The 136,877-nt window shown below is 50.0% G+C and overlaps 1 protein-coding gene across 2 annotated transcripts; it reads left to right on the plus strand.

The window, feature by feature from the left end:
* The first annotated feature begins 14,995 nt into the window (after window positions 1-14,995).
* Window positions 14,996-112,405, plus strand: ZBTB7C (zinc finger and BTB domain containing 7C). Of its 2 annotated transcripts, XM_065745249.1 has the most exons (5): window positions 14,996-15,058; window positions 49,828-49,925; window positions 98,754-98,870; window positions 106,490-107,689; window positions 111,526-112,405. In XM_065745249.1, exons 4-5 carry the CDS (start codon window positions 106,506-106,508, stop codon window positions 112,136-112,138), a joined length of 1,797 nt encoding a protein of 598 aa, XP_065601321.1. In that variant the 5' UTR covers window positions 14,996-15,058; window positions 49,828-49,925; window positions 98,754-98,870; window positions 106,490-106,505; the 3' UTR covers window positions 112,139-112,405. The 2 variants fall into 2 exon arrangements, with proteins under 2 accessions (XP_065601321.1, XP_065601320.1); XM_065745248.1 differs by lacking the exons at window positions 14,996-15,058; window positions 49,828-49,925 and adding an exon at window positions 80,209-80,509.
* Window positions 112,406-136,877: the final 24,472 nt, after the last annotated feature.

Below are 136,877 nucleotides of genomic sequence, written 5' to 3' on the forward strand. Positions count from 1 at the left end.
ATGCCATTGCTGCCTGCTTGCTGCAAAACTTCTTGGAAGAAAAGGGTTCCTCTTTGCAATAGGGGAAAAGGAGGTAACTGTATCCAGTAGCAAGCATGCCGTGGGTATTGTGTTTTACGAGTCAGAGCAGTGCAGCTCTGTATTTACCATGCCTGGATATGATTGCTGTATCACTGAGCACATGGAAATCTGTATGTGCATATATGTACTGTAGATAACCTCTGTGTACGCACAGGAAGGCATACATACACGAAATGTAAACTTAGGGCTGCCAAATAACCTTATAAAACTACGTTTCCTGGTATAGGAAATGCCAGAAGAACCTTATTCTGTTAAATTTCTGCAGGAGACAGCGATTGGGCTTGATAAGAAATTGTCAAAAAGCACAGAGGTTCACGGCAGGACATGGAAAATGGACTTTGCTGCATTCAGTAGCAATGATTTAATGACAGAGGTAATGAAGGGTGTGGGACCTGGGGTTGTGGTGGATTCCTCATCATCCCAGGTCTTTAATTAGTGTTGTTCCTTCCTTTAATAGTGGCTGCTACACTAGTGGTCTACAGCCATCCTATAGGGGCTATAGGGTGGGGCCCCATGGTTGGTGATGCAGGGCATGAGATGAGACATGAGCAGGTCTGTTCCATCTCTGCCCTGAGGAAATCACCACCAAACTCCTTCCCTGCCCAACGTCCTGACATGTTCAGGGGACAGCTCTGCCTTTCTCTGCCCCCAGTGGCACCGCACCCACCCACAGCCCTGGGCTGTGCTGCGGTTCAGGGAAGGTGAAACTCAGTGGTTTGTCAAAGGGCTGTCAGACAGAGGCTGGTTTGTGAGCTGAGCAGCTGGGATGTTCTCTGCTTTGTAAGGGTTTGTGCAATAGTCAGCCACATGGAGAACCAGCTCCATGACAGCCCCGTGCCACCGCTGTGATCCTAATGTACCTGCAGCCTCCCATCCCTTTTCTCATATCTGCACCTTACTCAGCAGCTGTACAAACCCCAAACAGATATCTAGGCACGCCAGAAAACAAGGAACCATTGGTACATTAAACCTAATCCATGTTACAGTGGACACATCCAGCAATCAAATGTACGGGATGCTATGAGACACAAATAGCACTGACCCTGCGTTGTCAGCAAGCTTTGGGATTTGGGATGCACAAAGGCAGCTCAGTCCTTTGATGTCCCAGCGCCCAGATCCCCAGCAGAGTTAATAACAGCACCGTTGCATGGCTCAGAAAGCATTGCAGTGAAAGCCAGGGGTCAGTGTTGACCCTACCTCTAGGTATGGGGACAGAAAGTCAGGAAAGGGGAAATAGAAAAAATAAACATCAGTGTTCAAGTCCTTAAGTTTTACATATGGGGTTACTGGAGCTTCTCTTCTGCGGAGGTATCTTGAAGGTGAGTGGTATTTCTAGGGGAGACATCACCCTGCAGAGTCTTCCACTTTGAAATACAAGGTTTCCCCCTAGATCTGGAAATTTCAAGTTCTTGTTGTGATTTTTGGGGGGAAGGTTTTGTACTCAGTGTGCACCAGGGTCACCTGGATAGATGAGCACGCGGTGCTTGCTGTGACTGTACAATCACAGCAGGGCCCCGTGACAGGCACCCCACTGCAGCATCGCTAACAGAAGGGTAGGCAAGTCCCACAGCCCATCCTGTGTTCCTGCAACCCGCCAGCCCCACGCATCCAGCCACCCGACACCCCATCCCTCCTGCTCTCCGCTTCCGCACCCCAGTGCCCTGGCACCTTGCATCTCCCATGCCTCATCCTACTCCGTCCCCAGTCCCACCAGACCCTCCTGACGAAGTTATGCTGGGACGTCCCCTGCTGGCTGCGGGGCTGCCTGCTCCCTGCTGCACCTCGCCTGTCTGCACCCTGCCTGCCCCCTGCTGTTCCCTGCTGCACCATTACTCCCTCCTGCGGTCTGTTTGCGCCTTGCCTATTTCGTCCTGCTCCACGCTGCTCCTTGCCTGCACCCTGCTAATCGCAGCCTTCATTCTACTGTTCCCTGCCGCATCTCTGCTGTAGCTTCCCTGCAACCTGCTGTTCCCCGCCTGCAGCCTCTGCCTCATCCTGCTGCCGTTGCTCCCTGCTGAACCCTCCTGCATCCTTCTGCACCCTGCTGCTCCATGTCTGTCCTCTGCTTCCACCGTGCTGCTGCCTGCTGCACCCCCACTGCACGCTTCCAGCACCCCTCTGTGCCTGGGACACAGCCCTGCCCTCACCTCCTGCACATCTGCTGCTCCCATTTGCTTCACCCCTTCTTGCACCGCTGCTCTCTGCCCTCTGCAGCCATCGCACGCACCCCTGCCCTCATCCACCTGCCTGCATCCTCACCCCACACCCTGCCCTGTGCTCTTGCACATCGCACATTTTCCCTTGCACCATGGGGTCTGCAGATATACGGGACGGGGCGGTGTGTCCCCAGGACATGAGCAGGGCCAAGCTGGGACAAGGATGTGACCTTGGCCACGACATGGGTTTGAAACCGGGGGATCTTTTATATCCCTTCCAACCCAGTGTTATTTTTCTCCCGGACAGCCTGTGCTGGCGCAGGCAGCCACACAGGGGTGCCAGAGACCGCTGCCTGCAAGCTGCCACGAGCCCCGTAAATAAAAGAAAGATGAACCTGTCCCTGGGGTGAAACTGGCTGGAGAGAGTGCGTGCCTAAGTTTATCATACGCCCGCAGGAGCTGCCCCAGCTGTCGGTGTAGGGAGTTCCGTGCACCGCAGAAAGCTGCTCGTCCTCCCCTCTGCTGCATTAAACCTGAACAAAAGGGGAAAAACACAGGAGTGTTTTTGTAGGAGAAGTGTAGGCCCACACAACACGGAGCTGCTGCCAGCACCTTGACCTCCCATGCCAGTTACAAGGCGAGATCTGCAGGCAATGAAACGAGGAGCTGGGAGCTGCCAAATCTGTGCAATTTGTCAGAAGCCTCAAAGCTACTTAGGGCTCTGCTTCAGGGATTTAGGGCATTGCCTCTCCCATTCCTTTCAGAAATGTCCCTTTTGACTGAGCAGCAGCAAAGTTTCAGCCTTGCTACCGGGAGAAGGGGGGGACATGTAGGGGAAAAACATGGAAAAAACGAGCCTGGCTTCAGCTCCCAGCACACCCAGAAAGGAAAAGAGCCCTGGAGGAGCCGGGATGGGGGCTGACTCATGGTGTGTGAACGCTCGGGGCTGGCAGCTCTGCCTGTGGCATTTCTGCTCGAGTCCGGCCCGTGAAATCCTGGGAGTTTTGCAAGAAGCTGTGTGATGATTCCTGGACCACAACTCAGAGGGCCCACCCAGCCCTGCCTCGTGACACTGATCCTCACTGCCCAAGGACTGAGAGAAAGGGATTTCTGGAGGCTGTTCCTCCTCTTTCACTCCTCTGGCTCTGCCCCATTTGAAGTCCTTTATTTTCCATTTCCCATGGAGAGAATCACAGTGCCAGAGGGGCATTCCCAGCCGTGCCCCAGGATGTGCCTCACCTCCAGTCCCTGGCCTTGCCTGAGCATTCCCAGACCTTTCTTGTGGTGGAGGAGAGCTGTTCTTAGGATGCATCATCAAGAAATGTGGGTAAATCCGGAATGCAGTGGCTGTTTCCAGCGTTGCAGGTTTCCCTGGAGCACTTGGCTGTGTTCTAATGGGAACAGTGCCTGCTAGGGCCCAAAGCACTTTGACAAACATTATGCCTCAGTCTACCTTCAGAGGCAGAAAAGTAACCTTTACTTTTTGTTGTAGGAAAATAAGCATTGCTGCTAGGACCCTGGGTCGCACAGCATACCCACAAGTGAAAGTCCAGATCTCCAGGCTTCTCATTTCTCTCCTCCTTCCCTGTTTATTTCCACTGTGCTGCAAAAATGGTGTGTGCAGCTGGGATACAGCTGGCATGAAGGAGGCTGTGTATAAAATCCTCAGCGCTCCAGCACTCACCAATGTGACCTTGGTTGCAACTGAAAGCCATCCCAGATCTTTCCCTTTCCCTCGTGTAGGTAGAAGCCTGCACTGAGCCTGGTGGAGCAGCAGCATCCTGGCCAGCATTCCCAGGGCATTTTAAATGTGGAAGAAAGAGCTCAGACAGATAAGCTGAGAAAGCTTAACCATGTCCTATACAACCCCAGATACGGAGCACAGAATCCACGTCCCCACACATTCTCTGAGCCCACAACAACTGCCAGGTGTTGCCCCATGTAAACCAGAGGCAACACTGGGTGCAGAGCTCATACACATGGTGCATAGCTTTGTGTGTCCCAGCGTTTAACCCTTTTTTAACTATCAGAGAGATGTGCAAGTTTAGAATTATGCTCAGTGCTGTCTTCTTGGAGAGCCCCACTGATTCCTGCAAAAACCTGTACCTGCAGGCACTGGTTGCTGGCTGTGGCAAAGCAAGAACCTGGCCTTTGGTACATTCATTCTTCATTCATTCACTCTTTTTGCTACCAGTGCTCATCCGGACGCTGCTGTCCACTGGCTGGTTTTATTTGCTATCCTAGAGAACTCTATAGAATCACTAAGGTTGGAAGAGACCACTAAGAGCATCAAGTCAAAGCCACAGTAATGCAGCATCCCTGGCTGATCTGCTCGTGCTGTGGCAATGCTACATCCACTGCAGAGAAGCAGCAGTGAGAATGTGACACCAGTGCTAATGTGCTTTGCAATGAGTCATTAATAAAAAGAACAGTGCTCCGAGGTGACAGAGTTCCTATTAATCTTAACTGCATTAGGCTGTTTTGTTAAGTTTAAGAGATAATTGCTATAGTGACACGTTCACATTTCTAAAGTGCAAAAACAATAGTTCCATTCTGCAAATGTTAAGACATTTCTCTTGAAAAAAAAATAAAAAGAAAAGAAAAAGGGGGAAGGCAGGAATGAATATCAGCTGGAGGAAATGAAGGCACATTTAGAAAATAGACATAGGAAAAAAATAATCCAGAAATCTCTGTAGGAGGCAGTGCTGCTGCTGGAAGGCAGTGCCTGGGAGTGCCTTGGCACCCAGGTTCAGTCCTGAACATGAAACCTGGTGCAGAAGAACCCCAAAATCACAGATGCCACCGACTAATGGCAGCAGAGCTGGTGAGTCCCCCAGAAAATCCTACAGAACCTTTGTGTTGAGCCAACCTGCCGGCCACCTGCCAGAGCACCAGGCCCTGGCCAACCGTTCACCTCTGCCCACTTTTTGTCCCACTCTGTCCTTCGTAGGGCATCTGCTGGCACTGGGTGACCCCAATACTTCTGTGGCCTGAAGAAGGGTATGTGTTCCTGAGAGCTTGACCCGTTTTTCCACCTCTACCAGTCGGCCCCATAAAAGATAGAATCTCTGCACACACGCCACTGACTTCAAGGGGACGTCGCCTGAGATAAGCTGTCGCTCCTCAGGCTTTGTGCTTATCTGTGGGAACGGGCGTGCACCCCTCCCTCTTCTGCACCTGAATGCTCTCATTGTTTTTGTGCCTTTGTCTGTCGGAGGGAAAGAAGTTGGCCCGCAATGAATTGGGTTAAACAAGTTTTTCAGCTGTGTGCAGGTTAGGATAGGCCACAAGAAAAGAACCACAGCCCTTTGAAGTCGGGCTGTTCCTTTTCTTTTCATGGGCGGGTTTGTCATTCTGACAGTGAGCGATACTTGCTCAGATGAAGATCAATTCACCAAACAGAAGAACAAAGGCTGGCGAAGTACACCATGATCTGAAGGCTGGCCTTGTGTTGGCAATGGTGTACTGTTGATAGAGGGCCAGGAAGCTGCTCTGCTAAGTCATGGTGGCCATAAAGCAAGCCTTCCTCTGGGGGTTTTCACACCAAATGCACAAGAACTGGACAAAAACGACGGTATCCCTACATTTCAAAGAAAGAAACCTGCCATCTTCTGACGTTAATAAGTTGGAAGCAGATGAGTTGTCTGCGCCAGCCCGATGGGGCTGATGGTTTGCCTTGTGCTCACTCTTGTAGTGTTCGAGTCTGTAAGTGAGAGATGTGGTCTCTTTTGATCTCTGGACAGTGCTATTTGAGAGGCCACTGATGGGGACTTTCCCCTCATATCTCCTCCTGCTTCAACTTTCTGCTTTCCTTTGGGTATAAAGAAGGTCCCTGGGCAGAGTCTGTGGAGTTTTGTTTAACTTAATCTGAAGAGCAGGGACTGGATCTTCCCCTTCTGGATGAATGCCTAAGCAATGAGCTGTAAACACACAAAGTCTCTGTCTCTGTCTCTCTCTCCACCAGTTAATTATTTTATACAAAACAGAGAAAGAAGCTGAACGAGCCCCACTCCAGCAGAACTTGCCCAGTGGCAAATCTCCTCCAAGCTGGGAAGGGGTCTGTGAGGTCTCCTCCAGCACTCCCAGATGAGTGCCCTGACCCATGGGCACAATATATTTCAAGAAAAGGATTAACTTGCATACTAGTTAGCAGGATACTGTCCAGCCCTGACACCACAGAAGGAAGGCTGAGCCACTTTGCTTTGTGTGATCAGCTGTGCACAATCCAGACCTGCTCTCAGGATGAGCTTTGCCCACCATCTCTTCTGCAAATGTTGGAGCTCAGGCTGACTGGCATCAGGCTGATCCCTGTCTCTCTTCCCGTGTACCTTGCTCAGAACTGAGGGTCACCTACAAACGTGTAGCAGCAAAGCCAAGCTCTACTCTTAACACATTCTCACATAAACAAATGAAGCTCTGCTGCTGTACCTTAAAGACAAGCCGAAATCATCTCAAAATGAGGATTTCTTCCAGCCTGCCATGAGGCCTCCCTGTGGACATTTTGGAAATGCCAGACCTCTTCCTTGGGGCTTTTGGGCCTTTCTAGGATGAGCGGAAGGATCTGGAGAAAGGTTAGTATCAAACAGCTGCAGATCATGATCATCTGTAGGGGATGCATAGCCAGAGGTTCAGTGTCACAGCTCCTGTGCAGCTGTCCTATGGCTAATGGGAAGGGCTGTATTCTGAAAAGGTCAAAAAGGCAATTAATGAGACAAAGCAGCAGCTCTTCCCAGTACTGGAGCAGGGGCTCAGCCAAAACATTTAACTGTAAGAACTGTATTTCCTTCAGGTTTATTAACCATTGAGTGTTGTTGGGGATGGGATCATAAAGATAATGAACTCAACTACAGGTATAGTCCTGCAGGAATTTTTCCCACTGGCTGGGCAAGTGTGTGAAAAGCAACAGCAGGAGACCCCCAGCCTGTCCCTGGTAGCTCAACTCCACTTTGCCTTGCTTTAAGCTGGGGAACTTGCTGTGATTCCACTTTGCTGTGAGCAAAGCCCATGCATGGCACCAGCAGCAGGATGCTCTGCAAAGAGTTTTTTCTCTGCAGCAAAGCCAACTTAAAAGAATTCCTGCTTCCTCCAGCACTGCCTGCTCACTACATCACTGCGTGCTCTTCAGTTGTCCTGGCACTAAACCAGTGCAGTAACTCATCCAGGTTAAAAATAACTGGGGGGGGGGGGAGGCAGAGGAACAGTTTTTACCTTGGATCTGTTCACTGCACAGCACAGCATGAGATGGAGCAATGAGGGAAGAGGGAACTGCCCTGGAAGCCCTTAAGTGGGAAGCGAGGCTGAGAAAATGGGTTGTGGCATTGCATCGAGTCTGGCACCGAGAACAGTGTGAACTGAAAGACTTTAAATGTATGAAAACACTGTTCGTAATCACATTTTGCAATAGGATTTTTGTTTGTTTGTTTTTAGAACCAGGAACTTAAAATATACAATTTTCCAGCAAAATATTAAATTTTGCTGCATTTTTGTTAGCAGGTGGGTGTATGATCAAAGCAGAGATGGTGACATACCCATCCTTGGAGATCAGTGGTAACACCAGGAAGTCACAGCCAACCTCATCTTGGGGTTCAGAGCTGAACATCCTCTAAGGTTCCTCCTGGCTCTAGTTTGCTACGATTCTAAGTCAGAAACACATATTTATATCACCATTTTATTCACATACCCATTTTCCAACGTTTTAACTTAGATGTTTTAACTATGTTTTAAGTTACAGGATAATGGATGCTGCACATTTATTTACTCACTGTTCGTACCAAGTCGAAGTATTTCATGAAGTTTAACAGAAATGCAGTAGAAAAAGAAAGTTATTAATGAGCTAATTTAAATGGCTTGAGGAATTTCTGTATGCTAGGAAGCAGTGCCAGGGAAAAGAGCAACCTGACCCACAGAAAATGACACAGTCAGCCAGCCCCACACTGAGCTGGGCTTGGGGCTGGCATAGAACTGACAGCAGTGCCCAGGAAGAGGTCTGTAGGGCCACTCTTTTAAAGGCAGTGTAATGGTATGGACATGAGTTGCACAAGTCAGGGCTCTCAGGGATGCAGCCTGCATGCCCCCTCCTGAGGGATGGGATCCACATGGGCCATGGGATCCAGCTACCGCAGGGATGGGGACATGTCCTGGGCAGAGGGGTGGGCAGGGTGTATGGCTGAAGCTTTTTGTGCTCAGGTCATTCCCTGATCCTTTGTGATGCATTTGAATGCTTGGCACCTTGCAGGGGATGAGGGGGCACAGGTGAAGCTTGGCATGTGTAGCATGCAGTGAGCAGTCCTAGGGTCTGCCTTCCTCTCTTCCCTGTTGGGGTCATTTCATTCTGTCAGCTCTGGCTACTTCACATAACCAAAGTCAATCTGGGCGTCCCCACTTCTGTCCCTGTATCTATATCTCCTGTTTGCACCTGCTAGAGCAGCTCCTGCTGCGTCCAGGAAAGGCAGCACCAGGCCCACCCGAGGAGCTGGCGGCCGTCCTCTGCCTGGATGAGCTAAAGAGGGACTCTCAGCTAAGCTATTCTAAACCCTTATTCTCCTGGAGGCAAACTCCTCATTCCCAAAGTACACGGCAGCCAATTTACCCTGGCCCAGAGCCTGGGAACAAGAGACTGTTGCTACACTCAGACAGCCTCTTGAACTAGGGATGTTGCTCTGTGCCATTTCCCCCAAAGGCACGTTGTGTCAACGCCTCCACTCCTAACAGCCTTGCCTCCGCTGGATGGCAAAAGCGTGTTCTTGGCATCTGATCTGCGGCATTATAAAGCAAGGCAATCTTCTTGCCAGGACAAGAGGGAGTCAGATGCTATCAGCCTCCAAGCCCACCAGGCATGCTGTAGGGCACTGTCCAGACATTCAGCACAGCCTTCGATGATGGATGTGGGGAGCTCAGCTTGCACAGCACCTGTGCTAATGGATGGCAAATGGGTCCAAGGGACTCGGATCCTTCACCGTCATCTCCATCGCAGCCACAGCAGCTCCTGACAGCTGAAAGTCCCTTGGATGTGCACTTGATGCTTCCCTTTCTTCTCCTCCTGTGGTCCCTGGGATGGTGGTGTGGCAAACTGTGAGAAGGAACTCATGCATGTGAAGGATGGAGGCAGGAGGTGACCTTAATGGCAATGCAAAGGCCACTTGTCCCTAGAAGAGCAGAGACATCTGGTCCCATACTTCTCATTGGAGCTTCTCCCTTGCTATTCTTTCCATACAGCTTGTGGCACCCCATCCACAACCAGAAACCCAACACCTCCCCATTGCTGGACCCAACTCAACACCTCCCATAGTCACCCCTGAGCCCTTCTGCTCTCTCCAGCCCTCTCTACTTCTCCGGCTCTTATAGTGGCAGTGTCTGAACCTTTGCAGTCTGATCTGCAGTGTACTGCTGGAGACAATCTTTGGAGTGTAGAGCTGTGACTCTGACTGGGTTTGCTGAGCCCATGCAAGCCATGATTTGCAGAGCTTGTTACCAATTCAAAATTAAACAAACTTTCCTGGAAGTGGCAAATGGCACTTTTTGACAGCAAAGCCAAACTTCATGCTCTTTCTCCAAAACATGGAGCCTTCCCTCTCTCAACAGCAGTTTCATGGAATTATTTATTTCCAAAAGCTGTACAAAACACAGTGCTTTCCCCTCATTCTTAGAAATAGTCAAAATAGTGTGGCTGAAACTTTCCAGTGAACTTCAGCCTTAGGCAGACATCTGGCATGGAAAAATGCGATCCCAAGCAATTACAGCTTGGCAAAGCTATAAGCAGAATGACCAGACTCCTGAGCAATCCATTGCCTTGATAACTGTGGGTGCACAAGGGACTCACACCAGTGATAAGCATCCTTGTAAATAAGATAGCTTTAGGGTCCACTTCTGCTCTAGGGAAAGTGGTGGACAGCACAGCCACAGAGGGAGTCCGTGTGGTCATTCTCCTTATGCACTCCCCAAGTGCTGACAACCACTGCAGCCTCTGGCTGTATGCTGGCATCCAGCTGCAGATGGGTTCTGGTGCAGGTTCTGTGTTGGGAGAATTATGAAGAAATCAATTAAGCACCATGGTGTGTTGGTGTCACACCTAGCAAATGGCCTCCCCACATGCCAGGCTGTTTCAACATCCATCAGTTTGTTTCTGAAACCAAAAGCAATAGGTGAAAAGTTCCATGGAGTTTCAAAGAGGACTCACAGCTGGATTCCAAAGAGCCTGAATCTGAGCACACAGATGGCTCCTGAGAGGACATGGAGCACAGCTGTCCCAGCTTCAAGGAAGAGGGCTCTTATCTCAAATGGCCACTGACAAGCAGTGGTTGAATTCAGGCTGCAATTCGGATCCCTGCAGACACTGCAGAACCGAGGGCTAGCCCAGCACACTCAGATCCCAATGCCATGGCTCCCAGCCCTGTGTGTGCACTTGGCTCAGGCTTGTTCTCAAAGCATCCAGCTTAGTGGGATGAAAACTGCAAAGCTCTCTTTCCCACACAAGAGACAGACTGTGCACCATGCAGGGAGGATCATACGTTGTCCTGAGTTGTAAGGAACCCACAAGGATCACTAAGTCCAACTCTGTGCTCCGCACATGTTGACCCTGCTCCCTCCCAGCATGCAGCCACAGCAGCTCAGCTGAGGGGTAACTATCCCATGAAGCCACCGCATTCCATTGCTCCTGAAAACACACAACCCCGGCAGCCAGAGGCAGGAGATTTGCAAAACAAGCCACAAGAGGGGGATCGTAGTGAATGCAAGAGTTACTGAAAATCACCTGGAAAAGTATCAAAGGCATAGATCTGGAGGCACAGATCTCCCTGCTCTGGCTTCTGGAAGTCCCATTCACTAACCACTGACACCAGCAATGCTTCTCTTCAGGCTATGGGTGCAGGAGGTCTGTACTTGGAGTGCTGGGAACAGGAATCTGCCAGATTTATCCCCTCTTCTCGAGATGAACAACACAAGCCTTGAAGGGTATTTTTAATAGTAGGTAAACCTCATCCACCAGGCCTACAGATGAGATATTTTCCAGCACAGTCTCACTCCAGTCCTGCCCCTTCCTTCCACCAGCCCCACATGACTGTTTTCTCATGATTTTTTGGTTATGGTGTAAGTGTGATATCCTCTGGAAGAGCCTACGAAGGAGTGCGGGAGGAAGACGGTTCCTGACTATTTGGCTCCTTGTAGGGTTAAAGCCAGGATGGCTTTTGTGCCTAAAGCAACATCCTTCACACAAATGTCACAGTAACGTAAATTGTGCTGGGCTCTGAGGAGAAGCAAATGTCAAAAATTAAGTTATTCTTCTGCTCGAGTCACAAATCCAAGTAGCATGCAAATAAAGAGGAGCCATCTGTTCAGTCCCAGGGCCATTTCAAGTCAAGCACCCAGCGTCAGCTTCCAGCAGCACCAGGTCAGCCTGCTGGCTGGCCTCCTCTGTGCTCAGGGTGTCCAGGTCCACACGAGTGTCTGTAACCCTTCATGCTCCTGCTGAGCTGCTTGGCCCTTCAGCTGCTGACACACTTGGATGCAGATGTCCCTACTCCCAGGAAGCTTCACGAGCAGGATTTCAGGGCTTCTCTGTTTATTGTCCTTCCCTGCATGCATCAGGATGGGCCCCTTCCTGCCCTGGGCTGCATCAGTGATGCATCAGAGTAGTTGGTGCATGGATCCAAAGTAAGGCTTGCCAGTGTCAGGTGTCAGCAGAGCACACGTCTGCCTTCCCTCATCTCCAAGGACATTTATTATCACCATTGCTGAAGTGGCCTTCACTGAGGACCAGCAATTAACCACTGGAGCAGTCAACATACAAGTGCTTCTCCAGCCTTCTCACTGCAAACTCAAATGGACCAGTTCTGTGAATGTGGCACTCGGGGCAGTGAGCAGGGTGGGGATAGCTTTGGGGATTTGAGGTGTCTTTTCCAACCCCAATGATTCTGTAACTCTACGATCCTATGGTTCTATGAAATCTCAAGAGCCCCAGGCTGGTGGCTGTCCTTCCTCTGTGTTGCCCTCCTACCAGTTAGTTCCAGGGATTCTCCATTCCCATCTCTTCTCCAAGGCCTCAATTCGGGTCTCCAAACTGTCAGTTTAGGAGAAGAAGAGCCAGACTGCTGTCAGACCAGCACAAGGGGAGAGCAGGAGTTACTAGCAAAGGAACTCTCCTTGCATCCTCAATGCATAAATAAAGGAGGAAAAAACGTATCCAGCCCTGTCACTTGCTGAACATGCAGCTCCAGATTAAAATAAATTACCGAGGTATTGGAGAAAAGCAGATCATGTGGCAAAGATAGGAGGAGGACCTTTGGGTTTCTTGGCACTCTCAAGCAGGAGCTTAGAATTCAGGTAGACACTTCAGAAGCGCTGATGGTCATCTGTGATGGATGTGGTAGTGCAAATACACAGAATATGCTCCTTCTTCAGCTAGGAATAGTGAGATGCCCTGTAAACATGATGGAAGCAAGGAGCTGGGTTCGTTTTTCCCACAAAATGCAGTGAGTAGCTGCAGCATCAGCTTCCTGAGATGTGGGCCCAGTCCCCGTGCTGCAGGCTATTAGCTTGGGGCTTCAGCATCCCAATGGGATACCTACGGGTGGAGAGAGCTGTGCCACCCTCTGCCTCATCCACCCTGGATCCAATCCAGCCCATGAGAGTCTAGACCCCAGCAAGAGCCCGACGCATGATTTGGTGCCATCCCTCTGAGGTCTGCACTCAGGGATTTTCCTACCAGGGCCTTGGGGGCTTAGGGAGCTGGAGACCAGACTCAGACATGCTGAAGCAACCATGACACACTTGCCAAGAGGGAGTTTCAGGAGCTACAGGAGAGCTTTCACGATGTGACTCACTCGCTGAGCTCTGTCTCATGGCACATTAAACCCTCTGAATCAAAGGCTGAAATGCAGGGCATGTCTTGCCCTACAAAAACACCATCAGCCTCTTCACTTTTTAAGTACTGATTTGCTATCGATTATGTGTATGAAGATGAGGTAGCTCCCTGCCTCTCCTGCCAGTTCCCACACTCTCAATCACTTCATTAGCAAATGTCAGAGTGGAACAAATCTCACAGAGCCAAGTTTCTGCTCGTAGAAGGGGGTAAACTTGGCAAGTCAGAACCCTCTGCCTCAGCATTCTAGAGGTGACCAAATGGCTGTAGAAGTACAAGAGATAGGGTGAGAGGCAGTGGCCTTAAGTTGTACCCGGGAGGTTTAGGGTGGGTATTGGGAAAAAAAAAAAACAACTTCTTATCCAAAAAGTGGTGATGCACAGGCTGCTCACGGAAGTGGAGAAGTCCCCATCCCTGGGTGTGTTCAAGACCTGTACAGATGAGGTACTTGCAGACATCATCAGTGGGGAATGTAAGGTGGGCTGGGGTTGGGGAACTGGGAGGTCTTTTCCAGCCTTAATGATTCTACGATGAGTGGAACTGACATAGCAGCCAGACAGGGCTGGATATATCTATCTCCATGACCCTACAAGTTGCATAACAAACCTTCGGGAGTCCAGCAGCCACAAGAGAGGTAAGGTGTGCCTTGGAGAGCAGAAGTGGTCCAAAAGCAACTCACCATCAGCGGACCCAGGGGTGCTGCTGTGACAGGGTGCTCAGGTGCTGTGGTGCCACCAGGCTCAGTGCTTCTTCCTGGCCAGGAAGCCACTAGGGCAGACAAGAGGCAGGGGACTGGGATGCATACCCATGGGGTCTGAAGGTGGCTGGCTGGTCGGTCAGGGCAATGAGAGACAATGAGATACAATGTGCAGGTGCAAAGGCTTGGCTGGATGGAGCCCTGGGCAGCCTGAGCTGGTGGGGGGCAACCAGCCCATGGCAGCATTGGGTCTGGGGGAGCTTTAAGATGCCTTCTAGCCCAACCATTTCATGGTTCTCTGGTTCTGTGATCTTCAAGGACCCTTCCAACTCAACCATTCCATGGTCTTCTGGTTCTGTGATCTTCAAGGACCCTTCCAACCCAACCATTCTAGGATTCTATGATTCTGTAATGCCAGGCAGAGCAGAAAGAGCTGTGCCTATATTCCAGCCACTTCAAACCAAGTTCTTTGGCTCTTTGGGAACACCTCAGGTTTAACTGTGGCCGGGCAGGACAGGAGAGCAGCCACAAAGATCTCCACACCATCTGGAGGTTGTTCTCCACTGGGACCCGAGCAGATGGGGGCTGTCAGGTGCTGGGGGTGAGACCCAAGACACTCAGCTTGGGGCGAGTGGCTCCAAGCGGATCAGACATCTGACATTTACTCAATTCTCCCCATTTTAATTCCGGGGAGTCAGCAGGACGGGGCGACAGCCCACCGCCTCAGACGGCTACGAGGACGAGCACCTCACAGCCCTCGCCTCACACCGCCTCCCCCTCCCTCCCCGCCGCGTTCCGATTGGCCGCCTCGCCCCTTCTCCCCGCCCCTCAATCCCTCCTCGCTCTCTCATTGGCCGATACCCCCGCCCGTCTTCCCCGCTCTCCGGGCGCGTGGAGCTGTCACCCCGCCGAGGGAGGGAGGGAGGGAGAAGGAGGCGGGAGTGAGGGGAAAGGGGGGGGAGGGGGGTCAGGGCGGCTCCCACGTGGCGCCCACGGGCGGGCGGCGGCGGCGGCACCCACCCCCCCCCTACCCCCACCCCCCCCTCGGAGCTCAGCGCGGGGCGGCACCGCCCCGGGCAGCGGCAGAGGGAGGGAGCGGGCACACATCCGGGCCTCCGCCGCGCTCCGCACCGCCACAGCGCCCGAGGACGGACGGGGTGGGGGGGAAACCCGGAGCGCAGGTGGGTCTGTCCCGTCCCGTCCCGACCCGACCCGTCCCGTCCCGGTGGCGGAGAGGCGGAACTTCGTCCGAAGTTGCGCGGCGCGGAGGTACGGGGGAGCGGGCGGGCTCCGATCGGCGCGGGGTCCGTGGGTCTGTCCCGTGTCTGTGCCCCGCTAACGTATCCCTATCCCTCGTCCCGCGTTCCCCCCCCCCCACCTCCCGCCCCACTTCTTTTCCCCCTGTTTTATCCCCGCATGCATCCCGCCTGTCTATCCCGTTTCCTTATCCCCATATCGGTCCCGTCTCCTTTCCCTGCTTTCATCCCATGTTCACCCCGTTCCTTCGTCCCGTTCTTTCTTCCCATTTCCTTATCCCGTATCCATTTCATTTCTTCATCCCACGCATTTATCCCGTGTTCATCTGTCTTGCTCACTTCGTTGCTCTATCCCATACCCATCCCATTTCTTTCTCCCGTATTATCCCTTATTCATCCCGTTCCCTTTCCCCGTTCCTTCATCCCATTCCTTCACCCCTTTTTATCACAGAACCTTAGAATGTTGGAACGGACCCGTGACAATCACCCCATTCTTTTATCCTATTTCTTCACCCCCATACCCATCCAATTTCTTCATTCCTGTTAATCCCATATTCATCCTGTTTCTTCACCCTACTCCTTCACCCCTCTTCTTTGCCCGTTTAATTTTTTTTTCCACATTAATCCCATTCCTGCATCCTATTTCTTTATCCCATTCTCATCCCGTTTCTTTTTCCTGTATTTATCCCCTATTCATCCCATTTCTTCATCACCCCATCCTTTTATCTGGGCACACCCCTCTCCCAGAGTCTGTGCCCGCTGTGTCTTAGGGTCCCCCTGTTCACCCCAGTGCCCCCCAGGACATGGTGCTGCCCCTGCATGTGCTGCTGCCTGTCTCTGTGTCTTCCCCCGTGTCCCCCCATGTCACCGCATCTCCCCATGTCACAGCATCCCTAAGCAGAGTTCCCCTGTCCCAGCGTGTCCCTGCTGTCCCCAGCTGTCATGGGAGGGAGGTGGCAGCATGGGACAAGGCAGCACCCGGCACCGTTATTTGCAGGGACGTGGCTGCAGCTCTGGGCGTTGCAGATAGTCCTCTGCATGTGTCCTGTTGGGACAGCAGCTGGACAAGGGGCTTTTGGGGACTCCGTATGCATTTTGGTAAAGGGATGGATGGGGAAAGCAAGAGCGAGTAGTTCAAAGGTTTTGGGGCATCCATAGAGATGTATGGATAATGTTGGGATGGAGGATCCGTACTCCTCCCACGTTGTGGCATCGCTTGGTGCTGCCAGAGGATGGGGTGTTGTGATGGATGAGCCCCGGGCAATGGGATTTGTGCCATTTGGGGACAAATCCAATTGTCTCCAAATTCCTTCTGTCACTGTCTGTGCCTTACAGGTGTAGCGGGAGCAGCCCCGCTCATCCTTTCATCTCATCAGTTCAATTAGATCCCATTATCAGGAGCTGAGGGGTGACAGCAGTGGGTCAGAGGCTGTAAGGATACGTGGGGTCATTCATTAGATATGCTGCCCCGATGTTCCATGCCTGGGCTCTGGGGCAGTGGGATGCTCTTTGCTAAAAGAACTGGGCGATGGTTTGGTACCAGAATGCAGAATCACTGCCTCCACCTGGAGCTGCAGGATGGTTCGGGTCTGACAAATGGGATAGATCACACTGGAATCCTTCCAGGATCACCTTAGGGAAATCTGTCCTCTGTGAGCATGGTGTGGGGATTTTATTTGTGGCTGCCAGTGGGCAAGAGGAGTGGTTGTACGGCTGACATGAAAGTTTTATGGCTTATCTGAAGGTTGTCACCCCCTGCCAGCCAAGCATCCCCTGGGGACACTGAGTCCTTTTGGGATGTGGAGTGATGTGTCCTTTTTTGGGGGATGTGGGGTGATGAGGTCCTTTTGGGTTGTGGGGTGATTGGATCCTTTCAAGATATGGGGTGAACAATGCTCCAGAAGGTCCTGAGTAACATTTTGGGGGTACTGACTTGCTATTGGTGTCTCCCAGATTGCTGCTTCTTGCCAGTTTAGGGTCCGGCGTGGGTAGGATTTACTATTTCGCAAGGTTGGCTTTTGCCCTGTAGGATTTCTTGGTCGTTCTGGAGCAGGAACATCTTGGTTCCCAATGGAAGGAGCATTGCCAGTGAGCGAGGTTTGCCACAGTGAGCTCGTGCCCTGTTTTACAGTTGGACTCCCAAATGATCCTTTTATTGACTTGAGCCTTCCCCCTCTTTTTCTTGCTTGGGTTTCTCTATGGGGATGTTTTACAATCCTAAGAGTTGTAAGGGACCTGTGCAATGAACAGGGACACCCACAGCTCTGTGTCATTTCACCACTTTTGGTGGCACTCTGGAACACCCTATGGTGGCCCTGGAATGGCCGCAGTGATGCTGGCTGGTGGCTTCATGGTGTGCCTTGAAATCCCAAGGGAGAACCCCGTCACCACTTTGCATTAAAGGCTGCAGGGAGCCCTGGGATCACGTGCAATTAATGGTGTGTTGCAGGAACTGATGCGCACCAATCTCTGCATTCATTTCCATTCACTCACAGTGTGACCAGTGGTGGTTTTGCTCACCTGTGCCTCCCACTGGTGTCAGAGCAGCCGTTCTCCACATCTGGGGTAATCCTAAGCCCGTTGTCTCCACTGGGACTGGAGCTGTAAAGCAATGCCCTGCTGCACAATGCCTCTGCACAGCCCCGCTGCCCAGCACGCAACCCAAAGGCACAGGGAGGCTTTGAAGAGAAGTAAATATCAGCCAATAAAATATAGTAAAATAAATCAGGGAAGGAAATGAAAGCAACCTTCCAGTCCTGAGCAAGTTTCCTCTGCTGCATTTTTTTGGCAAGAGCTGTCGTGGTGTTGGAAATCTGCAGGAACTTTCCACAGTCGCTGCCCTGGATGCAGGGAGGGACAGTGGGACCAGGGTGGTGGGAGCAGTGATTTGGGGATGTAATGCTCTCCTCAGCCCCACGTCACAGTGCCTTTCCCCACACAGGGGGAAAGCAGTCCCACACCCAACCCCACATTTTGGCCTCAGTCCCTATTGTCTCTCAGTATGTCCTGGTTGCTTGGCAACCCCGATGCTGTGAAGGGGACTTCATCATCCCCGTGTCACCCTCCTCCCTGTGGCTGTCTGCAGAGAGATGGAAATGGCCCTCTCTGGCTCCTATCCCCTCCCCAGCTGGCTCTGTGACACAGGGACCCCAAATCAGCATCCCCCTATCTGCACTATGTCCCCCAGCCCAAGGCTGAGCCTTCCAGTTCCCAATTCCCCCAAGTCTGTAAACTCCCCACAGTCCTACAGAGCTGACTTCAGACCTTGGGGTCCAAATTGGTGCTTGAAGAAGTGTGCTCCCTCCAACCCAGTGGGGATAGCTCACCCTTGCCCATACCCGTGTGTTACTGCAAGTCATAAAAGCACTGCTAATCCATCTTGTAATGGGATGTGCTAGACTTTGTGTGGACTGCTGGCTGGGTCTGAAGTCCTTGTGTGGGGCAGTATGGGGTCTCTGTGCCTCGTTTGGGTTCTTAGGTTGAGGTGAGGTCATCCTGGAAGTCCTTTATGGGCAAAATCTGTTGAACTTTTAGGATCAGGGAGGTTGGAGCTGTTTATGTGGCTTCTTGTTTCCCAGCAAGTGCTGCTGCTTTTCTTCTTCATATTAAAAAATAAATAAAAAAAATTTAAAAAAGAGCAAAACACAAATGATGGCCGAAGGGGCTTTTTTTTTCTTCTCGTTCTTCTTTGGGAAGTGCTCTGACTTGTAAATCCCTGCTGTGTGCTCAGGGCTGGCTCCCAGGTGGACATCTCCAGGCTCTGTTTTGCCTTTGGATCATCTCACAGCTGCACCTTGACCAGCAGCAGTCCTCGTGGGTCAGAAGGACGTTCCCTCATCACTGCCTACATCTGTCTGCTCCATGTATAGGGTGGTGGAGGTGCTGTGATAGCCCCTGGCTGGCACACCCAGTTTGCAGCAGTGGGGTTTTCCTCTGCAGGTGATCCCAAATCAGTGCCAGGAAGGTTCTTTGCTGCATCTCCCCACTTTATATTAGGGGTATGCAGTTTGATTTCCAAGTGCTCTGCATGCGTGCACAGAGACTTCAGCTGGGGATCTGTGCTGCTCAGTCCTTGGGCTTGAGGGCTCAAGTTCAGCTCCTCCAAAACAACCTGGAAATAGGGAAGGTGCTGTGTGTCGTGCAGCTGTGGTTGGGAGGGTTGCTGAGCCTGGGAGCAATAATGTGGAAGAAACCGAGGTTCTCCAGCACCACCGATGCTGTTGGATGTTGGAACAATTTGTATTCTAAGACACAGTTCGTGCAAAGCCTTTCCTACTTGTTGGGCTTAGTTGTGGTAGAGATAATTCCCTTTGTGGGAGGCATGGGGGTCTGGCCTGGGGGGTCTTGTGTTTTCTTAACAAAGTTGATAGTGGTTGGGAAGTAATGAGTAACTCAAGTAATGAGTAATGGGTCAGTGTGCAAACCAAAGCAGAGCTGCCCTCTCTCTCTTTTCACTGCCCTGACCCGTATGGGGCCATGAGTGCTGGGGATGGGGACACTGTTGTGCTCTCTGGGTCTTGGCAACCCCCAGGGTGGGTTAGCAGCCAGTTTTGCTCTTCTGCTGATCTGGAGGGGCTCGGGATGAATCTTCAGCAGAGGGAAAAATAAAAAGGAGATGTCTTTTGTCCATGCTGAGCAATGCAAAGCTGAAGCATACTCCCAGTTAAGTTGGAAACAAAATTTATGTGTTGATGTGCTGAGCAGAGGGCCAAGGGGTCCTCCATGCTCAGCCAAGATTTTCTCACTCTATTGATTGATTCTCATCACCTTCACCATCCTTCCACCTCCTCTGATGGAGCTGAGGGATACAGGTTGGGTTTGCTTTCCTGTTACTGTGGGTGCAATCCCCAGCCCTTCTTACTGCTTAATGCAGTGGAGATTTTGATTCCTCTCCTTAATTTATTGGAAAGTGACCTTTATGCCTTGCTTGTTTTGTTAGGTGTTTCTGTTAGGGCTCAAGAGAGTGGAGGGAGAGGTGGCTGAGACAGGGACATGGCTGTGGCTGGGGAATAGTGAGAGTGCTCTGGTCCTGGTGGTGGGGAGGGCATGGTGTGCAAGATACCGAAGCAGTAGGTGTCTGTCAACCCAGTGGGACACACTGTGTTTCCAAGCTCATCTTTGGAATCAGGAGAGTGATAAATTAATCCATATTTTTTTTAACTTGAGTGCAGCTGGGGATCTGCTGAGTGGAATAAAGTGTTTCTGCTTGGAGCTGGCTCCCTGGCTGTGTGTTCTCCCCACGCAGCACCAGACAGTGCATGTCTTGCAGTGGTGCTAAAAGGATCAGATGCTGCTTGGTCCGTGGTGCCTGCGGCTGGAAGGATGATGCAGGTGGGCAGGTGAGCCAAAATGATCCTGTTTTGTTTTTCTACCCCATTTTGGTCCTGAGCAAAGCAGGGCAGTGGTGTGTCATTTCCTCCCAGCAGTGCCACTCTGGGCGTTGTGCACAGCTGCTCCGTGTCCCAGTGCTCCACACCACCAAGTGCTTCCTTTCCAAGGGCTTCCACACCCTGATGGAGCCATGCAGGAGTGCCTTAATGGCACAAACCCTTGGGGTGGAGGAGGAAGGAAGAGGTCTGCAATGGAGTTGTGCCATGGGGGTGGAGCTGGGATCCCCTGTGGTGCCCTGTATGGAGGTTGAGCTCAGGGATGGAGTTGGAGAGCTCAGCTTCCAGATAGGCTCTGTTTTTGTGGCTCAGAGGGCCCACTCAGAGTCATTGAGACTGGAAAGGAGCACAGAGGTCAACTAGTCCAACCCATCTCCACCGTGCCCACTCATGGAATCATGGAATGATCAGTGTTGATAGTCCTGAACAATCCAACCCCATCCCATCCTCCCATGTTCCCTGACCATGTCCCCGTGTGCCACATGCCACACTGTGCACAACCCAGAATTGCACAAACTGCACTCCTTACACCAACCAGGAGCTCATTTCAACCTCCTTTGCTGGAATCTCAAGGCCTGGCCATTGGATTGCTGCTGGAATGGTGGGCATCACTCTTGTTAAACAGTCATTAGGCATTGAATTATTGAGCAGAGCAGTCCCTGCAGCAGCAAACACTCGACTTACAATCATCTCAGCTGGGAAGCAAACATAGGGCACTGCCAACCCGATGGAGCCCAGAGGCAGGATAAATCTTCTGTTGGTGCTCTAAGAAGAGGTTATGGTTTTTTGGTCATCGATGGGCTTATGCAGAGGAGAGTTTGTGCTGATCACTTAGCTGCTGCTGCCATTTAATTTTTGGCTGAGAGCTGCTGCTTTCTGCAGGGAGAGGTAATGAGAATCAACTGCTGAATTAAAGACAGCATCTCCCAATGAGTGGAGCACCTTCCAGGCTGGGTTGAAGGCTGAGAACCACCCCCCCCCCCCAAAACACTTGGGTTTGGGCCATCTGTGTGCTGTGCTTCCCACCCATCCCGTGGATGCTCTGTGCCCATCCCTGTGACTCAGCCCTTGGTGGCTGCATCCATCTCCCTGGTGGGAATCAGCTCTCTATGACTTTCAGTCCCTGCACTGTCTCTGCATGAGAGGGCGGTGAGCACAGCCCTGGGCTGCTGGAGCTCAGAGAGCTTTGGGACATTGCCCTCAGACACTGGGTTTGGTTTGGGTGGTGCTGTGTGAGGTACTCAGTGGTCCTCATGGATCTTTCCAACTTGTGCTATGGTCTTTGTGGGGACAGCCTTGCTTCTCATGGCTCCTTCGCTGCTGGGTGGGAGGAGAGCTCTGAAACTCATCAGCCACGCAGATGGAGAGGCAGAGGAGTCATTTGGTTAAGTCATGGGATTCTCTTTTGTTGTTCTGAAACAGCCTCGGGGCAGTGGAACCCCTAGGGCTTGCAGCTCTAAGTGCAACAATTAAAAGTTGGGTCTATTTAGCAAACTCTGCATAGCTGTTTTTCTTCTTTCATAGTTCATCTATACCTTTTAATTAATTCCCTTTAATTGCTTTTAATTTCCTTGCCTCCCCCTTTCTCCCTCGGTATAAGCAGTGCTGTCATCCTCTCCATTTGCCTTTCATGTTGGAGGCTTCGCGTTTGATTTCACTTCACCCACGTCGTGTCTCGCAGCTATTCAATTCCTGGAAAGCTCCAGCTCCAGAGATACAATCTGAGTGGATTCACAAAACCTGAAGGGATCGTATGCTTCATAGCTTTGTTGATATAGGAGATAAACAAAACATAATGAAAGATCCACCCCCCCTTGGACAAGGGCTGCTTTCCATCACCCGTATCTTTGCACTGGGGGCTGCTCTGTTGGGATGAGCTCCTGGGCACCCCAGTACAGCCCTGTAGGAAGGCAGCATGTCGTATTCCCTGCTGGTTGCTGGCATTCCCTGCCAGCCCATGGGTGTAGGATGAGATGTGCAGGGTGAGATGTGCAGGGATGAGGTGGATGAGGGAGGCAGGGTGCTGCTTTCTACCAGCCCGCTGTTAACATGTTGACATTTGCCTCTGATAGCTCTCAGTTTTAATGTGCACAAAAGGGCACGATGCCTTCTGGTGGAGGTGCTTTCCAGCCCAATCAAAAATAAAAGCAAATAAAATGATGACATGCATCTTGTGTCCAGCCCTCAGCAGTGGATGTTGGCATCACTCTGTGGACTCTGATGATGCCTCGGGGCTGGGAGTTGGATATATAGGTTTTCTATACCATTGCTCTTCTTGAGTGGAGTCACCACTGCCCTCAATTCCTGCTGCTCCTCTCTTCAGAATGGTGTTTAAGCACGGCACACCCCTATGCTTTCCATGCTCCCAAACCTTCTTGTCAGCTTTCCTAATGGGCAGACGTTTCCAGTACTAGTGTTTAATTGTCTCCAGATACTGCAGGAGTGATGCTGAGCACAGAGCTACATTCCCACTGGGCTGCACTGGTGGCCAGCACTGGGGACAGTAGGGAAACTGATGGGTTGGGGTTGGCCTAGATGATCTTGGTGCTGGAGGAACTATTTTGGGCTAATCTAGATGCTAGAGTGGAAAGAGATAGACGAGTTTGAGTGGGAATTGAGACAGTGGGATGATGGGTGTGAGGAACATGGTCCTGGGGCCTCGGGGTGCCAAGAAGAGCAGCAATGCAAGCATCTCCCACTGAAAGGACTGAGTCATGCTCAAAATGGGTTATTGCTGCCCCATTAACAGCCTAAATGACAACAGAAGCAATAAGATGGCCCTGCCATGCTTCCCCTGAGGCAGGAGCCCGGTCTCATGGGTGAGGCATGGTGGGAAACGGGGAGGTGGGACATGAGGTGATGGGGCAGGAGGTGGTGGGACGTGGGGAGGTGGGACGGGAGGTGGTGGGACAAGAGTTGGGACAGGATATGATGGGAGATGTTGAGTGCTGCTCTGCAAGGCACAGGCTCTGCAGAGCATGCAGCAGCTTGAGGTATTTACGAGGTGGTTCATGTGGCTGCTGAGCATTCCCCTTTGTAGGGCAGCCAGCTGCAGGCAGGATTGGTGGCAGCCGGGCTACCCTGGGGCTCTCCTGTCCCTGGTTTGGTATCCCAGTGCTGGAGCAGCTCTGGAGCTGGTAGGCATCACCATGTACAATTCCTGCTCCCATCTCAGTATCTGCCAGGACCGTGGGTTGCCAAGGTCTCCCCGTTGCTATAGCAAGCCGAGATGGGGCTGAGCTCTGCCTGAGCTCCGCCGCACATTTCCCCGACCAACAGCTCCTAATTGCACCTGGGACGCGCTGCGTAGGTCACCACCTTAATATATCATGGCCTCAAAGCAGAAAATACATTCATTATCCAGGCGTTTTCCCTTTGAATCCACCGAAGGGTCTCTCAGGCTGGAACGAGTTTGCAGCACGAGTGGCGAAGTTGCAGTATTTATCTCCATAAACGCGTCACCCGAGCCACACTCTTCCTCGCGGGTAATTAGCGAGAGGCCAATCAGCGCAGTGCCGGGCAGACTCCGGATTGCCTCTGGGCGTGCCGAGGAGGTGATTTATGAGAGGGATGGGAGAGCCGTGGGTCTGGCCAGAGCTCTGAGCAAAACCGCGGCGGAAAAAAAGGGGGAAAAAAAGAAAAAAAAAAAGAGAAAAAAAAAAAAAGAAAAAAGCAAATAAACAAACAAACAAAAACCAAACAGAAAAAAACCAACAAAATAGCCGAAGTGTTTGCAGGGCTGTTGGCACTACTGCCACCTGCCCCAGGAGCACCCACGGCAGGAGGCAGTGCTGTTAATTCCATCGCTGCACACAGGGACTTGGATGGGGTTGATGAGAATTCAGGTGAGATGCAAATGGGTGTCGGTGTGGGGAAGGGAGGAGGGGGTGGCTCGGGTGGGGGTAGCGTGGTGTCCCTCCCCTTTTTGTGTTTAAAATGTCATTTTTGAAGTTTAACCCTGTACTGCATGCATCCTGGAGAGAAGCCTGTGTGGGGCGAAGGGAAGCTTTGGGCAGGGCTCTGATTTGAGCCGGGGGCTGCATTTTGCATATCGGATGCTGGCCAGTGCATGGATGCTTTTTTTGTTGTTTTGGTATCCTTCTCCCCAGCAGAGAACCTCAGCTTTTAGGGAAAATCCTGGAAATGGGACTGCTGAGCAGCACTGCAAGTTCCCTGCGCACAGAGGGCTGTTGTCCTCCGTACGGTGACTTTCCATGGGGAGGTTTTCTCTCCATCCTGATGCTCCTCTTGCTCCCAGTGCTGCTTATGCTTGGGATGGTGCTCTCCTCGAGCTGTGCTCTCACCTTCTGTGCTATGCCATGCCTTCATCTGATCATCACTCAGTGGTGATGGCTCAATGGCACAGAGCAGCATGGAAGGTCCTGCTGCAAATATCACATCCTGTGCTGCTCATTCAGGGCTGGTATTGATGTGGCTGTGTTTCCCGTGCCCCTGGGAGGCAGGAGGGGTCTGCAGCGTTGGTTCTGGTTCCGTCCTGCATCTCTTTAGTGTGAAATGAAGTGAGGTGCTCCTCTGTTCTGTTCTATTCTGCATCTATTCCATTCTCTTCAATATGATTCTGTTCTATCCCACTTCTGTTCTGTTTCTCCTCTCCCTCTCCTCCTCTCCCTCTCCTCCTCTCCCTCTCTTCCTCTCCCTCTCCTCTCCTCCTCTCCCTCTCCTCTCCTCCTCTTCCTCTCCTCTCCTCCTCTCCCTCTCCTCCTCTCCCTCTCCTCCCTCCCTCCCTCTCCTCCCTCCCTCTCCTCCTCTCCCTCTCCTCCTCTCCCTCCCTCTCCTCCTTCCCTCCCTCTCCTCCCTCCCTCCCTCTCCTCCCTCCCTCCCTCTCCTCCCTCCCTCTCTCTCCTCCCTCCCTCTCCTCCTCTCCCTCCCTCTCCTCCTCTCCCTCCCTCTCCTCCCTCCCTCCCTCTCCTCCTCTCCCTCCCTCTCCTTCCCTCTCCTCTCCTTCCCTCTCCTCTCCCTCCCTCTCCTCTCCCTCCCTCTCCTCTCCCTCCCTCTCCTCTCCCTCCCTCTCCTCTCCCTCCCTCTCCTCTCCCTCCCTCTCCTCTCCCTCCCTCTCCTCTGCCTCCCTCTCCTCTGCCTCCCTCTCCTCTGCCTCCCTCCCTCTCCCTCCCTCTCCCTCCCTCTCCCTCCCTCTCCCTCCCTCTCCCTCCCTCTCCCTCCCTCTCCCTCCCTCTCCCTCCCTCTCCCTCCTCTCTCCATCCCATCCTATTTTTTTCAGGACCAAGGATGCAGTTAGAGGGAGATGAGGATGGACTGGGTAAGATCAAACAAAGGAAAACAGAAGGAAGCAGCTGGGTGTCCACCAGCACATAGGCAGCCCTGGGTACAAGCAGGCATGAAACCTGGTGCACAGCATCACAGCCTGACTGGGGCCTCTGGATCCTCCTGAACCACCCAGTGCTGGGGCCCAGGTGGTTTTTGGGGATCTCCAAGGACGAGATCTGAACTTGAAAGCAAGATGTGTGTCAGCGTGGCTGCATATTTCGTAGTCCTCCAGTGCTGTGAGCAGGGCTGGCGTTGGAAGGCTGCTTCCAATGACTCAGAGGATAACAAGCAGTGCTGCCTGTGCTCACCTGGTGTGCTGCTAGAAAGGAGCAGAGAGCAGCGCAGGGATTTGCTTCCCAGGAAGAGGGCATCTATTTATTTCAGTCCAGTTTGTCTCTGATTATGGGCTTTCAATCCTCAGAGCTTCCTGCTGTGTGACCACTTCCTTGTGTATTTATTTTTTTATTGTTATGACACAGGAGAGAAACGTTGGAAGGTCTTCAGTGAAATGCAGTTGCACTGTGGCACCTCTTCGATCGCTGCCTCACAGAGCTGGCACAAAACGTGTGCAAAGTTTGGAGCAGCAGATGGCTGAGATTATTCTCAAAGTTAAGGGACGATGAAGTCTATTGTTAGGACCTTTGCAGACGTTATTGGAGGGGGTGACGGGTTTGCATGGGTGGGATGAGCAGCTGGAAAGAGCGAGATCAATAGCAGTGGGCTTTGGAAGTGGAAAAGAGATAGGGAGGGGAGCGTGCCGCTCAGCCCAGCAAAAGCACAGGGGAATTTGCTACCTGCCCCTTGTGGATGGTTGTCTGTGCTCCTTGTTATTTTATTTTGCATGGGGTGTACCCCCCCCTCACCCCCCCCCGGCCGCACCCTTCCTTTTGCCCTCATTCATGATGGAGCAGCCAGGCTCAGTGCTGCTGGGAGTGTCCCCCCCATGGAGGGGCAGGTGGTGCTTCTCATTGCTCCTTCAGGATGCAGCTCCCATCCCAGCCTGAGTCATGTAGAGAAGTGCAAATCAGGGATCCTCCTGTTTTCCTCCAGCTGTCAGCGCTGGTGGTGTTGGGTGATGCAGCGATCCACTCCCAGCCCTGCCCTGTGCCCAGCTCTGCACACGCTGTGGGAGAAACCAGGTGCTCAGGGTGGGGAAAAGATGCTTTAAGCAGATACTTAAAGCTTTTGCGAATGGGAGACTGCTGTGAGGATCACCTCCGTGCAAGAGCTGCTGGGAGCACAGTCCTGGGAAGGAGATGTGCAGCCACATGTGGGAATGGCTGCTGGCCTCCGGGTTTGGGCTGGGAGAGATCATTGCCATGTGTGATGTCCTCAAGGAACGCTGTGTTTTTTCCATTCTGCAAGTGCAAGTGACGATCTCTAACACTGCCACCCTTCAAAAGGTGCCCCTAAGTGGTCCCCAACTCACTCCAAACTCAGATCTGCAGACATCTGTCCTGTTTGGCTGGTGGGAGCTGAGCTTGGGGAGGGTGCCTCTGTCATTTCTGGAATAATCCCCTTTTCCTACTACCCTGGGAGTGCTGGGTTAACATCTCCCTGCTGCTGACCCACTTGGGAGACAAAGCTGTTTTTGTATTTGATTTTATGTTGATATTAAAGACATCCTTTAAAGCAGTGTCAGCTCACAGGCCGCCACTTTTATGATTAAGAGAATGCTAGCTGTTTGCCTGAGGTGTATTTGAGAGCAGCAAGGAAGAGGCTATTTTAAAGTATTAAGTGAGGGCTTAATTAATTTTCATTATTTGCATAACAGCATCCTCTAATTAATAGGTTATGGGCAGCCTCAGAGCTAGTGCTGGAGTGGGGTCTCCAGTGATGCTATGGGAGAAGGGTTTTGTTGCTGGGAATGGCAGCTTTGCTCCGTCTTTTGGTAAATTTAGCAACCAAAGAGTGTCTGAGGCAGTGCAGTGGGGCAGAATTCACCTTTCTTGAATCGAAGATCTTCCTCTGCCTCCATCTCTGTTTCTCTCTCCTGTTTTAACAGCAGCATTGAGTTGCATCAGGTGGCATGAGAGACACGGCTTGGTTTGAAGCAGGGAAGAACAGGGGCTTTGCTTTTATTTGGCTAATCCACTCCCTCTCAGCGAAGGAAAACTTCTGATATCTGCCCGTGTTTTCATGTGTTTTGCACCAAACTCTTGTGAGATGCTGTGAGCTCTGAGCTCCCGTTGGTATTTCTGGAACCTGAGAGCTGATGAAGTGCACTCGGGACCAAGTGTTGGTGCTGATGGATGGCCAGGAACCCACAGCTTGCTAACTTCCTTCAAGTGAGACAGACCTGATGTGCTGAGTGATGCTGATGGGCTCTGACAAAGGAGAGGCATTGCTGACAGACAGCAGCTGTTTTGGAAATAAGTGACAAGGAGAACACAGGTTTGGGAAGTCGAAATGTGTATTTCTGTTGCACGTGCAACAATATCCCCTCCCCAGAGGCAGCCCTCCGAGGAGGAAGCGTGGTTTGGCTAAAATTGCTTGGACGAGGCAATAAAATTATCCTCCTGAGTAAGGAACTGATATACATGAAGCTCATTTGTTTGGATGCAAATCACTGTAGACCTTTCCCTGATGTGGTGGGGAGGAGGGAGTTTTCCTGAGCCTCGCATCCGCACCGCGGTTCAGCTGCTGAGTGGATTAATGCTGATGTAATGGCCAAATGCCCTATTAGAGCCCATTTGTGCTCCATTACTCTCTGCAGACTGCCTCTCTTTGCATGGAATCTTGACACAGCTCTTTAGATGCTGCGTACAAGACAGTCCATTGCTGCAATACCTCCAAGAATGGCTCATGGCACACGTACCCGGGAGCACTTTCCCAAAGCCTTGAGCTTTTCTTTTCATTCTTGCAAGAAATGAGCCAAGGAACCTTTAATTAGCGCCTTTAATTAGAGGGTGGGACTCCCATTTTGTATCTTACCTAAGGGACTGCATGGGCACCCAGTCTTGCAGATGTCACCTTAGGGCATTGCTTCAGTGCTCACGAGTGGTGTTTTCTTCATTGCGTTGGGTTGTTGTTGTTGTTGTTGTTGGTTTTGGCTTTGGTTGGAGGATTCTTACTGAAGAAAAGCCTAGATCTGGTTCTGTTCCAGCAAGTTCCCAGTTTAGGTGCCAAGAGAAAAGGAACATCTTCTTTAGGTCTGTTGAAGGCTGGGATGTTGACTGAGCGTCAGGAGCTGGGAGCTGAAGCCCTACAGAAGGGCACGGGTGAAATGCAGAGCTGTACGTGGAGTGAAGAAAGAGCTGAATGCAGAGGGGCTTGTTGCTCTCCTCTCCCTAACCTCGGAAAGCAAAGAGGTAAAGAGATCCAGAGAAAGGACAATGAGAGATAAAAGCAAAATAGAGATCGATGTTTCTCTATTGCAATCATTCTTTTCTTCAGCTGTCTCATAAAAGCCGTGGTGTTTTGTCTTGCTCTGTGCTTTATGCCTCCCGTGACCGTGCTGGGATACCTGCTTTTATATGGTGGACAATGGCAGTGCTGTTGGCATTGAGCTGCATTCTGAGCTGCTCTGCACCTCATGTGGATTCACATTAAATAAATAGAAGGAGCATCCAGCCTACAAGCACCGTGCTGTGCAAGCAGGCGTATAAACACGTCGGTTATTCTTTGGTGTTCATTTCAATGCACACCTCTCACTGGAGAAGAGTTGGTATTTCAGACCTCCCATAGCCCCGTTTGGGGTCTCATTGTAGGGGCAAGGATATTCTGAGCTTGGGTTAGACCCTTTAGAAATTCGAGAGAGTTGAAGATAGTGGTCTCTTAGATGCTTTTTTTTTTTTTTTGCTTTGTCACTGGTACAAAGTGCTTTCAGTTTGAGGAAGTCTCAGTGTTAAAAAGCAAAACAGGAACATCAAATCACAGGTAGGATAATGAGGATGTGAGGATATTAAGTTGGCAGGGGAAGGGACCATATCGTTAGATTTGTGCCATTGGACAGAGCGGGTACCTTGCTGCTGATGCTCTGGGACGTATCCTTCTGCCCGTGGCTGACCTGCTGAACAGCTCTTCACTCCATCTGTCACCCCTGGGAGGTCATGCCAGAATGGGACATGGTTAGCAGGCTAACCATGGGGATGGATTGGGCTTGGGCTGGATGAACCTGGGAGTCTTCTCCAACTACAGTCATTGCATGATTCTGTGAACCAGACTGGAGCCAGGTTGGGACAAGGTTGACAGGACAAGAGCTGATGGGCTCTGGTTGCACCAGAGGAGGTTCAGGTTGGATATTAGGAACAATTTCTTCTCTGAAAGAGTGGTGGTGCACTGGCACAGGCTGCCTGGTAAAGTGATGGTGTCCTCCATGCAGGTCTTCCCAAACCGTGGAGAGGTGGCACGTGGTAACCTGGTCAGTGGGCAGGGTGGGATGGGTTGGGAATCTTGGAGGTCTACTCCAACCTTCACGATTCGATGATGCTAAAGATCAATGCTGCATTTTTTCCTGTAGATACTGTCTGTCCCAATTGGCTTGAAGCCTGTGAGCATGGTATATTCTAGAAGCTTGGCTGCAGGAGCTCCAGTCTGTCGGTGAGCATTGCAGCTCCCACACTGTGTCCCCCCAAGAGCTGATGGAAGCAAGCTGGAGTTCAGCTACTGCCATGTCCCCAAACCCTTCACCAGGGCCTTTGGCTGATGCATGCATCCATCACCACGGGTATTGCTCATCTGAAGAGCAGTTTTAGACAATACCCTTGGTTGTCATTGTGAGCTGTTCTTGTCGTGCCCCTAAAGCCTTGCAAATCACTCATGGCTTGACATGGTCTGTGCGTGTGTGAGGAGAAATCTACTGAGAAGTTGTTTTTATATGCTAGTGCTACCAAATAAATAACGTTCCCTCTGCATTGTGCAAGGGGAGATGGTTTTCTCCTGTGCCTTCAAATCTGTTGATTAATTATAACCATTACTCCCCGTGAGTGACAGCAGTATATTAGGAGCGGAGTGCATGTTAAAGTAATTTGAGAGGCTTTTGTCAAGCCATAGGCTAACCTATTCCTATGTGGTATTTTCATAGGGTGTACGTGTTTCTAGACTTGAGATGTTGGCTGGAGATGAAATTTGAAGCGAGTACAGAGGTGGATCATATACAAGGGCGGTGCTGGGGTCTCAGTACCCCAGCCCAGACTGAAGCCAAGCGGTAAAATCAGTATAAAATCACTCAAAAGTTGGATTTAGGGAAGACCAAACTATTCGTAAGTTGAATTTGGCAACTTGGTATGTTCAAAATCCCCGGGGAGAGTTAATTTACTTTTAATGTCCAGGCATTTCGTTTGAAATGTCAAAATGAAATGTGTCATTTTGGAAATGCCAGAGCGTTTCTTTTTGACATCTTCTCAATGAAGCTTTTCAACTCCTTTGTTTTGAAACGGCAGTTTTCGGTAGGAAGGAAGAAAGGTTAAACAAGATGGTTAAATGACTTGACAGTGAATGAAGACATTTCATTTTGATTTACAGAGAACGTGGAGGGGTGGCACGCTCGGTTTTTTCGTGTAGCTGATCCCCTTTCCCTTTCCTGAAATCTGTTTCCAATTGACCTAAGCCATTTTAATTCCTACTTTTAGCACAAATAGGAAATGTCACCGGATTAAAAAAAATAAAGTCATTATTCCTCCTCTTCCAGTTCCTGGAAAGGGCTTAGATGGGAAACAGTGAAAATTGAAGACCCAAGAGGGAATACACAGAACAGCCTCTTAGCATCTGATGCTCCCGCACACAGGATTTTCTGGTGGTCTGAAAGAAGAAAACTGAAGCCAGTTCCTCACCTACTAGTAGGAGCAGCATCCCTGGCATGCTTCTCATGGCAGGACCATGGGCTGGGATCTTATCTGACTCATCCCTCTCATGAATTGAGGGGGACCTGTGGGAAGCTGTGCTTAATTTTCATGCCAGCTCTCTTGGATGTTTGTATCAGTGACTGGCACAAAGAGCTGATGAAGTTAACGAAGGATTGACTAATACTAAAACAGGAGGAACTACTGATTCCTTTGAGAGTCCTACAGAGAGATCTTGATAGATTAGGGCACTTGTCTGGTGGCAATCCAGTGTGTATCGACAGGTGGCCAGAAAAACCAGCTGTACCCTGGAGTGAGGGATGCCAGGGGGCTTCAGGGAGCTGTGAGGGTCAGCCCTGGCTGGTTCCTGGCACACCTCTCCACAATCACACGTCTCAGCTCTGCCATGGCTGTGCCTGCCTTCTCTTGCCTTGCCCTTCCCTGCAGAATAGGGTGGCTGGGAGGTTTTCCCTTCTCCTCTGCACTGTGTGGCCTGATATGGGTTCCTTTCCATGGTACTTGTGAACCCCTGATAACTTCATTTTAGGCTCTGTAGGAAGCTGTGCTGTCCTGGGGAGTGAGTAATGCTCAGCAGGAAGGAAACTGCTGAAATACAAATGGAAATCCTAACAGGGTTTTGCAAAAATGACGCGTAAAGCACTGCTGGATTTCAAACCCAAAGTGTGAAATCCTTTACGCCTTTTCTTTCCCCACTCTAAGCTGTCCTCTGGACATCTGTGGTGAGGAGGCATCATTCTGTCCTGTTATCAGTCACGGCAGAGGGGAGGTGGTGCTTGCTGAGGGCTTCTTGGAGGCCACAGCAACTCGTGCCTCGATGAGTTGAGATCGCAGAACCACAGAATCATCATCCATCACCCTTTGCAGCATGCTCAGCTCGGAGCTTTTGTGCTTTAAACCAGGACAAACAGAAGGCTGCGTGGCTGTACCAAGCAAGGAACGTGCTACAGAACGTTGGCTGTGTTCATCCAGGCTCAGCAGGGTTTCGGGGTAGCGTGCTGTGTGTTATGGGAGATGTCTGCAGTCAGAGCAGGAGATCTGAATTCCTCTGGGCCCTGATATAAGCAGGTACGAGCGCGGGGAGGGCCGGTGGCGAGGCTCTGTCTCACACCCGTTATTTGTGGGATGCTTTTGTTATCTTTTGGAGATGAAAGGTGCTCCAGAAATGTAAACCGCCGATGAGCCATGCTCCTTTTAATGTAAAACAGTACTAATAAATGCTGTCTTGCAGTCCCATTCATCCCTCGAGGTCACAGAGCACTCCATAAATTGCACTTCAGCCTCTCGCATTCCAGCTGCCGAGTGCACCGAGATGCAGCAGTGTGTGGGAACGGACGAAATGCTATCTTTGAGGCCACTGCTTATGTTACCCACGGGTTAATGGGAGCGTTTCAGATTTCCCTCACTCCCCCTTGTCCCAGTCTGCACTGGTTGGGCTCAGCCTGCAGCAGTTGTGCCTTTATGGCCTCTTCTCCTTCCCACGCAGAGCAGGCCAAGGACAAGGTGAATCTTTTGGGAGTGGGGCTGAGCATGTCTGAGCTGTGCTGTGTCTCTGTGGGGACTTCAGGACTGCTCACACCGTGCACCCTTTGCCCTCAGCCTCATGCACGGGGCTTTTTGCAAGGAGGGAATGGAGAAGGTTGGATCTGTTCTGGCCCACATACAGCAGCTTAATTGATTTAGCAATTTCTTTGGCAATCAATCAAACAGACAAACAGGACTCTTCCTTAGCACTGAGCCATCTGTGTTTTTTCTGGTGCTCCTCCAAGCCTCCCTCCAAAAGCAGGGGAAAAAAAAGTACTCTGAAGGTGGGTGGATGAAGACGTAGCATAGAATTATGGATTCATGGGATCATAGAATCGTGATACATAGAACCATAGCATGGTTGGGTTAGAGGGACACTGGACATCACAGAACCATGGAATAGTTGGATTGGGTGTGACCTTGAAGACCACAGAGCCATAGAACATCTGGATTGGAAGGGAACTTGAAGACCATAGAACCACAGAATGGTTGGGTTGGAAGGGACCTTGAAGATCATACAGTGGTTGGGTTAGGAGGGGCTTTGAAGGTCACAGCACCATAGAACCATGGAATAGTTGGATTGGAAGGGACCTTACAGTCCCCCACCCTTATGAGCTGTGGTCAGGTTACCCTCCCAGCATCTCAGGCTGCCCAGGCCCCCATCCATGTCTCGGGACACCTCCATGGACAGAACACCCCACACTTCTCTGGGCAGCAGTGCCAGGATCTCACCTCTCTCCATTTGGGAGGCCCATGCTGGCAGGTGAGGTTATTTTCAAGCAGTGGAAGGGCCCACAGAGAGAAGCACTCAGGTAATGGTGCGGATCCAAGCTGTGAACCACCTTCTGCCATCAGAGCCATTTGGAAATCAATTTGCTGTCTGGCAGGGAGTGTGTGGCTCCGCTGCAGCCCGGTGACATGCCGGGTCCCCTTGGCACTCATTAGCATTCAGGTGGCAGCACGCTGCGTAAAGCCCGAGGCTGGTGCAGTTTTTTCTGGGAAAGCCATTAAAAGAAATAAATTCAAGGGAAAAAAAAAAAAAAAAAAAGCTAAAATCAGCATTAATGATAATTTCCTCTCATTAAATGGTAACGATAGTGCAGACTGCAGCCCCACTGGCTCCCGGTCGCACTCCTCAGACTACAAGCAAAGCAGGGGTGGGGTGATGCTCGAAGAGGGCAATAAATGGGGCTCTCCTCTGGTTTGTACCAAGGGCAGTGGTGGGAGCGGTGCTGCTGAGGTGGGAGTTCAGAGAGGGGCACACAGTGTATGAGGAGGCTGCAGGAGCACCCGTGGCTCCGTAACAGAGGGCTGCAGTTCTGCTCTGTGTGCAGCTCCGACGGTGGAAAATGATCCTGCTGGAGGCAATCTCCTTTGCCTGCCTCTCCCTGCAGGCTCAGAGCTCGAAGGAGTGAATGGTTGGGAAAAGGGTCTGGCCTCGTGCCCGTGGGGCTGGCTGGGTGTGTGGGGATGCGGGGCAGCATCTCTGCGGGGAGTGGTCGGGTGTCAGGCTCACGTTGCAGCTTCTCTTTCAACGGTGTCACTCGGTGGCTGTCTCTGGCTACGCTTGCCTGTTTTCATGAAGACTTTATGAGCTTCCTAACCTCCCACCACCATTCCTCCCCTTGAAACTGGAGTGGAAGTGATGACATGAGCGGGTGATGTAGTGAAAGGAGGAGCAGACCTATGTATGTTGCAGTGAACTTCGCTTCTCTGCGAAGCTGAGCCCACATCGTATTGCTGCGAGGTTGTCGTTGTGCCTCTGGGTCAGAGTTGATGGAGGGGTGAGCAGAATGTGAAGTTCCTAGATGTCTTGAGAGCAGACCTCGTAGTGGACAGACCCTACTGAGGAACCACCTACGGTGCTGTAGGTACCTGCATATGTGCCCCATGTGTCGATGGGAGAACCATCAACCGGAGCGTGAGCGTTATGGGACAGTGGAGAACCCACCCAGCAGCCAGACCTGCTCTGAGTTGTGACCCTGTGAGTCCCAGTGCTCCCAGTTCAGCTGCCTTCACCCCATGGGGTTTGTGAGCTACATGTGCCCACCTGATTGCAGAGGCTCATCTGCGGGGGGATGGTGCTTTTAGCAGACGAGTCCTAAGGGTGCCTGCAGTGTCTGTGCAGCCAGACGCTCCTAGGATAAATCCTGGACCTCATTCAGAGCTGTCTGGCATCTCAGGGAGTCATTCCTGTCTGCAAAGCAGCCAGACTGATGGGTCCCTGCGAGGCACTGGGGGACCAAACCTTTTGCATCTGTCTGATGGGTGCAGACGTGAGTATTGAATCAGATTGAAAACAAAACCTGTTAGTTCACGAGACATGACTCAGGGCTGTTTGGGTTAATGGACAAGTTGAGCGAAGTGTAATTGTTGCTGCATAAAGAGCACACGGAGGAGCGATGGAGGTGATGTGGGTGAGATGTTAGCATTCTGCATCCTCACCCACATGGGGAAGGGCAGGAGGTAGGTGGGATGCCTTGAGTGTTCCCAGAGGGGTCAGAAATAGGCAGAACTGCAGCGTGGGTGCTCAGGTCATCGAGGTGGAAGGAGGGGGTGAGAAATTCCTGAGCTGCAGTCTGGGTGTTACCATCCATATTCCAAGAAAGGACTTAAGGATTGAGTTTGGTTCGCGGTGCACTGGCACAGAAGAATGTCCTTGCTGCAGTGCTGAGACGGAGTTCAGATCTGCTCATCCTCTCTTTCTGTTTCCCCCTCCTATGCCTCACACAGGCAGTGCTGCTGCTTGGAGGGGGCTGAGCTCGGGGTCACCCTACAGCTGTTTCCCACTGCTTTCAGGGAGTGCAGTGATGGAGGTGCACCTCCGCAGGGCTGGGCTTTGGACAGCATCCTGCTGCTCTCCCCCACACCCCAGCACCGTCCTGTAACCCCCAGGGAGAAAAATACTTCCTTTTCTGTGATTTCTGAAGGGTGATGGTGTACAGTGCCCGAGTCCCACCAGGGTCCATCAGAACCAGGACCTGTCTGCAGAGCTCTTGGTGCGTGCTGCTGCGGTGCTCCTTTGTATGGCGTGATGCAAAGAGGGGAGGAATAAAATAAAAATAAAAGATGATTTTGTCCCCAGGGCGACACAGTGGCTCCGATGAAATCCTGTGAGGGCAGAGGGAGGGCAAGGCAGCACTGTCAGCAAAACGGATCCCGATGGCAGTAACATAAATAGTGGGGGATGGAGAGAGCTGGAGGCACTGCCCCGCACTGTGCCAAGCACCGCAGCGTCAGACCACAGTGCCCTAGTTAGGAGAGCACACATGCCCTCATTTTGGCCAAACCTTGGGCTGGCAGTGGGGAAAGGGCAGAAGTGGTCTCGCACCACTTTGGGGTGACAGCTGGCTTCGTCCTGGGAAAGTCCCAGTGCCTGTGCTCACTGCAGTGCCCCGTTTTTGTGCATCCCTCCCCGATTTTCCTCCTACCAAACCCAAAGCTGCTCTGTCTGGGCTGCGCTGCGGATGCAGTGGTCCCATGGCATTGCTGAGCTGTGGGCTTGGAGCACCGTGGCTGTGTGTTCATCTGCTGCACAGTTCATGGCCAGATGTCCACAGCCCGTTTGACTTGAAGGTGTTTGATGCAAAGGAACAATTAATCCTGGGGGTTCCCTGCGGGGATGCTCCAAATGTGTACAGTGTTGGGGCAGCATGGTCTGTCCTGGGCTCTCTGTGTGTTGATGGGTGGTGAGTGATCTCAATTGAGATGAGATGATGCCATCCCAGTCTGCTCTGTGTTAGGATCTCCTTGTCCATGTAGAGCTTGGGTGCAGCTCTAGCAGAACTAAGTGTTCTGGCTGCAGCTTGGCTCTGAGTTTCTGGGTACCATCAGATTTCCATAGCAGCCTCCAAAGCTGGGTCCCCTCTCTCCAGCGTGCTTCCAGTCCACAACCTTTCAGAGCTGGAGGGGAGCACTGGGCACAGCATTTCCCTGTCTGTGTTTATTCACCAACACTCTCAACGTTGTTATTCCTGGAATATCCAGAGAAGCCCAATCTCAGATCTCTCATCTGCTCTCTGTTGGTGCTCATGGCAGTGGTGGCTGCACAGCCCAGCTGAACACACAGAAACATTCCAGCTCCTGGCTGCTAACTGGGGCCAGGTGGGGTGACTCAGCCTACATTTTCTATGGCTGGATTGTGGGGGTTTTGCTTCTGCACTTGGCTTGCATTCAGTGCTTGGGCCATAGGGTGTGCACATTCTGAATTCCTCAAGAAGCGCACTCCCAAAACCTTCTACAAGGTATTCAAGAACAGTGGAGGTGTGGCACTTGGGGACGTGGTCAGTGGGCATGGTGTGGTTGGGTTGGGGTTGGATGTGGGGATCTTGGAGGTCTTCTCAACTCTTATTACCCCGTGGTTCTATGTAGAGTCATGGTTGGTGGGCACAGTGGGGATGGGGTTGAGCTTGGGGATCTCGGAGGTCTTCTCAAACTCTAATGATCCTATGTCTCCATTTAGGGTCATGGTTAGTGGGCATGCTGGGGATGGGATGGGGTTGAGCTTGGGGATCTTGAGGGTATTTTCCAGCTTTCACGATTCTGTGATTCTATGATTCTTCGCCAATGTTCAGCATCTGTAAGTCTGACTATAAAACAAGGAAAGTTCCTGGTAACAGAGGTAAAAGAAGCAACCCAGAGGGTAAAATGTATGTGAAGTGGAAGCCATTGAAGGATTCACTGTTAAAAACTCCAAAAAAACATGTTCTACCTCTGAAATCCCATTTACTGCCCAAGAGCCCAAGTATAATTAAACAGTAAATGAAAGGAAATAATTAGCAGAAATTGAATTGCCATCCAGTTAAAGAAAAGTGGGAAAAAAATTAAAAAAACACCTGAAAATTATGAAAGATAACAACCTAACTGTAAGACTGTAATAATGCCCGAAGTGTTGAGGGATAGCTTGGCGAAAATGTAGAGAGCACCAACAGAGTATTTCCAAATACACGAGAAGGAGGAAGCTGGGTAGGAAGTCTGCAGAAAAGAAGAAAGGGAGCACTGAAAAACAACAAGGCTGCGGCAGAAATACTGTAGTAATTATTTGCATCACCCCATCACTTGGTAGCTTAGAAGGAGCACTTTTGTGTTTGTTTGCAGACAGCAAGCAAAACAGAGTGTCTTTAAGGAGAGTTTTTAGTGGGGGAGATTCTAGAACAAATCAGTTCAGTGGAAAGAAACAGCAAACGAGAGCTCTTAAATTTACTTGAGAGCTTTGGGAGAAATCGAGCTCGAATTTTCCAGCTGCACTCGGCTACTTAAATAGAGATGGGAACAGGAGGATGCCAAGGTAAGGCAGTGCTGGTTTCAGGCGGGACCGGCGGTGGTCATTAATGGCACAAGCCATTATTTTTACTTCCAGGCAGCTTTGTTGAATCTCTGGAGTTGAATTCATAGGCAGATGAATAAATTTGATATACAGAGCAAGAGTCAGCCTGGGTTTCGCAGAGTGAAGTCATTCTTCATCCATCTGTTTGAGTTCTGTGGAGGAGACGGGGACGGGAAGAAAAATGACCCACTCAATTGAGTGTCCTTGAATTTCTCCAAAATTTTGGCACTGTCCTTTGCCAAAGGCTCCTGAAGAAGTTAAGCTGTCGTGGGACAAGATTTTCTGTTGGATTAATGATTGTGTAGAAGACAGAAAACAGAGGAAAGGAGGAAATGTTCATTTTTCACCCTGGTACCACAGGTGTCCTGCAGGTACCTGCGCTGTGCCACCAACTCATAAATGATCTGGGATCAGGGAGAAGGCAACGTTCAGTGATGAGCTGAATTATTTCAGCCACTTAAAACTACGGAGAGGCATGGAAAGATCTGATAGTGTGACTGAGTGAGGAAATAGCAAATTAAATACAAGTATGTTGCTAAAAGCCAAGCGATGAAGGAGGTAATCCCCTTCTGCTCCTGTGCAGCAGTGGGCTCTCAATGGGCCTATACCTCTTGGGAAAGAGATCTCAGGGTGGATACTTCTTCGAAATGCCAGAGGTTCAGCCCTGATTAGGACTGGAAACAGCTTAGAGTAGTATAATATCCAGAGCTGGGGGACCTGTATGATCATCGAGTCCAACTCCTGGCTCCAGGCAGCACCACCCAAAAATCAGACCTTGTTTGTATAGACAAAGAGATACCAAATACTGAAGTGCATTCAGCATTACCCATCTGTGGCATTCCGTGCCACGCTCTCTGCAAGCTGGAGGCCAGCAAGAGGTTTCACCTTAGCAGAGGAAAGAATTTCTAAGAGCATTCACCATTGTTCCAGTGCTTTCATTCTTGTGTTTGGATAGCATTTTGCCAATGTGCATTTGCTGCTCCATTCACTGGAAGCAGAATTAGCCCAACGCTGGCTGTGGTTGAAGGCCCCCGCCAACCTCAAAGGACCTCATTCAGTACCCACTTTGTTTCAACAATTAGCAATACGAAGGAGCATCTGGCATGCAAGTTGTGTGTTAGGACAAATGCCCAAAGTGGGGTTCTGCACTGGCAAGCAACAGTGCAAAAACAAACAAACAAAATCTGTCTTGCAGTCAGAGATCTGCTGCTGGGATGACTCCAGATGCCTGCACTTTGACACGATACTTGATTTTCTTTTCCTGTGATGCCCCTCCAGGGTTGGCCTGTGCAGCAAGAAGTGTGGCTCTCTCACAAGCATCATTCACTGGTTACTGACTTCTCGTGAGATATGGTGCAGCTGTTTAACATATCATATCTTTGCTCCCGTTTTATGTGTTAACCAATGCCAAAGCTGATATCCATTGTCACGGAGGAAGAGGCCAATCGTAGAATTGTTGAGGTTGGAAAAGACCTTCAACACCAAGTCCAACCCCAGCCCATCCTCACCATAACCACTGACATGTCCATAAATACAATCACAGAATCATTAAGGTTGGAGAAGATCTCCAAGAGCCCCAATTCCAATCCAAGCCTACCCCCACCACGACCCTAAATAGAATCATAGAGTCGTTAAGGTTGAAAAAGACCCTCCAAGATCACAAAGATCAACCCCAACCCACTCCCACCATGCCCACGAGCCGTGTCAACTGCTGGCACCTACTCAGTTGTCTGCAAGGCCTTTGCTGTGGTCCTGCACCACATACTTACCTCTGAATCAGAAACCCATGGATTTGAAGGGTGGACTACTCAGTGGATGAGGAATTGATTGGATGGTCTCAGCCAGAGGGCTGTGGTCAGCACCTCTGTGTCCGGGTGGGAGCTGTGATGAGGGATCTGTGTTAGGACTGGTGTTTTTCAACATCTTAATTAGTGACACAGATGGTGGGATTGAGAGCACCCTCGTCAGTTTGCTGATGGCACCAAGTTGAGTGGTACACTGACACAACAGAAGGAAGGGATGTCATCCAGAGGGACATGATCAAGCTGGAGAAGTTGGAACACAGGAACCTAATAGGGTGCCTCAAAGCCAAGGGAGAGGTGTTGGTTCAGGGCAATCCCAGATAGGAGTAAAGACTGGGGTAGAACTCCCTGGGGGCAACCATACTGAGAAGGACTAGGGGATTCTTATGGATAAACAGCTGGACATGACATAGCAGTGCACACTTGCTGTCCAGAAGGCCAACAGTATCCTGGGTTGCATCAACATGGAGATGGCAGCAGGCAAAGGGGGTTGTTCCCCTCTGCTCTGCCCTTATAATGCCCCATCTGGAGTACTGCATCCGGGCCTGGGGTTCCCAGCACAAGAAGGATGTGCTGGAGTGGGTCCAGAGGAGGGCCACAAAGGATCAGAGCACCTCTCCTGTGAAGGAAGGTTGAAGGAGCTGGGCTTGTTTAGCTTGGAGAAGAGAAGGCCATGGGGACATCTCGTTGCATCCTTGCAGGACTTGAAAGGAGCTTACAAGCAGGAGGAGGACTGATTTTTACATGGTCTGAAAGTGATAGGACAAGAGGGAATGGCTTTTAACCAAAAGAGGGGAGGAATTATTTACTCAGAGAGTGGTGAGTGCTGGCACAGGCTGCCCAGAGGGGTTGTGGGTTCCCCATCTCTGGACGTGGCTAGGCTGGATGGGGCCCTGGGCAGCCTGAGCTGGTGGTTGGCAGCCGGCCCGTGGCAGGAATTGGAACTAGGTGATCTTTAAGGTCCCCTCCAGCCCAAGCCATTCTATGATTCTGTGATTCTGTGTCCCTAAATCAGTATCAGGAGAGAGAGGAGAAAAGAAATATTTCTAAAAGTACATGAAAAAAATGTAGTTTTGAGGGTCAGTGTTCATGGAAGCATCCTTTCCAGCCTGGGTCTTGCTGCTCCTTATGATAGTGAAATTTTCCATATGTGGCTCACTTTGGCCAAGAATCTGGGCACCTAACTCTGCTGCAGGAATAGCCAAATGGACAGAAAAACAGAGAAAAAAGGGTGGGTAAATAGCAAAACCATGAGGATCCCTTGGTACTGCTGAAAGCCAGCAGCACAGACAAGAGATTGATTTCTCCAAGTGTTCGCAGACATTCTCTTCTGCATCAAGTTTTAAGGGGAAAGGATGCAAAGGATGAAATTCCCCATTCAATCCTATAGGGTTTTTATTTTTTCCACCAGGCCCTCTCTTGCACAACCAGGATCTCTGACAGCTGCCACCAAGGACTCATTTCCTATTCCCCCAGTGAACCTGATGGATGCTGGCACCAGCCCGGCTGTCACGACGCAGCTGTGCAAATGGCAAAGTGCAGATGCTAATTTTTAGGGATGGCAGAAGGTGTTTTGGAAAAGCACTGAGTGTTTTGCCTGCTCTCTCTGTGGGTCTGACTGGGATGGAAAGTCCCAGCAGATCCAACCCTGTGCAGATGGGCTCTGACCTCGCTGCGTCCCAGGGCAGGTATAGACAGGAGGAGGTCAGAGCTCTCAGATCTGAAGCATTTTCTAAATTTAAGTGTGATGACGACTTTTTTTTTCCGCTTTCCAAACAAATCCTTCAAATGAATGGCTCAGGGGTGTGGGAAATGCATTCATTGTGATTTGAGGTGGCCTTCGCTTGCTGGCATCTCCGCTCCGTTGTGGACCTTGTGAGCTCGGAGAATAGAAACCATCACTGTGTTCCCAGCAAGAGGCAGAACTGGGCAGGCAGCGAGAGTTTGGGGGTTTGATCATGTAGCTTCGATGTGATTCACTGGAAATAAATGTGCTACAACAGTTAGGGTTTGCCTGCAGCAAAACAGAAGGGTGTGCTGGTTCCACCCTGCCGCTGTGCTTGGGATGTGGCACTTCTTTCCTCCAGTGGGTTTTGCTGCTGTTTTGTTTGGTCCCATCCCCCTTTTATTCTTTGTTCTGGTAGATCTCCACCATGTCTGAACCAAAGGTTTAACAGAGCACCCAGGCTGACACCTGCTAACAGGTCGTTCCCACTGGGGAAAGCTGGACCCAACGGGACTCAGTGTCACTGTTCATGTGAGTACTGCGTGCTCCTGGCTGTGAGGATGCAATGGGCAGAACCATGAAGGGCTCAGAGAGCACCATGCTGTCCTGTGAGCCCCCGCCATCAGCTTGTGGATCGAGGTGCAGCAAATGACTTTCTTTTTTTCCCAAAAAATTGGTTGGGGTTGGTTCAGTCTGGAGAAGAGGGAGCTCTGGGGAGATGTTGTTTCTTGCTACGACTCATGGAAAGGAGGTTGTGGTGAGGTGGGGGTTGGACTCTGCTCCCAAGGGAACAGCAATGGGACAAGAGAGAATGGTTGGGTATTAGGGAGAATTTCTTCTTCAAAAGAGTGGTCATGTCATGTGCTGGAATGGGCTGCCCAGGGAGGTGGTGGCTTACTGGCCCTGGAGGTGTTCAGGAGACATTTAGATGCTGAGCTAAGAGATGTGGTTCAGTCGGGAATATTGGTGGGCAGTTGGACTGGATAATCTTGGAGGTCTTCTCCAGCGTTGGTGACTGTGTCCACGATTCTTGTTTGGTTTCATCTCCATTTCTCTAATCCTCTATTTCTTCTGTTTCTATTGCTTCAAAAAACACCTTCATTTCCCCAGGTGTGTGTCCACCTGTTTTGTATGAGCTGCAGAAGGTCCGAGCTCTCTCTCAGTTTGTGCAGAGCGCATTTCTTTCAACAAGCCAAAAGAAACGATAAGACTACATACTAAAAAGGGCAAAAATAAAAAAATAAAAAAATCCCCACATGCTGTGCTATTTTGGTAGGAGCAAATTATGCGTTCTCCAAATTACCATTGGTTATGAACACAGCATGTCTGTCTGTGTTACAATGTCCTGCTTTCACATCACCACTAATACATTTAAAGTTATGATAATGCCCATTGAAATCCCAGCGTCTCTTCTCTGAGATCTGATTTATTCCTACCAGCAAATGTCAGATGGAAGTATCAGTTTTATGGCTGTATAATTCACACATTGTTAGGCATCTTATTAGGAAGGACTTAGGCTTATTTAAAAATGGCATGAGGTTGTTCCTTAAATATATAGAAACTATCAATTCCCTAGATTTTCTTTCTTTCTCTCTCTTCCAGTTTCCTTTTTCTTCTTAGTTCTTTTCCCTTTGTTCCTTCTTTTTCTTTTCCCTCTTTTTTTCCTTTTTCATTATCCTTTCCTTTCCTTCTTTTTGTTTTCTCCTTTTTCCATTTTCATTTTCTTTGTCTTTCTTCCTTCCCCTTTTTCTTCCTTCTTTCTTTTTATTTTTCTTTTTCTTTTCTTCTTTCTATCTCCCTCTTTCCTTCCTTCCTTCCTTCCTTCCTTCCTTCCTTCCTTCCTTCCTTCCTTCCTTCCTTCCTTCCTTCCTTCCTTCCTTCCTTCCTTCCTTCCTTCCTTCCTTCCTTCCTTCCTTCCTTCCTTCCTTCCTTCCTTCCTTCCCTTCCCTTCCCTTCCCTTCCCTTCCCTTCCCTTCCCTTCCCTTCCCTTCCCTTCCCTTCCCTTCCCTTCCCTTCCCTTCCCTTCCCTTCCCTTCCCTTCCCTTCCCTTCCCTTCCCTTCCCTTCCCTTCCCTTCCCTTCCCTTCCCTTCCCTTCCCTTCCCTTCCCTTCCCTTCCCTTCCCTTCCCTTCCCTTCCCTTCCCTTCCCTTCCCTTCCCTTCCCTTCCCTTCCCTTCCCTTCCCTTCCCTTCCCTTCCCTTCCCTCACTGCTATTTCTCCATTCTTCTTTCTACTTCCCTCTTTCTCTCTTTCCCTCTTTCCTTTCTTCTTTCTAGTTAGGAACACGTTGAATTGATGATCCATGTACCTTTTAATATTATCTTTGTGAGCATCAGCTCTTAAATACCACTCTGAAACCATGGTGAGGAATGTGGTACTGTAAACACATCAAGAAGTAGATTAGATTAGCTTACATGTAAGAATTTCTCCATCTACAGTATCAAGAGCACATTCAGCACTTGACACTTCACAAACTTTTTGCCAGCTATAATAAAAAGGGCTTTTTTGGGAAGATGATAAAGTTCTAAATACCCCCACATCAGTTCCCGTCCCACATATAGGTTCCCATCCCACATCAGTTATAGGTCAGACTGATGGCATCAGCACAGTGTATATCTCTGTATGAGAAGTTTGAGCAATACTTCTGTGGCTTGCTTTGAGCTCCATATGGGAGCATCTGTCACCACGACCCAGCTGGGCTTTCCCTCCATCTGAGCCCCATTGCCAGATGCCAGAGCAGGCTCTTGGAGCGTGCCAGAGCAGGTGCTGCCTTGTCCCAGCTTCGTGCCACCCACAGTTTCATGTCACTTTTCCCCTCAGTCACCTTTTTCCCAGGCAGAGCTGAGATAAAGAATAGGACGGGGATTGCTCCTGGCTCTTTATATCCTTCTCCCATCACCCCAGGTACGCCCGTGCTGTTCCAAAATGGGTGATAAAAATGGTTGAAATAGATAAAAATGAGTAAAAATGGCCAGTGCCTCCATGCAGCCTCATGTACAAGCAGGGAACGAATGCTTCCTGGAGCAGGAGGGGACTGTTGTGTAGGGATGGTTTTGGAACATGCCTGTGTAACTCCATACCTACGCATCCCTGTGTTTATGGTGTCAGGTACAAATTAAAGGATGATCTGAGCCCTGTGCCTAACTCTGGGCAGGCATGGGGCAGCTGTACCCTGTCTTCTCAAAGGAAAAATATGATTTCTCACAGAAGGGAAAGGTCAGCAAGTGCCTCCATTGCCCTTTCATTCGGTCTCTACTTAGAAACTGGAGATCTTTTGGTTTGATTGGCCCAAAGAAAACGTGAGGAGAGGTTTCCTGGTGGCCTGCAGCCCCACATGGCCCTACAGCTCCTCACTGCCCTACAGCTCCCTTGTGGGGCTACAAATCCTAATGGCCCTGCAGCTCCTTGTGGCCCTAAAGCTCTTTGCAGCCCTACAGTTCCCTCGCAGATCAACTTTCTCCACAGCCCCCATGGTTCCTTACAGAAAACCCACTCTCTTACTTGGTGTAAGGTGATTTATACTCAGTCCCACATAACCAGGGATGTCCTGGACTCATAGAACTCCATAAAAAATACTCTATTTTTAGGGATATCCTTGTGCTAAATGCCCTTTTGAATGCTGATGAGGCTTGTGCATCCACCCAGGTACTTTCCAGATCCTTGCATTGGATGGAGAGCTGAAAATATCAGGAAAACTGTCACAAAGGACTGTGGTCTTGTTTGGCACTTCTGGTTATGGAAATAAAAGTTGCAAGCGGAGCCTCTGAGTTTTCCCAAGTAAATAGAAAAGAACTCAATGTGCTCCTGAGCAATGCTCCCTCTGGCAGCTCCGAGCTCTGAGCTGAAAGCATCACTAGCAGAGCACTCAGCCTTTGCCTTCCTGCAGGGGGAAGGAAGGTGGATTGTTTTCCAGCAATGAAATTTCTTATTGGAAAAATGAAACTCTTCCTCGTCGTGCTTGTGAATGGGACGCCCGTGATGCCGAGCACACTGCTTCCAATTACAGGCACCGTGAGGCCAGGCACTGCAGCAGGGCAGGAATGTGTACCTTTTCATGTGCTCTGAAAAGATAAAACCTTTTTTTTTTTTATTTTTTTTTTAATGGATGTAATGTATTGAAAGCAGGAGCGCAGCCAGCTGAGCTCCCTTTGATTTGTTCTCATGTTAATATCGAATGAAAATGTGCTTAATCGCTCAAATTAGTTCAACTTGCTAGCAAAAAAAAAAACCCAAACTGCTTCCAAGGAATGGGTGCTCCCTTCATGTCACCTCCAGGTGTGGCTTGCTTTGCTGGAGGATCGTGCTTGGGTTCTGGGATGGACTGGATGCATCTCCTTGGGAATGTCAGCATTCTTGGACTGTTGGCTTTTGTCCCATTTGTGCCCCAAATTTTCATTTCCTGGGCATGGTTTCCATATGGGAGGAGTAGAATCACAGAATGTCTTGGGTTGGGAGGGACCTCAAGGATCATCTGGTGCCAAGATTGGTGTGTGAGCTGCTGTGGGGCAGGACCTGTGTCTGGCAATGATGAATGACAGGGGCACCATCAAAGACCAGAAGGGTTTTGGGGCCATCAGACCTACACACCATGTGCTCAGGGACAGTAGCAAGAAACCTATGGCATCTTTCCCTTGGTCTAATGGATCACGTGGTGTTCTGTTTCCAGCTATGGGGATTTCCTGTAGTGCTGTTCCTGTTTTTTAATCCCAGAGGGTCTTCCAGTGCCCCCACAAGTCCTTCAGCAAGGAGCAGGAAAAACCATTCCTGTTTGCTTGTTCTGGATCTCTGCTAGTTGATTTGGTGATCCTGCTTGGCTGAAGGGAGCCTGGTGATGGCCATACAAGAGTAGGATTGCATGTTGCCAGGCCAGGAAGGACCAGGCTCCTCCAAGTGTCCCAGCAGGAGAGAGCTGGGATCTGACAGCATTATGTGCATTCCTTTGTCACCTCCAGGTCTTGTGCCCAAGCAGGAGCCCTGCTCCTCTGCATGTTGCACAGAGCCACAAAACCTGCCCTAAAGCAAGGCATGGAGCTGCAAACATCCAACTAGAGGAGAAGAACGAGAATGCAGTGATGTTGAAGGAGAAGCAGCCCCAGGGATCAGGTGTGGTGTGTGGCCATGGGATTGTTTTGGGGTGGCACGGAGATGTGTGCCCTGCAGTGGCTCTGCAGTGCCTGTCTGCTGTCAGCAGGAGCAGGTTTCTTAGCAGGCAGGCAGTTCTTTGTGAAACATCAGCTTTTTTTTCCTTCTGTGGGCAATAAAACATCTGTAGGAGACTCCACTGAGATGTCACTACCAGAGCAAAGGTGCTAGAGGCAATGGTGCTGAAGGATGTTTTTAATTCAGAAGATTAAGCTTAAGAAGAAGGATGGGAGAAAGTGTGGGTAGAGTCAATAATGTTATGTCCAAGGACGATTTGAAGTGTAGACTTGCTTGCTGGTGGGATCAAAGATATCAGCTGGTTGGGGCACCGGGGTGGATCTCATCTGAAGCTGAGAACTGTGTGGCTGGGGACTTGTGGGGTTGGGATCTTGAGTGGATGCTACATACCAATAGTCACGAAATTGCCTTGAAAAGGGACTTTGTCACCTGGGGGTCTGGTAGGACATCACGTAGGTATCACGCTGGATGTGGTGAGAAGGGCTGGAAAGTCAACAGTGCCACACCCCAGGGTTTTCCTTGGGTTTAGGGTTTCTGTGCCTTGCTTGATGCCAAAAGAGCTGCCCGAGTGTGGGTGCTCAGCTCACATCTGCTCTCTCCTCCAGCTTTGAGCTGCTCTGCTTGAATTATTCATGGCAACGTGCTCTCTGCCTGCAGCCCCTGCCATCACAGCTCACCCTTCGGAGCTTCTGAGCAGGGACTGTGGCAGCCTGGGCTGTTGTGATGAACTGGGCACTATTTATTATTTATGCACCATGATGTGGTGGGCTGGCTGAGGCATAGCTCTGGATAAAGGGAGAAAACTGCGTGCAAACCGCTGTAGCTGCTGCTTGATGAGCCCTGCTGTATAAATAATACTGAGGAGCAGCTCAGCAGGGCTGTAGAAGGGCAGATGCCCTTATAAGTCGAGGCAGAGCTCCAGCCTTGGGCATGAGGAAGAGGCTGTGCCAAGGCACTGCGATCACATCCCAGTGCTGGCTCAGCGTGATGCCGAAGCCACGCACTGCAGGAAAGGCTGTGTGATGCTGTGTGAGCTTCTGGACATGGTTTTCCTGGGATATCATGTGTTAGATGTGTGTTGGCTTGCTTCTGAAGCCACGTTACTCAGCTCTGGTCGGTGTTTAACCTCATGTGTGGAGTATGGTCTGCCTCATCACCAGCACCTGCATATGGCTTTTAATTGCACGGTCTGATTCTGCCACGCAAAGAGCTCTCTGTCTAGAAAGGCACCTCGAGGTCAGGCAGTCAGCAGGTGTCCTGCTCCCTTAATCCAGATTATTAGCAGAGAAGACCCCAAGCCTGCCCTCCCACAGGCATCTGGGTGCAGATCTGCCCCTCCAGCATCATTCTTTTCATCCCAGTGCACTGAAATAGCCCAGTCTACACTTTGGGGTGAGGGCTGTGGTGCTGCTGGGTCCCGACCCCAAACGGAGCCGTGCCTTGCATGCTGCGGTGCTCAGCAGGGAGCATTCTTCTTTTGCACTTGCAAAACACAAAAACCAGCACGTGCAATCTGGGCACTAAGCTTTGGGTGAAGAAAGCTCAGTTTAGGGCACCTTTAGGAGCACCTTTAGGGCACGCAGAGGAGGACCGGTGCCTCGGCCTCACCTGCAGCACTGCAGGCAAGCTGTGTAAGTCTGCTCCGACTCACCATAATGCCTCTCTGCATGATGGAAAGAAGGTTTTCTATTAAACCTCAGGGAAATAACCGTCCTTGTTAATGAGCACGGAAGTAATGAGCCACAGCGGGGTGACTCAAGAGATTCGGGCCATCGCTCTGGAAGGCTGCATTGTTTCTTTAAATTAGAGAAATAATTTAAGCAAACAAACGAACAAAGAATTTCTGGAAATGAAAGCAGGGTACAGCCAGGGTGATTTGCTCTCTTCTGTTTAATGGGAGCAGCTCCGTGAACAATTGCACTGCCGACCTCAGAAATCTATCCATGGTAACTGGTCACGGGAGAGGAACACAGACAGCCTGCCACCAGCTTGGGATTCAAGTTAGGTTTTCTGTTTTTCCGTGGTTGTGGGCCAGTCAGGGACTTTCCATGAGCAGCACTCGGGGCAGAAATCCCCTTCTAGTGTGCTGCAGCCAACACCACTGAGCAGTGGCAGGTCTGAGCCTGCTTTGGGGCTGGCTGTGGTGTCAGTGGGTTTGGTCCCAGCTTTGCTGGGATGTGGAGCAGGCTGGAAACAGATGGGACTGACCGTGGGACATTGAACGGGTGCTATGGCAAATAGGAGATGCTGGAAGGATAGCTCTGTCTGCACGTCCCTGCCAAGGGGTGCCTGCAGGGCCATGTGTTCAGACCTGGGTGAGGTTGGGATCTGTTCAAGACCTGCTTAGGGGCATCCCATGGTCTGTGTGGCTGTGAGTCCTACAAGAGGACATCAAGGCACTGCCAGGCTGGAGCTCATCCGTACATAAATAACCAGAAATACGGAGGCCTTCCTCGTCTATTCCTCAAAAGACATTTTTGGAAGGGATCACTGTGCTTTTGTTCTTCCATTAGGCAAGTGAGGAGAGAGCATTGTTTTCTTCCCCTCATCCGTTCCCCTAATAGGGAAAGAAGGAGGACTTGGCCACCCTAAGCCAGGAGTCTCAGGGGACCTCCGAAAACAAAGGGCTGTGTGGACAGAAGTGCCGTCATCCTGCTCCATATGGGACTGTGGGGCTGGCACATGGGGTTGGGATGGGTTTTTAAAACTGTAGTGCAGTTTGTTTGACAAAAGATGACTGTCCTGAGCCCAGCTTGTCTTGTTTTGTCCAGGCTCCACGGCTGATCCTGCTGAGAGCCCCTGAGATCCAGAGCTCTATGGGAACTGAGACCACTTGACTGCACGCAGCACCTTTTGGGAGCAGCCCTAGGTAACTATTGTCATTCTCTGCACAAATTGTGGGTGAAATTTGTTCTGAGATCTGCAGATAAGCCGCAGTGGTATTTCTGGTTGTCCGTTCCATGGATCTCTTAACCCGTTCTGCTAAGGTGATGAAACCTGCTGTGTCTGTGACAGATGAATGCCTTGCTTCCTCCCAGCACTGAGCAGCTTCGCATCTCCTGGCCTCAGCCCAACAGAGCTTCATTTTTCCAGGTTTCCACGAGGGTGGTGGTTCCACATGGCAACCAAGAGGCCCAGGTGGCTGGATGGAAGCAGCAGGAGTGGGGACAGCCCGAGGGTTGGACTCGGTGGTCTCAGTGGTCATTTCCAACCTTACTGACTCTGTGATTCTGTGATTTATTCTAATCCCCATCGGGATTGTTCTTGTGCTGCACCGCAGATGTGAGCTCTCTTCCTTTGCCCAGAGGCCGGGTGGAGCAGAGGCTGTTGCTGGAAGCCAGGTGCCAAACTTTCCTGGCTGCGTGGATTTTTGTTCCCCTAAACACCACCACTCTGTACATCAGTGACTTGACACTACAATAATAACCAGTGCTCCAAAGAAATCATGATTGCATCACCTCCCTCCCAAAAAAACAAACAAATCTCCTTTACTTCCAGGGAGGGAATTTCTCGATCACCATTCTGGCAGTGGTGGATGGCTGTTCTGCTGAGGAGGTTTGAATTTAACTTGCAGAAATCTGGAAAAACAATTCCTTTTTTTTTTTTTCCTTTTTTCATTCCCATCAGAAGTAACAAAATGCTGAAAATTGTGGAATCGTGGAAATCCTAGCACGGCTTGAGCTGGAAGGGACCTTAAAGATCACAGAACCATAGGATCACAGAATGGTTGAGTTGGAAGGGATGCTAAAACCCCTCAGCCCCACCTCCCATCAGATGCAGCCATCCAGAGCTCCATCCTCCCCAGCTTGCTCCAGGGTAGACAAATGGAAAATAAAGCTAAGCTAAGCTGTGCCCTGCTCCACATCCTGGTGTAGTTTCTCTGGTGCCACGGGGCCACGCACGAGTGACACGGGCAGGGTTTGCTTTGAGCTTCCTTCTTCCCAGAGCTCAGGATGTGAGCTTGAAAAGCGTGGTTCTGACAGCTGAGTTTGAAGAGAACTGAGTGAGAGTGAAGCCAGCAGGATGCTATGGATGTGACTCTGAAACACTGAGGATGAATGATTTCCTGTAGGGCTGGCTTCCTGAGCACGCTTATATTCCTTATTAAATTCTGCATGTCGATAAAAGTACCAGCTGGCAGAGGGTTATAATTTTTAACCCCGCGTGTAGGGTTCCTCCACAAAAAGCTGGATAATAAAAGTTAGCAAGCTGAACCCCACATCTCTCCATCAGCTTTTATTCCTGCGTGGCAGTGGGGCGAGGGCAGCCCCCATTCCATGGGTCTGGGCACCCCATGGCACAGAGCCCCATTCTCCAGGCTGCCTTACTGGTGACATTGGCAGGACCCAGACCTGAGGACTTTGACTGGGCTGTTCCCTGATTGGACAATCTCCACCTCAAATCCTCCATGCGTGGCATCCTGCAGAGAATAAAGAAATAATAACCCATAATTCTTGGAAGCTTGAGTTTCGAATCAGAAGGGGGATGATGTGTGTTGAAACAGGCTCAGGAAGGGAAAGGGAGGAAGAAGAAGGAGAAATGTGCTCACCCTAAGACTGCAGAAAGGTATTTTTGGGTATTTTTCCCATCTTCTCTGTGCCTGTGGGGATGAGGTGCTTTCCCAGTGCCTTAAACCTCTGCTGTCAAAGCTTTGAGTGTAACTAAAACAAAATGTCACAGGTCAAATGGATCCTGTCCAGTTTCTCAGTTTATTAGGAGTGCAGTGTAAATCCTGGGGAAAGAAATAAATGGGCAAACATCCACCACCCCCTGCTCTGCACCCCAAATGGGCATCCTAAAGGGGTATCCCAAAAGGACATCTTGATGCATGTCCACTGAACTCCTCTCCCTGCTGAATGTCTGTGCTGACACTGCTCCTCACCGCAGGTTAGTCTTCAATTTGCTGTAATCTGGAAATAAAGAAAGAGAAAAAAAAAGAAGTTCTGGGAGTGATGCCAAGCCAAAGGCACTGAATTATTGAGAGATCTGTATCTGGATAACGGATTTATGCTCTTGAACAACTTGTAAAAGAAAATAAGATGCTTTCAGGATCAGCCTGGGATCATCCTTGAGAAATAGAACTCTCTGTATAAGCTGCTACTGCCTTTATTATTATTATTATTTTAATAACAATAATATTTCCCCCGTGAAGCCGTACACAAGGATATTATTTGTGTAGGAACTGGGAATGAACATGAAATGATAGGCATATTTTTTAAAAGCTCTTTACAAGTCACTCGGCGTTGGAAAAGGTACAACGATCCATCAGAGCAAGGCTTGGGGATGAAATAATTAGAAATCACACAGCCGTGGCAAAAGAAGATTAGTGCTAAAATTAGAAGCCATAAACTTGCTTTTGGATGGTGCTGGGATCCGGGCAGGCTGATGTTAGTGTTCCTTAGGAAGACGTGAGGGGAGAGGTGTGGATGGTCTGCGTTTGGCTGTGTTGTGGTGGAAGTGTTAGGGCTGATGCTCAGTGGGATGCTCTGGGAAAGTCTCCAGAGTGGTCCTTAGGGAATGGAGGAGGAGCGACGTGAGCAGGAGCAGCAGCAGCCTTTAGAGGAGGTGGGTCTGCTGCTGGGCTCTTCCTTATGCTCCCCATGGATGGGAGTGCCCTCGGAGTGCTCCTCCTCCTGCTCCAGGACCTCAGTGCCCAAATGTTGCTCCCAGGTGGGATGGGTGTGCACAGCACCACGGTGCAGTGTCAGAAGGAGCTCCCTGTGCGCCAGGGATGTCCTCTATCTGTCCTCCAGGATGGATTGCATCTGGGAAGCTGGACCTGCGTGCATTCCCAGCTGCACATCTGCAGATGGAAGAGCAGCCTCTCTGTGCTGCCTTGATTAACACCTGTGCCAACTGGGCCCATTGCCCAGGTGTGCGGGCAGGTGGGGTGGAGCTTTCCAAAGTCACCTGCTAACCCTGGCCCGAGACAGAGAAGTTCTTAATTTAAGGGGGATATTAATCTCTTAAAATAAAAGGAGAGCTGCTGGGAATTTGAGTTTTAATTGGATGTACACCGCAAAGCGTGCCAGTAAAAGGCAAACAGCGTGGGGCTGTAGGGGAGGAAGCATCTCTGGTCTTTGCAGAGCACCATTCCTTTCCAGGGGAACCACGATTTGTTGTGTCTTGCAACACAAGGGCTAGAAAAAATCCTGAAATGGTTGGGCTGAGGCCCTAAATGGCAGGAAGTGCTTTCTCATCAGAGGTGTAATTAAAGCAAGGGACTCTCTGCCCACAGGATGTTGCAGATGCCAAAAGTAAAAGTGGCTCCAAGAAGTGATGGATGGAAGAAACTTGAGGGCTAAACACCCATGGAAGGCTCTCAGCACAGTGCTGCAGGTGGGCTTCTCCCTAAATCTGAGAGAGCATCCCAGCAGAGATCCAGGAGGATGTGAGAGGTAGCTTTGCCACAGAGAGAGAGGAGTTTCTGGGTGAGAAACCAGAGCTCTGTGGGATGTGCTGCCTAAATACAGAACAACCAGGTGAAGATGAAGGCATTTAGAGGTTTCCTCCTGGCCCCGATGTGCCACCCCATGCAACCACAGCAGCAGTGCAGGAGTGCAGGACAGCTCCCAGCCAAAGCTTTGGAGCCCAGCATCAGAGCCTGGGGGAAGTCTGGCAGCAGGACTTCACTAACTCCAACCAGTGACTCTGGGATACTGAATGGTGGGAACAAATGGGTATCACCAAAAGGCAAAGACAATGAATGTGTACTGCACTGTGGTATCAAACAGACCTGGACTGACGGAGTGTCTTCTGTATTCAGTGCATTTCAAAGCACTGTACAGACTAACAAGCAGAATGGAGCCCATGGAGCAGTCATTATGTGCCTGGCAGTAGCAAGAGATGGTGGTCAGGATGCTGGGGTGATCTGCATTCTCTCAGTTTCACTCTCTAGTCAGTGTTTGGACAGGAGGTGGTTGGACAAGAGCTGGCTGCAGTTCCTCCCTCATCCCAGTGCTTCGTAGCTGGGATCTGTGATCCCATATTTGGAAAAATTTGGGATAAATGAGGGCTTTTTGGTTCTAGCCTCCAAAACACAGGCAATTGGGCTAGCCCATCCTCACAAAATCAGCACTATCAGCATCTGGACTTGCTTTGGGATTGCCCAGTCCTAGGGATCCACGTAGGTCCTTCCCTTGGAGATGTGCTCTCTTGACTGGCTCAGTTATCCTGCTTTTCTTTTATGGAAATGGAGTTGGGGAAACATCTTGTGACCCACATGAGAATCCCTCAGTGCAGCTGAGCACGGACCTCTCAGCTCGTGGTCTGCTTCTCTCCTCCTGTGGTTGCAGTGTCTCAAAACCCCACACATGACTTCAGCTCTGTAATTTTAGTGAAACCAGAATAGCATTGCCACAGCTGCAGAAGCAGATCTCATCATCCTAAAACCATTGCTGTGGCTGGGAAATGTTTCTTGTGCCTTGCAAAGGGAGTAAGAGGTTAATTGCTTTTTTTTTTTTTTTTTTCTTTTTTTCTTTTCTGGAAAAGAGGAAACAAATATACCCACCCCACCCTAGCACAAATCTGTCAGCCCAGGGCTGGGTGAAGGAAGCAGCTGGGGGAGGGATGGGCTGGGGGCATGGGTGGGGGCTTGGCTGGCTGCCCTGGGCCTGCTGCACTGGGCTATATTTGGAGCCTGGGCTGCAATGTTGGCTACAAAGTCCTGGACGCTTGTGATGAGTTATCCCTCCAAGGGGATAAGGGTGAAAAAAAACAAGCCAAACAACTGCAGCAAAGTCTGGTTTAGGGCTGGAGATTGAGATCTGGTAGTGAGGATGGAGATCTCCTACCTTGCTCCTTGTCATCTGAGTTCTTTATCATGCCAGCTCCTTGCTGACCCAGATGGCTAAATGGCTGCAGCCCAGGTTGGCATCATGTTGGCATTGGGCTGACACTGGTTTGGCATTGGGTTGGCATTGGGCTGACACTGGTTTGGTGTTGGGTTAGCATGGTGTAGACATTGGGTTGGCATTGAGTTGGCATTGGGCTGACACTGGGTTGGCTGCATTCCCTCATCCCTGTGAAGAAAGGAGAATGGAAGGGAGGTGGGAATGCCCTTAAGCTTGGACTCCCCTTGCTGTTTTCCATTCTGTTGAGCTCAGATTGATGTCGATGCAGGCTGGTGTCACTGCAGGACTTCCTGCTGCAGGAAACCTGATGACCATGCTCCGAAGGTGGCCAGGACTGAAGGTCTTGGTGGTGTTGTTCCTAGCAGTGTTTGTGTCAGTTGGTTTTGCACCCTCACACCTTTCACCAGAAGATGCTGGTGTAGCAGGTGCAGGAGATAACATGCTAGGAATGGAAGACTTGGATGTGCAGTCCCAAGGCTTGCTCTTGGAGAGATTCTGCTTGTGTTCTCCAGCTGAGGGGCTGTCCCACTGTGCCTCTCCCCACCTTGGCCTCTGTAGCAATGAGCTTCACCATCACATCACTCCCTTTCCCTGCACTCCCTGTCCCCATCGCAGGTGGACTTTCGTGAACTCCCATTTCCCCATGTGTGACTGCTCCTGAAGGTTTGCTCTCTGTCCTTCCACAGTTGTCTCTGCCATCCCTGCAGACCACCCTTGGGTCATACCACTTTTTTCCCCTGATCCGTGGCATTATTTTAACATGCTGTGAGGAAATGGTTTCCGTGTGAGCTTCGTTCCACACACTCCATTGATTATTAGGTGTGGTTTCCCTGATCTCTGCCTGTATCTATGAGCGAGATGGAGGAGTGTAGTGATGGCTTGGATTTATCTCCCCCAGTGACAAGGCAGATAACTCCAGAGTGGCATGGCTACAGGTGTTATCATTTGGGTGTCTCCTCAAGAGTGAAGGTTAATGTCTTGCCACTGCTGATCCATCACTGCATTATCTGGAGGACATTCAGCTCTTCTTGTGCCTTTCCAGCAGCAATGCTTTCTCTTTGCTGGGGCTGACATCTATGTATCTGCTCCCTGGTGCCAGTGCCCCCATGCTTTCTGGAATCATTTCTGCTTGCTGCTCCATAGCTTCACCCTTTCCCAGCAGACGAGTGTGGGATGGATGGAGACGAGCCCAGCAGCCAGACCCCTGCCCGAGGAGGGGCTGTGCATTTAGAAAGCCCCCAAGTCCATGACTGATGCATCCAGGTGGAGGTAGAAAGCTCTTGCTCATTTCTGGTCTTCTTTTGTCCCTAAGGCTGCCCAGCTCTGTTCAGATAGAGTTTTCCTGGGCTGCCTCCAGAGCTGGGACCATGAAGACCTGTCTGTTGTTGCTTCAGTTACCAAAAGTGCAAGTGCATTGGGAAGATGGAGGCAAGGTAAGATGAGCCCTGACCCTGTTTGCAAAAAAATCCACCCAAAAATGAGAGCAGCAGAGTGGCAAGGAGCAAAGAGGGGTGCTCATCTGGAAATGAAACCTCCCTCTCTCTCTCTTTTTTTTTTCTTTTTTCTTCCAAAAAGCAATAAATCCATCAAATTAAAATAAAAATGCAAGTAACACAAGTGACAGTTGTATGGTATCAGATAACGCTGCATCCTGAATTCCAGTGGGATAGGAAATACAGAGCAGAAATCACTCAGGTGCTCTTAGATAGCGATAAGGAAAGCAATTCCCATTTACAGGCAGAAATAAAATAAGAAGTCCCGATAAACCCTCCACGACTCGATGGATTAGGGCTCTGCCTGTGGAAATTCATTACAGGCATGCAAAAGAATGGAGATCTCAGAGCTAGGCTGACTGCAAACATTTATCTGGAGAAGAGCTGATTCACCCAGAATGGATTTTTTTCCACGGGGAAGGGGGGGTCTGTTGGCAAGATGTGTCCCTGATTGTCATTTGTTATGCAAAGAAGCCTCTCCCTTTTGTAAAAGAAGGATGGGTTAGTGCTGAATGCTGCTCCTGCATGGTCCTTTCCATGGGTGCTGATGACTTCAGGAAGGTTTCTGGAAGGACCAATGCCAGTCCTCGTTAGAGAGAGGATTGCCATTTGCTCTGACATTTTCAGAGCCCATTACTTTATATTATTTCTTATTGCTCATTATACTCTGCTTTATTTGCTCTGTCTCTGTAGGAATGACTTTGTGCTCGGGTCCCATAGCATGTTCTGCTCAAGTGGTTTGGCCCAGTGGGAGCCACCAGCATGGCTCAGTGGGTACTGCACAACCTGAGTTCCAGCCTGTGGTTGTCTGGAATGGTTGCAGTAGGCTGTAGAAATGCTTCCAATGGTGCACAGTGCCTGGAATGACATCTAGCACCTTTTGTTCTAGCAATTAAATCAGTCAGGCTGCTAATTTTAGACATGGAGCTGGTAGGAACCTTGAAGAGTGAATGAAACCTTGATACCCCCTTCCATGTTGAGCCCATGTTGAATTAGAAAATAAATAAATAAATAAATAACAAAACCCTCAACCAAAATGCTCTCTTAGTTTTGCTCCCGAGAAGAAGTTTTTGGTTTTTCAGTCGTGTGTTTTGAAAGGGCTCCTTTCAAAAGAAAGTGAAAGCCCAATCCTACAACCCCATAAACCTCCCATCACTGAGGCAGACTGTGAGCACTTTGGGTCCAGCACTGGATTCCCCCCCTGAAGGACACAGAAGGGACATTGTACATCTCCATAAGTGGGCTGTAGAAACTACCCTGGGCTGTAGGAAAGCACGTTCATGGCACTGTCCTAACTGCTCAATCCCATATTTCTCAGCACCTTCCCCACCACAGCCAGTGGAGGTGCTGGCACTGATTCTGGATCTGGGGGTTTTAGCATTGCCCTGCTGCTCTTGCCTTTAGGAGTCCATGCAGTAGGATAACATCTGTATGGGCCCACTCCACATCTGCTGCTGCACAGAAGGAAGGAAAGCCATGTTCCCATTGGCCACTGTCATGATATCCCACTTCTTCCAGGGGCATTTTGTGTCCGTGTTTTTCCCTCTGCACTTCTGCAGTACTGGGCTCTTGGAGTGCTCCGGAGTGATTCTGCTAATGGGATCTGACCTGATGGCTTTGCATATTTTAAGTAAATTAAACACAGCTGCTCGGAAAATCCAGTAACCTTAACAGCACCACGGCTCCGTTGTCTGCATTGTAATTATGGTGGCAACTGCCTGGAAGTTCTACTTTCTGGTTTATTTTTAAATAACTTCTGAGCTACCCTTTGATCAGCTGCTCCATCCCCGAGACCTTCTTGTCCTCTGCCTTGTGCTGGGGTTAACCCTTCTACCTCGGGCTCTTTCTTCAGGCAATCTCATGTGCAATTGGAAAAATGATGCACTGCAGATGTTCGTAGCTCCTGTCTCAATATGTGCTGCCTAGGGGGGGGATTCTGGGGAGAATTTTAAGGCAAAGCTCGAATGTGTATGTGATGCAGACATCCAAAAAGTGCTCATCTTGAAATGGGCCAGTTTTATTATGTCTTAAACCAAAATCTTTAGTACTTTCTCACAGAAGTGGGATTCGTGTCACAGCAACAGCAGCAGGAGTTTAGGTTTAGTAGGAGCAAAACTGGGAGCATCATTTGTTGTCCCTCATCCACCCGTGAGTGCAACCCATGCCAGCAGGAGCAGATGATCAGCACGCTCCCTCCCTTCATTAAAAACTCACACCATCTTCTCTGCAGGCCCTGCATGGGCTTATCGTGATGGGACAAGCCTGGACGCAGGGAAACAGCTTGGGATTTTTCATCAGAGCCTGCAAAGAGCTCAGAGAGATGGGTTTAAATGGGTCCCACAGCCCATCACAGTGCTCAAGGCCCCCGGCTGTGCTCAAGGCCACATCGTGTTTGGTTCTGGCTACCCCACGTTGTCTCAGGAGTGAGATATGGTGCATGGCAGCTCGGAGGGTACTCCTAACAAAGCTGGCTGCCAGCTCGCTTTGCAGCCTGGTTCCTTGTCCATCAGACTGGCTGTGGCTGGCAGCAGCCTGCTCTGCTCCCCAGCAGTGGCTGTGCTGCTTGTTGGATCTGAGCAAAAGCTCTGAGTGCGTGTGATTGGGGCAGTAAAGTTTATGAGATTCTGTGCTTTATGGTAAATTTTAAATGGGCTTTGCAATCCAGGGTACATTAGAGTTTTTAAGGGAAAGTCAGCGTGATGTGTTGCAGAGCACAAGGTGGTAATTTCCCCTCTTATATTGATGCTATCAACAGTAAAAATGAAGCAGCTGCTTCTCAGAGGATTGGATTTTTAATGCATTCGATTTATATAATCTGTAGAGTGTTATTTATTACATGGGGCTTTTCCCCCTTCTGTTTCTCCTGCTGGCTTGTGCTTTCACTCTGTTATTACATCAATGTAGTGTGATCTTATCTCCCACTTTCCATCTGCAGATCCCACAGCCCTTTCCTAACATGGCCATCTCCATTATTTCCATTTTTTTTTTACCCAGGAAGGGGAGAAGAGCCATCATTTCATCACTGTCAGGAACCTCCAATGCTTAGGCTGGGCTGGGAGGGCAGCACTCGTATTTGTGACAGATAATCTTCTGTTCCAGTCAGTGGGTGTTTGGTGAGCACGGAGCCTGGAGGGTGTTTGACCCTGAAGGAGGTGCTGATACGGCTCTGCAGACATCACGGATTGCGCTGGCTCTGTCCCTGTCGACTGCAGTAAGAGCTGAGGCAGCCAGCACTCGTGTAGGTCATGATTCAGCTGCTAGACATGTGTCTGTCTTTACCCTCAGGCACACTGCGTGGCTGCCAGCTGTCAGTGAGCAGGCATGCAGGTCCAGAGCCGTATCTGTCAAAACCACAAGCAGGTCTTGGATAGGTGAGGAAGTCTTAATGTGGTGATGGGAACCTGTGTTTCATCGACTAAATCCAGCACTTCTGCCTGGCCACCCCAGCTCTGAGGTCTTAATCTGAAATGAATCCTACCCAGTAAGTCAGGGACTGGTGCAGTTGTCGTAGAACAGTCAAGAGTGAAAAAGACCACTAAGATCAAGACCAACGCCAACCCATCCCCACCGTGCCCACTCGTAGAGTCACTGAGGCTGGAAAAGACCACTAAGACCATCAAGTCAGACCCCAGCTCATCCCCAGTGTGCCCACTCATTAAGGTTGGAAAAGACCTCCAGGATCATCAAGTCCAAGAGTTAAGGTCATCTGCTGGGATGACCGCGTGATACACTCCCCATGAAGACCACCCTGGGCTGTAGGCTGTGCCCATGGCCGGTGCTGCTGGCTGTTGCCCCATGGTGCTTCGGATGGGATAAATTTGGGTTGCTGGCTTCTCAGGGCTAAAGCACATTTCCACTCTCTAGGGTCCAACCTCGAGAGCAGAGCTCAGGGTTGAGTTTCCTTCAGACATGTCCCCATCACCAGGCTGCTCAGGATAGTCCTTCCCAGCCCCATAGCTCACCCCAGGAAGGAGAGATCACTGTGCTAAGACTCCTCTACCAGCAAGTAACAGTGAGGAGCAGGCTCACCAGTGAGCTGATGTGTTATTTTAGTGGTGTGTTCCAGGAAGATTTTTAGAAACATGGCGACATATCCAGGATGGTGTCTTTGGTTCCTCTAGAAACCACCCCAAGAAGACAAAACAGACCTTGTGGCTGCAAGGAAAGCTGCAGGAAGCCTGTTTGCTTGGCAGCTTTTCATCTCACATGCATTTGGCAATGAAGGAAGCCTGGGCTGCTCCCAGCAACACTTCATCCAATTTGGTCAGTGCCACAAGGGCACCGCAGGAGACATCAGAGCTGAAGCCCAGAGCTGCCAAAGGGAAACGTGTTGCCAGAGCCTGCCCTGAGGTTGTGCATCCACCAGGCTCCACGGAGCTGGGCCATCCCTGATGCTCTCAGGCACAAAACCAGGGCATTGCAGGTATTTGCAACCTTCCTTGGGAACGCTGCCCAAAATGAAGACGGCGGCACTCATCCATGGTGACAGTGACCTGCACTGAGCTCTTTGCCCCCTTGCTGATCACTTTGGGCTGTTCAGCAGACAGCGAGCCATTAGCCATCAGTGGTGGTGGTTACTCATCAGCTAATTATCTAACCCGGGGTTGGGGTAAGGAAGGAGGTCACGCTGAAGGTCAGAGCAGTTGGATGCTTTCGAAGCAGATGGACTCGTTAGCTTCAGATAGGGCCTGTCCTGGGGCCAGTCAGGGTCCTACAGCCCACACTGCTTGTGGTCACCAGGCTGTCTGAAGTGTGTTATGAAAGTCACCCGTCTTCTGTGCATTGTTTGCTGCCTGAATATCCTTGTATTGAGAGCCTGAGCTGCATGACAAGGAGATATGCCGTCTGTTGCAAGGTTGTTGCTTATGGCTTTTCTCCTTGAATGCCTGAACCTTGCAATTATCTTCCCTGTTATTAAATTGGTTGGTGTGGTCAGAGCCCCTGCATCCCATATCCTGGCACAGACCTTCAGATAGAGAGCTGACTTGGAAAATGTTGCTAGTGCTCTCCCATAAGTGAGAATCCCATAAAGGCTCTGGGTGAATACAACCTGAGCCTAAAAGGAAGAGGGTCATAGGATCATTAAGGTTGGAGAAAACCTCTAAGATCCCTGAAACTGAGAAGTTTGGCAGAGTAACTTGACATGCCGAAAAGTTTTGTCAAGCAGGTCTTCATTCCAGCACTGGATGCATGGGGATCGCTCACCAAACCAAAGGCTACCTCTCTTCCCTGGGCAGCCTGTGCCATCATCACTCTTTCAGAGTGATATCCAGCTTGAACCTCCCCTGGCACAACCTGAGGCCATGAGGTTTCCCAATGTCTTGCTTGTGTCATGGGACCCTGCCCCAGAACCCTCTGCCAGGGCTGCCTGGAGATGAAGTGCTCAAGTGATGGAGCTGCTCGGGGACCTGGGGAAACTGAGCCCAGCTGACCCGTGATAACACATGTCTCTGAGCATTTGTGTCACTCTTCTCATGTAAAATTTACCAAGTGGGAACGCACAGCATTTGCTCTGCCCTTGTCCAACACGGCAAATCCAGAGGCTGCACAAAAGCAGCGGCTGTTTTCTCACTTGGAGTGACTCTCGGATGACTGTGTGCTGCTGAGGCTCGATGGAGAAGACCCCCCCCTTGTCCTTGCAGCCTTCAGGGCTTGGTGGGAAGCCCTTGACCCACGTTTCTCTAAATAGAGCTGTGCTTCATCCCCTGGGCTGGGGCTCTGAGCAGTGCTGGTGGGTGACATTGTGTCTGTGGGAGGATGCAGATGGGTGATCATCCCCTGGGGGATGAAGCCATAACACTGGGCTGTCTGCAGGGATGGGTGAACAGGATCAGTTTTCTTCTCCATCTCCCATCTGTTCCTGGAGATGCATTACAGAAGTGGTTGGGTTGGGACCCCCAGGGCACGGGGTTGCTAGGTGGCTTTGTGACTCAGCCCTGTCCTGGAGCACGAGGGGGAAGGGGAGGGTCTGGGGGAGACCTTATTGCTCTCTACAGCTCTCTGAAAGGAGGTTGTGGTGAGGTGGGGGTCTGCTCCCAGGTAACAGCAACAGGATGGGAGGTGATGGCCTTAAGCTGCTTGGGGGAGCAGCTTCACATCAGCTTAGATGTTAGGAACAATTTCTTCCCCAAAGAACGGTGATGCACTGGCACGGGCTGCCCCTGGAGGTGGAGGAGTCCCCATCCCTGGAGGTGCACAAGAGCAGTGGGGATGTGGCACTTGCAATCGTGGTCAGGGGGGGTGGGTTTAGAGTTGGGGATCAAAGCGGTGATCCTGTTTCCTTTGTGACCTCTGTGGGACCAGCCCTGCCCTCCCCTTACTGGGAACCTCTGCAGGAGCTGAGGCTGTGCTGTCTGTGTCGCTGATGGATCAGCACAAATCATCTTCAGCAAGGACACGGTTCCCTCCCATTATAAATGACAGAAGTGCTAATTGCTTCTTTGTAAATCCACAGATGATGCACTCACGAATACGTGCTGCCGGGAGGAGCAGGCAGCGGGGGTCATCACACAAGTGCAGTGGACAATGTTTGGTAATGCTCTGAGTGCCTTTGGCTGTCATCATGCTTGGCCCTGCTGCAGGGTTCGGCTCTGTGTGACATCTCAAGGTCCTCTCCAGAGCTGTTCTGTGCAGCTGTTGAGCAGGAGCTGGGTGCTCTCCTGCTGGTGTCTAGCTGGAAGAAAAGAGGATATGTTTTCTTTTAAGATCTGAGCAGATTCAGACATGTCAGAGCTAGATCATGGTGCTACTGACCTGAGTTGTCTTGCCCTGCAGCAGGTTGGATGCTCTGCTGGGGGACTGCATGCTGCGTGCTGAGCGAGCTCGTGGTGGGGCTGAGCTGAGGTCCTGTGCTCCTCCATTGTGGAGCAAACCCTTGTGTAATCCAGTGCTGCCTTACACATGTTTCAGATGCTTGTTGCTGGGCTATCCGTGTGTCTGTGCTTCACCTGCACTGCGAGGATGAGTGCAGTGTTGGGAGTGGTGGATGGGTCCTGGGGGGATGCAGGCTTTAAGCTGCGTGTGAGTGTTGTGGAGGGAGGTGGTATAGACAGATGAGAACGGGCTTTGGGAAGGACTCCTCTTGAGATGAGTAACAGTGCAGAGGACCCTTATGTAGTCATTCTGAGCCTCATTTCATCTGGCCTGGCTCCGACACCCACCCTTGTGCCCTCTGCTCTGAGCCCCCTCCCAGCAGAGCTGCCTGGGAGCCATGCTTCATTCCTCACATCCTCTAATCAGGGCCTGGAGCAGAGACCCAACTCCCCTGGAGCAGAGACCCAACTCCCCCACCTCCCACTCCCAGGAAAGCACCTCAGCTGCTTTCCCAGGGCAGTGACCTGCTCAACAAGGAGCCGGGAGGGCCGTGGGCACGAGCTGTGCCCTAGAGCTGCACACAGAGCTGGGCCAACACGGGTATGAGGCACCAGTGTGTGATCGTGGGGTATGTGATAGCATGGTTCTCCTGACCCGTAGTAGCTGGGGTTTGGTCCGTGTAGCTGGAAGCAGCTCTAACAGTTCTGGAGTGATTCAGCATATGAAACATCCGTTTGCAGCGTGCTTAGCAGCAAACAATTGGCTGCTCAGCATGTTGGACTTGGATGGTGCCTGGTAATTCTGCTAACACTCTGCATCCTTGCACAGGCTTCTTTGTATTGGCTCTGCCTGGCCTTTACAAACTGCTGGTGTTTCTCCCACAGTTCTGTTCCTTTTTCCTTTTCTTTCTCCCTCGAAAGAGCAGTTTCAGTCCCCGTTCAATTCGTGCAGACACTCCACTTGGTCCTCACAGCATCTTTCTGTGTCTCGGGAGTGATCGCTCCCATCCCTGAGCTGGCAGAGTCCCCGTGAGAAGCAGAAACCCCAATTTGCCAGGAAGGAACAGAACCGTCGTATCAATGGAAAATAATTTCCTCTCCCGACCTGCAAACTGATAAACTGTCAGATTGCTGGAGCTTCCTTATCAGCTGGTGGGATTTGTGGGAGACAAACTAACGAGCTGTCAGCTCACTGCCAGCAGGACAGCTGGGTGACACGCAGGACACGACCTGATGGGATTGTGTCGGGGTACTAAGAGGGCTCCTGAAAAGCCTCCCTGCATCCTTTCTGAACCTCCCTAGGGGCAGCTTTACTCCTAGGACATGAGACCAGCATGGTAACTCACAGCAGCCTGGTGCTTTGATAGAAACGTGGCAGTGCAATTGTCTAAAGGACGAGAAAACGTTTCATTTGGTACTGAAATGTATTTGCTTTGGTATGGGTGGATTGCACTTAGCGTCCTTGTCCTGGGTCCTCTCTATTATTGTACAGAGGCAGGCATTAATCTGGGAGTTTGCTGGAAGAATGAGACTTAGCGTGAACCAAGAGCCACAATGGAGGAGACCGCTGCAGGGATGTGCACGGTGGCCACCAAAGCCTATGTGCCTAATCCTAACCCAGAGTCAGCAAATGACACTCCAGGATGCCAGCACTGCCCCTAACCCTGCCCCACAGACAGCACGTGCTGCTCTGAGATGCCAGCACTGCCCTCTGCTTGGCCAACATCACTTCTGCTCCCCAAGATGTGCCAGCGCTGCCACGAATAGACAAAACTCTCTGGTTTCATTGCCTGTGCCATAATGTCATTACTTCTGCAGATGTGCACAGTGGCATTCGTGGTCACACACACTGAGTACTTTCCTAAGGAAAATGTGTCTGCGCATCTCTCCAGACCCTGGGGTGAAACGAAAGGGGAGTGAATGCAGCAGAGTCACTCCCCACTGCCGCATTGCTCAGCTGTCACAGAGCCCATTCCTGCTGCTCTCAGCACCACAGCAGACCCCTGGGTGCTGTTTGCTTAAACAGGGCCATGAGTGTTTAAGCAGCATTGCTAGGAATGGCCGTTTTATCCCATGCATCTGAGATCTCAGCCCATCAGACACGAAGCGGGTCAGGACTCTGGTGCCATTGTGTGCGTTACGGCGAGCAGAACAGAACATGCTTGATAAAAAGCTAGGACTTGAAAGAAATGCTTCTGTAGCCCTCCAACTTTCAAGTCGCACAATGCATCAAAGACCCCTCGTGCAGACTTTGAAAGGGGCAGAAGGCATTACTTAATGTTTGGAGAAAATGAATAATATAGCATCCCAAGTGCCTGGAAACTAATTTAGGAGTGCACATTGCACTCTGCTGGATTCGCTCCCCAGAAGAGCTGTGAACAAAAGAGTTTTTATAAAAATTGTGTTGGGAGACCGATTTTTCTGTCTGGAAATGCCCCTTTTTGTACTGTTTCCTGGTAAGAGTTCCTTATGAAAAGATGAGATGCAGAGCATACTTGCAAACACTGGCTCTCAAGTGAAGCATGAGAGCCTGGAGAGTTTCCCACCATTCCCCTCTGCAGTGCATCCTTTTGTTCCTCAGTACTGGACTGGCATGGTGGTGGGATGCTGAGGCATGAACCCACATGAGGGCCTTCCTTATATCCAGCCTAAATCTCCCCTTTTTCACTTGGAAACCTCTTCCCCTTGTCCTGTCATGGCAGACCCTGCTGAAGAGTCTGTCCTTTCTTACAGCTATGCTTTTGGTACTCACAGATGTTAGATCCACATCTCTCCTGCACTGAGGACTCCACATCTGCACGCTGTACTCCAGGTGAGGTCTCACCAGCTCAGAGCAGAAATTATTTCCCCAGAAGGCAGTGAGACCCTGCTGCCCAGAGCTGGGGGTGCCCCATCCCTGGTGATGCCCAAGGCCATAGAGGGGGCTCTGGGCAGCCTGAGCTTGGGGGAAGCACCCATCCCACAGCAGGAGTGGGGCTGAAGGAGCCTTCAAGATCCCTTCCAACCCAACCATTCTATGTTTCTATGGTCTTCAAGGCCCCTTAATCCCAACCATTCTATAGTTCTGTGGTCTTCAAAGTCTCTTCCAGTTCTGATTCTGTGACACAGGACAAGGATGTTGGGCAGCAGGAGGGACGTCTATCTCATTGAGACTTGTTGGATTGGGAGCTGGGGTGTCTCTAGGACATCTCAGGGACAGCGCAAGATGGAAACTCATCTCCATAGCCTGCTCTGCCGCAGGGTTTTCCCTGAAGAACTGGGGGAATTGTCTGTGAAAGGTGTCACAAAGAAGCTGAGATGCAGGCAGGGCTTGGGAGATCATTATCTCCCCATCAGCACAGCTGCCTGCAGTCCCTGTCCATGGCCGGAGCGGGGAGGGCTGCCATCCCCCCATGCCCACGTCACCCCCACTGTCTTCCCTTGTCACATCGCAGTTTATTTTTACCATCTGTGGAGACGTAGTTAAATTTTAGTGCTCTCTTATCTGCTTCTCCCCCAGGCCACAATTAACGGAGGCTGGGAGGCAGGCAGAGCGCTTGGGCAGTATTTACACAAAGAAGGGATGATAATGGGACAGGGGGACAGCAGGCCGTGCAGGTGGGCAGTGATATCTTGGAGGGGGTTCAGTCCTGGGGGATCTCAGATCTGCGTCCACATGAACCACCCCAACCTCTCCCATGCCTCCCTCCCATTGAACTCATGTGACCAGGGTGGGAGGGGGATTTGGGGTGGTTAAACTGGGAGCTGTAAGCTCATCAGACGGGGCTGGGGGGACAGAGAGTCCTTCAGAAAAAGGTGCTTGCCCTCTTCAGAGCCCGACAGTTCTCTGATTATTTAGCATTTCTCCACTGCATCCCTAACGAGCAGGGGATGCTCCATTGCTGACTTGCAACACTGATGCTCCCAGGCACAGAGCCCAGCTGGGAGCTGAGGCAGGAGCATGGGATGGCACGCTGCTTCCCAGCCCTTCCACTGCAATTTTCCCAACCCCACAGCACCGAGGGCTCCAGGTGAGATGGGTTGAGACCCCTCCCAGCCCCTCTTTGGCACCGCTGAACAGCAGCAGCCCAACCCCAGGGTCGTTACCTGAGGAACAGCACTGCACAGGGAGGTCCATGCTCTGTCTTCACGTGATAATTCATCATCCAGGGACTTCATAGCCTTGTTCCTGGGTTTTACATTCCGTGTTACTTCTCTTTGAATTCTGATGTCTTGGCTTTTATTTTTGACACCGTGTCCGAGGCAGGTTGGTGGGCAGAGCTCTCTGTCACCCTGTGGCTTGAGTCACTCTGAAATGTGTTGAACCAGAGAAAATCGTTTGGTCCAGGTTTGTGGTGAGGCTGCACAGAGCTGGAGGCTGATGCCTTCCACCCTGTACTGGGCTCTGAGCTGAGCAGGGCAGGACATGGTCTTTGCCTTGTGCACGGGTTCCTCTGGTCCATGCCTGGGTTTCTGGGACATTGCTAACCAGGTAAGCGAGCAGTGTTGCTGCTGGATGGCTCTGGTTTCTTCTCCCAAAAAGTCTGGATAGTGATTAATGCTTTTCTGTGCATGGTCAGTCTCTCTACTGAGTTTGCTGTGGTGTGTGCTAAAATCCATCTGATAGCAGCAGAACAGTGGGATTCTACTCCATCCATCCATCCATCCATCCATCCATCCATCCATCCATCCATCCATCCATCCATCCATCCATCCATCCATCCATCCATCCACCCACCCACCCACCCACCTGTACATCCACTTATCCATCTACCCACCCACCCACCCCTCCGTCCATCCATCCATCTGTCCATCCGCTAATCTGTCTGTCTGTTTGTCTAGCTATAATCTATCTATCTTCTTAGGTATTTCTACTCAGATGGTTTCCAGGCCACGGCTATGAGGTCTCCTTCCATGAGTGTGGGCACATCACTCTCCTTCATTCTCAACAGATGTGACATTTGCCATGTCAATGGTAGAGCCTCCATTGACTTCCACAGTGCGAGGCAGAGCTTGATTTGCTTGTCTCTTGTCAGCATTTCATTTAAAACATAACCAGCTTCTGAGTTCTGTTGACAGTTTTTCTTACTATGGAAAAAAAATCCACAAAACCAACCAATCCAACCAACAGTTGAAGCAGAGATAAGACAGCAGCTTCCCTTTTGTTTCGCAGATATTGCTATTCACACCTGATATTTCTTTACTGAAAATCTGGTGCTGTTGCTTCCACTTTGGTGACAGTGTTCGCTTAGGTGGTTTGAAAGTGGCTGTATCCTTTCTGGTTCTCAGGGTGCTGATTAGTGCTAAAAAGGAGGTGGGGTAAGCGGGGCTCTGCAATTGGCATTGTGTTTCCCACCAGGACCCCATCCATCGGTGCAGGCTGGATAGCTCTCTGCTAGCAAAATTATTTCTTTTCACCTGTCATCGGGGGTGTTCATGCAGTGGGGTGAGGGGTGGAACGATGCGTGCTTTGTGAGCTTAACGGCCCATTTTGTGTTTGTCTCGGTGGTGGGGGAGCAGTAAAGAGCCCCATGCTAGCATCTGTTATGATAAGTGAGATTTGGAAGAGGTTTTCTGTCTGATAGTCCATCTGAAACTGTGGGGAAATGCCATTCTAAAGGCTGTTAAAACACAATTGCTCGCTGATTTACACAGTCAAGGAGTGCCTCTTTAGTATGAGATGTATGCTGAATAAAAGCAGCTCAAGTGGTGCTTTTAATAAATAGATAATGGAATGGCATTTCATCTCCTGCTTTCATCCATTATGTTGGTGGAAGGTAGCGTATCCCTCTGACAGATCCCACGATAGCAGAACCCGAAGTCAGAGCTCTCTCTTTGTGTCCCTCTGAAGCAAATTGTGTGCGGCCACGAGGTGACGTGGGGAGAGCAGCCTGGGGTGGCACCAAGATCCCCTCTGGCCCTGGTTGGGTTTGGTTGGGTGGGAGTGTTGGTGGCTCTACCTGCAGCTCTCTCCACGTCCTTGGGCTCGCCAGGAGGCTCAGGGTGGCCACAGCTGGCTGCCAGCATAGGAAAGAAACGGGACATGTTGGGAGGCAGGAAACAAGCCGTTTATCCTGCCATGCTCATCCTTGCTTGCTCATTGTTTCCGTCAAAAAGCCAGCACTTTGCAGCTCCATGAATGAACCCAGTGTTACGCCTCCAAAAACAACTCGGCTGGTGAAAAATAAGAGCTGCTGTCGTCTCCGGTCTGCTCTGCTCTGCTGTTTTTTCCCATTTTTAGGAGAGAAGCGTTTTAGCTTTTCTCCTGATGTAGTTCAGCAGCTGGGAACGAGGTGAGCTGGCTCCATATCCATAGCCAGCTCTCCAAGGGCAAGGAGAACAATTACTGAGCAGAGGGAAAAATCACCAGGAGAGGCTGGGAAAAGGTAAGCGAGGGAAGGGAGCCAAGAAGGGGCAGAGGAAGGGGACAGTGACCCGATGGGCAGCCAGGGAAAGCCCTTGGATGCTTCTCATTTCTCCATCTCATAGCACAGTATTGAAAGAGGCCATGCCCACGAGAAAATGCTCTTACATCTGGTTGCTTCTGTGAAACCTAGATGCTTCCAAAGCCGGGAATAGGGGTTGGATGTTGTATGGGAGTGGCAAAGAGCTGTGCGTTAGCAGGCAGATGTGAGATTTGGAAGGGAAATTAAACCTCATTCTTCAGGGTTTGTAACAGTCGTAAGCTACTGGGGCTGAGAACACCTTCCTGGAAGCCCAGTAGGGGCTGGGGTTGTTGGAGACTGTTATGGCCCCTGGATCTGAGCTCACACCATCATGCCAGGCTGCCTGGGCTCTTCCCATCCCTTCTGGCCTCATCTGTGATGCTTTGCTCCAGGGAGTGCTGCCAGCACTGAGAGGGTCTTTGAAGCTTTGCCCAGGGTAGGGCAGAAACCAAGAAAAGAGCAGAGATTTCATACATCCAGCTGGCTGGGACACTTGGTGCTCCCACAAAGGCTGAGGAGGTGTCACACAGCAGAGGAGAGCTGCAAAAGAGAGAAGTGGGATGAAACAGCAGAGTAGAAGGAGAGCCATTGGGTCACTGCAGCTTAGAGATCTCCAGTCCATGAACATCACCCACCCCAACCTGATTGAGGCTGCAAACCTTCCAGAGCCCATCCTCCCCCTGAGACTCCTCTTCTGGGGGTCAAGCACCATAGAACCATGGAGTCACAGACTCACTAAGATTGACCAAGACCTCTGAGGTCACCAAGTCCAACCCCAACCCAACCCCACCGTGCCCACTCACCATGCAGGAGGAGATCAGATGGCAATCACAGTGCTGCTCTGCTCCTGTAAAGCTCTCAATTGCCTTTCTGTTTCTCTGCTGACTTTGTCCATTCCCTTTCAATAAGCGTGGCTGGAGAACAGCAAGGCCATGAAGATAAGCACTGTCTCTGCAGGCAGATTCATTACCTGCTCCAATCTGAACCAGGAGAGCACTGAACCTGCTTTGCTTCGCCTTTTAGTTAAGAAAAATGCAACACTGGGATTTGGAAAAATCAAATTAAGGCATTTTGTAGGGGCTGCAATCCAGTGCTGTAGTAAAATGTACTCATTAAAATACAAATTATTTAAGAGAAGGAACGGGAATGCCATTATGCAAAGTGTCACTGACTCATTTTCATTTCACAGAGCCCAGGCTACACTCTGAGTGCGCGTGATGAATGGGTCCTTTCTCCTCTTCCTCCTTCCCTGTTCTTTTTTAATACGAGGGGAAAAAGATGCAGTTATTGCCTTTCTGCTCTTCAACCTGTTGAAAAATCAGGCCCTGCTGGAGCAATCAGAGCAAAACCTTCAGGGAGCCCTTTAGGATCACCTTTAGGGTCAACCACAGCTCCAGACAGCTTTGGCCATGGGGTGCCTTTGTGACATCTCTGCTCGTCCGTTCATTCCAATGGGAAAGCTCTCATTTTGGGTGGTGTGTGCTGGGGAACTTTGAGGGTCTGTAATGCTGCATGTAGGCAGCTCTGCCAATGCTCCCGTGAGCATTTCCACCCCAGCTCACTGAGTGCTTACACAGCAGCACCTGACCCGAGCCCAACACCATGGACCATTTCTCCTGAGTAAGGATTTAAGACAAGAAGCCTTTGTCTGCTGCAGTTGATGTTATTATTTCTTTTTCCCTCTTCTAAATAATTTGCTCTGGCTGTGCTGTCTGGGGCAGGGAGATGTTCTGCCTCGTCAAGCATTAATTGCAGCTGAGGGGAGATGCTGGCAGAGCCTGGTAGTGTGGGGGATGAGGCTTTCTCTCTGTGGAGGTGCTTGGGAAATGCTAAGTAAATCGTTCTGGGTGATGGTGAGAGCAACGTGAGGTCGAGACAATCTCTCTCTGGGAAGAGGGCTGCGTTGTGTGGCTCATTCTGGCTTTGCTAAGGGAGAGAGATGCCTGTGGTCATCTTGCTGAAACCCATTAGGAAAGGGTTTTTCACTAGAGGTGGTGGGCATGGAATAGGCTCCCCCCAGAGCAATCAGAGCAGTGCTCTCAGCCACAGGGTTTGGGTTTGTGTGGCACTGGGGGGCTAGACTTGGTGATTCTTAGGGGTCCCTTTGAGCTTGGGACATTCTGTGGTCCTATAATTCTATGAGCTCCAGCAGATGGAGAGCAGGTACCCCGAGCTGAGACCCTACACTGTCTTTTTCTTGGAGGAGATCTTTTCCAACCCAAGTCATTCTACAATTCTAAGGTCTGAACTAAACAACCAGATAAGACAGCTGCTTAAGGAGCTTCTTTGAAGAAGGCTTCAGAATCAGCATAGTTTGATTTCACCAAATCAGTGCATGGTGAGATTCTCTTCTCCAAAGAGTGGTGATGCACTGGGGGTGAAGAAGACCCCATCCCTGGAGATGTTCCACAACTGTGGAGATGTGGCACCTGGGGACGTGGTCAGTGGACATGGTGGGGTGTGTGTTGGACTTAGGGGTCTCAGAGGTTTTTTCCAACCTTCGTGATTCTGTGATTCTGTTTAGGGTCGTGGTGGGGTGGCTTGGGCTTGGGGATCTTGGAGGTATTTTCCACCTTTTATGATTTTGTGATTCAGGGATTTTAAGCTGAAGTGTATTTTTGCATCCGAGTTTGAAACGTTTTGTAATGCCTGGCGTTAGGTAAGACTTTGATATAATGCCTTATCTCTTGAATTCACCTTCAGCAATAACAATGTATTCTAATCCCCAGCTCCCCCATGATGGATGGGGCCTGCTTGGGTTAAGCATCTGCGTTTGGAATCACTCACCCCTTCTGTTCCTGAAGCAGCAAGAGTCAGCTCCCACCCACAACTCAGAGCAGAGCTGCTGCTCACTGCTCCACAGGGCTGGGTAACTTCTGCTTTTCTAAGGCAGGAGAGTGAAAAAAAAATTAACATTGTGCCTAAAGATGTGGAAGCACTCTGATGGCTTGATGGGAAGTCAGTAATGCCTGAGAAAAATGAGAAAAGAAGCAGTGATGCTAACAGGATGCTCAATAGAGTACAAGTGGAGCACAGAGAGCTGCTTCATGCAGGGCTGCTGAAGCCTTTCCATTTTCTCTAGTGTACAGGTTTCTAAAGTCCTTTTCTTTTGCAAGGTTTCTGGACTTGGAGCCATGGACAAGAACTGGACTTCAAAGGCTTTTTGCTGCCTAAGGGGATGCTGACTGTGTCCATGTGCTGGTCTCCTGGGGGCCGCAGTGCTTTGCACCTAGCAAAAGCATTGTGTTTTCTCCAGAGATGTGAAAGACCAGGGATGGAAATGTCCCTGGTACAAGATACTGGATTGAGCTTTAATTGATTTCCTCGGGGACGCAGCTCAGCATCAGAATTCAGAGAACCATAGAATCACAGAATCATTGAGGTTGGAGTAGACCTCCAAGATCCTCAAGTTCAACCCCACCTCACCCCCCCATGGACACTGACCATGTCCCCGAGTGCCACATCTCCATGGTTCAGGAATGCCTCCAGGGCCAGGGATTCCTCACCTCCCTGTGCAGCCTGTGCCACTGCATCACCACTCTTTGGTGAAACCCAAACCTGAATTCAGCTCTGCTTGAAGCCCAGGATTGGGCTGTGTCCTACACGCTCGCCTGTGCTTTGCTCGTATAACTGTGGGATTTTTCTCCTCTCCCAAGCAAATGCCAAAATTCTTTTCCATTTCATTTCAAATCCGCCTTTTTAAGTCTCGCTCAGCAGCACACATGCAATGGGGCAGTGGGACTGGAGCAGAATGTCACCTCTTCTCCTTCCACCCGGGCACACTGCAGCGAGCTCAGTGACATGCCTGACCCAAAACTCATTTTCCAGCAAGGCAATGTGTCCCCAGAGGGACAAGCTCCTCATTTCTCACATTTTCACGCCCACAGCTCTCCAGGTGATGACCCCGGCCAGCTGCTCGCCTGCCGTGGTCCCACTCTGCTCGGATGGCTGCTGGGCTCCTGCTGTTTGTGCAGCACGGAGCTGATTGATCAGCAGCAACGCTGTATTTGCTTCCAGATAAGAAAATGCTGAATATTGGGGCTGGTATTGAGCCTCCTGAAATCCCCGTGGAAACAGCCCGAGCCCGTGAGACCGCTGTTTACAGAGATCAATCGGAGCCCCTGCACGTGTGCTTTGTTGTCATGGCACAGTGCTCCCTTTCTACTCAGGGTACCATGCCACCGTGAATCAAATACCACACAAAACCTGTCCATTATCTCCCGGCAATTATCTTTATTAACCAAACTTGTAATCAGCTCCCAGAACAGAATCAGGATTGTTTGACGTGATGTGTTTTCCTCCGATCCCGGCTCTGACTGCGTCTCCGTCCCTTCATTCCTCTGCGGGTGTCTCGGAGGGGTGTTCCCTCTCTTTTTACCCATCGTCGGTGCCGTTCGTGTCGACCTGCTCAACATAGCATCCCATTTTGCATCCTTCTGGTATTCCATGATGCACTGAAACGCACAGCAGCAGCTCAGCCAGCTGGTGGAGGGCTCTGGGGAGCAAGCCATCCAGGCCGGACGATTTAACATTGTTTATCGCCGGTGGATGCTGTTTAACAAGCTCCGTGGTTACTAATGGACTGGAAAGCACTCCATCCTCCTCGTGCCATACGAGCACATCATCCTGCTCCTTTCCAAACGTGGAGCGGAAGTATTGATTGGACGCTTCTGCCTTTTCTGCATCATTACTTTTCCCCCGGTCTGAGGCTGCGCTGCTGATTCACACAGCAGTGGGTAATGCTGCTGGGGCTGCACGCTGTCCCTGCCCACGAGCATCCTCGGTGTGGGGCTGTGTGTGGAGCAGAGGACCCCCCCCCCCCATGTCACACTGGCAGTTCTGGACCTTGTAAGGTGCACGAGGAGCAGGAATTCATCCCCCTCACCCTGCCGTGCATCTCTTTGCATTCACTAAGGAGCTGGCTGCTGTGTTGCTGCCCGTTTGCTTGGCTTGCTCCCTGCTAGAGCTCCAAACAATCCCACCCCTCACTCCCCCCCCCCATCCTGCTGTTTGTAGAAGCCTCATCCCTCAGGATGAGCCTTGCCCCCAGTGCTTCTTGTCATTGCATTCCACATCTCTTTCTCATCCTCCCCCTCTCCCTTTCTTCCCTTTTGAGCAGATTCCTTCTGCTGAGGGCTTCTGAAATAATAAATCAGGGGCCCTGGGCCGCTGGAGATGGCCTGTCCTTGTTAGCAACGTGGCTGCTGCTGGCTTCAGCTCCCGTGGGACTTCTGCCCTTTAAATACCAATTTATTCCAGCACCGGCTCCACTGTCAACCCACTCCCATCAGGGCACACGGCAGCATGGCTCTCACTGCAGACCTCCCTCCCAGGCAAGGAAATGGCAATTTTCCTCCACGAGGCTCTTATCCCTTAATTGCTGCTGATGCAGCGAGGTGGGAGGCGGTGAGGGGCTCCACCTGCAATTATTGTCGATGTGGCTGGGGGGTGGGGGGAGGAGGTGACAGCCCAGCCATGTCACTTTGGCTTCGTTAATGGGTTTGGCTGAGAATTGCCTCTAACAACGTTTGTAGCTCTCCCCTTGGATGCGAAACCACCCGTAGCTGGTGACTGAAGAGGTTATAAATTTATGCGGGCAGATAGGGATAGGAAGAGAGGAAATGGCTTTAAACAAAAAGAGGGGAGATTTGGGTCAAATGGGAGAAGGAAATTATCTACTCAGAGGGCTGATGGATGGGCCCTGGGCATGGATGGGCCCTGGGCACCCTGAGCTGGGGGGTCCCTGAGATGGATGGGCCCTGGGCACCCTGAGCTGGGGGGTGCACCCAATCCATGGGAGGGGTGGAGTTGTGGGCCCTTGGGCTCTCTTCCAGTCCAACCATTCGGTGGTTTTATGGTTCTGTGATCCTCAATGTTCTTTGCAACCCAACCACTCTGTGGTTCTCAGGTCTTCAGTGTCCTTTGTAGCCCAACCATTCTATGATCGTGTGATCATTAGGCTCCCTGTAGTCTTTGAGGTTCCTTCCGACCCAACCATTCAATGATTCTGTGATTCTGTGACCATGGAATTCCTTTTCTCCCCTGATGAGTCTAATGCCATGCTTTTGAATGGGCAGTCCAGTTCCACATGGTGGGTTGGATCTCAGATCATGGTTTGGTTATGTTTGGTTTGCACCCCAGGACAGAGCTGAAAGCAACCTTTTGTGTTTATAATACATACATAAACAACATACCCATATGTAATAATAACATATATATGAACATAAATGACACCTCCATACACTGACCTCTCAAGATGCATCTGTGCACTACTCCCACACTTCCATCCACGTTGAGCTCTGCAGGGAGGAGTGCTGGGATTCACAGCTCCCATCACTGTCTGTGATGTATTGCAATGAACAGTTGAGAGAATGGGGAGATTTTGAAGCATTATTTTGTCTAAGAGAAGGTCTGGAGCTGACTTTTGGCCTTCAGATCCATGCTTTGGGCAGAGATGTCTGAGCACTGTGCATATTGGTATGAAATAAACCTGGTTTGAAGCCTGGATTTCCTGTGGATCATGATATGAAACCCTTGCCTAGATTTAGGGATCCTTAATAGCAGTGAGTGAGAATTAAGAGGAGTTGGCAGAGGAGGAGAACATTCCATAGAGTTTGGAGGAGCAGGCAGTGGGGAGCACGGGCAACAAGCTGCAGAGGCAGCTGCTGCCCCACTGAATGCAGATTGATCTATCTGCTCAGCACTCAGGAAAGGAGAGGAGATAAAGACCTGTCTGTTTCTAAGGAAAATGACTTTTTTTTTTTTCTGCAGAAAATTCCTTGTTTGCCTTTATTCCTCCATCCCTTGCACTTGGCCAGGCCAGGCGGTGAGAAGATAATGAATCAGCCGAAATGCAGTTATTGATATCGCTGAGGTCATTACAGTGAGGGCTCTGCTGAGCTCTCCCATAGAAAAGGGCATTTTTCAGCAGGTCGTGGTCGTGACACAAACAGTTTCATTCTGTATGAAATCTCGTCTGGCGAAGCCCTCGGCCTGGGAGCACTTTGTAAGTGTGTGATCAGGAAGGTAAATCGGGTCAGCTGCATATTTTTTTCAGCCAGGAGAAGCAAAATGGCTCATTTGCCTCTCACTATTAATGCACCGTTCTGCAAGGACCTATGGCCTGATCTGCAGCTTCTGAAAGCAGACAAAATAGTTTCCACCTACACTGGGGAGCTTCTGCTGAGGCGCTCGTTCCACGATAAGGAGAATTTGGGGGATTGTGGAAATGAAAGCAGAGGGTGAGTAACCCACAGTGGGAGCCCTGAGGCAATTTGCTCGGTCCCAGGGATGGGATGGTGTGGACCGGACTGGTGAGGAGATCTCATGGGAGAGAGAAGCAAAAATAACTGCTGCAGAAATTACAGCGTGGGGAAGGCATTTCCAAAGCTGCATGTAGCAATTGCACCAGGGTGGCACATTGTGCAAGGCATTCTGAACTCATTGCAATGGAAATGTGTGGTGTGTGGCTGTCGTTGGGATCTGGGTCTTTGCAGATGTCCTCCACCTCCTCCTTTTGTCCCCTGGCAGATTGTATTTGCATCACTTGTGTTTTTACCATCGCTCACGTGTTTGCTCTGGGATGCTGGGAAGGTTTTGTGGCACTGGAGGTGGTGATGTGGGTAACAGAGATGTTCAGAAGCCATTTGAGCAACTGTGGAGGGCTTCACCTCATCCAGCTTCAGCTGTCCCTGAGGTCCCTCCATCAGGTCCTGTAAATCTGTCTTTTATTATTATTAAAGTGTGAGTATTCAGAATAATACTAAAATAACATCTGCTCGTGTTTAGGATTCATTCCATGACCGTTATTTTTAGCAACTCTCACCCGATCCTGTACTAAAGTAGACTTGAAATTCATACTTGATAAAGAGGAGGTGAGGACTGAAGCATTAATAAGAAGTGACCTCGCTCCTGCCTTCAGGTGTGTATCATGGAATTATGGAATCACAGAATGGTTCATTGGAGGTACCTCAAAGATCATAGAACTGCGGAGTGGTTGGGTTGGAAGGGACCTTGACGGTCACACAAACATAGAACGATGGGGTCAGGAGGGACTTTGAAGATCATACAACCATAGAATGGTTGGGTTGGAAGGGGTCTTGAAGGTCATCCAGTTCCAACCCCCATATATCATCTAACCAAGTCCTGTGCATCAAGCATTTAGATGCAGTCCTCAAACCTTCTTCATCCCGGCCAGTGGGGAAATCCTGTTGATGGATTTTGTTTCTTGCCAAAATTAGTCACTTTAAAAACTGTAAATGACATGTTCTAGCAGTAAAATAAGAATGCTTAAAGGGAAAAAAAGAAGGGCTTTCCTTTGAAAAATATGACTAGTGCAGGAAGTCTTGCTGAAAATATCCAATGGCCCTCAGAGAGTGGGATTCCCCAAGATTGGGACTTCTGTGGGATGGAGCTTAAAACCAGCCTGAAAAACTCAGTTTAAAAGGGAAAAATCGCGTGAGTTCGCACAACTTTTGTACAAATGTATTCTTTTAAAAGGACTGTACCAATGTCAAACTTATTTTTACCCATGAGAACTTTAAGTTTGATGACCCCTGATTTTTCCAATGGAGCAGAGGTCCTTTAAGCTCTCTTTGGGACATCTTTCCATCCCATACCCTCACAATGAGAGCTTGTGCCCGTTGCTTTACGACTGCACTGGGCTTTGCAGCCTCTTTTCAGTTCTTCTTTACTGTTTTCCGTTCTGCTTGCAATCTGCCCAGCCAAGGTGGGGTCCACCACCACCCTTCCTCCTCTCCTTCCTTCTGCTGGTCCTGTTTCACACCCTGCTAGAAGCAGTTTATTCCCTTTTCCCTCAGTCTCGGGGACCTGTTCATCCCTCCATCAGCAGTGATCAAAAACCAGCCACCAATCTCACATGGAAACTTTCCAGGGTTCACTGGGGACCCCTTTGTCACCAAACAGTCTGCAGTGTTTCTGTGCTGAGACCCATTGCTGAGTTTGTCACCGTCCTCCCCTCTGGGCGTTTTGCTCTATCCCAATGTTGCTTTTGGCTTGCAGGAATTTGGGGACATTTGTCAGCGATGGGCTGGGAACGTTTCCATGCACACGGGACAAGAAACCACCCCGGGGAATGGCACAACAAACAATGCGCTCCCATAGCGTGCCATGGAGGAGGCCATTGTTCCTCCAGCAAACTGGCGGCTCGAGCCACTCTGATGGGAAAAACCCAACCTCTTTTGTGGGAAGAGCCCATTGGGTCTCATGGAGAGCATCCCTGCCCCTCGTCCTCCACGCCGGCTCCTCCCCAGCATCCCTTCCTTGCAGCCAACGCTCAGCCCCACATCTTGGCCACGCAGGAAGGCGGTGGGTGGCCGCTGGCGCTCCTCCCCACGCCGCGTTGGCAGCTGCTGGATGCTGCCCAAGTTCTTTTGCTTCTCCCTTATCTGGGGCCAGACATATTGTTCACACCGACGTCTTGTGCTGATTTACCCAGACACTCCTTAGAAACCCGGCGGCCGGAGGAGCTGCAGATAGTGGTTTGGGTGTGGGGATGGAAGCTGCTTATTTTTGTTCCTGCAGACTCAGAGAGGGTGGGATAAGTTTCTGACTCTTGGTTTTGCCTCCTGCTTCAGAAGGGCAGACTCCTCTTGTGGCAACAGTGCTGATTTCGCCTCCGGTTGTGATTTGGGGTTTTTCATTAAGGCAAGTGACGTGTAAGTCGGCATCCAGTTCAGATTTATGGCATGAAGAAGAATCTGTATTTCCTCATTGCTGTGATGCCTTTGCCAAAGAGGAGCTAGTGTTTCATTAACTGTGTTTTTTAACTTCATGCTGAATTTGGGGCAGGACCTCTGGAGCGAGCCCGTTTCTTGGGGTCCCTCCCAAAGATGGAGGTGCACATCCTGCTCCCCATGACCCACACATTGGGACCCCAGTGTGGCCTCCGCAGGACACATCCCTGCCCTTGCCAGCCATCCCCACCCAACGTCCTGCTCTGAACAAGGGGAGGGACCTGCTCCAAATCCTGTTATTTGTCTCTCAACGCCGTGGCCGAGCCCATTGGGTTGCACACATGCCAGGAAGCTGGGTTGGGTCAGGCTGCATCCCGAGCAGAAAGAGGCAGCACGCTCCAGCAAGCTGGGCACCAGTGGTGGCAGTGCCTGCCAGGAAGGTTTCTTGGAAGGGGACAGACCCACAGCAAGGGCTGGACGGGTCACCTGCTGCTTTAGGGCCAGCTCTGGTGGTCACGGGGAGGCATCTCAGCAGCTTGTGGAGTCAAACCCAACTCTGAATGCCCTCTTGAAATCCTTGCTTGGGTCAATGGTGCAAAAAAGCAGTATAACTTTTTTAGTTTAGTGACAGGCAGCTCTGTCCCAGAGAGCTTTCATTCATCTTGTTTTTGAGCCGTTCCTGGCAAAATGGAGTGTGGTTTGTGGGGACGTGGAGAGGGGCAGTGGGAGCCTGCACCCTGCCTGGCTCAGGGTGGTTGAAGCAGAGAGGATGCAATAAGCCTGCTTGAAATATTAAAAAAATAAAAAATAAAAAAAAAATCGGGATAAAAAAAGAAAGAAAGAAAGAAAGAAAGAAAGCAGCAACAACAACAAAATCATGTCAAAAAACTCCGTGTGCTAGTTTAAAAAGGAAACACAAAAAAGATGCCACTAAAATCGGACCACGTCCCGCGTGCCGCTCAGACCTCGGTAGTACAGGTGGACGGGGAGGGCTCGGTGCCAAATTCTTTTGGTTTAGAGGGAGTGGTGGGAGTGAATTCTCATAACCGCTCCTAGAAAGGCTTAGCCTTCCTCACACAAATCAATGACACTCTCCGCTCGGCTGCAGGCACCGGGGCAGCTCCGACAAAGCCCGGCTCACGCCGGGGACGGCAGCGTCGGCGCGCGGAGCAGAGGTGAGCGGCCGCCCTACTTTTCCCACTTGGCTCTTCATTTCCAAGAGATCTCACGTAGGTTGTTTTATCCTTCCTTTGGCTTACGTGGGGGTGAGGGGGAGCAGCCTGTTTCGAGCTCGGGGGGTTGTGGAGTTCATTTCCCACATTGCCCCGACGCGTTCGATCCCCTGTAATAATCCAGCACCGTTTTCATGCGGTTTTAATTGTTGTTCCAAGCCGACCCTGCGATCCTCTCTCTGATTTACTCCTTTGGTGTCGTGAATCCTTTCCAATCCCGGGGATTTTGGCTCTGTACCAACCCCTGCACCTCATCTCAGTGTATCGGCTCGGTGTTATTCGTGGGCACGTTTCGGATGGGAAGTATGGGTGCGAAACACTTCTGCCCTCTCCGTGGGGTGGGCAGAGGGGGGTGCAGAAGGGGCAGGTGGGTCACAGCTGGTCCCGCTTGGCCTTTGGTTTAGGAGTTATTTTTGCTGGGGTTCTTCTTGGAAAGCTTGGTGAAAAAAAAAAAAAAAGTTAAAAAAATACATATATATATAGAAATATTGTCATATTTAATAAGAATATTTTTCAGGCTGAAATCCCAGCCTCTCCCTGGAACTTTTTGCTGCCTTTTTCGCAAAGGCAACGCCCCAGGATGGTGCTGAGCTCCGATATTTCTAACAAATCCTTCCTACAGCACTGTCTCAGGGTCCCTCCCCAGCTTTGGACCCTGCCCGGGTGATTCCTGGGGACAGCACCAGCTCGGCAAGCTGCAGCTTTGTGCAAGGTTTGTTTGAATGGAGATCTGATGGGAGGGATGTGCTGGGGAAGGGAGGAACAGAGCTCAGAGCTCTTGGTGCTGTTTTCCAACTGTGCAGAAGTACCGCGGGGACCCGGAGCTCGTGCTGCCCTACAAAGGTCAGGACACCACTGCTGTGCTTGTATGTCCTGTCTTGGGGGGGGGGACAAGGCTTCACGTGGTGCCTTCCCTCCTTCTTGGTGGTGGATGATGACTGCAGGTGGGTTGGGGTGATGGAGAGGCTGTGCCAAAAAGGGATACAGAGAGCCGTAGAGATCTGGTCATCACAGAATCATAGGATGGGACCCTGAGTCCTGGGCTGCGGATGCTGCAACACCTGCCTGCATCTCCAGCTCCTCTGGGGGCTCCTTGGTGTTATTCTGGGGATCTGCCCCAGGGTGGTGAGGGAAATACCTCTTCTGCACATGGGGCAATGGGGCGGGCTGGTGGGTGTGTGGGGCTGGATCCTGGACAGGTTTCTGTGTCTGAGTCACCTGTGGATACGCAGCTGCTCCCAAGGAGAGGGGCTTCCTCCTGTAGGGAAGGGGGCAGTCCTCCAGGCTCCGTCCATCTCTTCCCTCGTGCTCTCTGCCCCATTTCCATCACCTCCTTAGGGCACTCCATCACTGCAGCTGGCAGAGGCCCTGGGCAGCCTGGCAGTGTGTTAGCACCACGTCCCACTGCTGCTGGTGCTGTTTACTCAGGTGCAGGCGATGAGCGGCCCCCCCCGGCATGCTGCAGCACCCAGAGAGCACCAACCCTGCCAGCGGGGTTTTCCAGCCAGCCTGGGGCCGAACTCCCTTTGAAATTCCTCCTCTAATTAATAAATGAGTGGCAAGTTTCACTGACATAATTCCGCAGCGATTGCTCTTAATTAAAGAGCAGCTATTAAAACAGTTGCAGAGCGCTGGAGCCTCTCTCCCCACTTTGTATTCCTCATCGGTTTTCCATTCTGTGCCACCAATGGAATGAGGTGGTTTTTTTTCAGGGGGACCGCTGGGAGGTGACCCCGCAGACTTTTAGAGCTCTTTGCTGCAGGACGGGATGGAGGAGCGTGGGGTTGGTGCTGTGCTGGTTGTTTTCCTTTGGGGATGAATAGAGGGAGGGGATGTGAGGTTGGGATCTTCTGCCAAGAAAGAGTTGGAGGCATTGTGGTATTAGTCAGAGCCCTTTGATTCCTTCCTGGAAGCGCGTGCCCGATGGTAGTGCTGCAGATTCCCCTCATGATGCAGCCTTGATTTCTCATGACTCTTGGGTTAGATTCTTCCTCATCCCTCCAAGAGTTGTCCCTGCCCCGAGGAGCATGCCACGGGGATGCAGCCTACCAGGGAAGGAAGCCACAACTTTGAGAGCTCCTCGCCCTCCCATCCATCATGTCCAGCCCTAGGCATGATCCGTGTCCATCTTGAGCTTCATCACCACCGCCAACCCCATTGATGCCCCCAGATGCCCTGCTCCTCACTGTGGGACAATCCTTGGTATGTTCCATGTCCATGTGTCCAGCTGCATCGCCACTGCCAAGCCCACTGGTGCCCCCAGCTGCCCTTACAGCCCTGTGATGCTGTCAGCAGCATCAGACCCCATGCCCCGTTGGGTGTCCTTGACCTTGCGTCTCAAACAATGCAGCAGAGGAGGAGGGGACATCTCACCCCATGACACGTTTCCATGCACAGGGATGTCAAGGCCATCAAATCGCATCCGCATCCCGGACTGCGGGGAGAGGCAGCGTTCCCCCACCCCGCCCTGCCCAGTGCCAAACCAGTTTGGGAAGTGGCTCCATGGTGCTGCCGGATGAGGCAGCCTGGGAGGAGGTGGGATACCACGTTGGAGTGAGCTGCTGGCACTGCTGGGAGGAGCAGGGCGGAGGGATGGAGAGCAGCCAGCTCCCTCGCTGTGCAAACAGCCCACACCCATGTGCCGTGTTTATACCACCGAGCCCGTCACCATGGCACTGGGGCACCTCTTGCCAAGGTGAGCTGAAGCTGATGGAGCAGATCCTCTGGGAGGTTATCTGGGAGGTCTTTGGGATCGGATGGATCTGGGGTGGCGATCAGCCTGGTGCCACACGGGTTCTGCTGCCTCCATCCAAAATGTGGGTCCTGCCACCCAAATGGGGTGCCACCACGGGGGCACCTCACCCTGGGGATCAGCTCCGTGAGGATATGGACTCAATGATCCTTGTGGGTTGCTTCCAACCCAGGATGTTCAGTGGTTCTATAAAATGCCACCTCCACCAAGCCAGGAGGTTGTCCATGGGTGGAGAAAATTGGAGAAAGAGGAGAGGGGAGGAGAGGAGAAGCTGAAAATAGAAAATGGCATAGAGGAAAACACAAGCAGGGCTGGGCTGCCTGCTGCCTACAGGGGTTTGTTCCCATCGCTGTGAAAACACGGCACTTCCTTGAGTTCAATCCGGGCAACTTCTACTCTTTTTAATCCTGGTTTTGGTGATAAATTAAGGAGATCAGCTCCTCTGCGTGTTTGCTTTCCTACATGTAATATAGCTCAGTAGTCACCTTCGTGAGTCTTGTTCTGGTTTCAAAAGGAGTTGGAGATGCTGTGGATGGAAGCGGGCATGGTGGGCATGATGGGGATGAGGTGGGGTCGGACCGGGTGACAGCAGTGGTCTGTTGCAGCCTTAATTATTCTGCGATCCTATGGGTGGACATGGTGGGGTTGGGTCAACAGTTGGACGTGGTGGTCTTGGAAGTCTTTTCCAACCTTCGTGATTCTGTGGTTCTGTGATTCAATGAAGGAGGTGTACTGAAGGCCTAGTGCTCTATCAACCCAGGATTGTAAATTCCCAGTTTAGTGCTCGTAGTCACAGGGGAGCTGGTTGCAATATTGGAACCTTTCTGCTGTGCACTCACGCACTTTCCAAACACTTTTGTTGCAATTAATTACAGCATAATTAAAGCAGAACGACAGCACTGAGGGCGAAATCTTGAGAAACAAATAGCATTTGGGCTGGTTTTGTAACTGCTCCAGGTTCCCCAGATACAAATTACACTGTCAGGCTCCTGACTGATGGGAGAGCTGCACATGCCAATACCTTGGGGCTGGCTGCTGCGTGGGCTGGGGCTTGGGTGGCCACGTATCACCTCTGTCCTTATGGGCCACCCCATTGGGGTGCAGAGCTTTGATGATTGAACTTGATGATCTTAGTGGTCTTTTCCAACCTGAATGAGTCTATGATTCTCCTCCCTTGACACCATGAGGCATCCCATGGTGAACAGTGCATGGATGTCACTGCTTCCCTGCTCCTCATCACTCCAGTGCTTCTCTGGAGGGTTCCCCCAGGGAGATGGCAGTGCTGCTTTGGGGAAGCCATCTATGAGGATCCAAGCAGTGGGGTAAAGGCACCATTCAGCCCTTAGCACCCTGCAGCAGGCGAGCAGGGCTGTGCTGTGTGGTGCTCACCCCTCTCCCACTGTCTGCTGTGCTGTGATGCACCCAGCGAAGGTGACCCATGGGGGGAATACACAGAGGTTGTGTTCTCAATCTGCTTCAAGGTAGAGGTGGGCGTTGTCTTTTAAAGATTTCTTCCCTCCACTCTGCTTTCTGGCCACGCTGGGAATATCGAGCAATGTTGTCACTCTTGGTGCAGGAAAACTCTTTCAAGATTAGAGGAATGGAGTGGGTGTTTTCTCACTGTTAATTAAGAGGAGTGAAGTCGTGACTTTTGAACGAAGCAGCCCAACCTTACAGCTCCTCAGAGGTCATCTGAGTTAATGCATCTCAACAAACACCGACAAAACCCCATAGTGTTCCGACACCACTGGCTGGCTGGAGATTAAAAATAGAGAGGTATGCTTCTAAAAAGACCACAAGCTAAAAACAATGGGCTGTGAGCATCAATTGCAACAGCAAAACTAGCGCTGCACTGAGCACTGGGGGCTGGGACGTGGGTCAGCACCTTCTGATGTACCCATGGTGTCACACCAAGGGATCCCCAGTGCACGTAGGCAAGTGGAGAACACAGAGATGTCCATTGCTCCTGCACATCCTTGGCTGCTGGTGGAAATGGAAAACCCTGGTGGAACTGGGAAGCTGTGGGGTTGGACATCTTCCCCATCAGCTTTCGGCTGTGGGTACCAGCGCATCCCTCAACATCCGTGGCACGTGGGGACATGGTCGGTGGGCATGGTGGGATGTGGTTGAGGTTGGGGACACTGGAGGTCTTTTCCAACCTGAAAGATTCCACAATTCCCTGGTCTCCCTCAGGGCTGGCAGCTGGGCTCCTGCTCTACTGCCAAATGAGAGGCAGCGAGAAGGAGACTCACACTGATTAATTTGAGCCCGTGCTGCTCTTATCCTGGTTTCAAAGTAATTGTCTCTCGTGTCCACAATTTTCTCTCCTTACATTTCGCTGCATATTTATGAGGTTTTGGGAGGCTATCTGCAGCCACATTAAACCAATTTGCTCCTTGAAATGTCTGACCTTTGATCTGCCAGCCACTGCCTTTCAGAGCCAGAAAAGAGCCTTTAATAACGTGTCACATGAAAGGCTCTCACTGCAGAGCTGTCGCTGGCAAACCTGACTCTGGTTAATAAAGTATCGGATGAATCAATTATTGCCTAATAATTGTTACCTGTATTTTTTGTGCTAAACAAGGAGAGCGTTTCTCTGCACTTTCCCCACTCCCATTACCATCTCCCTCTAGATGAAACCAGTAAGACAAACGCAAGCACACTGACAGAGCTGAGAGTTCTCACGCAGCAGCTGCAACCTCTGTAAGCAGCTCAGCTCCACGCTGGGCTCCTGCAGAACTGCAGAGGCGTGGGGCTCTCTGGGGCCAGGAGTTAACCAGCCACATCGGGGACCGTTCATTTTACATGCTCGTCACATATTGGAAATGACCATGCAGCATCCCCTACTGCTACGGAGTCATTTTGCTGGGAAAAATAGAGGCAGGTCTGGCTGAGCTGTTGTGAATACAAACATGTGGCTGCAGTGGGTGGGATGCAGGGCAGCTCCTGAGGGGCCATACCAGCCCTTTGCAGTGCATGGGTACAAAGCAGCGCTGCCCTGAACCCCAAGCCATCACCCCATAGCATCACCCACAGGCTCTGAGAGCCCTTTCGCTGGTTTGTGGGCTCTGCATCTGGTGTGATCCACTTGTTGGAGTGATGGGGAACATTGCTGGGCTTCTCTCCAAACCCAGAGCATCCAGGAAGGGTATCAGGTGGCATCGTGCCCTGGTGGCACTGCTCTCCCAGAAGGTGCAGTGACTCCTCCAAATTTGGATTGTTTTACAGAGACCACAGAACGGTTGGGTTGGAAAGGGCATTAAGGATCATAGAACCATGGAATGGATGGGTTGGAAGGGACCTCACAGCCCCCTCAGCTGTACCTGTGCTGAGGGCTGGGTGCCCCTCGACAGCTCAGGCTGCCCAGGGCCCCATCCGTAGCTTGGGGCATCTCCAGGGGTGGAGCATTCCAAAGGCAGCTGCTATCCAGCTGGTGAGGTGTCTTTAGGCTGGGAAGGCTCTCCTTGACTTCTGCAGCGTTTTGGGGTTGGGTGATCCCATCCTGTATCACTACAACTTGCACCTGAAAGAGCACTGATAACAATTCCTTTTCTACACCTTTATCAATCCCACTTCAGCCAAGATCAGCAGTAAGGCCACTGTGAGTTTCACAGGGGTGAATCACAGCAATTACAGCTTCTGACACCTGCAGGGTTTCCTAATGCATCACTCTGAACCAGTGCAATGTCCAGGAGCAAAGCCTTTCTCTGAGTGACGTTGGAGTAGCACTGATACCCATCCATCCCAGGGGTGGCCTTGGCAACGCTCTTTGGCATTTATATATAATTTATTTCCCATCTCTTGCCTTGCTACTTGACAGCACCAGGCTTTCAGAGAGGGGTAGTGAGAAGCTGCAGAATGCAGGAGGCACCCAGATCTCCTCAGGCTGCTCTCATCTTCCCAGAGAGACTTCTTGCCTGCCATATGGAAGGATTGTGCTCTGGAAAGTTTTGGGTTGCAGGAGAAGAACAACCACCTGCATCTCTCCCATCATATCTGTGGTGCTTAGGCTTGACGAGGAGTTGGTTGCAAGGCGGTGGGCTTGCAGAAACGTGGGTCATCATTACCAATGAGATGGAACCTGTTAAAACCTGGGGGGAGAAGAACTAAACTAAAACGGGGAAGCTTGGAAGCACCGTGGGATGATCACTTTCTGTCACTCAGATTTGCTCTGAGAGCATTAACAATGCTGCTGGTTAAATTCATTACTGTAGGAGGCCATAGAGGCATAGAATCACTGAGGTTGGAGATGACCTTCATGATCCCCAGGCCCAACCCCACCCCAACATGCCCACTGACCACATCCCCAAGTGCCACATCTCCAGGGACGGGGACTCCACCACCTCCCTGGGCATCCTGTGCCACTGCATCACACTCCAGGGTGAAGAAATTGCTCCTGATATCCAACCTGAACTTCCTCTGTGTCCGTTGTGACAGAAGTGCCCGGATCAGCACGGTGCCACCAGCACAACTCAGGGCCCGGTGGGGACACCAGGAGGGGTCGGGTCCCTCCCCACCTCCTCTGATCTGAGCTTTTGGAGAAGGTGTGGGGGAAATGAGTGGAGAATTTCCTGTCTAAACCTCACCTGTTTTTTTAAAACTCTGACTTTGATACGCGATGATCCCGAAGACTTTCACAAACCCAAACTCCTTACATGCATTGAGGAACAAACACAGAAGAAACAGCCCCCATTCTCTGCGTTACCCACTGCATTTTGTGTGGAAGCACCCAAGCAACCTCACAACATTAGCACTGACCCATGCCTCATACTAAAGTGCTCCCCATCATTCCCAGCCTCAAATCCCATGTGCTCAGCTCCTGCTCCCCTGACTGTATCAGCGAGGGGAAGTTCAGGACAGATGAGTTAACAGAGTGATCCCACCTCCCTGCTGCAACGCAGGGAATGGCTGAGCCTAATCCTATTTAATCAGGGCTGAAAGCACTGTGTGGGGTTTGCTCCTCCTTGGGTGGGAGCACCAGGACCCTGCCCCTGGGTATCAGTGAGCCCATGGTTTTGCAGATGCTATGCAGACATCTTCCTGCAGCACATCCCTGCCTCCTTGGCCAAGGGGAGCCTCAGGGAGAGCGCATAATTTCAGGGCTGGCAGTGCTGTCTGCACAAAGGTAGAGTTGGTTTCTATGATTACAGGGATAATAGCAAGGGAAACCTGGCTGCAGAACGGCACGGGAGCAATTACAGTTGCAGTTCCCTGCAATTATCCCCATGCCCTGCAACACAGCCCCCGGGGCTGTTCCTACAGCAGCACCTGGGGCAAGGCCAGGGGCAGGAGGACCCCAAAGGGATTCAGACCCAAAGAGAGGGTCTGGGATTGAGTGAGACCACAGTGCTCTTCACTGCTCCCAGTACAGAACCAGTTTGGTCGTGCCCAGTGGGAATCGGTTTCTTGGGTGCTGCACAATGGAGGGAGGAGGAATGGGGACGGGCTTGGGATGGGGATCTGGAGAAGCCAGAGGGTTTGCTTCCCTGTGCACTCACAGAAAACCTTTCTGCTTCCTTATCCATCAGCAGGGGATCTGCAAACATACGGCACGACACAGAGGGATGCAGTGGGAAGAAATCCATTACAGCAAGAGAGATGCTCAAAGGCAGCTACCCACAGCAGTGCAAAGCATCCACACCCTGCTTCACAGCACTGCTTGTGGGCTTCTCTCTGTGTCCATGCCTAGCTGTAGAGAAGTGGCTCTGTGGGATGTGGGGTTGACAGGGGATGCATATATATATATATATATATAGGGTCTGGGGTCCATGAGGAATGTGCATGGGGTCTGAGGCTCTTGGGGATGCATACACAGTCTGGGGATCATGGGGAATGCATATGGGGTGTGGGGTGCTAGCTGTGGGCAGGTTGCATCCAGCAGCCGTGGGGCATAGCTCACCTGAGCAGTGGGTGCCCTCGGCTCCTCACAACACTCAAGTGATGGATGATATTGTGGAGAAGCACTGGAAGGAAAATACATGTCAAGGATAAAAAGCGACACTCAAAGGGCAGGAATAGAGCCTTTCCTGTGCAAATAGCCCCACTCCAGCCTGCGCTGTTTCACATTAAGTTTTCAGCTTCCTGAAGGCAGCAGACAATGCTTCACTCCATTCTGTCCCCGCTGTCATTAAAACTCGAGCGTGTTGTCTGGATACAGTATTTTCCCCTACCTTAAGAGCTCTAATCTTTTTAGGGCCATTTCTCGCCGCTATCTGCAGCCTTCCCGACCGCGGGGCTGAAATACAATCGCTGTCCTCTGGAGCTGCACCTCCTCTTCGTCTTCGGCGAAGACAGAGGAAAATAACCACTTAACAAATCTCCCAAATTTCCCCGTCCCCCTCCGCCATCAGTTGGGCTGCTTCCCCCGCTGCCACCCGCCTGTGGCAGGGGATGCGAGCAGCCTTCATTGTCTGCTGAACAATTCCCTGCAATTTGCTTTTTGCTGTTCCTTTCGGGCTCCTTGAATCCTTTTCTCTCAGCGGTGCGTATTTTTAAGCAGCGCTCTGTCTCGCTGCTTCCCGGACTGCTTGTGTTTGGAAAAGCCCTGGTTTTGCTGCTGGCGGTGCTGTTATGGAGCATTCCTCCTCGCCCACAAACCCTTCCCTACCCCTCTCACTGCTGGAAGCAGCGAGCTGCTGGCTGCTCCCATTTTCCCTCTCTCGCTGGGATCCCACAGACACTGGGATCCTACTTTCCCTTGGGGCCAGAACCTTTCTGCTTTTGCTCCTGCTGCCAGGTGAGCACTGCCAACCCCGATCTTTTGAGGGATTCGCTGTGTCCCAATCCAAAGGGGAGGTTCAGGTTGGATATTAGGAACGACTTGTTTTTCAGAGAATGGTGATGCAGTAACGCAGGCTGCCCTGGGAGGAGGGGGAGTTCCCATCCCTGGAGGTGTTCAGTGGTGGAGATGTGGCATTGGGATCAGTGGACATGGTGGGGTGGGTTGGGGTTGGGCTTGAGCATCTTGGAGGCCTTTTCTAACCTTCGTGATTCTGTGACCCTGTGATTCTGTGATTCTTGCTTTGGTGCTGATGCCACCATCCCCATGGTACGGTCAGGGACCAGCACAGGCTGCCCACCATGCTCTGTCCCCCAGCAAGGCCCCCAGCCCCAGGGCACAGCCGAGCCCCAGGCACGGAGTCAGCTCCTGCTCATCCTGCAGTTAAGTAGCATTGGGATTTGGAAGAGCTGACTCCGAATGTTGGCTCTGCCATGGGCTTCCTACATGGCCTGAGGCGAAGCATGGAGTATCTCTGTTCCTCATCTGTGCAAACCAGGTAATCTCTGTTTTCTCCCACTGTTTATTTTGAGTGCGTGTTTGGAGACAGGCTGCTCCTTCTCTTCTGTCTTGTTTGTACAGCGCTTGTGAAGCGATGAGCATCCTGCTCGTAGCTGCTGGGCAAAGAGTAAATGGTCACTGCAATTAGTGGCAGTCATCATCATAAAAATAATAGCAAATCTTGCACCTCGCTCTGTAAAAACCCAGTCTCCTCTGGAGATGCTCCCAGCTACCCTCAGCAAACGGTGGGTGTTTATTTCTTCACCTTTACAGAATCACAGATGCATTAAGATGGGAAGAGACCTCCAAGAGCCCCAAACCCAACCCCAGCCCACCCCCACCATGTGCACTGACTGTGTCCCCAACATCTCCACTGTTCTGGAGCACCTCCAGGGATAGTGACCCCTCCCCTGCCATTGGTTCCTTTTATCCTTCCCCTCACCTGTGCAGGTGAATGAAGGAAAAATCCCAGCATTGTGTCTTTAATTCCCATTTTCATGAGCATCACTGCGCTGTGGTTTAGGAGAAAAATGGGATCTCTGCTCATCTTGCTGCCAATATCTGAGTTGTTTCTGCTATTTCTTAACAACAAACTGCTTTTCTCTGCTGTCTTTCAACATCAGATGAGTTCTTGTTCCCATTTCCCTTTAATAAGTGTTATTTTGCTTCCATTATTACTCAATAGTAAAATCTCTTCCCGACGACTTGAGCAGAAGTGGATTTACGGCTATGAAAATAAACTTGGGCGTGATGAGATCTTGTCATTTTATTATCTATAAAGCACTCCGCATGACTTTGTAGTTATCAGAGTGTAATTATACATTTAGACTTTTCCAACACTGTTTCGTGTTCTTTTTAAAAAAGGGAAATGATGAAAACTCAGAAATCCACTCTTCATTAGAATTTACAACATAACCACCTTTGGGTTTATCCTGGCTTCTTCTGGGGGCAGAAAACAATCTCCGTGTGTCGGGACGGTGCAGATCTGCCCAAAGTGGTGTTCGTGTTGGGACATATCATTGGGATTTTTTTTTTCTTGTGCGTTTCCTGGTTGGAGATGCAGGATTTACTGCCGGGTGCTAATTGTCATCGGAGGTGCTGGGTGTGGGTGAATCATTGTATAATGCCCACACCCTTCGGGCGGCTCAGGGTGCGGCGTTGTCTTGGCCTCACCGTGCAGTTTAAGATGTATTATTACCCAAAAGCAACACGCCCTTCCGTGCTGCTTTGTTTTTATTGGGATTGCTCTGGTCCAGCTCTCCGAGTGCCCGGCACAGTTGCAGCTGGGTCTCCAGTCGACCCTGCTGCCCATGCTGAGCTTTGCATGGAGAGCACATCAGTCGTCACAGGATCACTGAATCGAATCACAGAAAGGTTACGGCTGGACTCGATGACCTCAGAGGTCTTTTTCAACCTTCAGGATTCTAGTGGTGATTTTATCACTTGGGTTGGAAGGACTGTAAAGCCCACCTGGTTCCAACCCCCTGCTGTAGGGAAGCCCCCCTCTAGACCAGGTTGACCAAAGCCCCATCCAGCCTGGCCTGCAGCACTCAGGGAGGGGACGTCCCATTAATCCAGACACCTCCTCCTCCTGCAGCGAGGGGCCTTTGGCACTAAGGCAAGGGCAGGTGACAACTGGGACTGGTGCTGGTTTGACCCAAGACGAGCTCAAAGCTTCCCACAGTGGGTGTGAGGTAGAAAGATGGTGACGCATGGATGGGAGTGTGTTCTTGTTGCTTCCTGAAACCTGGAACTGAAGGGGATGGGAGAGAATTACTTCCAACACGAGTCCTTTTTTAGGACCTCGTCAGGACTCACCCTGTGTAAGGACTTCCACGGGGCTGTCTGAATTCTGCACTCAGTGTCTGTGCCATTCCATGCATCATGTCCCCCGTCTGCCTTGGCTTCTCAACCCCCCCCAACCCCTTTGTCCATGTTGGAACCAATCATTTCTCCAAATGGAGACTTGTCTTTCAAACTTCTTAGGTCAGAGCTGTCCCACTGCCACCACATGTCTTACCTTCTCTACCCAAGCGGGACCGTAGCTGCTCATCCATCACCTCCACCTGGCACGGAGCACCCGTGATGTCTGTGTCCTTTGCACACCTCTGGGTCACCCCTTCTGTCCCACCACCCTGTTCTCACACCATGAAGGGTGTTATTACTTTTTCTTGCTTGAAGTAGAGGCTGTGTTTAAATGACACATCCAAGGCCAACTCGGAGAGAAGTCTCACCTTCCCCATGCCACATGATTGACTAGGGGGGCAACGACGCAGCCCCCTTATTAGGGTAATATCATTTTCCATCTCAAATAGGAACCGGGGACGTTTTAATGATTGGGCTCATTAGGTGGACTTTCCACTTAAAGTGTCTGTCGGGCAATTAAGGCTGGGAGAAGCATGACTGATGACCACACCTTCTGTGACTTAATGGGGACTCTGAAGGCTGATCTTATTATCACACCGATACACTCCGTGATAAAAAAGAATTTAAGATACTCTCCAGAGATTTATGTGCCCATTAGGAAGCTGCCAGGAGAAGGTTAAGGGAACTCGTAAGGTCAAAGCTGAACAGAGGGAAGAACTAAATGCTTGGGATCGGGGACAGAGGACATGGATTCTGCTCTTTGCTCTGCTCCTGACCCTTCTCATGGTCCTTACTGCGTCACTTGGTTTCTGGTTTCCCTCCTGCGTTGCTCACCCATGTGTTTCCAGGTGGATCTCGTCTCCTTTTTCCCTTTTTCAACAACAATTATTTCCCCATTCCGAAGGCTTCAGTGCACTTCTGCTCTTAGCCACGTAACCGGAGAAACAGGGACCTGCAGCACTTCCATGGGAGGCGAAGGATAAAAATGGCACAGAGTGGAAGGAAGTGGTGTTCAGGGCGGGGAGGAGGCAGCTGAAATCTAAAGCAAAGACAAAGGTTAGAGCCGAGTTTCTGTTCTCCTCCCAGAGATGTCTTCTTGGGTCCTCAGTGATTCCCCAGCCAATCCTGCCCGCGTTAAAATGTGACCCACCATAATGTTTTACTGAAGCCTGGTGTGTAATGGGCTGGAACTCATTGCAGAGCTCACAGTGCAGCTCCAAGCCTCCAGTTGGGGACCATTTCCCTGGTATCAGCTTGCCATGGCTTGTCACTGATGTTAGCTGTGCTGATAGGTTGGATGCCTCAGGATACAGGAGCTGGCTCCTTCAGCTTTGTGCTCAGCTTTCACTTCTTTAAGTAGAGTTGAGAGAGATAATTCGGCAAAATATGTTATAGTCCAACACAGAGTTTTGATGACATTAAACTCGCTGGCATTTGGGTCCATTTGGTTGGTTTAATATCGAAATTGTGATGAGTGGAAGAGTTTCATTTCAGCATCAATCTGACTTGCACATGGAACCCAATTTGTTTGCATCAACCCTTCCTTTGTTTTTAATTAAACACGCTCCATGACAGATGCCCAACACTGAGGCAAAACAAGTGGTGGAGAAAAGAAAACAACCCATTTATTATGTAGATCTGTGTGAAAACTAAATAACTGAATATGAAGGCATTGGCTCTATGTCTGTAAGGAATCCTTTTGAAGTTGACTCTTTTGACCTTCGAGGCCCCATGTAATTTCCCCTCTCCCCTCCTTGCTGCACTCCCATAATCTCCCTCCTGCTTCCTTCATCTCCTCCCACCCTGCTTCGCATCCCTGTTCCTGTGTATGAAGTGCTTGCAGGCGATCTGGCCTCTCCCACCCATTTTCTCCAGCTATCCTCTTACCCAGGCTTTCCATCCTCAAGTTGCTCTTTCCTCCCTCCCTTTGGGAAATGGGAAATGAGGGAACCTTCACCCTCTGCCCAGCCAAGTGCAACAGCACACCCGCTGCATTCAGCAGGAGTTGAGCTCCCTCCCTCTGCTTGGACAGTACAAGGACTCCACCCATAGCAATAATCCTATAATCATGGAGTGATTTCCCTGGGCTGAACCACATCATGGCTAGGCTTGCAAATGGTTTGTAACTGCATCCCACCAAGATCTAAGATGCTCTTTTTCAATACAAAGGTTTCAGTCAATGAAAAAAATCCTTTAGGTAGGATCTGGTGCCAAACTGAATTGTTGGCAACCAGCCTACGGCAGGGGGTTGGAACTGGGTTAGCTTTGAGGACTCTTCCAACGCAGCCATTCTATGGCACTGTGATCTTTGGGGTCCCTTCCAACCCAACCATTCTATGGTTCTATGTTTCTAAGATGTTATGGTATAACAAGTGCTATAGAGCTTCGGTTTTGTGAGCTCAGTTAATGGGTTTACGTGTTACAGTGGGTGGATGGGAGCACATCAACGGGACAAGAGTCTTAAGATCATAAAATCACAGAATCATTAAGGTTGGAAAGGACCTCAAGTCCAACCCCAACCCATCCCCACCATGCCCACTGACCAGGTCCCCAAGTGCTGCATCTACCTCAGTGTTCTTTCCGAAGAGCAAATTCAGCTCTGAGTAAAGGCCGTGTACGTGTGCACACTATTTCATGGGAATATCTGGGCAAGAGGGTGGCAGGGACTGCAGGTGAAGCACAACTCTCACCCACCATTTATCCAGGCAAGGAAATTTCTGACTGTTGATTCCCTAGGAGGGCAGAATATGGTTGCACTCTCAGTGCAGGTAGATAGTCACAGTAATTTCACAAGGACTTGAATTCTTCCCACAGCACGAATATAACTTAAAAAAGAGCAAGAGCACTTGGTTTGATGGAGAACTGCTCTCCTTCGGCTGATCTTGCCAGACTGCAGAGTTCATTTTCCCACTGACACATCCCTAACAAAGAGCATGTGGCATTGGGAGCCAAGTGATTGTGTTGTCATGGCAAAGCCGAGCGAAAGAAGAGCAAGATTTAACATCGGGGATGCTCGGAGGCTGGGAGGAAAATGGCCCACAGCCATAAGTCATGCAGCACAGCTGAGATGGGCTTGCATTTTTTGCCAAGTGTGGGCTGGTTGGTGTCTGACACGAAATGGGTGCGGAGTTTGGTCCAAGTCTTGATGGGCACAATTCCACGTCGCAGAAACCAGTGGTACCAGTGACACTGCTGCTGACAGATTTTGCAGAGAGATGAGTTGTCGGATTGGCCCTGGGGTGACAAGAAATAACAATCTGGAGAATCTTACATCAAGAGACCTTCCTTCTATCGAGGCAGAAAGAGGAACAGGTGACCCTGGAAAGCATGTGACTGTGACAAGGCATTTAATGTGCCCCAGAGATGTTGGTTCCATAGTGATGCTTGCTGGGGACGGGGGGCTGAGATGGCTGCAAAGCAGGGGAGCACTGCAGGGAGCCCTGTTTCTGTACAGCCACTGCTGTCTGTGCTGCAGCACTGCCCTGTGAGCACAAAAGGAGTTCTGCCTCCGCCGCCGCCCATCCGTCACCTTCGCACGAGCCTGGAAGCAAAAAGAAGAAGAAGAAGAAAAAAAAAGGAATCATAAGAAAATAAAGAAGCACTACAGCCAGAAAGCTGTCCTCCGTGCTCCACAATTCTATAAATTCCACTCTCTCCTTCCTCTTTAATCACCAGGCATATAAAACACGCTTGCAGCAGAATCATATTCTGCCTATTAAAGTTTCAGAGGAGAAATACTGGTCCCATCTGCCTGTTTAGCAAAGCAGGGCAGAGCACGGCCGTTTTCCTTTTTTCCTCCCAATCTGCTTTATGGCAGGAGTTGTCTCTTTTAGGGCTGGCTGTTCATTGCAGTTTCTCACTGCAGGTTCCTCATTATTATATGTGTCCAGGGGACCCACACGATCCATGTGCCTTTTGGATGGGCAGGAGAGCAAGGCATCCTCCCCTTCTCTGAAGTGACACCCTGGGTCTGCTCCGTGCTGTCCTAAGGCTGTCACAGGCCAATGGCTTGCATGGTTATTGATAGCTGTGCCCTCAGAACTCCCTCCTTGTGCAGAAGGACACGGCCCTATTTTTGCCATGGAGCCTCATTCTTATTCTGTGGCACTCGGAATTCCTCGGACTGGGGCTGGCTGCAGATTTACACTCCTGCTCTGCTGCCGTTCAGTTTGCCCAGCTCCGTGTGTAAATCTGAGCACGCCGTGCTTGGGGCAGTGTGTGTTTCTGAGAAGCAGCAGAAGGGATGTGCTGCCAATCCCTGCGCATCACTGCAAATCACTGCACGTCACTGCCAATCACTGCACAATCACTGCAAGCCAGTGCCAATCTCAGGCTGAGTTTTGTTTTTCTGCTGGGTGAGCGCAGCCACAGAGGGACGTGTGTTCTCCTTCCCGATGGCTTCGCCGTAGAAGCAGCTCTTTTTTTTTGTTTATTTTTGAGGCAAGAAGCTGTTTGGTTTGACACTGGCTCAGGTTTTATTTTTAAAGCGTCATATGAGAAATGCAGCAAGAGGAAACCACACTCCGTTCCTTAAAATAAATGGAAGGAAAGACAGTGCTGTGAAAATATTCTCTGTTGCACGCAATTTGTGTGCATGCCATGGAGGATGTTGCACTGGATCTTTTTTTTTTCCTACAGTGTGCTTCCACAAGGCTTGCTGGGGTGCTGGGGCTTGCAGAGTGCTGTAGCTTGCAGCATGCAGCAGCTCCATGGTGATGCCCTCGGCAAGGGGGAGCTCACCCCTCTGCTCCCCAGGAATGCCAGCAATGCTCCCAACGCCTGGCTCTGGCCTCAGGGCGGGCTTTGCAAACAGAGGCAGTGGTCAGGACTTGCTGTGAGTGCGACTGCAAACATTGCTGAAGTGCCAGCTTGGGTGAGGAAAGCCCCGGCTCCCGTTTGATGCCGGCGTGCTGCTTTGAAGTGCGGATGCTGGTGAGGTGCTGGGTCGCTCTCTGTGAATCTAATGGAGAGAGGTGCATACCACGTGGAAATGCAATGTAAAAAAAAAAATTAAAAGATATATAAAAAAACCCCATGAAATGCAAGGTATTTGGGAACGTTTGGGTGAGTTTCGTGGGGCAGATGGGGAGAATAAATTGTTTTGCTAATGGGAAGCATTCATGAAACACGTGATGCGTGTTAGGAATGGCAGAGATGAGAGGATGGAGGAGTGGATGCAGAGGTAGACTTCCAGGTGTCTTATTTTACTGTGGCCTTTTAGCTCTTTTATAGAGAATTATACATGTGAGCAGAGACTGGCATATCTGAGCACTGAAATGCAAAATACAGGCAGAGAGATGTCGGGGAAACACAGAATCACAGATTGTTTGGATTGGAATCGACCTTGAAGGTCACGGAAGCACAGAATGGTTGGGTTGGAAGGGGCCCCACCCCTGCCATGGGCAGGCTGCCCCCCACCAGCTTAGGCTGCCCAGGTCTCATCCATGGCCTTGGGCACCTCCAGGGATGGTGTAGCATCCCCATCCCAGTTCTCGTGCTCGCTCTGTAAGCCAGGAGCTGGCAGTAGATCCCATGCCAACCTCTTCACGGTGCAGCTTGCACGCCTGGACCCGCTCGGTTGTGATCTGGCTGCTAAACTATTCTGCAGATAACTGGAACCAAGAGTAGCATCCCTGAAACCCCTAGATTCAATGCATGGTTACACCAGATGAAGTAAGAACACGCTTACCCCAGGAAAGCTCAACAGAAGCATAAAATCCATCTGCTGAGCCCCAGCAGCCAAGTGGTGGCTGCAGGCAGTGCCCTTTAATCCTGAGGCTCCTCTGGACTTCTCCTTTGAGTCCAGGCGTGTGAGCAGCTCCAGTGTCCCTGGGAAATGTTTCCTTGTAAAGACTTTGTGAACTCGTGCATGCATTTCTGCCACAGTTATCACGCATGTAATTTAGGCTGACATCGTAATGACAGCATGGTGAGTTCAAAATGGAGCAGTAAAGTATAGTTGTTAGGGAAAAAAACAACAACAACAAAAAATCCCTGCCCATCGTCCCAAATGCCTCCTCACGTCATGGAAGGGTGCAGACGAAGTCCCACAACATCAGCAATTCTGGGTCCCAGCTGGAAGCTGCCTGGAGTCCAGGGCAGCCAAAGCAAACAGGCAAGAGCAGCTCTCCTTGTGGAGCAGAGCTTTTTCTCCTGCTTTCCCCTCTTTTCGGGGGGAGGTCATCCTGCACTCCCCCCCATCTGCTAGCACCAGCTGAACAATTAACCCCACTGTCTGCTATTTCTCCATGTGCTGTCTAACAGGAGATCTTTTCTTTTGCTTCTTCCAGGTTAAACTTTGTGTTTCCCATTGGCTGCGTCTGCATTCACCAGACTGGGCCCTGCTGACACCCACACATCTGCAGGACCTGGACAATTAATTCAGCTGCTTTCCAGCTTTCCAGCAGGTTGGTACAGAAACCAGGGGCTCTGCTTGCAGGAGGAGCTGAGATACAAATGAGGTCTGCATGTTACCCTTGATCTGTAGCTAAATTGCTCCATACCTTGAGAGACAGATTATATTGTCCCTTACAGACAGGGAGCTGTCTTTGGATATGCAGTGCCTGGCCACACGGTGAGGTTATGCTCATCTGTTACCTCTGGTCTTCAGAGAGCTCATTAGCTGCTGGGTTCACATAGCAGAAGTCTGGATGAAAGTATCGTCTCCTTCCCCAGCTGTCCTTGAGGCAGATTCATGTTTCCTCTGCAAATGTTCAGCTCTGGGGTTGGGGATCTGTGTGCCTCCGAGATTCATATGGGCAGGAAGAATGATGCAGAGAAGTGTGGCTTTGCAGGAAAATGGCCATAGAATGACAAAATGGTTGGGTTGGAAGGCATCTTGAAGATTATCGAACTGCAGAATGGTTTGGTTAGAAGGGACCTTGAAGATCATAGAGTCACAAAATTGTTAGGTTGAAAGGGACCTTGATGATCATAGTCATAGAATGGTTGGGTTGAAAGGGACCTTGAAGATCGTAGAACCACAGAATGTTTGGATTGGAAGAGACTGTGTGTGACTGGGAGGACACTCATATGGGTAGAAACTGGATGGATTTTGTCTGAAAGATGTTTTCTCCATTTTTTCTTTGGGGTTTTCCATTGGCTTTGCAGGTGTTCCTTTTTGGAAAGTTGATAGTATGACGGGATAGCCTGGGAAATAGACACGAGGGTAGGACCAAACCAACAAAAGCATTGTGCTTAAGACTCAAGTTCAAAGCAGTGCTGTAGCCTTCAAATTAACCCAAATTATCCCGGGTTATATTACTGAGGGGTGGCACTGGCAGCTCTTAGCCTGTGTGAGTCTGGGTGCACTCTGCAGTCCACGAGTCTGTGAATTTTTTGCCCTGTGTTGGGGTAGGGATTTGTTTTAGGGATTTGATTTAGTAGTTGGGTAGAGATAGTGATAGGAGGATGGTTGGACTAGATGATCTTATAGGTCCTTTCCAACCTTACGAACTTATGAACTTATGAACTTATGTAGGCCATGGGGGCATGGGCTGAAGTCAAGACCTGATTTCTGTTGATGGCTTTAAGTCACATCAGAGGAGGTTCAGGTTGGTTAGGAACAGTTTCTTCTCTAGAGTGGTCAGGTGCTGGCCACAGGCTGCCCAGGAAAGTGGTGGAGTCCCCAGCCCTGGACACCTTCAAGAACCATGGATGTGTGGCACTGTGGTCAGTGGGCATGGCGGGGTGTGTTGGAGATGGCCTTGGGGATCTCGGGGTCTTCTCCAGCTCCTGGTGCAGAGAGCCAAGCAGAGTTCCTGCGGGCTGCACTGCTGCTCTGCAGAGGCACCTTGCAGGGACGAATCTGTGCAAAGCCACTTCTGCTCCCCGCTGCGTGTCCCTGTCTGTCCCTTCGAGCTAAGCGCTTCAGCGGCAATCAAAAGACGAAGCAGGAAGATCGTGTTTTCAGAGGAAAATCCCCCCACGTGAGGTTAGGCCATCCATCCCCGTGGGAGAGCAGCTGTTGGAGCCTGCCCATACCTGCTGCCATCCAGCCCCATCCTGCTCCAGCACCGCTGCAGCACCGCTCCTCGCTGTGTTCCCATACCCCACGCCCAGCACCGAAATAGCGATCCCCCCCTCCTCCCCACCCTCCCGTGACTCAGGCGGGCAGCAGCAGCACCACGCACATCTGCTTCTCATTCCGTGTGCTCCGACCCTTTTATTTATACTCCCCGAGCCCTTCCTTTGGCATTTCTCTCCCGGGATGGAGAGGAAAACAGGGAGTGGCTCCAAGGCTTCCCTCTCCGTTCCCCCGCTTGTTTGGGACCCCCAGCCGGACCCTCCCAGCTCTATGGGTTTATTTACTGCAGTGAGGCTGGGCTGGCCGTGCCCGGCAATCTGTCCACTCGGAAGGCCGACAGCCAAACCAGTTTTCCATGGTCGAGCCGGGCACATTTTCCGTCGTGGTTTTTATTTTTTTGTCAGGAAGCAAACCCACCCAGTGCGTGCGCCGCTCAATGGGAGCCTTTTTTTGTGTTATTTTGTTGTTGTTGTTGTTGCTGTAATTCCTTTTCCTCTCTCCGGCTGTGGCAAGGAGTTGGAGGGGCTGCCCCAGAGTGAGCCCTAGGGAGCTCAGAATGGGAGGAAATGGGGTTGGGTTTTTTTTTTTGCTATTTTTAAGGCTGTGCTGGAAGGAAGCACCCGTCCCCCAACTGGAGTGGTAATGTTGTGTGCCTGTAGGATGTGGTCTCCCATATATACATCCCATTTAGCTGAAGGCACAGCTCCCATGGCACCGAGGGGGGGATGGAGGAGAGCAGCCAGAAACATGGAGGTTAAAATACCACCAACACTACCACCCATCCCATGAGACCCCAACCAGGCACTGTGGCAGTGCTGGAGGACCTGGGTGAATGGCTTGGGTCTTGTCCTGGTGGGACACGTGAGGATTTTCCTCCCGTTCTCTCTTTTATTTCCTCTCCTATGGGATTTATTCTTTTTGTTCTGTTTTGTTTTGCATGGGTGGGGCTGTGTGTCACGTGAAGGATGAGTGAGTTTCCCTTTGAGTGGACTGGTTGCACAGGATGAATGGAAAGTTGGCTTGGTTACACTTGACGTGCTCCCCCTCCCCAAGGATTTATGTGCACACAAACCTATAGGTGTACAGGTGTATATGTATACCTACACCCCGCTGGCATAGGATGTGGAGATGTGCAGACATTGGGATCGTGTGCTGTGTTGGTGACATCATGCTCAGAAGTGTCCAGGAGAGCACCAGGGCTCAAGTAGAGCTCTGCAGACAGGAACCTTGCTGGGCACTGAGCACCTCCAGCACTGCAGCATCTCCCAAAAAACAGCAGAGAGGAGCAAAAGGGACCCAGGGCATCATACCCTCCAAGCAGCCCTAGCCTCGTTATCCAGCAAGCTGCTTCATTCAAAAGAAGAAATGTTTGACAAGGAGGGCAGCCAGGCACTGGAACCAGTTGCCAGAGAAGCTGTCTGCCCAGGAGAGGAGCTCCATCTCTGGAGGTGTTCCTAGTTGGTTGGATGGGGATTTGGGGCAACATGATCTGGGAAGAGGAGTTCCTGCCCATGGTAGATGGGCTTCAAGGTCCCTTCCAACCCAAGCCATGCTGTGTTCCTATGGTGGGGGGGCAGGAGTTGGATTAGAACCCAAACCATGAGTCCGTGTTGGATGCAACCACCCCACACCCTCTCCCATAGCACCTATTCCCACACGATGGTTAATTCATTCACCCCAGCCTTGTAAGCTGGTGCAGCCCTCAAAGCACCATCTGGAGCTGGGCTTTGCTTTCCATACAGCTCCAGTAATTATGTTTATTTGCCTGCTCGGGCTCGTTTATCACTGGGATCCCCCTTTGCCAAAACCTGCTCAGCACAAGAGATGGCCCCATAATATGGCATTTGGTTTTAACCCAGCTGCTGCCCACAGTGACCCACAGCTCTGATTTTGGAGATTTGTATGAACTCTGAAACTGGAAAACATGCTGGGTAATTTCAAGAAGCCAGAAAGAGGAAATGTAACCCTTCAATTATAGGAAGCACTGAGCTGAGCTCTGCTCTTGCCAGAGCTCCTGTTTGCTTTTATCTGGGACCCCAAAGATGTTTTCAGCATCCATACTGCATTGGTCTCACCACAGGTGGGGTTGCTGGGTGGTACCTGGGATTCCCTGTGTGTCCAAACCCCAAACTTCATCCTGGAGTCCAGCAGCTGGATGCGAAGTGATGCTCGGGTTGGACTGGGGCCTTGGTGTAAATCTAAGGGGTTGCTGGGACTTTCAGGATGTTTTTGGGATGGTGCCTTCCAGTTGCAGTAGAAATAACCAGAAATCTTAACTTAAATCCCATGTGTGTCTGGGGTGGGTGCAATTCCTGTTGCAGCTGATGGCAGCTGGATCCCACAAGGGTCATCGATTCTGACGCTTATTTTTCCGTATGGATATAGGAAATCAGAAAGAAAGAATGTCACTAAAATGGGGAAGAGCTGAAGTATGGCATTGCCAGGCTTGCTGATCTGGAAGGCCTCTTCCAACTCCTTTTACTTCGGATTCCCTGATGAGACTTCACATGAATTTTGCTTTCCGATGAGTCGTGGAATCACTGAGCTTGGAGAAGACCCCAAGATACTGAGTAATGTGTGCAACACGTAGGGTTCCCACAGGCTCAGCGTGCCAGGGAGATGGCAGCCCCTGATAAGGACAGATCCTGGTGTGCCCAAGGATTTTATTCCGAGATTAGTGTTAATACTGGAAAATCCAGTTGGCACTGGAGAGCCACCAGGCTAGAGGCCACCCGTGTGATCTCAATCCCTGAAGCGTTATTTAGGCAATCAAACCCTGCTCCCCTTCCCAGCCCACGGTGCCTCCTCCCATCCTCTCTCTGAGCATCCTCCCGGTCAGCGTGAACCCTGTTTGCATCCCTCCTCACACAAAAGCATCACCTTGGAAACCCCTGCCCTTGTCTACCTTGCCTAGATCTAAGCAAAATCACCTTTTATTTTTTTTCTGGGAGGTGGCTGGTGGGGGAGAGGGGAGAATGTGGAGAATCCTATTATGAGCCATTTTCCTGGCTCACCCTCGCTGTCCCCAGGCAGGATTTGTCTCAGGGGTAACTCCGCTCCCCGTCATCCTGCAGTATTTCCATTGAGCTGCTCCCCTCCCACCGTGCCCCTGGGCCTGCTGTCCATCATCCCCACGAGGAATCCTACCCTTCCCCCGCAGGGAAGCAGCGCTGGGTGCTCCAGCACCGGGGAAGAGCGATGGAGGCAAAGCCGTGCTGCCCCACCTTCTGCCGCAGGGAGAAGCGTGGGGTGCGAGGGCGGGTGCTTAATCACACCTTGTGCCGGAGACAAGATGTTCAGCGGGGAGGTGTGATGAGGGAAATGTTTGCCTTTTTGGTTTTTACGACCTCTTTTATTCTCTCTCTCTCTCTTTTTTTTTTTTTTAGTATATATATTAAATTCAACATGAGGCTTATGGATAGGGATGGGATAAACGGGTCTGTGCTGGGAGAGTCATGATCCCCCCCATCCCCTACTGGTAGGAAAGTCATGGTAAGGGGGGAAAGGACCTATCTAAGGCTGCAGTGGGGTGGGAGCATCCGTGCTCACGCAGAGCATCCCCAGTCTGGAGCTGTGCAGATCAGCAAGCTTGACAGAAAGGAGCCGTTCCGTTTTGATAGATGAGGGTAATCTCGCATGCACATCTTAATTGCTTCATTAGGGAAGTGCAAATAAACCCGGGGCAAAAAGCATTGTTCATGTTGGTGGATGGAGGGGGGAGAGCAACCAGCCCACCCCGGCTGCAGGGATTGGGAAGGAGCAGTGGGAAGGAAAGGAAGCAGCAGAACCCAAGTGTCAGTCCCTCAGGTGCTGAGCACCACGGGCACAGGAGTTGTCATGGGAAAGGAATGGGATGAACAGAGCAGCTGGGATCCTGCTGGCTGCCTCACCTGCAGCAGGGCAGGGTGGCCAGGATGCTCAGCATCCTGAATGTGCTCCAGATCCCTTTGGGGTGCTTTGCTGGATGGTTCTGATGTCACCAGGATGCTCAGTGCCCAGAATGTAGGTGCAGACACCACAGGGATGTTTCACTGGGTGATTGAATTATTCAGAAATGTAGGGCTTCTGCTTGCAGGAATGGAGCACTAGGGATGCCACGGTCCATGAGGAGTGGGATGGTTGCAGTTTGGAGGAGCTTTGAGCAGTCCTGTGAGTCAGCATCACAGGTTATTCTTTCAGACTGGGACATTTCTTTCAAATGTGGGCCTTTCTTTCCAAGTAGATCCATGTGCCTGCTCCTACACAATAGAAGCTTGGCCAATACAGAATCACAGAATCATGAGGGTTGGAAGAGACCTCCAAGATCTCCAAGCCCAACCCCAACCCACCCCCCACCGTGCCCACTGACCACATCCCCAAGTGCCACATCTCCACAGTTCTTGAACACCTCCAGGGATGGGGACTTCACCACCTCCCTGTTCAGCTTGTGCCGGTGTCTGACCACTCTTTGGAGAGGAAGCTCATCCTGAGAGCAGCATCTTGCAGTACTCTCACTTGAGAAAATAAGTCTTTCTGGTGAATGAGTTTGAAGCATCCCCATAAATGCAGTGTTTCAATATGTCATCCTCATCCTGGTCAGAACACGGCTATTTTAGGCGTTGTCCACCATTTCCCACTCCCAAGTTTATTTTGTCAGTGCTGTAATTTGCTATGAAGAAGTGGGATTTCCTGTGTAACTCCATGGAGTTGGTTCAGCATTTGTGTGTGTATGGGAGTGATATCTGTCCTCGGACACTGGGGCTGCAGATGCTGGTTTTGTGCCTGGCATTCCTGAGGACCAATCCCTGGGCTTGGGAAGAGGCAGAGGAGGGAGCTGGAGGAAGACTCTGCTCCCACCCAGCCCAGCTATCCTTCCCAGGGCATGGGAACCACAAGGTCACTTCCCAACCCGTGTGCCCAAGGGGGAAAAATGCCCTTTCTGCAAATCTATGTAAATGAATCACCGGGGTTGTCTTGCTTCCCACCCACCCCAGGCTATCTAAACGACATAAAATCAGCATCCTGTAAAGTGATTGGCTTTCCTGAGTGCTCCACTTAACAGAACCACATCTCTAGAGGGGAAGATAATGGAAAATGAGTCCATTTCCACCAATGGGTGGAAATGTTTTAGAAGCATAGCATCATAGAATCGTGAAAAGACCAAGGCCACATAGAAATTTAATTTCTCACACTATTTTCATGTTAAAATCATTAAGGCTGGAGGAGACCTCTAAGATCCCCAAGTCCAACCCCAAACAACCCCCACTGTGCCCACTGACCGTATCTCTAGGATACCAGAGGTAGGAAGGAAGGTGTCTCCCCCTCTCTGTCTTAGGGGCTGTTTATGATCATACACTCACCTTGGAGAACGCATCAGGATTTGCTTTTGTTTATGGGCAGTTTAAAAGGGGATTTTCTACAGAGCTGGTGTTTCTAGTTAACATGGTGAACCCCAGCACATTATAATGAATCAGTTTGTTTCAGGCAAGAGACGTAATTGGCACAGAACTGATGCTCAGGCTGGGGGACAAAGAGCTGTGTCTTCAGTGCTTGGCTGCAACCCCCAGACCTGTGATACCTGGTCCTGTGCCAACGAGTCCAAGCACAGGACTGGAGCAAGCACAGCTCCGGGGTGAAGTCAGTCCTGTTTCAGCTGTGTAGGTGCCAACACGGAGCAGTATGAAGCAATGCAGCATCGCCCTTTCCCCACACAGCAGATCAAATATGTGCCTGGAAAGATGTTGGCTGTGGGAAGATGTGGAGGAAGCGCGTTGCACAAGGTTCCTGGGGGAAGGATGTGCAAGATGAGGATGTGGTGGTTATGAAAGGTGGAGAGGGTGGGGGCCAAGGAGGAAGGAGACAGAGGAAGTAAGGGAGAGGGACACAGAGTTAAATCACAGAGGATGTGGAAGGGTTTGAAGATGATGAAGAGATGACCCTGAGGAGGCAGGGATGTTTTGGTGTTACTGATTGGGAACTCCCTGCTCATGTACTGCTTGTCTGTGTTCTGTCCCGTCCTAGGGCACTAAATGAGAATATGGCCAATGGCATTGAAGATCTTATTGGGATCCCATTCCCAAACCACAGCAGCGAGGTCCTATGTGGTCTAAATGAACAGCGACATGATGGTCTCCTCTGCGATGTCATCCTCATTGTCCAGGACCAGGAGTACCGGACCCACCGCTCTGTCCTTGCTGCCTGCAGCAAGTACTTCAAAAAACTCTTCACTACTGGCACTTTAACCGACCAGCCCTATGTTTACGAGATTGACTTTGTCAAGCCTGAAGCACTTTCTGCCATCCTCGAGTTTGCCTACACCTCAACCCTCACCATCACCACCTCCAACGTCAAGCACATCCTCAGCGCTGCCAAGATGCTGGAGATCCAGTGCATCATCAACGTCTGCCTGGAAATCATGGAGCCCGGCAGAGGGGAGGAGGAGGAAGACGACAAAGAGGATGAAGATGATGATGAAGACGAAGATGAAGATGAGGAGGAAGAGGAGGAGGAGGAAGAGGAAGTGGGAGATTTTGTCAATCAGGAGAACCTGAACGATGGCCAAGAAGTAAGCTGTCACCAAAGCCCTTCCAAGTCTGATCTCACTGAAGAAGCGTTTACTGAAGCACCTAAAGACTTTCCAAATCACTACCCGGCCAACAACTCCTCTGGACACCTGGGTGTGATACGAGACTTTTCCATCGAGTCCTTGCTGAGGGAAAACTTGTACCCCAAGGCAAACATCCCGGAAAGGAGGCCAGCCCTCTCTCCTTTTGCACCCCCCTTCTTCCCCCATCTGTGGAATGGTGATTTTAGCAGCTTTCCCCAACTCGAAGAGCCGCAGATAGACAACGGCCCCTTGGATCTGGTGATCAAAAAGAGGAAGATCAAGGAAGAGGAGGAGAAGGAAGAGCTGCCTCCACCTCCTTTCCCTAATGACTTCTTCAAGGACATGTTTACCAACACCCCAGCTGCTCCCTTAGGGCACATTAAGGCAGAGACCGACTACAGCGCTTATCTCAATTTCCTCAGTGCTACCCAATTCGGAGGAGTTTTTCCTCCGTGGCCCCTGGAGGAAGAGAGGAAGATAAAGCCCAAGGCATCCCAGCAGTGTCCCATCTGCAACAAAGTCATCATGGGGGCCGGGAAGCTGCCTCGGCACATGAGGACCCACACTGGGGAGAAGCCGTATATGTGCAATATCTGTGAGGTCCGCTTTACCAGGTGTGCACCCGGCGTGCTGGGGGGGTGGTGGGGGCTGGCCCGGGGCTCTTTGTCCCTTTTTGTCCCCAGAAACGTAGCAGAGAGAGCAGGGCCTGGTCACCTTCCCTTTGAGAAAGAGGGAGGGAGAAGAGGGAAAGAAAGAAAGTGAACTCACCCGTCTTGGTGAGCTGTAGATCATAGCTGCTCACAGGACAAAACTTAAGGAACCAGTGGGGTAATTTGAATCTTATCATCATTTAGCACACTGGGAGAAGAGGGAGCTGGAAAACATGGCAACTTGTGGTCAAAGAGCCAGGGGAGCTTCATCCCTAACAAGCTGGGAGAAGCGTTGAGTGGAAAGGGCCACTGAGTGGAGGGAAGTCATTGGTTTGGGTTTGCACATCATTCTGGCATTGCTGTAGGCAGCAATCAAGTTGCACTTGTTTGATCATGACAGTGTCTGGGCTTTCTGAGGCTGAAGCAGTCTTAATGATTACATTTTGGTTTGCAAGGGTTTGATTCATTGCCTCTGTTGTCGGCACCCCCTGACACCTCTGCATCAGCCTACATGGCTTGGGTACCATGCACTGGGTGAGACCAGCCCTAAAGCCAGGCTGCCCCCAGATAGGCACTGCTGCACCTCTCCACACCCCAGCAGAGCTCTGGGAGGTGAAAAATTGGACCAGGCTCCAACAGAGCTATGCATATGTCATGCTGCAGCTTGCTCTGAAAAGCTGGGCACATTTAACTGGAGAGCAGAGACAAATAGATTCCTGGACCTGCTCTTGCTGGGTATAATTAATATCTAATGAGTACAATCTTTACCATAATAATAATAATAAAGCTTTCTGACAGGAGGATAGTGCTTCAGCTCCTGGCTGTGAGCCCCATTAGGCTGAGCCGGAGGACAATAATACTCACAGTGGGCAAGGCAGAGCTGGTGACAATGGCCAGGCCCTCAGGGTGCTCTGTGTTCTTCTCTCGACTCTGTGATAACAGTAGAGAGGAATTTATGCAGATGATGAGCAAAATTATATTTCCATGCTCCCAAAAATAAGTTTCCATGCTCTGCTCTGTCAGCATGGCAGCCTCCACGTTACAGTGCATTGGTACCATTCACATAATGGGGGCAATAGGAAGAAGACCTTCTGGAGGCTATGGTGTACAGCTCCCCAAATCTGATATGAATGGGGGCTGTATTGTTGGCTGTGGCTGGGGAAACTGAGGCACAGAGTGATGTTGGCAATGCGAAAATGTGTAGGAGGGCTTAGAGGAGAGCTCAGGTCATCCTGACCTCTGGTCCAGGCTGTGATAGAAGGAATGGATCAGTATTGTGGAGAGGAGTACCATTGGTAGTGTTTCTGGTTGAATCCCTCCTGTCCATCCTTTCTGCATTTGTGGAACTGTGCAGGAGCAGAATCAGAGAGAGAGAGACACACAGAAAATGTGGGTTTTTTTGGTTAGAGGTCGCCCAAACTCCCCACTGGATGCAATATCCATCACTTTGTGGGTCCTTACAGCCAGGGTCTGCCTCTCCCGCTCCCAACTTCCAGGGCCGTCTGCCCACAGGACTTCATTTAATAACTCATTAATTGTTTCAACAAAGGCTGCTCAGGTTCTGGTCTGCTGTAGAGCACTGCTCGAGCGCTATAGAGAACACTGCAAATAGTTCAGCTTTCCCACCAGGACAGCCTCAGAGGGCTCAAGGAGAAACTATTGCAGCCAGAAAGGTTAACGTTATTTGTTCACATTATTCGTGCTGTGACAGCTTGCAGAGCCCTCATCGCTCTCCTAATGCCATTGCTTTGAGGATGTTCACACAGAGAGGACGTGTTTCTCCCTCTTCTTTATCCAGCATCGTCCATCGCACCCCACTGCTGCCCCAAACCCAGCACCCAGCTGAGAAGAGCACCCACCGTGGTCACCCTGTATGCAGCATTTCCAGCCCTGGCACACCACGTGTTTTTAGGAACAGTGATCCTGTGAGGTTAAACATGGCATACACGTGTTTAAATTCTATTATAGGTGAAGCTGGGAGCTCTGCTTTTCATTACGGTTTCCCAACGCTTCCCATTACGTGACCCCGTGTCCATCTGCCTGCAGCTCCAACTGAACGTTATCCATTTGGGCTGCAATTTTCTGAGCTGCTTTGTCTGCTTCTGAGAACTGATTTCAGCACTTTGGGAGACTGAGGGGAGACGTGGCTTCACTAAAATATCAGAATATTGGCATCTTTGATAATTTCTCATTTGGCTTTTGGGCTCTGGCCCCACAGAGCACAGGAGGTGCTTCTTTCTGCCTTCCAAAGTGCTGCGTGCCTTGGGAAAACAATGGGGCATGCTTCTTACAGGTGGTGACCAAGTGGCTCTGCTGCTGGGGGCACCTCTCTGCATCCTTCATGGAGTCCTGCATCTCTGCCCAGAGGCTTCCAGACCCCTCCAGGTGGGAGTTTTGTGCCTGCAGAACCCACGGAGCCCTGCCTGGGGTAGTCCTGGGTGCGATGTGTGGGGCCGTGGACTCAGCTCCTGCTTCCTTTGCCTTCCTCCATCCATCTCCACCACCCAGGTGACCTCAGCAGCATCACTGAGGCAAGCAGGAGCACCCAGAAGAGATGCACATCCCCAGGAGCAGAGCCCCAAGACAATGGGCTCTGTGTCCCTGAAGCACAGCTGGGTGAAAGAGGCAGACACGGGGTACAAGTGCTGTGCCTGCTCTGTCCTGTGCATGGAGCAGCACGAACTCTCATGTAGACACCAGGACTACATCATCTCACCAAAGACATCAGGGTAGCAAGAATCAGTAGGTAGGCAGCAGCACGTGAGTTTTGAGAGCTCAACCTGCCAGCATCAGTGTATTTGGTCTTGTTTTTTCCTTTGCTGTCATCCCTTACGTACTAAAGACATTGCTCCATCTACTCTCTGAACTCATGTCCCTCGTGTCTCAGAGGGATCAGACTGAAAGTGTTCCCAAAATCAGTGGGATTCTCCCACTTTGCTGTTCACTTACTTTCCATGTAGAAATCTCTGTCCTGCGTTATGGCTCAGTTCATGTGCAGCCAGCTTCTCTTATTATAACTGTGTGTCTCAGCTGTGAGTTTTCTAGAAGGAAAAATGGCAAAATAAAGAATAAAATAAATAGCTTCTGGGCTGCCAGCTGGGGAAAATATTCTGGTAGCTCTCCGTTGTTGCTTCCCACCTTAAAAAACAGGTGAGCTTTATAAATGGATGCCATGGGGAGGGGTGCTGTACCGTCGCCTGTATCTAAACCTTTTCACAGCAGGTGCCATCGCACAGAGCAGCGCGGTGCTGCCAACTTCCAGCCACAGACCAGGGCTGCAGAGACACCCAGCGGCCAGATGTGGTCATCTATGCATGAGATTTATTCTATGATGATTTCTTTTTGAGTACGTTGAAGCATATGCCCAGAGAGGTGGTGGGTGCCTCGTCCCCTGGGAACACCCAAGCTCGGGTTGTACAGGGCTGATTGAGCTGCCTCAGATGGCCTTTAAAGGTCCTTTCCAACTCAAACGGTGCTGTGATCCTATGACTCTGTGACCTTCATGATCATCCACAGAACCGTGGCATGGTTGAATTGGAGTGGTCATTAAAGATTCCTTAGGAGCTTAAAACCGTAGAAGTGGTTTGGGTTGAAGGGACCGTGCTGTTGTTCACTGCAGGGATTTGGAGGAGATTACCTTTTAAAGGGTCTTTTCCATCTCTAATGATTCTAGGACTCTATGATTTTATTCCACTTGCCTGGGGGTGGGTTTGTTGGATTTTTCCCAATCCGAGCCATTCTGGGTTGTGCCGCGGAACATTGCAGTGCAGGGATGAGGCCGAATCCTCTTTCTTTTGCAGGCAGGACAAGCTCAAAATCCACATGCGGAAGCACACGGGTGAGCGACCCTACCTGTGCATCCACTGCAACGCCAAATTCGTCCACAACTACGACCTGAAGAACCACATGCGCATCCACACGGGCGTCCGGCCCTACCAGTGTGAGTTCTGCTACAAGAGCTTCACCCGCTCCGACCACCTCCACCGCCACGTCAAGAGGCAGAGCTGCCGCATGGCGCGGCCGCGCCGGGGCCGCAAGCCAGCAGCATGGCGGGCAGCCGGCCTGCTCTTCGGGCCCAGCGGCCCTCCGGTGGAGAAGGCCTTCGTGGTGCCGCCGGCCCTGGAGGAGGTGGGCGGCCTTCCCATGTGCCTTCCAGGCCCCAGCCCTGAGCACTTTCTGAGCGGGACGAAGGCGGCGTTCAGCCTGCAGGAGCTGGAGGACACCCAGAGGAAGCTGCTGCGGCGAGCACAGCTGGACATGGAGCGGAACGCGGGCATCTTGGCCTTCGCCCTTGGCCACAGCGACAACCTGGCGGCCCAACCCTTCTTCCCGCTGGCCGACCCGTGGGGCACAGGGTTCAGCGGCCTGGCGGGGCTGGGCCACGTGGCGCCCATGTCGGAGGCCACCAACTAGCCACTGCCTTCCTCCCTGAGGGACTCCTCCACGCGCTCGGGGTTGGGTCACCCAACGTTGGTGTCTCCATCCAAGGCTGCTGTTGTACTCAGTGCTCCCAAAATGTCACTTGCCTTAGCGTGGGGCATGGCCAACCCAGGGGCTCTCTGCTCGGGGGACACTGGGTGCCCACGAGCCGTCCGGACTTGGGTTTGGTATGTTACATTCCTTGGCCGTTTGGGTCAAAAGGACTTTTGGGAGTTGTTGGTTTTATTTTGTGTGTGTGTGTGTGTGTGTGTGTGTGTGTTGTTTATTTTATTTCTATTTTTTTGTTAATTCCTAACTCTGACAACAAAACTAGTTCTGAAGGGGATCCTGGTTGGTTAATCCTAAACCATCCAAAAAAAAAAAAAAAAAAAAAGGCTCTGGTATCACCCAGGTGGAATCTGGGTGGAAAAGGGGATATTTTGCTTATTTTGTTGTTTTCTTTTTATTATTTTTTCTTCTATTTCTCAATTTCGCACAGAGATCCAAACCTCATTTTGAGCATTTTCACTTCAGTCGCTTAAAAAGGTGAAGAAAGATTGGTGGGAGAATCAGAAGTGTTTTGATCCGGAAAACAAACCATGAGGGAATTCTGAAATGAAAATCATTTCAAACCAGAGATTCGGAATAGCTCACCAAGAGTTCAGTGTCACTGACCGCGGATGTGTGTCCTTAATTCACTCTTCTGTCTAATTCCTACCTACGTGTTAATGACAAAATTCAATGAAATGCTTGAGGGTCCCTGCATCCATAGTGCTGCTTGGAAAACAATCCAGTGCACATATTCTCCTGTTGGCATCAAGGGGGTTTTGTGGAGAAGGGCCCACTGAAGATGTCTTGCACCTACTGCCAGCAAGTAGAAATCATCTGTGTTCACCCTTTGTTGGTTCAGAAGATCTAAGCATTAAAAATCCTGGCTTTTCTTTTCCTTCGTTTCAACAAACGAAAGGGAACGAGGGGACCGCCGTCCTTCTCCGTCAGGTGTGCCCGGGGATGGTGCTGCTGTGAAGCAGGAGAGAGTGGTGGAGAAAAAAAGTATGGAAAGAAGAAAGAGAACCTTTTAAAGCTGCATCAGACTTTTTACTTTTTCAGCTCTGTGTCAGCTTCCTACACAGCGATGTTTTGTAGAGATCTGGTTCCGTCGGGGGGTTTTGGTTGGAGTCATTGTAAAATATCCAAAGATGCTGAGTACTGTATGGTCTACAAGAACTTGAAGCACGTTGGGTTTGGGGTTTTGGGGGGGGGTATTTTTTTTTTTGTCCTGATTTGTGGTTTTGCTTTTTTTTTTCTATTTGTCTATGAGGGAAAACATTTGCAGTTTTTCTATTTATAACTATTTTTATGTGATTGCTTTATGTACAAAACAATGAAGGGTGGGGGGGGGGGGGGGGGGAGAAAAGAAAAAAAGAACAAAAAAAGGAGAGAGAAACACACACACCAATAGATTTGCCTTAGTTACTCACGGGACAATCACCCTTAACTTTCATCAAAGCTAGAAAGCAAATTAATTTTTTTTTTTTAAAGAAAGAATTTTACGTATTTATTGAACTCCACAAATTGATGCTGTTAAATAATTAGCAGGACTTGGTGCTCATGCCTGTGGCCAAGCTGAGGAAGCTGAGCTGCTCCCCACAACCTCGGCTTCACCTGTACGAATTTTTGGACATCCGGAGTGATGGCACGTAGTGAAGCACCCCACTGGATGGGGTTGCTGGCATGGCAAAGCCCATGGCTGCTAATGAGTTAAGGTTGATTCTCCCACGTTGCTCTGGGTGGGGTTGTACAGAGCCGGGAGTGTGTTTTGGGGCAGGTGGGTGGATGAGAGCAAAGCCTACGTTGGTGGCACACGGTGACTCCAGGCCACAGGTATTCTGTCGGGTGGGGGGAGTTCTGGGGCTGACGTCCCCATCCCATCCCAGCAGCAGAGCACTCTGGAAGGTGCCCAGAGAGCTGTGGGTGCCCCGTTCCTGGAGGTGCTCGAGGCCACGTTGGATGGGCCTTAACGTCCCATGGTTCTGTGACCGTCAAGGTCCCTTGCGGCCCAAGCCATGCTGTGATTCTGTGATTCAATGCTGTAGGGCTCTGTGCAGCTCACGGGGCGGTGGTCCTTGGTCATCTCACCCTATGTCCTGTGGTCCAGCTGTGGCAGGTCCCGACAGCGGACACGGTTGTGAGCCCATCATTTACACTGCAGTTGAGGAGCTGCAGGAGCCTGGAGGGTAGGTTGTGGGTGTCAGTGGTGGGACCAAACCGTGTCATTCAAATTCCACGCTAGAGGACAGACACCCCATGTCCACTGAGGCACCCCCACACTGACGTTTCAGCTTTAGGTGTCCTCATCTTTAGGGGTGTGATAAGTGGGCATAGTGGGGAGGGGTCAGCAGTTGGACTGGATGATCTCAGAGGTCTTTTCCGAACTTGAGTGATTCCACAATTCTACCTGCCAAGTGATTTCCATCCACTGGTTGCATGGAAGCAGGCAGAAGAGCGATGCCCCTGGTCCAAGTTGGGGGTGGACCACCTTCAGCATCACCTGTGGTGGTTTGCCTTCCATTTGCTCACGTGGTTTGGAGATCTGGCTTGGACTCGCTGCCCTACTTTTGCAGCGAGTTACGGTGAAGTTCCTCACCACCCAGGGCAGGGCTGAGAAACCCCACCATCTCCCCAAAGAGAGGTACAGTGCTAAGAGAGCTCTGGTCTCCCAAATCTGGCTTTGCAGTTTGCATGGTGCTGAGCATCCTGTCAATGCCTTCACCCCGGGGAGCCAGGTTTTCATTTTGTGTTTTAAATCTTGTGGCTTTCAATCTAATCTTATATTCTGGTTTACCTATAATGACAAAAAGAAAAAAAAAAAAAAAGGAAAAAAAAAACAAGACTTGCAAGGGGAGGGCGAAATGACAGTGTGAATATTGCTCAGAGGAGCCGTGAGCTAATCAGGCACATGGGAATGGCAGGAAGAAAACTGGCTTTGGGAGATGCTTCTTAGCAGCAACATATGGCCACACTCTGCTCTCGAGCAGCTGCTGTTATCTGCTGGAGCATCCAGAGCCAAGAGGAAAAGAAAGGAAGGAAGCGTGCTCTTCAGATAGCGAGAGGCAAATACAGGGAGATCTTTTTGTTTTCGGGAAAGCTTCGTGATTGGGTCTGTGGGGTCTGCCATCGCCTTTTGGCACAGCCTGCACCTCCTTGGGCTGTGTGTGACTTCCTTCCCGAGAGGAAAAATAAAACAGAGAAAAAGGCAAAAGCCCTCCCTGCAGGAGATGCCCCATGGCCCCGCTGCTCTGCATCCCTTTGGCCTCTTGTTCTCTTGTGTTGAGCCGACGTTTCACACGACTTGCACTATGGGCTGTAGGCAGAATGCTGTCACATCTGCTGTTCCCCTCTCTCGTTTGGTGGGCGACTCCCCTTGGCTGACGAAGCGGTGGCCCTATAGATGTCCCTGTTGCACATTTTACACCCCTGGAGGAAAATAAAGTGTTACCGAAGCAGAGAGTGGCTCTGTGTCCTTCGTTTGTGCTGCCGTGGGGCTGGGACGTAGGGAAAGATGCTGAGGGATGGTGGCACTTCACGAACGGGTGCAGTGCCCCCGCACGAAGCCTGCAGGAAAACTGAGGTGCCCCAAGCGCAGTTTGGGGTTTTTCCATCCCTATTGGTTTCGCTGTCCGCGAGCGAGCTGCCGGCAGCTCAGACGCGCACTGCCCTCGTGTGGTGGCCTGGGGACGGCTCTGCTACTGGAGCAGCACTGGGGACATCGGCAGTCGCCGGTGCCCATAGCTTCGGGCTCATGGTTGTATGGGGCAGGCGCAGTCCTCCATCGTGTCCTCCATCTACCAACCAAGGGCTTTCTGCACCCCAGTTAACCACAACCAAATAGTTATTCTTGTGCTGGCGGTGACAACCATCTGCATACCCATCTACAGCCTCATATGGGCTCCGATTTGGTGAGGACTGGTACTGAGTTTAAAAAGCTGACCTGCCTTCATTCTGGTGGGAAAGTGCCATTGTTAGCTTGGTTTCCAGAGTTAACAGGACTGGGATGTCTCAGCAGGACCAACTTCTGCAGTGTTTGCTGCAGACTGGCATCCTTTGTGAAATGTTTAAGGCTTATGGCAGAGACCTGAGCTCTGCAGAACTCCAGTTCTCAGTTAAGACACTTGATGGGATGCTTCTGTCAAGAAAAGACTGTAATACTTCTTATTTCTGGGGAGAAACTGAGGCACAGACTCATGGCTCCCTTGCAGCATGGGGGTACCCGAGGATGTGCTGCCCAAACATTTGATCCTGGCATGGTTTTTTCCAACCCAACCACTGTACGGTTCTGTGACTTTCAAGGTCCCTTCCAACACAACCATTCTATGGTTCTATGATTCTTCGACCTTAGGAGAAGGCTCCTGCTCTCCAAAGGGTGGAGATCCTGGAACCCAATCCATCTCTGGCTCAAGAGGAGGAGAGAAAAGCAAGAAAATGAGAGATCAAGCAAGGTGGAATACAGAAACAACTCAGGGTTTGTTTTATGGCAGGTCCTGTGTCCTTACCTCCAGCATCCCTTGCCATCCGTGGGGCCCAAAGCATCGTCTGGCTGCAGACCCTCAGATGGGGAGGGATGCACATGGTGGGGATGTTGCATCCCACACACCCATGGCTCTGCACCAGCTGCTGCTCTATCTCCCCATATGCCAGCCCATATGCTCACTCCATATGAAACATGATGGTAGCAGTTATATGGAGAGGGGAATGGGAAGCCAGGAGGGACCTCAGGCATCCATCTCCAACCTCTGTCGTGGGCTGGTTGCCACCTATCAGATCAGGTTGCCCCGGCCTCCATCTAACACGGCCTCGAGTACAACTTGTGAACAAGTTGCACATGCAGTATTTTCTAGGAAAGCTCCATGGGTTTAGCCCAAATGGGGCAGTACTGATCAGTCCCTACATCACCAGGAAGGGGCCAGAAAGCTCTTTACCCGCTGCAGCCATGCCATACAGTGGGTGGTGTGGTGCAATGGGTTGGGTAAGATTTTGGGATAGCAGAGTGCTGAGTCCAGGGCTCCTCCTGAGAAGTAGCTGAGCTTTCTGCCTTCACTACTCTCTTTGTAAAACGGAAATGATGACTTGATCCATCTTTGCAGGGGGGATTATGGCTTAATCCGAGGCTCTGCGGCACGGGAGCATACATTATCTGTAACGATCGGGATGCTGCCTGCCTGCTCTCACCATGATCACTGTGAGGATGAGGTGGGATTTGAGATGGGAGAAGATGGGAGGGATTTGGAAGCTAATTGCAGTGTTAGGGACCAGCAGGGCAGTGGACTCATCCCAGCCAGGGGGTAGCTTGCTCAGGTGGACATGGGGAATGTTAGCTACTGACGGATTGGAGTTGTGCCTTGACCTCTCCTAATCTTCATGAATGCATCAGTGCTCTTGGGTGGATGCCTGCTGTCAGCTGGGATATGTTCAGTGGCTCCAAGAGCTCAGACAGGTGCAAAAGTTGGAATAAAGAGAGAGAGACAAGCTCTAAAAACAGGAAATCAGGAAGAAATTGAACTTAGAAGCAAATGTGTCACCCTGTAAAAGCTGCACCTCACCTGATGAGGACAAGGTGCTGTGATTTAGGGAGGTAAGGGTGGGAGCAATGCCTACAATGCATGGAGCAGGTGGGCCAGCAGGAGCTATGTAGCCTGGAGAGGAGAAAATAATGGGATATGCAGACATGGTTGACATAATGCATGTGGGCTGACTGTTGGTAGATGGGCCAAGACCAATCTTTCAGATGGTTCCAGTACCATCTCTTGAAAGTGCAAGTAAAGGCTTTTCAGAATTCAGAAAGATCACCAGCTGTTATTCCCCTCCTTGCTTCTGTCCCTATGGCATTCAGAGGGAGAGCTCAGGCTACTTTAGAAATGTTAATTGCTATGAGATACTTAAAATCCCAGTGGTGCCCTTGTATGAAGCTCTGTGTGTTGATGCTTGGGCATTTTGGAGAAACCAACCCCAGCTGTGGGTTTTTGGTTTTTTTTTTTGCTTGCTTCACATTTGGAAATATGGTCAGAGATGGTGCTCTTCAGGCAATACATGCATAGAATCACAGCACAGTTGGGTTGGAAGGGACCTTGAAGGCCACAGAACCATAAAATGGTTGGGTTGGAAGGGATCTCAAAACCTACAAAGTCCCAACCCCTGTTGTGGGCTGATTTAAATCCATTCCACCTTGTCCTATCACTATCACAACTTGCATTAACCCAAAACGGGTAAAAACACTGCCTGGTTCTCCTTCTTGCCTAGATTGCCAATGTGAGCTGCGCTGTGCTAACCCGTGACCAACAAGCACTATGTCATCTGGCCATGCAGGGACAGGTTGGGTTGAGACCCTGATTGTTTTGTCATGAGACCCTGAGGTGGTCACCACCCACGTGAGACAGAATCCAACCCATCTGCAGTTGTCTGTGCTATTGCAGAACCAAAGCCTCAGAGGATCTGCATGTGCATGGCGTCCTCCAGCGTCTTCGTACTTTGTTGGGTTATGTCTGAAACAAGCTTCTAGCAGTATGTTTTCATTACTGTCCTTAAAAGTGGATGCAGAAGAGAAGCTTTATGGGAGATAATTTGTTTTATTGGTTCTTCTGCACCAGAAACAACTGCAGCCATATTTATCACTTGGGAAAGTAGAGATGAAGCCGATAAGGGAATGGCTTTGTTTAGGGTAATTGATAATATATGTCGTAAATTCATCAGAACCTTGAAGTCTGAAAGACTGACTTCTCCTTCCTTCTCTGTCCCAGGAATGAGATGGAGTCTTAACCTTTGTGTGTGGTTGATGTCCGTGGCTTCCATGTCACTGGGATCATCTATACACAGCAAAATGTAGAATTTCACCTCATAGGGGTGATCAACGGCTGGAATTTCACCATGCAGGGGATGTGGGCTGCCTGTGCCTTGGAAACAAGGCTGCTTTTGTGTTTAGTGGTGAGGACTAATTTCTCCTTTCCTACAACAAATATCAAAGACAGAATAAAATATAATGTTGACTATAGAGGGAGCTTTGGTGGCTCATTTCTCATCTACCAGGACAGGGGTTATGCATTGAGACCATAACCTCTTACTGAGCTGAAGGTGATGCTCCTAGAAAGATACCCTAAAAAACAAACAGCCCCAAACTTTATTAGGAAGTGGCAGCTACTCTCCAGAGTGCCTTTCCCCAGGCTGTAGGCTCCTGGTATTTGCAAATCTACCTTGGATGATCCCTGCAAGAAGTGAGGGAGGGGAGAGAAAATGGAAGTCAGGAGCTGTTAACTACAAAGAGGAGCTGGGACAGGAGCTGCTGGCTTCTGAGAGGGAAAGCAGAGATGTTTTCCATTAGTGAGAAGATACAGCACATGGGGAATCTGAACAGCAACACTGCTGTAGTCCTTGTCTAAACAAAGAAAGGACATCTGCAGGGACATCGGCACACAGTGGAAACTGTTATGTCTTGGGAAGAAAAAAAAAAAAAAAAATGACTCTGTCTGTTTTCTAATGTTCCTAGTTCAGTACAATCTTGAAGGTCTTGCTTTCTGTCCTTGGAAGAGCAGGGAAGGCACAAGCCTGTTGCCCCACATGTGCCCTTGCCTCCTGTTTGCAAGTCAGCATTCATCCAGCACTTGAATTTTCAGCTGTGACAGAGGCAGAGAAGAGGAAAAAAATTCCAGTAACTATAAAGGCACCTAGGCATCATCCACAAGCAGACAGGCAGGGCCAGTAACTGTCACTGGCAGAGGTGGCCAAGCAGTAGGTAGCGTTTCAACTTGATCGGTGCTGAGAGGTGTCAAACAGACAGTGAGAAGATCTCTGTCTGTGTTGGAAGCTTCTGGGACAGGACAGTCAATGCATCAGTTGTGGATACAAGTCCTCAAGCTTCCCTTGTCTCCCAGGATATGGCCCAAAAACTCATTTTCTGTGGATGGGAAGATACAAGAGCCTGGGCACTGTCTCCTCCAGTACACCCTTCTGTCCTGTCAAAGCAGGCCTATAAGGCATGAGTTCAACGTGTGGCCTAAACGCTGAGATACTATCTGTGCACTGCCCAAATCTTCTAACCTTGTGCATGCTACTCACCATTCCCTCCTTTCTGCCTCTGTTTTAACGTCAGTGTTCTCAGCTCTGCTCCTCAAACCCAATATTTAATCCCTTCTTGGTTACAAGAGCAGCTAGGACTGAGTTACGTTGGTTCAAAAGCGAGTAGGTCACAGCTTCTTGGGATGTGGAAGCTGGAGGAAGGCCTGGATGGGGAAGCGTGGGTCACCGCAGGCAAAAGGATAAAAATCTCCCTTGGCTTCATGCACTGTGGTTTGCAGAAGGATGGTTTTGGTGTCAGGGAACACTTCCCAGTAGGCATTGACTGTAGAAGGCATCGTGCCACAGGTACACCCCATTCCTTGGTGTTACGTTTTTTACCCAAGCTCAAAATCATTTGCAAGCCCCTTTCTGGCAACCCCAGGGGAGCTGGAATTAGCTGATCTTCAAGTCCCTTCCAACACAACCATTTTGTGCTTCAGTGCTCCTTAGAAAAGCTCTGACCCTACTTCTCTTCCTTCCCACCTCCCTCTGCTTGCACAGCACTGAAAGCTCAAAATAGACCCAAATGTTGTCCAATAAAATACCTAAAATTCAGTAGTTATTATCATTGTGATTTAACATAACGCTCCAATGGAGGTTAATGAAAGATGAACTCGTTCTGAATGATAGAGAAAAAAAGGGAGTAATTACTTAACTAAACTCTAATTTCATTCATTGTTATTAGGTGGATTTAGATTATTGCTCACTCAAGATTAGAGACTTGAAGTACATGGCTGAAATCCTCTTTCTAATTCAGAACTGCTAAATCCTGGGGTATTTCTCCATTATTGTGTTTTGATTTGCATCTCTGCTCATTTTCAGGATATAATTGAGCACAACATTTCCTCCTTTCTTCTTCTCTCCTTCCTTTCCTTCTAACAGCAAGTGCTGCAGGCACACTAACACTGACTCCTCTGGGTTGGTAATTACAAACTTCAAAGCAAACGATAATTAATTTTATTGGGGAAAAAAAAGAAGTCAGCAACAACATGAAACCAACTAACAAAGTGTCTTCAAAAAATTTTTTTGGAAGAAGGTTTCCAGACCCTGTTCCTATGAGTTCTAGTACACTGACTTAGCTATAAGTACCCCTGTTCATTGCAGGAGTTGAACCAGAAGACCTTGAAGGTCCCCTCCAGCCCAAAAGATTCTGTGATGCTATATCCACTGCTGGTTGGTAGCACTGGTATTTGAGGAGCTCCTTGATGCATTGCCTGTCTCTGCTCATCATCATTAGGTGAAGAGGTGAATTATTTATTTCCATGCAAAGTGAGTCCTAGTGGAGGAGAATTAATTGGTTATTTCAGTACTACTTGCATGGTCAAGGGAAAAGCGTCATGACATCCGATTTTTCTCACTGATGTCCAACCCACACACTACTCTGGGGCAGTGGGATGTCACTTCATATTCATTTGTCACATCCCAGCAACTGAATATCACATAGAGACAAGGAGCTAGTAGTTTGGGATCCCTTCGGAAGCAGAAGAGGGGACAGTGCTTGGGCAACTGTTGAACTGTTACCGGCCCTCAGCTGATAGCTTAGGGATAAGGGTAGGGGTAAGGGTTAGCTTTGAGACATCTTTTGTGCGTGTGTGAAATGGTCAGAGCTCAAGCTGGGAGCCAAGGAGAACAGGCAAGCACTCAGGCATTAGATGAGGTATAATCCTCCTTAATCTCGTTTCCAAACCCGGTCACTGGAATTAGTGTTATTACCATGAGGACGCTATGGCATATCGTTTATTTAACAATTACTGACTCTCTGTGAAGAAGGAAATCCCTGGCTTGAAACTGCACGCCATCCTCTCCCATCCAGCACGGAGGATATGAAAGGGACAAAGCCAGTAGATACAGCTTGCTGGTGCAAATGGCAGAAAAACAGGTTACCACAACCACAAGCAAATGTGAAAGACCCTCTGCAGCCCTACAGGGCCTGTGGATGGAGACAGGAAGGAAAGTCCAGTTCACACAGCAATCCCACCCATGCTCTTCTCCTGCCACAACCCCTGGCCAAGGCTCAGCCCTGCTCCAGCTGCACTCTCTCAGCCAAGCCTTGGGCATAACTTGGGATCCAAACCAGGCCAGGGACCATTAGCAACAACATTTTCACATTTCCACCTTGTTTTGAAAAAGGAAAGGCTTGAGGGTGTTGTCATCTGCACTGGCATCCACCTATCTGTCTGTAGGGATAAGAAGGTGGTGTTGGGCATCCCCTCAAAAAACAAGGTACATTTAGCCTGCAAATGCTACACATTTACTTATCTTTTGAACATTACAGAGCAAACACATGCTCCAAATATCCTTTTCTGAAGACAACAGGCTATGCTGGTACTGCCTTTTTCGGGTGACCCAATAGCCCCACCACCTTTTCAAGCTGAGGCCATTATGGAGCCGTGCTGTGGAGTGGAGTCACACCAGCTGCTGTGCTAAAGGGATGGAAAAAAGTCAGGAGCGGGGAGAAAATGGCTGGATTCTTTCCTGGCATTGGTCTTATCCTTCCTTAATTGTAAATAGTAAAGATGATGACTGAAAGAGGATTTGCAAGGAAAATGTTCTCCCCTATCTTTTTTTTTTAACTCAGAGCTGTCAGCACATCACCCTGTCTAGGCAGCTTTGTGGAGAGGCTGACAGTTGGTTGTTGGGGACATAGGGTGGTGAGATGCTTATGTGCACCTCTCCTCGAGCTCCAGGGGAAATAACAGTGTCAGCAGCAAACGGATGAGGAGATAGCAGCCAGGGAGGGGTGATCAGAAAGCAGCTGAACCCACTGAGTATCATTTTCTGGGGCACCACCACAGGGCAGTTCCTACATGGAGTCCATCAGCAGAGGCATTAGGATAAGTGCTGCACGTCGTCTTGGGCAGGATGATATCAGATTCAAGTCATGTCCTGCTGTCTTTCTTAAGAGTGGACAGAGTTCAGACTGATTTTCCCTCCCTAGACAGTGCAGTCATCCGTAATGCCGAGTGTTCTGCATTGCAAAATCCATCCTACCAGCCCTGAACTCTGCACAGAGCACCTGGAACGTCTGAGCTGTCAAGCTCAATCAGCTGGGTTCTGCTTCTGAATTATAGATGCTGTGGAAAGGATCTTCCAGACAGGCTGCCCAGAGAGCTGTGGGCGCCCAAGGCCATGGATGGGGCCCTGGGCACCCTGAGCTGGTGCAGGGCACCCAGCCCATGGCAAGGGTGGGGTTGGGGGGACTTTGAGGTCCCTTCCAACACAGCCAGTCCATGTTTCTATGGTACAGTGATCTTCAAGCCCCTTTCCAACATAAACATTCCTTGGTTCTCCTGCCTCCTTTACCTTCTTTTATTCCCCTTATTTTTGGCCCAAATGTAAGCTGAGCTTCATAAAATGTTACACTAATTATTGCATTCAGTTCATGATCCTTTGCATTCTCAGGCCATGCAGAAGGATCACCTGGGGCTTCATGTGGTCAGAATGGTCAGTCTGTGCTCTGCAAGAGCACTAACATCTATCACCAGTATTATAGACATGAATCATAGAACAATTTGAGTTTACAGGAAAACTTGCCTTAAACTTGACAAATCCTTACTTTGAGGAAGATACTTGTATTAATGATGTAAAGGAAGGCACAAGGTCCTTGGAATGCCTCTGATACCATGTACTGTTTAGTCTGAGATCCAATCTACTCTTGTTGCTTTAACCTTCAAGCCAGAAGCTGGGCAGCATGGCATTGCCTCTCAGGGTTGGCACTGTTTGCCTCCAGGCACTGCTGATTAAAAACTGCTGCAGATTATTGTTTGTGTAGACTTTGAAACCGATTTACCTTGGAAGGAACACATACTGCACTATTACTGCCCCAGCAGGGGGTATGGACTCAATGATCTCCTGAGGTCCCTTGCAACTCCTCCAATTCTGTGATTCTGTGATTACTGGGCATTACTCCCTTTGAATACTTTTCTTGCTCTTGGCAGCCCACTGCTTTGATTTCAGTTGGTGCTTCTATTGATTTGTGGGGTTCATCCTCCCCGTTCTCTTGTAACTCTTCCTTGCTTTGCTCCCTGCTGCGACACATAACAACAGCCTGATCAAGTTCTGAATCTGTCCTTTGCAGTCTACATTCTATGCCTTCTTTATCTCTGGTGCTTAAAACTCCATGACCTGTACTATCTATGCCTGCAGTTGTGTCTAACTTGTGTGACGAAGTTAATTCAGGCTGACTGCAGCTGGGGGATTTGGTTTGGTCACATATTACCAGAAGACTCAACACTATTTCCATCTTCATTGCCAGCATTACTCTAAAGCATTTAAGATCTCATTATTATCTGTCCTTTCTTCACTTGTAAATGCCAAAGTCTGAAAACTTAGAACCTCTCCTTGCCTGTAGGCTGTAAGCTGTGAGGTTTTCCTACTGCCACATTTCATAGATGTTGAAAAATTTTCTTTATAGGCCAATCTACAAAGAGTAATAAAGGCAGTCACTCCAATGGTTGTTTTTAAGAAAGCTGTTGCAGGAAATCAAGGGTGCACATCTCAAGTTTAAGATACAGGTCTGCATTTTGGAAAGCAGTATTTCCAACATCCAACCTGAACCTCTCATGGTGCAACGTAAGGCTATTGTCCTAAAAAGAGAAGTCTTATAATACAGTATGAGTATTTAAATATGTTTAAGCATCTGTACTTTAAAAAAGACATTGCAGAAGTAAAGAAGATTTGGAATAAATGTTAAAGTCTGGAAACTTTCCTTGCAATGATATACCAAAGAAACTCAAACTCATTCATTTATTTAAGAAAACCACTGAGATGTAATTCACTCCCACTTGTCAAATCCTTACATGCAGTGGAGGTGCCTTCTTATGGACATGACTCTAGCAATATGAAACCTCCTCAAAAGGTACAATGAGCTCTAATGGTTTAAAGGTGAAGCTAAACAGATTCCCTGCAGATAAACAAGAAATGTTCTTGCTTTTGTGCCTCGTTGGTGAATTTCTGCCACCTCAGGCTCATGGATGGAGCTGAGCTGTCTTTTTCATGACTGATGGGCAATAGCTCAGAGCTGCAGAGGTTGTGAGCTTGAGGAAACGGATTCTACTGAGGAAATGATTTGGCCTTTGAAATAAGTCACACAGAGGAGATGACTGTAAAACAGCCTGTCTTCATCATAAATTTGATGATTCCAGTAAAACGCTGACTTTTAACCTCTTAGTGCCTTAAATCCTGCAGCAAGAACATGGCATCCGAACAACATCCTCTGCCATGTGGGAGAGAAGTTTGTGTTGCTAGAAGTTTGTCTGTGTTGTTCACTTTTATACGTAAAACAAGGCAACATTTACTTCTGCAGAGAGTAGATTTCCCTTTCCCCAGCTGACAGAATCAGCCTGACCCTTGCAATGCAGACACAAGAGACAGTAGCTCAACTGTTCCCTTCCCCATGAAATAGCAGACATTGGTTCAGTTCAGGTGCTGTGAGAAGGGTGGAGATTTTTTCAACAGTTATTTACTCATCGCGATAAATGCTGAGATCTGAAATAAAATGGCAGTTTTATAATGAGAAAGCCCTGGTGTGTATCTAAAGCCTTGCCTTTTATTACGGCCATATTTTTATTTTGCCAGGTCTCTACCTGCCTAACAGTAATACATGTTTTATATCTCTGAATAAAAATAAGCAAGGGAGATTTTTGCAGCTTCTCTGAATGCTTGCTTTATCTGTGCTATTCATCAAAATAACAGCAACTATTGAAGTGATGTTGCCCTAAATCGTCTGTTTTTGAAAGCACAAATATTCAGAATTTGCAACTAAAGCTTGGCAAGACCAACAATAACATAAAGAAAACTTATATCTCAAAGGATTCTAGATATTTCATAAACTAATAGAGAAAATATACGGAGAAATCACTTCTAACTCCACTACCAATGCTGCACAGATGGCGTAGAAAAGTGGGGTAAATCTCATTGAGACTAATCTATACAAACATATGCTTAATTAGCATAGTGCATCTCACACAGGGTAAAACAGAAGCAGACTGTACTGCAATAACTGATCGCAGCATAAATTGGTTTATTCTGATCCTTCCTAGGGAGGCACCAACAATTTCTTTTATTTTTACTGTGCAGATTACACTGCAATGATGAATTCATTTCAGTTTACTGGAAAATGAAAACGTAAGAAGGGAACAGGGATGGCAAAAAAATAATAATAATCAGAAGAATGATTGTATTTATACTGAGTTTTATTCTTTTGACTGATTCCACTGCCTTCAACAGACCCATTAACTACGCAGACTTAAGCATGTACACAAATCCTTGCTGGACTGAGGCCTGCCATTAATTCAGAAACAAAGCCATTGTCCCCCAGGCCTCCTCTCGCTTACTCTTGTTTATTTAACTCAATAAAGATAAACGGGTGTAAATCTCTCTGTAAACAAGGCTATTTCACTTTAAGGATGACTTACTTGGGGTTAGCATAAATGTGTTTCTAATCAACTTCAGCTAATCCAAACTGAAGGATGAACGGTGGGTGAATGGTGTTGTATTTGGGATAATAGGAAATGACGGACAAACGACTGAGAAAAAAACAGAAATGCTGACAGCACAAAGCCTGCCAGATCTATACAGATCAGTAAGGCAAAGGAAATAAACACTATTTGGAGTGGGCCCTTGCTAGCAGGGTGAGTCATAGAATCACAGAATCACTAAGGCTGGAAAGACCTACAAGATCCACAAAGCCAACCCCAACCCATGCCCACTGACCATGTCCTGAAGTGACACATCTCCATGGTTCCTGAACACCTCGTGGGACGGTGACCCCACCACTCCCCTAGGCAGCCTATGCCAGTGCTGTACTGCTCTTTCAGAGAAGAAACTGTTCACAATTTCCAACGTGAACCTCCCCTGGTGCAACTTAAGGCCACAATTAAAGTGTTTTGAGTTCAAGCAGTGTAAGAAGTTCCTTGGCACTTGCTGACCACACCTACAGTTAAGTGTAAAGTTGGGGCTTTGAAGCAAGAAGGCTGCCATGATGTTGAGATGACCAAGTTTAAGGTATGAGTAATGTCCATGATTGCATCTGAACTACCAAGCCTTCGTAGTTTTCCTATATCAGGACCTTACTGCCTTGGCTGTATGGCATTCTTGACTCATTTCAAAGCAGAGTAAAAAAAATAGGCACTGCTTGTTAGGATATATGGATAAGTGAAGACAGTTTCATCATTTACTCATAAGAATTATACCATGCAAATCAAGAATGAGAATAAATAGCAGCCTTCCAGTACCCAAAGGGGGCCTACAGGAAAGCTGGGGAGGGACTTGTAGCAACAGGACAGGGGGAAATGACCCCGAAAGAGAGCAGATTTAGACTAGATTTCAGGAAGAAATTCATTACTGCAAAGGTGGTGAGGCACTGGAACAGCTTGCCCAGAGAGGTTGTGGATGTCCCCTTCCTGGAAGCATTCAGGGCCAGGCTGGATGGGGCTGTGAGCAGCATGGTCTGGTGGGAGGTGTACCTGCCTACAGCAGGGGTTGGGACTAGATGGTCTCAAAGGTCCCTTCCGACCCAAACCATTCTAAGATTCTATGATACATACATAAATCTTCTGATTATGTTATGAATTTCTTCCAGGAGATGTCACTTCTAATAATCATCACCTAGCTCCATTACATCTGACAGATGTACTTTTTAACAGGAACACCAACCAGTTTGCACTCCAATAGGTCAGAAATACATCTCTGCTTTTAGTGTGCTATTTTACACTAATTATTTAAGTCCACTTTGACAAGCTTACATCAGAGGCCATTAAGTTCTTTGCACTGTGGGACTGCTCCTTTTTATTGTTGGGTTGTGCTTTTTGCTTTTATTATTATTATTATTTTTTTTGCTTTGCTTTGAAATCTTCTAAGAGCATGATCTGAAACTAGAGTGATTTATGTAGTATAGGAAACATACTTCTGCATTTTGGAAGAGGAAGTGAACAGGTTGGAGTTTCAACATTTCAGACACTTTTCATTACTGAAAAGATAAAAAGAAGAGCAGGAAAATGAAATGTCCTTTTATGTACTTTGCTGTTGCTCCCAGCTTTAAGTCTAGGAGTTTTTTTAAAGGAGGAACACTGCTCCTTTGCACATTTTAATCTAATGCATGCTGCTATGACTGAGAAGTTTCTGGGGAAGCAGCACGGCAGCCACTGATGTAAGAATCAAAGCTCCTATTGAAGGATATGCTAGAGCTTTAACAAAATGAGTTAGAGAGATCTGGGAGCACTTCACAGTGCTTCTCCTTGGACTCATGGTCACTTACACCACATATTATTTATTCCCCATCTTGAGCATGCTGGCTGATCCTTTTGTACCCAAACTCTGTTCAGAGCTCTCCCTTTTGTTATTTTCAGTTGAACAGATCGTTCTGACACATTGCTAAGAATGACTTCAACATGGAAACTATCCATCCTGTCTCCAATGCCCTGCCTTGCTGGCAATGCACTTCATGCTTTTCTTCATCCTCATGGAAATATCTGATAGCGTTTGGTCATTTAGAAATCTGAGGTGTCTTTGAACTTATCTGATATTGGTGTTTTCTTTCTTTTATCTTTTAGGGGATTTGCTCACAGCCTTTGGGAAGCCAACATACAACATAGTGCAGCCAATCCCCATTTCATCATGTTGTCTTTAGATCACAGATTATTCCCTTTGTTCTTTCTAGCAGACAGGTGAAATAGTGGCTGGGAAATAACCATGAGAATGTCATTCATGAGGGTGTTGATCACTGGGAGAAGCCTCAGAACCCTTCCTAGAGATGCTGATGCTCTTCCACTGCAGGTTCAAATCCAGGCAGGACTGCCATCCACCTGCACCCTGCTGCTAATGTGCAAAACACGCTGAGCCACCTGCTTTCGTCATTTACTATCTAGCAACACCCAGCTTCCACAATGAGAGGCTGGATTTTGCCCATCATTTCTACTGAAGGAAGCACTACTCCTAAGGGTGCATATGTGTGGCTGGGAGGGCCTTCTGGAGCTGCTGAAGTTGCATATATACGTCTCTCCTGGCTTCTCCGTGGCAGCCATGCTTCTCAGGCAGATTCTGGGCCCAGATGCTGTCTGCTTCTTTTGTCTTTCCTTTCCAAAAGAAACAAGGCTTATGCAACTCCTGTTTGTGTAAATGCTTTTTTCAACCTGTTTCAACCACACACAGAATTCTGTACAGACGATGTCTGCAAAGCAGCTGCAGTGGAAAATCATAGAATCACAGGTTGGAAAGGACCTCAAGGATCATGAATTTCCAACCCCCCTGCCACAGGCAGGGCCACCAACCTCCCCATTTAATACTAGACCAGGCTGCCCAGGCCTTTGAACACCTGTAGGGATGAGGCAACCACAACCTCTCTGGGCAGCCTGTTCCAGCACCTCACCACTCTCATTGTAAAGAACTCCCCCCTGACAACCTAAATCTTCCCTCCCTCAAGTAAAAACCATTTCCCCCTGTCCTGCTGTTATCTACCCTTTTAAACAGATGGCTCCCCTCCTGTTTATAGACTCCCTTTAGGTACCGAAAGGCTGCAACGAGGTCACCCAGCAGCCTTCTCTCCAGGCTGAACAGGCCCAGCTCCCTCGGCCTGTCTTCATAGGGGAGGTGCTCCGACCCACTGATCATCTTTGTGGCTCTCCTCTGGACCCTCTCCAACAGCTCTCTGTCTTGTACTGGGGGATCCAGACCTGGATGCAGTACTCCAGATAGGCCCTCAAAACAGCAGAGAGGGACAAACCCTTCCCTGTCCCTGCTGGCCACCCCTCTCCTGATGAGCCCAGAATACTGTTTGTTTGTTTTTTCAAGCTGTAAGAACACACTGCTGACTCGTGTTCAGTTTCATATCCATCAGGACCACCATGTACTTTTCTGCAGGGCCGCTCTCAAGGACTGCTCCTTCCAATCTGTGTAGATGCCTGGAATTCCTCTGGCTCAAGTGCAAAACCTTGCACTTTGCCCTACTGAACCTCATTAGGTTCGCCCGGGCCCACCTTTCAAGTCTGCTGAGGTCCCCCTGAATAGCATCCCTTCCTTCCACTGTTTGAACCACACCGCTCAGCTTGGTGCCATCAGCAAACCTGCTGAGGGTGCACTCGGTTCTGTCGTTGATGTCAAGATGATAAAGATGTTAAAGAGCACTGGTCCCAAGACAGACCTGTGGGGGACACCACTCATTACCAGCCTCCACCTGGACACAGAACCACTAACCAGCACCCTCTATCTGCAGCCTTCCAACTGATTTCTTCTCCATCGAGTGGCCCACCCATCAAATCCACATCCCTCCACGTTGGGTGCCCTGCTCAAGCCCAGGTAAATGACAGTGGTCGCGTTCCCCCTGTCCACCAGTGCCGTCACTCCATCAACGAAGGCCACCAGATTGGTTAAGCATAACCTCCCCCTGGTGGAGCTGTGCTGGTGCCTCGGATCACGCGCTCATTCCTCGTATGATCAAGCACGTCAACCAGGAGGGTCTGTGGGGCTGAGGGGCAGTAAGGGGCTCGGGGGGAGGTGGGGGGGGGGCTTCTGCTGCCGTCTAAGGGGGCTCCGAAGGAGCTCTGAAAGAACAAGACCTCTCCTCACCCGCTCAGTTCCCTGAGGGCAGCTGAGACGAAAAGCCCCCCCCCCCACTCAGCCTCAGCGCGCCTGCGCACCACGCGCCACCCAAACTCTGCCCCTTCCCAGATCAACCGCCCCCAGAGGGCGCGTCGCCCGGAGAGTGACAGCTCTTCTAACCAATGACAAGCGCTGCTCTGCAGCGCCGCCGTGTGCCCGCCCACCCAGCCCCGCCTCTCTTTTTTCCTTTTCTTTTTTTTCCCCTCTTACCGCCATTCCCATTGGCTGCGCAATCCGCCAATCGGCTGCATGAAAGGGTCTAGCCAATCCTCTGTCTTCTTTCTTCAAGTGGCAGGTGGATCAGCCAATAGGCCACCTCCCCACCCACCTCCGTGGGAGGACCGTGGCGATGACCAACAGGCGCGGGGAGGGCGGGAGCGCAGTGTATAGCGCCGTGAGGGGAGGTGGACGCACAGTTCTCGGAGGTGAGGTCGCTGCGGGACTCTTCGGCCGGGCTGGCGACGGGACTGAGGCTGAGGTGGAGCGGCGGGGAGAGGCAGGAGAGCTACGGGACGTTCCGGGCTGCGGGACGGGTTTGGTGCCGGCTGGACGGGAGTGGGCCCGGCGGGGGCCGCGCGGCGCCTCCTCCCCCTTTGTTGTGGTGGGGATGCGGCCGCGCTCGGGACCGGCGGGCGGGGGGAGGCGGAGGGGCGATGAATGCAACACCGTGGCCAGGCAGCAGCGCACGAACCCGGAGAGTGCGGTGCCTTAGTGCTCCCGGAGCTCTGTCAGCTCAGGGCCGTGCCCACCGCCCGCAGGGGAAGGACCTTTTCCTTCACACCCCCCTGACCCATCCCGAAGCCCATGCACGGGAGAGACCGCGCTGTGATAAAACAGCGGCAACGTAGTGGTCCTCTCCGCGCTGTTTTATTATTTCTTATTTCGGAGGGGAAAAGAAGTGCCTCGGTGCAGTCTTTTAGCCTTTTTTTTTTGGAGGAATAAAAGAAGGGAACAAAAGATGGGTGAAGGGCCCTTGTGACATCCGGCGGCCCCGGGGAGCTGTTGGATTCAGCTGGCTGCAGATTTAGTTTTGTGTCTTGTTGGTTGAACGTCATAATCTTGGACTAAAGAGGCCGTGTGTGGTTCTCCCTTCAAATCCCTTTACATCAAGTGGGTGGTTATAAGGAAAAGTTATGTCTGCTAGGTCCACTGCAGAAAAAACTAATGCAAATGCTGTTCGTAGTCACAGGTGAGTAACCTCCATCTGCAGCAAGAAGTCAGTAATGACAACTTCTGAGGAGTCCGCAGCAGGTTTGTCTGTCCGTAAGGTGTCCCATTCTTAGCCTGGAGAGCTGCACTTTCAGACTGATCCATGATGTTACTTGTGTGAGGTTGGAGTCTGCAGTGAGGCTGATTGGTCTTTTCTCTGTTCTCCAGGCTGGAAATACCTCCTGTTTTTCAGGCAGAAGGCTTCTCTAACAGCACGCTGTTGTGTTGGAGCTGTGGTTGCACGGCACACGAGTGGCTTTATTGTTTGTTCTGTGGGATGGCTTTAAAATTTCAGTGTTCACAAACACCAGTGAATTACAGGGGAATGAGAATATAAATAAGAAATGGTTTGAAGTTTGCAGGTCCTTCTCCCTGCCTCGCTCCATTTGCTTAGCACTATCGTGGTGAAAGATAGCACTGATTATCAGTGCCTGTAAAAGGGGAGTGTGGGAGGGTTGCAGTAAGAGTATTATCAAACTTCACTGTGTTCTTAGCATAGCTTTTAACAGTAATTTGGGTTGTTTTATAACTCCCTAGAGGACTGATCTGTAATGGCATGGTTCAGGACTGGACTGCACTGATGGTCACCAGAATGAACAGGTTTGAAGGTTCAATTTCCTTTATGGAGGAATCTGGCCATGCGTAGTATAATTTTGGAGAGATCGTGTCAACTTTCCCAAACTTCTGTTTGATCATAGTAATAATATTTAAAAAAAAAATCACAGCTGAAAAAGGTGAATTAAAAAATATTAGTCTCTTATCTGATCTCTTTTCTCAACCTAGAAACTAGGGGCATGAACAAAACGAGATGAGCTTGGATTACAGTGAATCTCTAAATGCAAGGCCCTTGTGGGTGCTCCTTCACCTTCCTGCTCCACTTGATCTCTTAGAAGTGTTGAGCACTGGTTGATGTAATTGAGTTTATTAGAGCTCAGAAATCTCTGCTACTGAGCACAGATTTAAAAAACAAAACTTGTCTCCATCTGTCTAATCTCTTTCCTGCAAACATACTGGGAGAACAGGCTTGGTAGTAGGTTCTAGCTAACAAAGAATATGAATTCTGCTTGGGACTGAAAAAAATTTCCAAGTTTTCCTTATATAAAGAGCAGTACACAGAGTTTTAATTATTATAGAAGTATTCTAGAGTTTTCAAATGTACTCAGCACTGCCTTAATGATTGTGCATGTAAATGCCCTGTAATTGAAAGCAGTCATTTATGGGCCTGACTTGCTAAGTGAGCTGTAAATTCTGCTTTTCAGATTGGATTTAATGACTTTTATCATAAAGCCACAAACTGGTTGTGAGCTGTGCGGAGAGGCAAACAATACCTAAGCTTACTTTGCCAAAATATTTGTAATTGTTGATTTGTTAAACTGAATTGCTGCAGGTCATGCGCTGGGATTAGTTTTTTGTAATAGAATGGAGAGTGCAGGCAGTGCTGTGCTCAATACTCTCTGGGCTAGGAGAAATTGGCGACCGCAGAAAATCTTGCTAAACATGGCTTTCAACTTCCTGCAGAGTTGCTGGATTGCAGAAAGGAAGACTTCGCTCCAGGTGACTTTTTGTTGTGATTGTGTTTGACAGCCTGAGTGTGAAGGAAGACCGAGAAGAGGCTGAGAGAGCAGCTCCTGGACCTGCTATCAGTGTAGTCTGGGGCTTGAGCTTGATTTAATTAAGCTGGAGCAAGATGAGCTTAGCACCGGACACTCCTCAAGCTCTGCTTGAGGTGGAGGAAGGAGAGTTTGACCAAGTTGGGAAACAACACGTTAAGTTATGCAGATAGAAGCTGAAACAGGCGCCCAAGTACCTGCTAATCAGTTCTGGGATTGCTCCTTTCAGATTTACCCAGGAGCATTTCCTTTCTAACCTAATAGAACTGACTCTTGCCTGTTACACATGGAAAATTTTAATCAAAACAAATTAGGTGAGAAGAGCTTAAACTGCTGTGGTTTGAAATGCTCATTTGGTGCTTTTGTGGCTCTGTTGAGGTCTTGTCAGTATTAAGGAGCAATGCTGTGAGTTCATAAATACTAAGTATGTGGGAAAAATGTGCTGCTTTGCAGACAGGTGAATTGGTGGGCTGTAGCCATGGTACATTTTTCTGGCTTCAAAGAGAATTGCTAGAATATATCACTCTTACAAGTATTTTCATCAGAGGTCAGTAAAAATTAACATCTTGGCTTCTTTCTCATATTTCTGGTTGCATGGAATTTAGTGTTACTGGGTGAACGTGTTGCTTCCAATTTGTTAATTTTCTTATAAACAGTGATTTTTTCATTGATTTGTCTGTAATTTTCAGCATTTCTTAGTAACTGGAGAGAAATTGAACTTCTGAAGCTTTTCTGTCATCATGTTGATGCTTATTTTAGTTCTGCATCTAAAAAATGTGAGTTTTCTCATTTGATTCATAATCAAACTTCATGAAACGAGTGAGAGGAAAAACGTGTGTGTTCAAAGCAGATGTATAATTCTCTCCTCAATGAGATGTATAGAGGGAAAAGTTGTTATGCAACTTTTCATTTCATAAAAAGTTTTGAGATCCACTGTGCTACTTGAGTGTAATAAGCTTCAAAATGTGTGCATATTGAGTCTGTACGATGGCACGTTGCAAAATCCTTATTCTGAAGTTGTCCCCGAGAAGGAATTCTCTTTGCTGCTGACCCCTCGGATCACAAGCAGCTTGCCTTGAACTTCAGCAGCTCACGTCGGAGCTGAGCCCGGAGCTTGGCTTTGCCGATGGAGCTGTGGCCAGATGGAGCCCCTGGGGAGGCAGTGTTTCAGAGCCCTCCCCACTGCGGTGTAATTGGCTGCAAGGCTCAGCTGGGGGTGGACCGTGGCTCAGAGCTGGGTTCTTCTGCCCCCAGCTCTCTGCTGCCACACAGCAACAAACACCCAACACCCCAAATGCAGAGAGGAAGCTGTCCTACTCTGGGCTGAATGTAAGGAGAGAAGGAGGTGCATTGTGTGAGTTCCATGTGTGCTTGTTCTTTAGAAACCCGTTTATGTACAGCAAGCTTGAGCTTCTCCAGGATGGTGAAAGAGGTGTCTACCAGACCTTTGGAGGATAAGAAGCAAGTCCCCATTGGGACTGGAGGCATGTTTTGGAAGGGTTGTGGGTGCATGAGCAGAAGTGAGGTCTTTTCTTGTCCATTCCTCCAGGTGCTGTAACTAGACTGCATTCCCTCTACAAGGATAAAATGGTTTTGGTTACTGTTTCCAGAATTCAGGTTTCCTGCAAAGTGAGATAGTAGTGGGGGGAATTTGTTTCAAATTCAGCTGTCTTGTTATTTGGAATAACACAGCCTAAAGATTACGGCAGCAGGCCATAATACAAGATAAAATTCTGCATCTTTTCTTAAAGCTTCTCTGTTTTAATGACTTGTCGCTGATACAGATGACAGAATAATATACAAGCTGTAGATTTTAAAGCTTTGTCTCACAGTCCTGTTTGGTGCAATGTAAGGCCTCGCTGCTGCTTTAAATAGATGATGCTTCAATTAATATCTTTATTATGAAGGAATTGTCATAGGGAGGACATGAGGAGGGGAAGAATGGATATTCCTTCTTTTTCTGAGACATGTAAAATGTCTTGTACTGGGTGAAATTGCTATAGAACCTCATCCAAATTTCAGGATCAATGAGAAAGGGAAGAAAAAAAAAGCCTTTTAAAAATATCACAAAATGGGACTAAAACTGGGAGGAAATAAACTTGTAGATTTTCTTGAATGCCACAGAAAAATTTCCCTAATCTTTTAGCTTCTATCCTCTTTATTCCAGAAGAGCACTTGAAAACGAAGTTATTCTAAGCCAGAATACATAGAATAAACCAGGAGAGATCGGATTTCTTTATTTCAGGTGCAAGGTGAATGAGCAGACTGCTATGAAGAACATTGCATAAGGCTTTAGAATAAATTATCCAGAAACCATTTGATATTTTTGATAGCACCACTGTGTTTATAGTATATACTAGACGCTCAGAAAAGGAACATTTCCCTTGATGATTTCAGTCTGCTGATGTGCTGCCCTGAAGTTTTCCTTCATCTTTTAGTTATTATTGCTGGGATTGTGGGCTTAATATTTAATCCCTGTTCTGAGAACCACAGAAGAACTGAATAATAGCAGACATGATTCAAACTGAGACTTTTGGAGTTGCCAGCGATCACACTGTTTGACCAACAACAGAAACATGTGCATCAGGAGGCAGGATATACTGTGGGGGCAGAGATGGAGCAAACCACCACTGTTATGCAATGTGTGAGTTTTCCAGTTGTAATTTGTTGAGTACAACAGCACGTGTTCCCTGTGTGCTGGCAGTCTGACACTGGTGGGTCTCTTTCAAACCCTCGAGTATTCAGAGCTGCAGTCGTATGGCACAGTAAGAGTTGAAGTATTGATAGCTTTCTGCTCTGTGCTGACTTCTGCCTTGGTACTGATAGTTCAGCAATATTGGAACTTAGTCAGGTCTTGAAAGTTTCCCAGTAATTACATATGGTTCTTGAATACCTCCATTTACAATGCCTGACTGCAGAGGGGAAGTTGTTCTTAATACCCAACATGAGTTTTCCTCAGCAGGACTTCAGACCACCACCTTTCATCCCTGTTAACTGGGTACAGAAGCCAACCCTCACCTCCCTACGGCCTCCTTTGAGGGAGCTGGACAGAGTGGTAAGACCTCCCCTGAGCCTCCTCTTCTCCAGTCTTAACAATCCTACTTCCTTCAGCTGCTGCATGTAGGACTGAGCTCCAGTCTCCTCATGGCTCTGATGCCCTACTCTGCACATGCTTCAGGGCCTTGGTGTCTTTCTTATGTTGAGAGGCTCAA

This window comes from Cyrtonyx montezumae, unplaced genomic scaffold, assembly GCF_038088225.1.
Source record: "Cyrtonyx montezumae isolate F1298 unplaced genomic scaffold, pur_monq_1.0 scaffold_34, whole genome shotgun sequence".
Lineage (NCBI taxonomy): Eukaryota > Metazoa > Chordata > Aves > Galliformes > Odontophoridae > Cyrtonyx > Cyrtonyx montezumae.

Excerpts from the sequence above, each read along its gene's own strand:
- ZBTB7C (XM_065745249.1), top strand. The coding sequence starts at position 106,506 with ATGGCCAATGGCATTGAAGATCTTATTGGGATCCCATTCCCAAACCAC. Across the intron at positions 107,690-111,525 it reads TGTGAGGTCCGCTTTACCAG|GCAGGACAAGCTCAAAATCC; the intron begins GTGTGCACCCGG and ends TTTCTTTTGCAG.